This window comes from Notolabrus celidotus, chromosome 2 (assembly GCF_009762535.1).
Source record: "Notolabrus celidotus isolate fNotCel1 chromosome 2, fNotCel1.pri, whole genome shotgun sequence".
NCBI classification, from domain to species: domain Eukaryota; kingdom Metazoa; phylum Chordata; class Actinopteri; order Labriformes; family Labridae; genus Notolabrus; species Notolabrus celidotus.
The window spans coordinates 6973796-7102479 of record NC_048273.1 but is presented as its reverse complement, the minus strand read 5'-3'; the positions used below and the strand labels follow the sequence as shown (position 1 = coordinate 7102479).

General features: G+C 42.4%; 1 protein-coding gene across 1 annotated transcript; it reads left to right on the top strand.

Annotated features, from left to right (window-relative positions):
- Window positions 1-7532: 7532 nt before the first annotated feature.
- Window positions 7533-124421, top strand: nhsa (Nance-Horan syndrome a (congenital cataracts and dental anomalies)). Its single transcript, XM_034701225.1, has 9 exons — window positions 7533-8285; window positions 101079-101231; window positions 103171-103298; window positions 106585-106647; window positions 108322-108514; window positions 111748-111879; window positions 114714-117482; window positions 119339-119462; window positions 119549-124421. Exons 1-9 carry the CDS (start codon window positions 8006-8008, stop codon window positions 120168-120170), a joined length of 4464 nt encoding a protein of 1487 aa, XP_034557116.1. The 5' UTR covers window positions 7533-8005; the 3' UTR covers window positions 120171-124421.
- The last annotated feature ends 4263 nt before the right edge of the window (window positions 124422-128684 follow it).

The following is a 128684-nucleotide window of genomic DNA, read 5'->3' as shown; positions in this document are numbered from 1 at the left end:
TTCCTTCACGTTGCAGCTGCACAATATAAAGGAGCTACATCATTGGACTGTATTTTACCTTAAGAGTCGCCTCCTGCTGTTCTCTTGAAGGACTGCAGGATTAAAGCCTGGTTTATACTTCTGCATCAATCAACATGCAGCCCTGTGTCAGTGCCATAGACTGTATAAATAATGGATGTAGTATCTGTGATGTCACCCTTCTGTTTCTGAAGCGTTGTTTTGAGGCCAATCGTCGGTGGGTTCCATATTGGAAATGCTGAACTCAACCTAACTGCTGTCGAGCTAGTGTGAGGTAAAGAGGCGGGCTTTGAGCATCCTTGCTAACAGCTACAGTGTTCCTGCCTGTCAACCAAGTCAGATGTGCCTCTCATTGGAAAACTCTTAATCTTAAAGGTGACATATTCTGCTCTTTTTCATCAAAATATATTGGTCTAAGAGGTCCCCAAAACATGTCTTTAAAGTTTATTGCTCAAAAAATCACTTTGAAATCAGATTTGGTCTGCCTGTAAACCCCTCTTTTTCAGCCCTGCTCAGAACAGGCTGTTTTCTGTGTCTGTGCCTTTAAATGAGATTGAGCTCTCTGACCACGCCCCCTCAGGAAGTGGATGTAGCCTCGGCACTCCAGCACGTGGATCTAATGTTTACAAATTGGCTGCATAGACACGGCTGCTCACAGACCCGCGTTACTTCAACCCTCTGAATCTGATCCAGAATCTGATCCTGACGGAGAGGCGCCTGCAGCAGGACCTTTCTGAACGATTGGTCACAGATTTTGTGTTTCTTGTTGTTTTATTTGTCAGTATGTCGACGTGTGTCTTGGTACACAGCTACGAACATGTAGCTATGTGGCTATGCTAACTAGCGCTAGCACTTTTCCATGAAAAATTTAAATCATCCACTAGATCTTCAAATCTGCAGACGTGGGGAGTAAAACCGACCTTTATGTTTATTAAGACAGCCTACAACTAGCATGCCTCCCTCCTAAGCTCCTTGTTAGCACACGTGTGTGCAGGTAATGAAAAATGGAGGAGGGGTTGAGTTGTATTTTATACAGTCTATGGGCTGAACAAGCTCCGAGCTCTGACTTCAGTTACAGACCGGATGGCGTTGTGACGTATGAAAAACACTGAAAACTGAAACGGCTCGTTTCAGCAGACATTTACAGAAAGGTGGAGAAATCAGAACAGGGGACCAGCTTTTGTTACGCTGCTATAGGACTAGACTACCGGGGGAACTGGCGTACTAACACACTGGGATCCTAGCTCACCCCCTTCCCCCCAACCCCTTCATCACTTACTTTAACTCTGCCTGTCCCATTAAAGTTACTAACCATAGACCTTTCTGGAGTCCCTGAGCTCCCTTGTCTCGTAGATTCCTCTGAGCTGCCGTAGACGTCCTCCTGCTGCCAACATTCTGGACTCCAGCTGATACGGACATACTGGATTTCAGTGGCAACAGCTTCTACTACTCGTCTCATCACTATCACCTCTCTCTCTTACTCCCCTCTATCTGTCTTTCCAGACCCAACTCAGTTGAGGCATGATGGCTGTCTAACATGAGTCTGGTTCTGCCTGAGGTTTCTGCCTGTTAAAAGGAAGATTTTCCTCACCACTGTAACTAGCTAAATACTGCGATGTGCAATGCTCATGATGGATTAAGACGGGGTCAGACTGAGTCTTACCCTGTTTTGAAGTTGGGTCTCTGTTCATAATTTGACATAGAGTGGTCTAGACCTCCTATGTTTGTAAAAGTCTGTGGTGGCCACTACGGCGTAGAGTCAACCAGGCTTCTGCTTTGACTTCTCTACAGGAACCAAGATAAGATAAGATAAGATACTCCTTTATTCGTCCCACAATGGGGAATCATGGAGTTACAGCAGCAAACAAGAAGGTGTACAGTACAAGATATTCAACAAGAATATATACAGAAAAGAAATGTCCATCAGAGACGACAGCTTGGCCATAATTCTCCTGTCAGCCACCAAGAGGCTAATTCTACTTTTTACTTCCAGTCCCTGTGGTTCAGTCCAACAGAGTAACAACCTCTGAAATGGACTCACTACTCTTATTAAAGTTTGAATGGTTGAATCATATTTTGCCTCTCAGTTTTCCAGGAAATAGCAGCCTGCAACTCATTTTAATGATGTGAAAAAACTCTGCAGAGTAAATTGAGCCGAGAAAAGGAGAATAATGACGCAGGAGGATTCTTAAGAAAGAGCAAAATGAAACAGATTCTTAAATGTAACCTGACCTCTGTGTGAGTCTTTGTTACAGCATTCAGAAGTATTTCTCCGCTCCCACATCTGAGGAAACGAACGAGCTGCTGAGTTCAGTCTGGGATGCCAGACGACAACAAGGCGCTCCAAGCTTCACTGTGCCATAACCGATATTTGGCACAGCCTTGCATGTCAGCACCTGCCAGTATCTCCTTCTTGCATCCTGCAGCTTTTATTTCATCTCGTATATGTCAGGAGAGGAGGATGCGTGTATGTGTGTGTGTGTGTGTGTGTGTGTGTGTGTGTGTGTGTGTGTGTGTGTTTTCATTCAATCAGACAGCTTAGACTCGGACCATAAATACTACTTAAAAGTGTTTGGTTTGCATTTCAGGATGACAGCTGCACGTGATGAAGAAACTATACGAGTCAGCCATGTGCTGTCTCTAAGTATACGCCTGTTTGATATAATTAACATGTAGCTATCTCTCACACTCACACACTGGCTTATTATAATCCACATGGTTATTACTATTATTGGTTCATCCTGCTGGAGACAGTGATATTGAAGACTCACATATAGCGATAGACTTAAATCCACAGCGACCAAATCTGGCCTCTGCAGACCTCCATAAATAAAGTGTATTAATGACCACATGCTTACTAAACTTTAAGTTAATCTAATAAACTAAGACCTCAGAGACATTTAGAGTACTTTTTTAATTTCAGTGTTGATCCTCGACTGTAGAAGTAATAAATACAGCCGCCTTTCCTGACCTGTTAGTCTGTCAACAGCTATTTTGAAGCCTTGAATTCTCTATTTCTGATGTGTATCTTGGCGTTGTGGTTCTAGGATTAACAGCACTAGAAGTAGAGGGAAGCTAACTCTCATTAAAGTGAATATTTCCATTGAAGCTAAGGTTGGACAAAGTGAACAGGACTTTTGCAGGAATATAGATGTTGATATTTCTGTCCTCATCCAGCTCTCCTTCTTGACGTTGACTCACCTTTAAACATAAATGAGATATCAGTAGATAGATAGATAGATAGATAGATAGATAGATAGATAGATAGATAGATAGATAGGAACTTTATTAATCCTTTGGGAAGGTTCCCTCCTGAAATTCAGATACCAGGTAACACCAAAGGACAGTACGCAGATACACAAGAGGGGGAATGTGCAGGACTACTTCCTGTGGAGTGATTTGATATGACGTGTGATCAGGTCTTCCCTGGTGTCTCTTTTGCATTCTAGAATGAATCACTGTTCTATCAATCAATCAATCAATCTTTATTTGTATAGCGCCAAATCACAACAAACGTTATCTCAAGACGCTTTTACAAACATAGGAGGTCTAGACCACTCTATGTCAAATTATGAACAGAGACCCAACTTCAAGACAGGGTAAGACTCAGTCTGACCCCATCTTAATCCACCATGAGTATTGCACATTGCAGTATTTAGCTAGTTACAGTGGTGAGGAAAAACTTCCTTTTAACAGGCAGAAACCTCAGGCTCATGTTAGACAGCCATCATGCCTTGACCGAGTTGGGTCTGGAAAGAGGGACAGAGGGGAGTAAGAGAGAGAGGTGATAGTGATGAGACGAGTAGTAGAAGCTGTTGCTGCTGGAGTCCAGTACGTCCGTATCAGCTGGAGTCCAGAACGTCCACAGCAGGAGGACGTCTACGGCAGCTCAGAGGGACCTACGAGACAAGGGAGCTCAGAGACTCCAGAAAGGTCTATGGTTAGTAACTTTAATGGGACATGCAGAGTTAAAGTAAGTGATGGGGGGTTGGGGGGAAGGGGATGAGATAGGATCCCAGTGTGTCAGTGCACCAGTTCCCCCGGCAGTTTAAGCCTATAGCAGCATAACCATTCTATTCTGCTTTGATGTGTTCCGTTCTAGTCTCCTTTCTGTAGATTTATTTGATATGGCGTATGATCAGGTTGTCCATTGCATTGCTTTTGCTGTTAAAAGTTAATCACCATTGTTTTGGGGTTTTGACCAATCAGAATCCAGTATTTAACACAGATGGGTAGTTAGTAAGAAGGGCAACTAAAAAACTGAAGTCAAGACCCCACAGATGAACAGGTTTTACAATAAAGAGCACAGAAAGCCATAAAATCTGACTGATATTTACATTGTTAATTCTCAAAAGGAACCAACAACACAAACACAGCAGAGAGGTCAAGTTCAGAAACTCAATTACAACTACAGCAGTTAACTAGCAGCACCCACACTCCTCCTAATTATCTATAACTTTAATCCTTAATGTAATATAAACCGCTGAGTAAAAACAAAATGTAATTCCAGAAGAGTTTTTGTGCAGAGATAAGTGAGCTAAAGGGTAAAAAAAAATAAGATTATACCAGCCTGTAAGCATGTTTAGTTCTGTAGTAAAGTTTGACATTTTAACATGGAGACTGATGGGGACTGACTCACTTCTGGAGTCTGCCTCAAGTGGCAGGTTGAGGAACTGCATTTTTTGCATTCCTGCAGTGACCTCATTTTTCAGCCCTGGATGTTTCAGCTTGGTGTAAATTCAACATACATGCTATACAGTTACTAACATCCCCTAAGTGGCTTAATGTTAAAGCTGACTCTCCTCACAGCAAAGATTAGCAGCTATTGTCTGTTCAAGTTCGCCCTTTTGTTGCGGCTCCATTACTCAAAGATGACGCCATACGCCGTTCCTCTCGTGCCTCCTTTGTTCAGGGTGAGGGTTTGCAAAGGTTGCACTTCTGCTGTGGACTTTAGTTAGGCCACAGGAAGAGCTGTTAGGCTGTCACCTCTGCAGATTCTGGCCCCGTCAGCTGCTGGGATTTAACTAAACACTCATTCAGCAAATGTGAATGAAGCTCTGCCCGTGCCGGCTGTCAGAGCTGCACGCAGATGCAAGAGCAAAGGGGCAGCATGGGTGGGAAGACTATAAAGTAAAACTGTGTTCTGTCAGAAATGATGGAACCCTCAGAGTCACAAAAAGTAGTTCAGTCCACATAAACGCAGAATGAGCTGCAGAGTTTGAGGAAAGAAAGCTTGACTGGTGCTCTGCCTGCTTCTGTCTGACCTTTCCCAGCTTGGCCATCAAGTTGTGTTATATGCAACAAAAAAAATTGTTGACATGACATTAATGACACGAGGAGCTGTCCACCCACTCTATTTTCACTTGTAATGCACTCACACTACAGCTGAAGCAGCTCCGTTTAAAAAAGAGAGGCGGTATGTTCAAGTCCTGCATACATAACATCCACTAGGTCACTTTTCTGTTTTTCTGTTTAAAGCCCTGCTGTAGAAAACATCCCAAAACTTTACCAAGAGGCCAAAATAACATACTGACATGTCTGGCTTTGTGTGATCCAGAGTCCATGATGCTAATAAATTCAGTTTACCATCAAAGAAGAGCAAGAAAACCAGTAAGAATCTGCATTTGGGTTCAGACTGGAGGCTGTAATGACCTTTAACTACTCACAGTCATTGGTCAGTTTTCTGTTTGCTTATTCGGCTCTGCTGGATACAAAGAAACATGTAAATAAGGAGAATCAAGCAGCAGTCCTCTGAAATTTTAAAGGGTATTTAAGAACAAACAACTATTTTCGTACCGTTGTAAAGTTGTGAGGCAGTGGCGGAGCCAGAGGTGGCCATGTCCACCTCTGAAAACTGATTGGCCACCCCTGTGGCCACCCTGAAATTCTTAAACCTGATGTCAGAGGTATTACTTCTCTTCAAATCAACTACTGTCTTTCAGCGAGCTGCAGAGACAGTAGTTTCTGTGGATTTGAATATTGTTTTTGTTGATGCTTTGACTTTGGACAATCATCTTCATTTGAGTCCTTAAAGAGTTCAGCAGATTTAAATGTTGACACTCTGTCGAGTTACATTTTTAATGTTAACGTTAGAAATCTACAAAAATGTAACATTTGTTAAAATTATTTCATAAAAGAAGTTAAAGTAGATGAGATTATTAGAAGTAACCCTCCTAGGTTTGGGGTAAGCACCTAATGTTTTCCACGCCTGGCCACCCCTTCAACAGTCAGTCTTAGTTTGGCCACCCAGGTCAAAACTGTGTGGCTCCACCACTGCTGTGAGGTAACACCTTTTAAGACTAAATAGACCAAATAAGACTTCCAGGTTGTAGTCCTTACTTTTCAATACGCCGCAGTGCTGTGTACCAGGTTGTTTTAACTGATCTGAATTTTAAAAAAAAGATCTTCAGCTGTTGTGATGCCTCACTAAAGAAAGAAGTGATGGTGAAGAGGTTATGTTTATTGATTGTGACCCTGTGACCCAAAGAAGTGCTTGGACCCGGAACTCTTATTTTGAAAGGGTGTTTTGTCAACTGTATGATTTACAAAATGACCTACCGTTTGAAAATGTATTAGTTTAATGATTTAGTCCAAAGTGATGTCTTTAAAGCTCCTGTGTGGAGTTTTTCTTTGGTTATGAAATAAATACTGACGTCTTTTTATGACTCAGAAAAGTAAAGAACTTCATCAGCATAAACATTCATTATTTTTATATCATTATTTTAATGTTTATAGCCTTGTTGGTGTCCGATGAGGTGACCTAAAAGTGCAGTTTTCATTTTTTTCTACAGTTCAGATTCACCACAAGAAATCTCTGTGACTATCTCCCCAACCAGTTTCATACTCCATATGTTTGGGAACTGAACCCCACTGGGCAGCTGACGTGTATATCTCTTTAAGACACACCTCTACATGGCCCATGTGAGGGAGTTTAATACCAAGGTGTGCATGGACTCACTGGTTAGTACGTAGCAGGCCTGCCGTATTTAAGGTGTGGAATAGTGATGCATTGGTTACTCTGGTGGTGGCATGGCTTTATTTAAATACCAAGGCTGTGTCCATTTAGCATCCTCAGGGTGTGCCTTGTATACAGAATATAACTTGATGGAGAGGTAGGCTTGATATGATAGAGAAGGGTGGTCAAAGCACACCTGAGCCTTAAATAGCTACCTGTGCCATGTGCCATGTAGAGGTGTGAAATATCTACATTAAGCTGCGGGAGTCGGTTCCCATACCAAGGTTACAGTATGTGCTAACTGATGCCTTTACTGAACTAACTGTATTCTGTTCTCCACATCTTATATTGTATTTTTTTTTTTTTTTTAAACTAAAAAACTGTATCTCAGACGTCTCACTTCTGATTTAATTTTTATTTATTTTTTTGGGATTACTTGATTTTTTTAAATGTTTTGTTCAATTTTTGACTCAGATGAATGTGTCCTCTATAAATCCAGCCTGTCTTTGGTCTTCAAACTCAAATTTCTAACTTGAGTCTGACTCTTTCATCTCTTTTCCAAACCTTTGATACTTTTTATTCCACAAACAAAGAATGAATTCTCAGACTAAAGTCAGACCTATAATAAATCTGTCTCGTCGTCTTAATCCTCTCCTGTACTCCTGAGAGTGCCTCAAGTATAAATCTTCCTTTTTTCCTGCGGGCTGTGAAGCCAGCACGGCAGCTCAGCGTGGAGGGAGTCCTGATCCAGGTCTCCTATGATCCGCTCCGGGTTTTCCCTCCTCCTATTTTTAAAAACCACCTCTACTTTGGAGCAGTGAAAAACACACCAGCATCAGGGGCAGCAGATGACCCGGCGCAGCGGCCAGGAGCGCACCAGTCCTCCACCAGTCCTCTAACTAAAGCAAGGATGGGGGGCAGCAACAGCAGCTAAACCCACCAGAACCGGATCAGGGTCCCGAGGAGGGAGAAGAACCACCATCTGCTAACTTTGGGTCACTTTTCTTGGATTTATCCCGGGTTTACTCCAACATGCCTTTTGCCAAACGGCTCGTGGAACCTCAGTTGCTGTGCAGGTATCAGACCCCGAACGAGGAGGGTCTGCTGTATGAGGATCTGGTCTCCGTCAGTAATGTGGCTCTATCCCGGACCCTGCGCCAGCTGTCGGACCTGGCCCGGCACGCCTGCTCCATTTTCCAGGAGCTGGAGCACGAGCTCACGACCACCAACCAGCGGGTCCGGGGGCTGCAGGGCAAGATCAGCGGGCTGCAGCAGACCTGCTCCGAGCTGGACCCCAAACAGGAGGCAGTGCGTGAGTACCCCGCTCTCTATTATCATTGTTATGAGTCATAAGAGAGGGGCTGCATGTGTGCGTGTCCTGCGCGCGTCTCTGAAGGAAAACTGCACGAGTAAAACACACGAGGAGGAGGAACCATCCTCTTTCTCAACTTTTCACCCTCAACTGTGGGCTTGACTTCAGCTCAGCTCTGTGAATGAGATCAAAATCAATGTAGTGAAGTTTAACACAACTTTTAAAGCCTGATGACGTCACTTTAGTTTATTATGGCTTGAAAATGTTATTTATAAGCCCCATGGACGCGAGATAAATACTTCATCAGGGCAGGAAAAGTTGTATTTTTTATTATAAGTTTACTTTCTTTTCAGTTTTTACACATCTGTCAAACTCTTGGAATTCTGTAGATTAGATATTATCATGGTGAAGTAAGGTGCTGGTCTGCTTTCTCCTGCGTTCATGTGTGTGTTCCCACGCTGAGGGGCGTGTGACAGCCTTCACTGTCCCGAGCTGCCTCTTTAACTCTGCTATTACACTGTCATGTTGAGTTCATGCCAAATACAAGATATCTGCCTCAGCGAGATGCTGCAAAACAAAACACAACACAAAGCAAGAAAGACACAACAATGAAGCTGCTGGTCAAGCACTGAAAAAAATGAACATAGACAATAACAAACAGAACAAAAGAACTCAGAGTGTGACTGATATTTGTGAAAGAAAGAGCTGAGCAGTTTTTGTTTAGGTAGTTTAAGAAGTATTTGTAATGTGCAAGACCTCAGTTTGCAGTAACAGCACACCATGCTGCTGAAAGATACAGGTCACTTTTTGTAACTCAAACATGTTCAGTCAGATTTATTCACATGACTTAAGGACAGAACGATAAGAATAATCATGACTGTGGAAAGATAACACCTTAGTTTGAGATTAGTCCACATTTATCAGGTCAGAGGCCACTGTTGTCCAGAGAGAGTCTCATGAAGGTAGCGTCCTCCTCTGCAGCTACATTGGTCCATTTCTCTCCCTTCTTTGCAGAGATTGCACCTTTAAGTCTTTGAAAGATAAGATAAGATAGTCCTTTACTTATCCCACAACGGGGAAATTCAAGTGTTGTAGCAAAGTAGACAGTGCAAAAAAAATAAAGCAAACAAGAGCCTATAAAGTAACAATTATTAAAAAGATTATTAAAAACAGATTTAGAGCGTCGTCCTTTCCATTGCAAAGATTTCTTGAACTATATTTCAATTCATACTCTGAAGTTTGGGAGGCTCAGGCACACTTAGCTTTACTGGCCTGCGTTTGTGTGCATTCCTCCAGGATTTTACATTTAAAGCAACGATAAGTGTCTTTTTATTAGAGGTAGACCAATATGTTTTTTTCAGGGCCGATACCGATACCGATAATTAGTAGTCATGGAGGCCGATATTTGTAGCCGATATTCATTTGCAGTAAAAGGGGAAATATTGGCGTCAAAATTTTGAATAATACAAACTCCAACACTTCAGATTTGCAACCTGTTAAAGGTTTTTTTTTTTTATCTTAGACAATAGACATCTTTGTTTTTAAATTCTAACAAAAAGTGCAGGGAGCTCCCAGGCTCAGCAGCATGTCTTATCTTTCACTTATCTTTGTTTTATGGGGGTATTTCAGCTTCTTTTAAGTGGGGTTGTATGAGTTTTAAATCACTAGTAATTGTAGGGGCCACAACGGATGCTGCTCAGCTCGTCCCCTGTGATGAGAAACTGCAGGGAGAAATGGAACATATAAGCTAGGCTACAGTTTCTGCAGACGGTGTCATTTCTGCCACATGATTTAGTGAATTTTGAGCCAAAATAACCCAGTTTTAAATTGATCTGTTATCGGCCGTCAGATTTTTAAAAAAGGCTGATGCCGATATGCGTCAAAATGCCGATAATTGGCCTATCCCTACATTTTATTTTTAGTCTGAAGACTGATAACTGATTGAGATGCTTTCAAAGTAAAGAAAGCTTTATTTATATTGGTAAATCTTAACATAGAGGCAAATCAAAAAAATGTTGCATGACCAGAGAAAAGAGTGAGAGTTGAGTTAAGAACCTAAGCTCAGCATTTTCAACAATTCACAAAAGTTGCAGGTGCACATGACCTAAGTCACAAAGATGAAACACAGTAACACAAGAGTACTATTGCAAAAAGAGGAAATCACATCATAGATAGTGTATCATTCTTCATTTTGCAGCTTCTTTAATGTGAACACTGGTTTCTTTGCACCTCTGTGACAGTGATCTGAATGATTGGACCTCTGAGGATGTCTTTAGGAGACCCTGATTAAGACTTTTAATCATTTCCTGACATTTTTAGACCCAACAGTTGATCATCTGGTTGAATAGTTTGACCTCTCTCTTAGTTAAACATGTTACTCTGCTGACAGAAGGGTTGGGCCTTCTTCATCTGTTGAACTCTACCTGACCACCATTAAGAATTCATGACCCTGATAACACAGCATGAAGCCATGGCCTGGCCCTTTTACTCCCTGTGCCCCCCTCCCCCTGGCAGTCTTAAGGAAGGGGGGTGATGTGATATTGGTTTGTGTTTATGTATAAACCAACTCCCCAGGAAGCAATTTAAGGAGGCCTGTGCACTCCTTTCTGCAGCTCAGACATACTCTACTGGGTCTGCCCCGCTTTGGTTTAGGTTCAACAGGTCTGTGCATGTTCCTCAGACCCTGTTTCCTGTGGGCTCTGAGTGGATTTGACTGCCTGCAGGCATTTATCTGCAAAATACAGATCCTGACTGCTCTGATTTAAAACTCTGAGACATCTGCAGAGACCTTTGTAGCCTTTGTTTGCTCTTTTGTTTTCTTGCTGACTTAGTTTTCCTGGCCCATCACAATCAGCTGATTTGCAACATGCCGGTAAATCTCCTGAGTCATCTTGCTCATATCTTGATTTTCTAAGTTGAAGGCAGCCTGAGTCAGTTTGAGCTTGATGTCAAGAGGCTCCATCAGTTCACATTTGCAAGATCAAGCTTCTCTCTGAACCGGGATGCAACACAGAGCATTAATGCATGATTGCTACTGACACTTTGGAGTTTTTCATAGTTTTCTTTGACTGCAGCTCTCTGTGCTCAGACTAGTGCATGTAAATACATTTGGGAAGCTACATTTAGAAGACCAAACTCTCAAAACCAGCAGTAAAAAGTTGTCTTTCTGTTTTGCTTTGTTTGTGTTGAAGCTGCAAAATTAAAGACGGTGAGGAATTCATGGAGTCTGCATCGTGCAGTGATGAATATTCTGTCTGAAACAGACAATCTCGCGTGCTCTGTTATCAGATAAACCCCCTCTCTGCCTGGAAAAGCCTAATTACTCTTAATTGTGCTTTTCATTTCAATGGTGTCAGGGCAGCCTCAAACAACAGACCCCCCCCCCCTAATCTGAATGACAATTAATGTAAATGGAGCAGTTCAAGCATGGGGGGGCTCAGTGGGTGGGGTGGGCTTTTATGATGTGGCTGTGACTCCTCTGTCCCGTAGACGACTGCAGGAGGACACAGCTGCAGACGCTGCAGATGTTGGATTCTGCAGAGTCAGATGTTGACTTTTTGAGAGAGGGTCTCAATGTGATATTTTAAGGGATGCACCATAGACTGTATAAATAATGGACGTAGTATCCGTGACGTCACCCATCTGTCTCTGAGGGCAATCGTTGGGGGCAGCTTTATTGGAAATACTGAACTCAACATAACTGCTGTCGAGCTAGTGTGAGGTAAAGAGGCGGGCTTTGAGCCTCCTAGCCAACAGCTACAGTGTTCCTGCCTGTCAATCAAGTCAGCTGTGCCTCTCATTGGAATACTCGTAATCTAAATATCTTCTAAAATGTGTGTGCCGATCAAGGAATGAGCTATCCAGCTTTTTTGAATGGGTGTGTATGTGGTTTCCAGTACTTCCGGAGCCTGCCTCAAGTGGACACTCGAGGAATTGCAGTTTTTAACACTTCCACATTGGCTTCAATTCTCGCGGCCAGAGGTTGCCGCTTGGGATGCACGGTGTCTCAGACATCAGAAGCATGCTGCGAAATCCACGTGTAATGTTTAGAACATGATGGAGGTTAAAGAAATCTGTTCTGGTCTTGTCTTGAGAGAGATCTTCCTTCTTCAGCCTAATAGTTTTTTTATCCAACGTGTCACGTGATGCTCTTCCAGGTTTGCACCGCTCCCATGTTACATATGTTTTTCATCACCCCCATCCAATTGCTTGCCAACATTTTTCCTGCTAAGCTCTCACATCAGCTCACCCTGCCTTCTTGCAGAACCTTTTAGTCAGGGACCAGATCAAAGTCTAAGTAAAGGGGAGGGGTGAAAATTGTGGACGTTTGCATTCACTCATGCAGCATGCATGTGTGCACACAGCTTCCAATTCACCTTACAGTACATTGTCAGCTTGCACCATACTGTTTTTACATTTGTCACATGAATAATGACCTGAAATCAGTTCTTCTTCATCACTTTGAAGCAGCTAGTGGAAGCTGAAATACCTCCATCATGAAAGCAAATACCTGAATTGTCTTTTGTGACAGTAACCTCCTGCAACCGGCTAAGTTTGATAGCCATTTAAAATGAATCCATCCATCTCTGCTCTCTACACCTTCACATCTCTCACCTTCATATGTTCATAAACAAACAGCCAACAAACAAAAGAATCCACACCATGCATCCCCAAATGTTGCAGACAGTGTCTCTATCTCTGTGTGGATATTTGTATGCAGCATATTTTTAAAGCTGGGCTTATTGCTGACACATTCAGGTCAAACTGTTTGGCTCTCTGAAAGTGCAAAGTCTCTCTTTCACTCTCGCTCTGTCCCGTATCGAGCCTTTTATTCTCTATCAACAACACCAGCTGCACAAGAGCTGCACTTAGCACACAAGCAGCTCCATATATAGATACTCAAGTGACGCTTTTACTCTCCGTGATAGGCTGATATCTCTATTTATACTGTGGAAGTCAGCTCCACCAATAACACCGGAGATGCTTGATAACAAAGTTTAACGTGTGTTTGTGAAGATGAAACTTTCTCTCTCTTATCCTCTCTCACACACACACACACACACAGACACACACACACACACACATACACACATGAGGAGCCTGGCACGCATCCCTCTGCTCTGTGTTTGGACAGCTCTCCTGTGACACCCCATCAGTGTCTGACTGCCATCACAGCTCTTCAGCGTAGAGCAGCGCCGTGTTGGAGCACTCTGCCTGGTTTTAAGTTACACCGGCTCCGTGTAGATGGGGGGTGAGAGAGAGAGAGAGGGGGGGGTGTAATACTTGTGGCTGTGTCCCTCTGGCTTCTTGGTCCAGGAGCACATGGCTGGCTGTTCCCCACATTCCTTGTTTCCTCATTCAGACCGAACCAGAGACCGCCTCACAATACCAAAAAAAAAAAAAGCTGTGATTTCAGATCCTCTGAGAGGAGTTTAAACACACCGGGAGAGTAGCAGGTCACATTCTTGGCACTGTGTCGGTCTCTCACTTCTCATTATGGATACAAGGCCAGGATATGCTAAAACCATCGTGCACTATGTTCCACAACGTGTGTGCGCTCTCACATGAAAATCTTAAAGCTATGAATATTTAAAGGGGAACTTGAAACCTGGGCTTTGTTTTGGAGTCTAAATGACTGTTTGGTGTTCTGCAGGAATCTCTGGAGTTCATTTCACACATGCACAAAAACTCCTGAATCTTTCACAGCTTAATCCAGGTGGGCTGCAAACAGTCAACCTGACTTTATGAAGACTTTTTCAACCCCCTGAGTGAAACTTCTGCAAGAGGAAGAAGTCATACTGATGAACACTTCACACTGTGTCATAAACCAGCTACCTCATGGATAGAGCCACCTTGATCCTTGCTCTATTGCACATTATGTTTGTCTATTGTTTCCTTATTGCACTCGTGCCTTTTGTACTTATTGATATATTTTTTATTAGTACTTGATTTTTAGTGTCTGTCTATTTATGGTTGTACAGGGAGTACGCAATTCTTTGTATTCTTGAGATACATTGTGAATAAAGTTCTTTCTGATTTCTGATTCTGATTCTGAGAAGACGAGGTGAACCGATGTGAAAGTGCAGCGGGTAAAAATCAGGAAAAATCAATGCTGAGTGGGGGGAGGAATGACGCTGTGAATGCTGGGAGGAGATGACACCTTTGTACTCTTACTGCATGTCCAAAGCCTGATTTATACTTCTACGTCAAATCAACGGCGTAGCCTACGCCGGAGGTCTAAGTAGCTCCCGTACCTATCAGGGTTCCCACCCGTCCTGGAAAACCTGGAAAACAGTTGACCAGTTTTCCAGTCCTGGAAAACACCTGGAAAATGGGAGAAAAAGTAAAATGTCCTGGAAAATCACAAATTGTCCTGGAAAATTATTCCAACATGACTGCGTGTGACCTGACAAGGTTAAAAAAACACATCCCCATTCAACATTTGTGGCAATTTTTGTCATTCAGTTCTATTTAGGTCAATTTATACACTGATCCTCTGATTATTATTATTTATTTATTTCAGTAAGGCAGCTTCCAGAGTCCTTTGCTGGCTCTTTTGTTTTTTACTTAGCTAAATTTATATTTTTTGAGAAAAGCTCAGAAAGCTGAGATGAGAGTTGCCCATCATTGTTACTTGGTTGCGCTAATAAAGTGAAGTGCTGTACATCTGTGGTTGTATTGTTCTATAATTTATTTGCCATCATTTTTAAGCATGTAAGAGATGATTTCATGGATAGCCATAGACTGCACGTCTTTCAATGTAGACTTCCACTGAGAGGAACATATTAGACCATTTAGGAACTAAATTTAGACTGTCATACCAGCTTGATCATCACTGAAAATGTCCTGGAAATATCCTGGAAAATGATCTCTGGAAAAGAGTGGGAACCCTGAAAATGTAACTACCTGTAGAATCAAAGCGGACCGCAAGCCCTGTGATTGGTCCGCTGGGCGGCTTGTATTTCCTGCATTTACAGCACTTCCGTGATCCCTGCTCATCGGTCGTGTATTTCATCTCCTCCTCTCTATTCTTCATGTAATCATGTCTGTATGATAAACAGCAAAAACAACAACCCCTAATAAGCCTTTGTTCTTGGAGTCTGCCTCCAGTGGACACTCAAGGAACTGCAGGTTTTTGCATTGTCTTCATTTCTCAACACTGGAGGTTGACGCTCGTGCAGAACACAGGAGTTGCAGGTCCACTGCTGCCTTGATAGGTTGTGTTTATGTTTGTCTTGGCTTTCAGGGATTTGATTTTTGTATTTCAAGACAAAATATGTGTGACACAGAATTACACACACAAACTAAGGTTGGAGACAGCAGCAGATGGGTGTAACTCCCTCGTTGTGTGTGCTGTAAAAGCAATGACGGAGCTGCTCTTGATTAGAAATACATTCTACCACAACAATGAGGTCGATCTCTGAGGGGATAGTTTCTGTCATTTTGTGCTATGATGTGTTCAAAACAATCTGAGCCTGTCAGTGACAACAACGGCTACTCGGGGCGCTGCTCCCCCAAAGGATCAGATCGCAGACGATACAGCCTCTTTCACTACGGCCAGCTGAAACAATATCCTGGCTGATTCTAAAATGTTTGTACCTTTTTAAGTAATTTACAAATCAAACATGCAACACTAAGACCAGGTTTAAAATCACTGCAGAGACCTCTTAGCTCTAAGTTGCATTTACTGTTTTGTGGCAGTAATACACATGGAGAGATGAAGCTGTTTCTGAGTGACCTGAGATCACAGAGCAGACAGAATCAATACCTTATCTCAGTGATAAGCGCTCTGTTTGTGTATTGCAGCTGATATGAATACATGTGCTTGAGTGTGCAGAATCTACACACTGATTATTCAAGGAAGCTTTTTTTCCATTTGCACACTTGTGACTGTGAAGTGCTGTTAAGTGCAACACGCTCGGGTCGGCCTGCAGATCGTGTTCAACTCTTACTTCACGTTATGTAACATTTAGGCAAAGACAACTCCTCGTTTTCGTGCTTCAAGGTTCTTTAAGCTCTCCACGGTTCAGCCTTTTCCGCTTACTTTCACAAGCCCTGAGTGAGATGAAGCACCGTGAATAAACGCCACCGCAGTTTCCATCCCCCTCTGTGACGTTCACGCAGCTCAGCGAGCCTGGCGGCCTGGAATGAAAGTTTCTGCACATCATCAGTGTTACTTTAGACTCCACTACAGCAGCTCAGACGATAAAACCACATTAGTGTGCTGTCAGTCTGTCCTATCTGCGTTTCATTGACCCAGTCTGCCCATTACAGAGGCCGGGATTGACTGAGCTAAAAGAGGCCGAAACTACCAGTCAATGCTCTCTGTACTCCACAGGAGGTCAGCTGATGATCGGAGTCACGCGAGAGCTTCAGATAAAGTAGAAATGATAGTGAGTGGAGTCAGTAGTGTTTAAATCTGCCTACTTTAAAGTGGACTATTTGAATCATCAGCTGAAGGGACACTAAGTCCACTCCAGCTGTCACTCTTTAGTTTTTTTTTGCTGCATCCTGAAAACCACAGCGCTGCAGATGCAACAGCATGGGAGGCTGCAGACTTCACAAACTGAGTCCCAAAACGACCCTTCAGTGTTGATCAGTCTAAAGGTGTTTATAGGAGGCCAAATGAGTGGGTGAGGTCCTTTTTACAGGGTGGTAAAACTAATTTAATTAAGCAGTTCTCAGAAGGGGCTGCAAGCTGAGCAGCAGGCAGCTTATTTCTAGTTTATTCTTAGGGTTGGTAACTTTGATATTTAATGTAAAAATTGTTTTTTTTTACCTGAACTGACATCATTGGCTGAGCTCTCGTCCTCTGTGGGGATTTTCCTTTTTAACTTTTCATCCGGTTTCATTTTCATTTTCATTCATTTTTGCAGATGCATGTCTACGGGTAGGGATGCAGCGATCCGATCCTGGTATCGGATATCGGCTAGATTGGACTCAAAAAGCTAGATCAGACATCAGTAACAAGGGGCCGGTATATAGTGCCGATCCATATGGCAGATCTATTCATCTCAGTTCTATGCTTTTCTGTGTTTACAACAGCCATGTGCGTCTCCTACGTCATCACCGCCCGCCGGTCTGTGCATTTTTGCCCGGTGGAGCATGATGGAGGATAACTACAGAGACTGCACTTTAGGTGCATGTCATGCTTCTTTTGCAAACAACTCTGCCGGAAACTTGCAACATGTGCAGCGATAATGTTTCGACGGATGGCAGTCGCGCTGAAAGATATAATGGAACCCCAAAGGAGGAAGTTTACGTCAGCTGTAGCCGACTGCAAAGAAGGAAGAAACCTTCTATTAATGGATTCACAGTGTGAAAAAACAGACAGGTTATTGGATTTAATTCTTCCAGATCCTTGAATTTAAGAGATTCCAGCCTCTGGTTTAGAACTTGGATCCCAGGTACAGATCACCATCAAGTCAGAAAAGCCTGAAGTTGCCAAAACATGATTCTATACTCACATTAAGGAATAGAGATTGTTAAATCAATACCAGGATCGGATCGGCTAGCATCGGTATCAGCAGATAGATACCAAAGCCCGGGTACCGCTATCGGTATCGGGACCTAAAAAGTAGGATCGGTGCATCCTTATCTACAGGCGGTGAGATGAGGGGAAGAAAACGCTTTACTTGATGTCAAGTTTGTTTGTATGTTGAGAGGGGCTGTGAGCTGAGCAGATGTTAGCTTGTTCTAGGTGACAAGCTTTCTTTAAGGTCTGGATTCCTTCAGTGATCTTAATGAAGTTATACTGAGGGTGACCATAAAGGTAGTTCAGTCAGACAACTCACGATTAAATTGTTTATTGTAGCAGCAAATAAATATTCATGTTTGGCGCCCAGGCTCCGGCCTCATCACTCCCTGCAGATAAGTTTACATGCAGACATTGAGGAGTGATGAGCAAAACATAATAAACACCCCCCGGAGCCTGCAGGTGGATGCTGGGGAGGCGGTGGGGAAGAAGAAAATATCAGCAATAGGCATGCAGCAGCAGAGGCGTTGACAGGCAGAGGGAGAGATGGGAGATTTTCCCAGTTTGAATAGACCGCCAATTTGAGAGGCAGAGGGCAGGATTGGATGATGGTTATGAGAGTGGGACATGTGACGTGTATGGCATTGCAGCTCGAGTTGTCTGCCTGATCTAGCTCGCAGGCGTCGCTCCATTAGTGGTAATTAAATATTTTCAATACACTGAAGAAACACTGATTCACGAGGCCTGGGAGCCGAGCTGCTAACTTACGCTCAGCTTGTGTTATTGATAACTTATAACTAATAAGACATCTGGTTACTTTAATCATTATCCAATGGTGACAAATCAAAAACTGTGCTGAAGTTATATTAAACACTTAGACAGTGGTCAACAGGAAATGTTTTAAAAAGTATCCATAAGGATGTAGTCTACTTAATTTCCATTTAAGGTGAATGTGTCCTCTTTTCTCGCTTCATTCTTATTTATGAAGTTTCTCTGAAAATGTCTGAGTTTGGAACAGATTCAGGAAAAGCCACGAGCCTCATCCTCTTTCCCTGAAACGAACAAAAACCTGAAATCCTTCCCACGAAGAAAAGAAAAGAAAAGTGCATCAGTAAATCTTGAATCACCTTGAAAGCAGGATCACCTCCTCTCTTTCTCTTTCATTATCAGAACTGGGAGCATTTTTCTGCAGGTCCAGACAACCTGCCGGTGATATAGCACCCTGCTAATTATAGAGCAGGTTTCAAAGGCTGGCTCATTTATTCCTGCAACAACCAACCCTCCTTCCTTCCCCCCTTATACCAGACAGACACGGAGCGGTCCCAGACAGCCTTGATGCCTATCCTATCCCAGCAGACCCACTTCCTCGCAGCTCATATTCAGCGCCCTGACTCTGCACTTTTGGAACCAGTCTTAGGAAAAAGTCCCAAACTATGAACACATTGACGTCTTTGTTTGACCCTCTGCATTGTAACTCAATAATAAGACATAAACACATCACTGTCAGTGTGTTATCTTTCATAACAGAGTGGTTTCATTTCAAAATAAGAAGTTAAACTCGAGGTTTCCCTTCGCTCAGCTCCATTATCGTCCTGTGTGTCTCAACACCTCGACCCTCGGCGGACCGGCCTGCTCTGCGATTGAAGTGGTTTCTGTTGAACCATCTTGTCAAGTCAAGCATTCCAAAAAACCAGTGACCAGGAAACCACAGTGCTCGCTTGCACTTCTGGGACCTTGCACCCCACGCGTGCTCCTTAAATTGGCCCTGGATGGCTGTAGTGATTAGGGGGGAGATGTAGGGGAGGACCTGGGAGCTGCAGGGGGGAGGGTTGAGTCTGTGTTTACTGATGAAAGGAGACGTTCTGTTAAAATTAAGGGGAAGGTTTTTCATTGCTTAGTTTGCTCCAGGGAAATGTGTGAGTGATTACACTTTACATTCCTGCGGTGGGACCCTCCATGAGAGCAAGTGCTCCTGAGTGCCGGCGTCCACACACTCACCTAACACCCCCCGTGCCCAGCTTCTTCTGTATATTTTCAGGTGTAAGAACCAACAAATGTACTGAGTGTGTTTGGAGCCTCTCTGCTGGAAGGTATGCGTGTGAAAGGTTCCTGTTTTTGTAACGCCAGGTTCCTCCAGACGAAGTTAAGCTCTAGTTTGTTGTTGCTAAGAGTGGATTGTTTACTCTGCTGCAGGAATATTGGAAGTCTTTATCAGCTGTCTCCTTGTCCTGCAGTTTGTGTGTGTGTGTGTGTGTGTGTGTGTGTGTGTGTGTGTGTGTGTGTGTGTGTGTGTGTGTGTGTGTGTGTGTGTGTGTGTGTGTGTGTGTGTGTGTGTGTGTGTGTGTGTGTGTGTGTGTGTGTGTGTGTGTGTCTCAAGGTACGCTCAGACCAAAACCAACCATGTTTCTTTTGCACTTTTTAATCTCATCGTGAAAAACCAATGAGGCAAATTCTAGACGCTCAGATATCTGTGTCACGTCAAGTTTTTTCTTAACCTGAAGCAACAATTAGTGAGAAGCTGTGTCGCTTAGTCATAACCACATTGTGAATCACCTGATGTTGCATTTACAAGGGTTTAAAAGAATAAAGTTGTGTGCACATCTCATCTCTGGGAAACCCTGACAAAGCATTTTACTTTGAGAAAATTTGCAGCATGAAGTTATTTTGGCGTCCTTTACAAAAACACTGAATTTAAATCATAGCAACTTTTTATTCCTAGCTGCAGCACGCCACAGTGAAACCACCATGTGACTTGCTACCCAGCAGAGTCAGAGGGAAGCTGGACAAACATTTCTGGAATGGGAAAACTTGCTGATTTTGTTTCACCCAGAAGTTAAACTCTTGCAAAGTACAAAAGGAAAAAATGTGCGTTGTTCTTGGTCTTCCCTCACTGTCTCCCACTCGTCACTGGTTCCTCTGCAGACTTTCCTCTTTAAGGACTCCTGAGGCTCCAACAGGATGACCCCGAGCTTATCCTGAAAGGAAGGTGGGGCGGTAAAGTCATCTACCCCCATGACCTTAAAAGCCTGGTGACCTCGAACCCCTCCTTATTTTACACTCCCCCTCACAACACAAAAGAGCAAACACAGCCGCCCCCATCTTGCTTATCACTCAGGCTCTAAAGACTTGAACGGCCAATTAGAGTGGATTTAACGTTTGACATGATCCTGAATAGCCACAGGTCAGCGGACCGGCAAATCCAAGACCTGGAACCAGAGTGATTAGACTGTCAGAGTCACCTTAAGTAACCAGAGCCCTTTTCTAACAGCACTGTAATGAAGCTCTGCATTCACCGAACCTTTGTGCCCATTGAGCTGCAGCTTCTACATCCTTAGATTCACAGATTTCAGCTGTTCAATAGTGAAGCTTGGACTGTTTGATCCTTTATTTTAGAGAACTTGTGCATCAGCCTACATGAGTCTCACATTTTACAGTTAAGTTGCACATTTATCATCAATCCCCAGTAGTGCACTTAACTCTGTTACTGCTGTTTTACATGATACCTAGCTATTTTTGAACCATTTTAACTCAAAGGATGATTGATTTGAATCACTGGAGGTGTGTATCTGGAGTTATCAGGATGGTGGGACAGGTTTCTTTGAGGGGAACTGCATATTTCTGATGTAGAGTAGCAGGTTTGTGTGTTCCTGTCAGGATGAAACCTGTTGAAACACTTCTTGTATGAAAAACACTGAAGGATTCCTTTTTCTAAAACAAGCTAGCTCAGCGTGCAGCCACTTCTGCAGCCTTGAGTCTGCTGAAACGTGTCATAGCAATGCTACCCGCTAAATAAAACAACTTTAACAAGTGTTTTTATAGTTTTCAATCAATGCAAGTCAGCAAGAGAGGAGGGGATCTCTGCAGCTAACAAGTGATGCATACTGAAAGGTCATTTTAAGTTAGCCTGCTGTGCAGATGCTCCTGAAATCTTGGACTCTTTCCTCAATATACACTACCAGTCAAAAGTTTGGAAACACCTTCTCATTCAAGGGTTTGTGTTTATTTTAATTAGTGTAAACACTGTAGATTAATACTAAATACATCAAAACTATGAAAGAACATATATGGAATTATTGAATGAACAAAAAAGTGTTAAACAAAGCAGAATATGTTTTATATTTTAGATTCTGTAAAGTAGCCCCCTTTTTTTCCTTCATGACAGCTTTGCACACTCTTGGTATTCTCTCAGTCTGCTTCATGAAGTGGTCTCCTGGAATGGTTTCTAATTGCAGCTTGAGCCTTGTCAAGAGTTCATTTGTAGAATGACTTGCCTTCTTAATGTGTTTGAGACCATCAGTTGTGTTGTTCAGAGGTAGGGTTAGTACACAATGGATAGCCCTATTTGACTACTGTTGTAATCCAGATTATGGCAAAACCAGATTATTTCATAGTTTTGATGTCTTCAGTATTAAGATAATAAGATAAGATAAAAGATACTTTATTGGTCCCCCATTGGGGGAAATTATTTTGTTACAGCAGCTTACAACACGGGACAGGGGAAAAACAACAATGTACTAACCTAGTTAAAAAAATATAATAACAATAACAATAGCAATGATAAAGGGAAAATAGAATAAAATAAAATAAAATAAAATAGAATAAAATAAAATAGAATAGAATAAAATAAAATAGAATAAAATAAAATAGAATAGAATAAAATAAAATGGAATAAAATAAAATAGAATAGAATAGAAAAGAATAAATAAAATAGAATAGAATAAAATAAAATAGAATAAAATAGAATAAAATAAAATAGAATAAAATAACATAGAATAAAATAAAATAGAATAGAATAAAATAAAATAAAATAAAATAAAATGAAATGAAATGAAATGAAATAAAATAAAAAATAATAACATATGGCAACTATTACAGATGTATACACACTATATACACAATTAATCAGACATTAATCTAAAATGTTGAAAATAATTAAAATAAATAAAAACCATTGAATGAGAAGGTGTGTCCAAACTTTTGACTGGTAGTGTATATTGTAGTTATCATTTCGGTTCCTACAGTAAAACTCTTTTCCACCCTAACATGTTCCTGCACCAAAAGCTTCCTGTTGTAAGTGCTGCTTTAACGATGGGTGTAACCTCACCTCTGTTTCTTCAGCAGAGGTTTCTTCTGTTCTGCAACATCTGCTCTCTGTCCGTCTGGAGCCTCATGCAGGTCTGAAGTTTTAAACACTGTTGCTGGGACTACCTGATTCTTCCTAAAGTCAAATAAACTTGTGACTTCACATTAAACGTTCTTTCCTGCAGCATGCAGTTTACAACACCTCCACACATTCTTCTCCGTGGAAACCTGCAGAAATATTGACAGCTCAAAGGCTATAAAACTATTGTCAGCTGGTCTTTGTCTCTGCTGCTGTTAGCCAGAAGCATTTCAGGCCACCTGCGTAGGTTTCCTCTCCCGCTCTTTAAATGATATGATCTCCCGCCCGGCTTTTGTGCTCCTCCACAGACGAGCTCTCACAGAGACAGACTTAAACATTACGCAAGGGAATAATTCCCACAGAAATGTTAAGACGCACATCTCAGGATCCCAGCAGGAAGAGATGATAAAAAAAAAAAGAGTCATACATTTCTTAGGAACTTTTATTTTATTGCTGCGGGAGAAGAGTTGGTTTGTTATCTGGAGGGAGAGATTAACAGGAAGGGAGCGATAAAGGATCTGAGACGCCGAGTGTGAGTCACAGTCGTATAAAAAGTGTCTTATTAATAAGAAAATCCTCCCACAGTCTGTAGAACACACGTATGTAAAATCAAACTTCTACCAACACCACTTTTAAAAGCAATCCTCCCCTAAAGTTATGGAGATGTTTAAACTCTACACGGGGGGGGGGGGGGGGGGGGGGGGGATGTGAGTTGAAGATGACCTTGTGCTTTAACAGGAAGGAAACACATGTGAAGTAGTGTGCCATGCAGGTGTTTAGACTGGGATTTAACTGGAATGTGAACTCCCCTCACCTCTCCTCTGTGTACGAGCCAGCGGATCAGCACAGGCGAGTCTTTAAAGCTCAAAGAGTCTTTTCATCAATCATCCCACCGTCACAGGAGGGATGCAGAGGAGACAGCACCTGTGGATATGAGGCTGTGGGATGGGCTGATCAGAATGTGGCTGTCAGATCTCTTGGATTTGACTTTACACTGAAGTTGCTTCTGTCTAGTGTTCTTGTGTGTTTGGTTTGATTGCATCATCTACTTTAGTAGCAAACACACATACATTAAAAATGTTGAACTCAGATGCTTCAGAAGCACTTCTCATTGCTTCCTTTGTAAATGCAGCTTGTTGTTTTCTTAGTTTCAGGAGCTTTGGATGGTGCAATTCTGTATTTTTTTTGCAGACAATGCTACAAATAATTTCTAAGGGTGCAGAAACTATTGGAATAGCCTGATAGCAATGGTGTCATTGCAAAAACTCTGACTCTTTGGTGGATCATGTGTGCATAGAGAGGAAAACCCTTGCAACCACCATGACTAAAGGCAGAAAAACCCAAGCCAGTGTGACTTTTTGAACAATCTATAAGTGCTTGTCAGGCTTTCCCTCTGCAGCGAGAGGGTTGGCTAGCATGGAGGTTGATGCTGTTTCATGTAGCTGTGAAATCTGTGAAACACAAGCAGCAACCTTTGGAGGATGAAAAAGTGAAGGCAATGCAAGAGCTGCTGGACATATTTTTAAAGGTTAATGTGCAATACAGTCCTTTCATGGCATTTTCCTGTGACTCAAGAGAATCAAAATACAGTCACATTGGTCTCATCAAGAATGTTTTCTTTTGACTTTTTAGCTGAATTATTTAACTTAAGATATTACACAAGCAAAAGTGTTAAAGGAGTGTTGATGATTTTAACACTTGGTATAACCCTGATACCGATATCTGATCGACTACATGAATTATTTAAAGAGTGAAGATGTTTCGGCAAAAATCAAAGACTAACATGTTTTGAGTTTCCATTGACTAAAACTAGACTAAAACTATAAAGGGCTGAAAAGACTAAAATGTGACTAGAACTAACAGGCATATTTGTCTAAAGACTAAGACTAAATCTAAAATAGCCGCCAAAATTAACACTGGTTTCATGTAGCTGCCATGACTTTGAAATCTGTGAAACACAAGCAGCAACCTTTGGGGGTTGAAAAAGTGAAGGCAAAGCAAGAGCTTCTGGACATATTTTAAAAGGTTTATGCACATCCCAGCCATAGGTCATATATTTATGCTAAGCTAAGCTAGCTGGCTGCTGACTGTAGCTCTTTAATTAACAGACGAGCATGAGAGTGGTATCAAGTTTACTATTAAAGGGTTTCCACATCAGAAAATAAAAGTAAGCCAAAAAGTCAAACTGTTATTCTGAGGATATGATGGATTTTGATGTCCTCTCTTACTTTCCTTGACATGAAACTTTACCTCAACATGATGAGATATCAAAATAGGAAAACCACCGTCTGCTGTTTTCTATTTTCTTCCCCAGTCTCCGACCAGACTCCCTCTTCATGGTCTTATCTGCTCCCGGCTGTGTTTGTCTGGTCCTGTGGACCTTCACTTGTCACACAGATTTACACTTTAAGTGCAAGTGGAGGAAGGCACCCGGTATCAGGCTGTTAAAGTGTTTGTGAACAGGCGTCTCGGGCCTGGATACAGAGGTTTGAGGTGGTCTGCTTATCGTCACTTCAACACATTTCCACCATTGAACAGCCTCACTGTGACACCATGGTTGTCTTTTTTTTTACTTTTATCTTCCCAAGGCCAGAAAAAAAAAGCCCTGATGTCAGGGAATCGGCTCACAGCTCTGCTTTTACTGTTCAAGAGGACGAAATCTGCCTTCCAGAATTTGATTGTGTACCCTGTCCACTTCACGAAAGACAACACGCAATTGGGCTGAAATTCAGCAAGACTTCTAGAGCAGAAACCGGGTCGGGCTAGGCCTCGATTTGCACCAGTAAAGTTCTGCATCAACACCCAAACTCACCAAGACAGTCAACCATCATTTAGCTACTTATCCTTTCTTTCTCTCTTGTGAAGCGAGGACTTCCTGTCAGGTGTGTGTCCTCTTAATGTTCCCACGAACACTGTTGTGGCGCTGAGAGTGACCTGAGGCCTCCACACAGGTCAGCGTGAGTAGACGAGCCTCCTCCGCCCGCTTTATTGTGCAACCAAGCACACGCGAGTTCACCCTCCTGCACTGGCTTTTGTTCCTCCCTCCTTTATCCTCCCTCCCTCCTCTTCTGGGACGTTTCCTCGCCATCCGGATTCATCTTTTATCCTCGCCAGTAAATTTCTGTGCCTGCCCGCTCCCTCAGGCATTTAGTATACTTTGTTCTCCTCCTCCTTCTTCCCTCTGAGCTTCTGGGCGTCTCTCTCTTTCTCTCTCTCTCTCTCTCTCTCTTTCTCTTTCTTTCTCTCTCTCCCTCCATCTCTGTATCCCAGTTTCTTATTTTGAGACTCAGCCAGACCCGCTCCCAGCAGCCCCACTGGGGAGAGTCCATCCTGTTATAGCTGCAGAAAGTGCTTTGCTGTGAAAATGGATGACCTGCTCTTCATTACCGCGTGTGTTTTAGTTAGATATTCACTGAATTAAACATTAACTGACCAATAATCAACCCAGCATTAATGCCCTCCTCTCTGGTGAAACATATATGAGTTAATATTTCATTCATTTGTAAATGAGGATGCTTTTCCTTTAAAACAGTGACTGAACTCCTTGTTTTATGGGTTTCCTGATCTTCAAATGAGTAATCAAACGTCCCCTGGCTTTATGAGAGTCGCAGGGTTGGTTTGATTTCCAAGTAAATCCTTTTGGTTTCTGTTGTGGCCACGGTTACAGATCACATGACTCATGATACTTCCACTGAGTCTTACCTTAAATCATTTACATAGAAATGAAGTGAACTGGAAATGATAGCTCACCACCAAGCATCTCCACGTTTCCAAGAAATGGATTCTTTCTCGTCTTTAAGAAGGATCCAGTTTCCCGTGTAAAGGTTGCTCTGTTGACGGGGGACCTGCAGGGAACTTCCACTGACATCTGAGCGCTGAAAACCTGAACTCAATGAGATGCTGCATTGTAGTGTTTTTACAATGACAGCCCAGAAATGGTTAAAACCCTCTGACTACACCTGTTTAAGCTCGAACATACCCTTCAGCAGAACTGTCTGACTGAGACAAAGGTGTGTTTATATCAGAACAAACAACAACCACAGTGAGAGAGCGCCTGAGGGGCTTAAGATATATATCAGTTCATTAACAGGTCGACATCCACGGGAGACTACGGATAGGATATGATTTGTCATGACGCCACTGGACTGGACTGGACTGGACTGGACTGGACTGGACTGGACTGGACACGACCTTCACGATTTGATTCATCACGACACAGCTCCATTTGATTTGGCAAGACTGGACTTGACTGGACTCGACATGAAATGACCCGATCCGATTTAATTCAAGTCAATTTGATTTGACACGACTCCACACAACTAGGCTAGACATGACTGCCCAGGACAGGATAGAACTGGACTGGACTGGACTATACACGACACAGCTCAATTCGATTCAACTTAATTGGATATGGCATGACACAACTGGACTGGACAAGATACGACTGGATCCGATTGGACAGGACTCAATTCGATTTGATTCAAGTGAATTTGATTTGACATGACTCCACACAACTAGGTTAGACATGACTGGCCAGGACAGGAAAGAACTGGACTGGTCTGGACTGGACTGGACTGGACTGGACTGGACTAAACACGACACGGCTCAATTCGATTCGACTTAATTGGATATGACATGACATAACTGGACTGGACTGGATCAGATTGGACAGGACTCAATTCGACTTGATTCAAGTGAATTTGATTCAAGTGAATTTGATTCAAGTGAATTTGGTTCAAGTGAATTCGATTTGACATGACTCCACACAACTAAGTTAGACATGACTGGCCAGGACAGGACAGAACTGGTCTGGACTGGACTATACACGACACAGCTCAATTCAATTCAACTTAATTTGATATGACATGACATAACTGGACTGGACTGGACTGGACAAGATACGACTGGATCCGATTGGACAGGACTCAATTCGATTTGATTCAAATCAATTTGATTTAACATAACATGTACAACTGGACTGGACTGGACTATCCACGACACGGCTCAATTCGATTCGACTTAATTGGGTATGACATGACATAACTGGACTGGACTGGACAAGATACGACTGGATCCGATTGGACAGGACTCAATTCGATTCAATTCAAGTCAGTTTGATTTAATACAACACAATATGTACAACTGGACTAGACTGGACTGGACTAGGGCTGGGTGATAATTCAATAACGATAATTATTGCGATATAGTTTTTCTCGATATAAAAATTATTTTTCGATATGATTCGATATAAATAAACCTTTAATTACACCCCGGCCACTTAAATGGAGGGGGGCGCTAGTGAGCCTTAAAAGCCAGTTGCCACCCGACATTAAACAGAATAAAATAATAAAACATAATATTAAACCATAAAAGGAAAATAAGATACTATACTTAAAATTAAGAAATAAATAAAATAGAATAAAAATGACTACAATTTGAACTAGATGATAAATAAATAAATAAAACAGTTATAAGAATAAAACTCAGTTAAAGGCGAGACTTAAAAGGTAGGTCTTGAGTTTGCTCTTAAAGTTAGTTTAACATTCCCTCCATCCCTACTGTGAGTTTCTTGGTTTAATAAAGCTATCTGTGCTCACACAGCGTCCTCACAGCTAATGTCTGATTATGGTGTCACACTGAGTAGAGTAGAGTAATACCAAAACCCAGTCCATATTTAAAGTCTGCCCCTCCTGCTTTGTGCTGCAGTGAGCGCTCCATTTGATCGCTGTAGACGTTTACATCATTAAACTTTAGTGAGCCAAGATGTAAAACATTATTTGGTGTTAGGCCGTCAGCTTTGAGTGTGTAATCCCTCCCTACGTCCACACTCCCTGAACACTGAGCTATTTGGGATGGAAAGACTGGAAGAGCTAGAATGAAATAATATTTGGGACAAACCCAGTTTCCCCCGATCATCGCTGCTGTCAGGCTTTTATGATGGTTTGCCCAGTCTGTCCTGGCAACCGCTTTCCATCAGGCAGAGAGCCATCCCAGAGCAGCGCACTGCCAGAGTTTCATTTTCATTTAAACAACATTAGATTAAAAGAAGTCTCATGTTTTCTTCTGCTAACAGAACAATGATATCAAGATTTCAACCTCACTATGTTAAAACTGTGTGCTCTGTTTTCTGTAGAGGACAAACTGATCGTAACCAAACGACAGAGCGCTAACATGAGCTACAGTACAGGACGGGTGGAAGACTGCCTGGAAATCTTTTTTCTACTCAGTTATTTTGGTGAAGTTCTGAATGCTGTGGGCAAGAGTGAAACCCAGGAATCAACAGTGAATACCAAAGTCTGAACGCAGCCAAGAGGAACAAAGGTGACTTCAAACAGGACAGTTTGAATAATCTTTTGATGCCACCGCGCAAGGTGTAAGCCAAAGGTCACAAAAGCTGGCACAGCTTTTTAGTTGTTGCTTCCTTGTGAAATGTGACCTTGTGGAAAGAGGAGGCGTCTGCTTAACCCATTAATGGACACATACTATAATGTAGCGTCTTGAAGAGAAGTCCCAGAGGGTTTCTTTTTTTATTGGAACAGGTTGAATGAATCTCCAGAGAATAAATGGAAGTCTGGACACTGAAAAATAAGAGTGTTGAAGGGAGGGATGTGTGTTCACTGCCAACTTTACTTTGCTCACTTTTCTTTCTTTCAGTTTTGTTATTGGACTTCTCCTGAGCACGTACTCTAATGCAGTCTTGTGTTTTCCACGTCAGACCCTGGAGAATAGTTCCTGGAAATAACTTTTATATGACGAGTCGCTTGTGGGAAATGCGAGGGCTCAGCCAGTATTGCATCACAGAGCTAATGGAGGGTCAGCCCACTGTGGACTGTTCCCATCACTGTTTTTTTTGGGGGGGGGAGAGTGTTTTCCCTCCCTCGGGCTGAGTCTAAAATGGTAGTGGGACATGTTTGGAGCATGGGGGGAGGGGGGGGAAGTACCTCAGGGTGCTGCTGTGTTGTTACCAGCTGAGAAGCTCCATCTGTTGTCCGTCAGCGCCCTGGAGCCTGCAGCGCTGTGGAAGGTGTCTTTCATTAGACGCACGGACTTTCAGTTTGACTCTCTCCTCCTGCATGAATCCTCCAGGGAACTCTGCTAAACTCTAACCAGACTTCAGGGTTTGTTTGTGTGCTTCAGTCTGTCTGTAACTTTTTCCTTGTGTGTGATGCCTTTTCCTTCCAACTCTCTAAATGTTGTTACGTGACCGAACATCACCAAGTAACTCCATTCACTGTCAGACTTAAAAGACCTTTTTTAACACTTATAATAAAACCTATAAGTCCTGCTGAGCAGCTACAGGCAGGCAGAGGTTTACCACACCTTTAGTGTGACTCTTGAGCCGGGCAGTCAGTGACATTTGAGCCTAATGTCTGTCATTGGCGCTTGTTTTGTTCCTCTAAGGAAAGTGGATTAGGTAGACTAATTTTCAGTTAGTGTGGGAAACAGCAGGATAAAAACATTGCACATGCCTTAGAACAAGAAAGGTGGCTTGTTCCTGCCAAGGTACAAGCTTCTCAAAACTCTGGAATATGCAAATCCCTGTAATCCGTGTGTGTTTGAGAGGTTTATCCTGCTATTCAAACACCACACATTTCTCTTTCTGAGCAGTTTGCATTCAAACTATCTCACATATGGAGTCAAAGCTTTCTGTAAAGGCCTTCCAAGATTTTGGCAAATCCAATTCTCAGCCATGAAGACCCCTGAGTGAACTCATATTTCCAGTCTAATCCCATGCCTCCCAACACAATCAATCTTTATTTATAAAGCACCAAATCACAGGCAGAAACCTCCAGCAGGACCAGACATCTGTGATGCAGGACGGGCTCAAAATGACGACAGAACATTAAGCTATCTGTGACATAGCAGTCACCCACGGTCTGCTGGCTGCTCCGACACTCTCTGCACACGTTTATGATGATCGATGAAGTCGGCTTGAACTTGTTCTGCTGCTGTCACACACGCCTGATGGCTGTTGTGGTGGTGGTGGTGTTTGGTTTGAGGGAGTGGTCACACTGCCTTCTTTCCTGCCTTCCAGTTTAAACCTCAGTCAAAAAGATCTGGATTTAACCTGCAATGTGTCGACCGTATATCTCCTCTTGGGTTTTTCAATTGTAAACAGACAAACGTCAAATTAAAACCACAAAACCAAGTCTAACATAATAGAGATGTGTCATGATCACAAGCTGCGGCTCTGAGAGACGATGCTTTACAGTGAATCAGAAGAGCCGGCTCGCATTGAGAGAGAGCCGGCTCCCAGTTTTTTCCTTTTGCTGGTCAGCTCTCACAGTGTTCAGCCCCAGCTCTGCTCACAGCAGAACTTTGTTTTGATTGGTCAGCATGTGAGGATATAGGATACAGGTGATGGAGGGGAGGCTGTGTATCGGGGCTTCATCTGTTCCTTCAGAGAGAGTCTTCTCAAAGACCGGGCAAATTCTCACTGAGAGGAGTAAGTTTGCCTGAGTTTGGTTCTGGTTCTGTTTGCTTGAGTTTGGTTCTGGTTCTGTTTGCTTGAGTTGGTTCTGGTTCAGTTTGCTTGAGTTGGTTCTGGTTCTTGTTCTGGTTCTGGTTGTTTGAGTTGGTTCTGGTTCTGTTTGCTTGAGTTTGGTTCTGGTTCTGTTTGCTTGAGTTTGGTTCTGTTTGCTTGAGTTGGTTCTGGTTCTGTTTGCTTGAGTTTGGTTCTGGTTCTGTTTGCTTGAGTTGGTTCTGGTTCTTTTTGCTTGAGTTGGTTCTGGTTCTGTTTGTTTGAGTTGGTTCTGGTTCTGTTTGCTTGAGTTTGGTTATGGCTCAGTTTGCTTGAGTTGGTTCTGGTTCTGGTTCTGTTTGCTTGAGTTTGGTTCTGGTTCTGTTTGCTTGAGTTTGGTTCTGGTTCTGGCTCTTCTTTGGGAGCCCAGTCAAAAGAGCCGGCACTCTGAAAAGAGCCGAACTTCCCATCACTATAACGTAACAGAGAAGAGAAATAAACACCTTAAGTGGGAAATCTTCCAGTCTGCTGGCCGCTCAGACGCTCTCTGCTCCAGTCATGTCCCTAAGTGAAATCGGCTGCACCTCTTTTAAAGCAGGCTGTAGTGAAACCTGTTCGATGTACAACATGAGTCTTACAGGCAAGACTCTGGACCAGCCAAGGCTGATACAAGAGTTTAATGTGACATTAAAGGAAAGAATAGTCAAATCTTTGTTTTGAGAAACCACATTAGATATGTAAAACGCAGCTCTGAGTCCAGTACAGTACAGTCTTACATCCCAGTGCGTCTCCAGTACAATCGCTCCTCTGTTGACTTTGGGTCCAAGCATCGACTTGACCGACCAGATCAAAAGCCAGACCAGCCGGTACATGGAGGCAAAGCGGAGTAGAGTCAGATGATCCCTCTAGAAAAGACAAACACGCACAAGGAGCCACATGTCTGACTCGAGATGGAGACATAAAAGCACTCGTGCAAATGAAAATGGAAAGCAGGGATTGAATGGCTGCCACGCTGAAACAGAGCAGCGCTGGGTGAAGGCCTACCCTCGCAGATCTCTTTGTGCAGGCGAGCGGTTTGCCAGCTGGCCGGCTGCTGGGAAGTTTTGTGTGACTCATTACGTCTCCATTGAGGGACACAAAGCCAGACCACACTCTTCTATCAGACCTAAGAGTCTCCCCTGCTACCTTCACAGGGGGTCAAGGTCAAGGCCTCCATGCTGGGATGCCACCCAGCAGCCAATCAGCAGCTGAGATCTGGGTCACGGGACCAGTTTGAATGATGCTGATGGTAGGAAGTCCCCCATTCTCTTAATGTCTGGACTGTTACCTCGGCAGCAGTTTCTCTAAAGGCAGAAATGTCCCCGTTTGGCAGGAACCACTGACGCCCATTGATCTGAATTCTTTCACTACATGTGTCCTTAAAGTGTGCCCCTGTCTCGCTCCCTCCTTTATTGCCCCCTCTGTTTGTTCACTCTCGAACTAAACGCCCCGGTGGCACCAGCTTGTGACAGCAATGCCTCATTTATCACCTCCACGCTCGCCATAAAGGCGTTGTGGTTTTTGTGTCCAGTGGATAAACATTCTTGTTATTTGGACAAGGTGGACTCCTGTTTTCAGAGGTGTAGTTGCAGAGGTGGATCAAAGACCTGTTCACTCTGAGAGAAAGGAGTAATCTAAAGCATATGCAGCATATTTAAGGAGATCCAGGTTGCAGACTTGGAGCGGTGATGCAGGCGTAGATACGGCGTGAAAAATATCTGCTGTGTTATCCTGGACTCAGAAACATAATAAACTACATACCAAGGCGGATTATGACGACTTATCAGAAGCAGCAACAGTTTCTCCGCTCTCTTTCGGTGTGTGTGTGTGTGTGTGTGTGTTTGGATTTCTTTCTAGTATCAGGTTAACCCTCTATCTCAATGTGGGAACCTGCAGACTCTGCAGGGACCATCTGTGACTCTGCAGATGGCCCTGCTTGTTAAAGTGGGCCAATGGTAGGACCCTGTCGTCTGCCCAGGACAGGACAATGGAGATTACGGATGTCTGATCTCCTGGTTTAAACACAGTCTGAGGACTGCAGGACACGGGGAGGGGCTCACTGCCCTGATCTTTGCATCACATCACTGTTGTTTTATCCACATCAAGGAATTATAAGACGGTGCACACGCAGACTCTCTGGGGCCTGCAGGTCCTACCCTGGAACGCAGTTTTAATCTTGTGTTTGTGAATCCACTTTGGATTGTGGAGTCTCGATTGTTGCCGTGTAGGTTTTTCTTGTGTGTTTGCCATTTGTCCTTCAGGGACACTCGCGCTGCCTTTTGTTGTGTCTCTTTTACGGCGTCACTTTGTGGCTTCAGGAGAGAGTATTCAGGAAAGTGGTGATCGTTTACAAAGACACAAAGGTTCAGTCTCTCTTTCCCTTTTTTACTTTGTGCCACAGAGGTGCTCTATGAAGCTCACACACCCTATTTGGTTTTTCCTTGTGTCTTAAATATAGTTGATGTTGGTGCTCTGCCAAAAAATGATCTGTGTGTGTGTGTGTGTGTGTGTGTGTGTGTGTTAAACCTGCAGGGCTGCACTGTGGCAGATGGAGCAGGAGATACAGTACTCTGTAAAGGGTTAGGAAGGGAGGCATGAACTTTTTTAACCTTTATTTGTGCTGAAACTGTAACTGATCTTGCTCAGTGAACAAGTGCACCCTGACAGGAGGTTGTTTCAGGGATTTAAATGTTTCTCAGTGACATATGTGCAAGTGTACATCCGGGTTTACGCTTCACCTCCTGTCCTTCCTCCCCAGGGGGTCCACAAGTTAAAGGAGCACTGATCCTGATCTTATTAAGGAAGTGTGAGGCAGCGAGTGAGAGTGTAAAGTGCCAGGCTGAGTCCGACTCTTGGCTGCGGTGTGAAGTTCTCCATATTTGCTTGTTTAACTTGGTAGGAGTGAAAAGTTATTAATCAGGGAGATGAATCTGTGGATTATGGCGCCCTTGGAGGACAGATTCTGCTCTGTAAGTGTTTATCTTGGCGTTGAGTTGAAGACAGTCATTGCACAACAATCACCTGACCGGTTCTTCTTCCCACAGCGTTTTGTTTTCATGACCTCTGCCCGGAGAAATGCTTCAGAAATCTGAGATGTTGGGAATGATCTGAGGTGGAGGTATCAGGGAGTGATTTACCTCTCGGTTTAAGCTCTGCTCATCCGTGAAACGCTTTTAGATTTACGACTCCATGTGAGGGAGGGAAACTGTCGTACCGTGACTTTTGAGTCTCAATGAAAGAGATGAGATCATCCAGTGAAACAGTTATACATCTGAGGGTTTGTTATTGTAACATTTTACTGTCATAATTTTCACTGAACTTGAATTTTAACGGGGAAAGTCTGAGTAAAATCAAAAAGCTCTTTTTTACAATGGAGAAAATGCCAATCCAAACACATTGAAAAAACTTATTTCAAGGTACTTTTACTTTGAAATAAGCAAAACAATCTGCCAATAGAACAAGTGAAAATTTGCTTGGTAAGATTTCTTAAAATAAGACTTAATATTTAGAAAACTGTGATCTTAAAATTAGCAGGGAAAACATATTTTAATCAATATTTTACCAGTATTTTAAAGCTTAGTGTCTCAAAATAAGACAGGAATGATAACAATTAGTATTTTTGCACTAATACATTTCATGTCAACTTCTTCATTTGAGATATATTCACCTTAATTTGAGTTTTTTTATAGCAGCACTTCTCTAGGTTTAAGACCATCTTGTACTTGAAATAAGATTACAAAGTTTAATTTGAGCATTTTGAGATATAATGTCTTCTCATAGTGAGCTGGATATACTAATATTCAGTCATGTTGTTTTTTAGGATAAGCCAGCTATGCTCTAAAGTAGGTGTTTCATTGTGTGCATGTAGTTTGAGGATGAATATTTTTATCTGATTTAGAAGAAACAGTGTCTGAAAACTGTAACCCACCCTTAAAAAAAAACAACTTCTCTTTCTTTCTTTCTTTTTATTAATGGAGTTGTTTTCTGATAGATTATCCAATAAAATGCATTTACTTAAATCAAGATTATCCGTCTTCTATAAATAAGATCTCAGCTTGAAAAATGTATGAAATGTAAAATAAACCTTGTTTCTTCTAAATTACAACTCGAAACAAGATCATTTCAAGATTGTCTGACTTAACAAGATATTTAAGATGTCTTAAAACAAGTCCCTCTATCTTGCTCAAATGTTACTTGTTAAGTCAATTTATCTTAAATCAAGTGGGAGAAGACATTTAGACTAAAAATGAGACAATTTCACTTGGTAAGATTTTGAGTTTTTGCAGTGTAGGAGGGTCCTCGTCTTGACAGACAGCAGCACAGACACATTTAAGAAGATACAGACTGATATATAAGGGATAATGTTTAGTGAGCGGGTGGTTAAAGTGGATTAAAATCCCGACAGGGTGAGACAAGACTCCTCAGCGTTAAGGATTCGTATTTGCACAGCCAACAGCTGCCAATTATCCCACTTATCACCAACAAGCAGATACAAAATATTGATTTAAAGGTTATTTATTGATACACTGAGACGCTCTGTGGAAATGGAATAGGCGCGATTAACCGTGTAGAAAGTTATTGTACCATGAGATCAACTTTGAGGCCTCAATTTTGAGGTGAGAATCCTACGTATTGTTTCTTTAAGACTAAGTGTTAGAAAAATGAAGAAAGTTGGTATTTTCCTAGGGATGGGCATTTCAAGCCAAATACTATTTCAATCAGGAGAGACACAATTTGAATATTAAAGGTTATTTATTACAACTGAATGAATGATGGAGCTTGACAGAAATCTTTGGTGTAAAGACTCTATGGAGATAATTTTGTGAGTGTAGGATGCGTGAATTTTGCAGCTGAAGATATCCCCCTAGAGTTCAGACACTGGTGGTGTCGGTTGATGATCCTAGGAATTGAAGACTTGCAGAGACCAGGTGGAGATGGGGAGGTGGAGGGGTGCACACCATCAATGCAAGAAGGAACTAGCAGGAGAGAGAGACACATTTAAAAAGACAGCAGAGAGTTGATAGGCTGACGATTAGTGCGTGCCACTGAGCTATTGGATGACAGCCGCCGCTAATTAGCCAATGACAGCTCTGGAGCGTGCAGCTGGAAGCGGGTGAGCTTTGCTTTATAGTCTTCCTGTCTGAACTTTCGCTAGAGCTACATTTGATAATCACTGGCATCTAATCAGCTATTATTCGTAATCCAGCAGCGGTCAGAGCTGCTACTGGTAGCGGTTTGTCTCCACCTTTATGTCGGTGTTTCTGTGATGATGCAGCGTGGCGTGTATGTTTATGTTTTACAGCCATGCTCAGTCTCTGCAATCATCTCTGTTTCTGAATCTCACAACACTACACAAGTATTTCCAATGCCTGTCGCAATGTTCTTCTTCTTTTGCTATTTAATGCAGTTAGAATTCTTCTTCTTCTGTAACTTAATGCGGTTAGCAAACTGCTTTAAGACGCTCCATAGCCCCCGTCTGGCGGGACTACTGTATTGCAACCAGGCACCCGTGAAAACGATTAAAAGCTGTAACTTTTAAAATGAGAAAATATTCAGATTGACTCTTTGATTTTTAATGAGTGAACAGATATTAGAAAATCATGTCCCTTCCCAATTTATTCATTGTTTAACCAAAAATTACAAGCTCTATCTAATCGTTGGACAACCACAAACCATGAACAGCCTTCTGTTTAAGCCAAAGCAGACCATCCAACCGAGGAACAGAACTTCGATGGTGGAACCATTCTTTGAAATTTGTGATATTCCTCTCTCGCTCCTGATCCCTTGTTTTCATCCACAGAACAAGGTCTTTATAATAAAAGCCAAAGAACATGAGGTTTAACTGCAGAATATGGTCAAAGAGAACATCTTCAAGATGTTAAGAGTCAGCCACTGGGGCTCTTAAAGCCTTTTTGATCAGATCAGGTTGCACCACATATAAAGCCAAATCAGATCCTGAGTCAAACGGTCGTGACGATGAAAGGCGGCTTTAATATCAGAGCCATTAACGTCTCATTCACTGCTCTGTGTCTGCTCAAACCATCTCTGTGCCTCCATTATGTTTTAGGCTTCAGGCATCACGCCGCTCTCTATAGACTACAATGCATCAGTAACAGTCACACAGAGCGACACATGCCTCTCCACTGATGTCATGTACACAGAGTCAGGCTGCAAGCAGAGACTGCGCCCAGCTTCTTGGTCTCTGAAAGGCACCGGGCAGCTGCTTCCTCGTCCTCCATCTGTGAAATGTATACGCTCAACACGGGCCTTTGTTGCTCAGTGGGCGATGGCACTGACCCGGGGTCAGGGGTTCGAATCCCACTGTGGCTGCCCATTGTGAAAATATGCACGCTCATTGTGTTTTAATGCAATTTAATTAGGACCAGGTGTCAAACCAACGGAGGCTGTGGCGGTCTGAAGAGTCCTCAGCAGAGCGTCGTGTCTGTGCAGAGGGAGGGTGAAGGATCCAGTCTGTTTTAATTTCTTTTCACAACAGCTTGTTTGTTATTTACGCCCCGTAAGGAGAATATACGTTTGTGTTATCAGTGATGAAGAAGTGTCTCATGCAGCCACACAGTTGGTTCAAACAGCCTGTGAAGCATTCTGCTTATTTGCTTTCCCATAATGTAAACTTTGCACACTCCCTCTGCAGTACCTCACGCTCCTGCACAAGCAAGAACGCTCCTTCATCATTCTTAAAAATAGAAAGTGTGCTTCTGCATATTCTCTACTGTTTACTCACTTGCTGTTTCTTTATGCACCGAAACTTATGGACATTTTACTTTCCACCTTATGGATATATCTTTTCAGTTATTTTTGGGACATTTCTGCCTTCATTAGATGGGACAGCTGAAGGGAGACAAAAAAAATGAGGGGGGCAGAGAGAGGGGGAAGACATGCAGCAAAGGGCCTCGGCCAGAAGTTGAACCAGTTACACATTTTTGTTTGATTGTGTTTCTCCAAACTTCAAAATAAAATATCCTCATTTAAAGGTGACATATCATGCAAAATTAACTTTTTAATGGTTCTCTACCTGAAATATGTGTCCCTGGCATGTCTTCAAACCCCCCGAAAATGAAAAGAATCCATTCTGCCCCTGTTCTGATTTCTCCACCTTTCTGTAAATGTGTAAATGAGCCGATCCGATTTTCGGGAATTCAACCCTTCCTTCGTTTTTCATTCCCTGCACATATGTGTGCTAACAAGGAGCTTAGGAGGGAGGCATGCTAGTTGTAGGCTGTCTTAATAAACACAAAGGTCGGTTTTACTCCCCACGTCTGCAGATTTGAAGATCTTGTGGATGAATTTTTATTTTTCATGGAAAAGTGCTAGCGCTAGTTAGCATAGCCACATAGCTACATGTTCGTAGCTGTGTACCAAGACACACGTCGACATGCTGACAAATAAAACAACAAGAAACACAAAATCTGTGACCAATCGTTCAGAAAGGTCCTGCTGCAGGCGCCTCTCCATCAGGATCAGATTCTGGATCACATTCAGAGGGTTGAAGTAACGCAGGTCTGTGAGCAGCCATGTCTATGCAGCCAACATGTAAACATTAGATCAACGTGATGGAGAGCCGAGGGCACATCCACTTCCTGAGGGGGCGTGGTCAGAGAGCTCATTCTCATTTAAAGGCACAGACACAGAAAACAGCCTGTTCTGAGCAGGGCTGAAAAAGAGGGGTTTACAAGGCAGACCAAAATCTGATTTCAAAGTGTTTTTTTTGAGCATAAACTTTAAAGACATGTTTTCGGGACCTCTTAGACCAATATATTTTAATAAAAAAGAGCATAATATGTCACCTTTAAGTCTTTTATTTGCTGAAAATCACAACCAAAAACAAAAAGATGCAGTATTTTTTTTAAACCTCAAATTATGCAGCAAAAAAAGTTAACCACAATCAACTACAAATGTTTTTCAATGTTATATTTTTGCCTTTAATGAACAAGTGGACAGCTGAAGAGACAAGAAATGTGGGGAGTAGAGAGCGGGGCATGCAGCAAATGGTTGAGGCCGGGCAACCGTTGGGTCTGTACATGGGGCGCACGCAAAGACCGCTAAGCTAACGGCAACCCACTGCAAATGTTTTATCATAGGAAGAGCCAATAACTCAGTATTAGTTGGAATAACTCTCAGATTACCGTTAGGGGACAATACTGGACACAAAAACTCAAGGCAATCATAAAAACAGATCCTCATTCAGTAGATAAAGGTGTACTTCTGTCAAAATCCAGCAGACACTGGAGCAGAATCGCTCTCATGCATGTAGAGATTCTGATTAATGGAAAGTTTGGAGTCGTGTCTTGATTGTTTCCAGAGCGGCACACATTTTTCTACATTTTTAAAAGATCTTATCGTGTAATTGTTTCAGGAATGATGCATTATTGTTATTTTTTGAATAAATACTCAAAGATCAATTAGTGCTCTCATCTGAGAAACCCTCTGCTCACTAACTTTGTGATTAACCAGATGCTGATTCATCTGAATGTAACTTTCAGCTCTTGTGGAAACTTTTTATCTGAATAAACAAAAGCTTGTTGAGCAAAACAGTCTCTGGGCTGCAGGTTACAGCTGAAACAACAGTCAGGTCAGGAGTAACAGCAGCTACATTATGATATTAGTCCATTAAGACTCTGCAGGGCTCATTAATGATTTGTAAACATCATGTTGGAGCCAAATGTGGAAGCTTCAGGGAGACACGGGTTCATCTTGATCACCTGTAGTCCTCTGCAGATGTTTGCAGGTGATGTTTGCGTTCAGTATTTCAGCTTCAGAGGTCGTCTGAGCGTCTGGAGGTGTCTCTGTTTGAGTAACCCGTTGTCAAGGAACTTGCTGCAGTAAAACTTGTCTGTGTGGATTAGATGGATGCATTCTTAGTCCTGGGTCATTTCTGAGGGTGCTGGAGATAAATTGCTCTCTGGCTGTGGTGGTAATGGCTTTACAGCAGCCTTAACTGCCTCATTTGTGGTATGTGGAGAAATACACCCTTTTACAAATCAAATAGAAATAGCTCTGCAGAATGATCCACGCTCACAGACTTGGCTCACATGTGCTGACGTCTGTTGAAGGCCGTGTCAGAGCAGCAAACAGAGCACGAGTGAGGTTTTCTAACGCTGTATATCTGCCGTGTTCAGGGGATTCAGCGGTGACAGTGGGGATTGTTTGCGGTTGCTGTTGCTCATGTTGACATGGAGGGATTTCTGAGGGAGGGGCGATGACACAAAGAGCCTTTTCTTCAGACCTTCAGAAGAGACAGAAAGTTTATGATAAGATGTCAGAATGGAGGTCAGGGCCAAGGTCCTGGAATTTCACATATAACTCCAAAAAATGTGAGGAAGCTAAAATGTTCCTGCGGTGTGAAGACTCCATTCAGAAAGAATCAGGTTGGGTTGAGCTTCTGGGTAACAGATGAGTCACTGAGATGAATTTGCATATTCCCCTGACGCCCAGATTACCCCTGATATTTATTTAATCTGTTTTTATGGATTCATTCAGATAAGTAGCTTTAGGCCTGTTTGGACATTTTTCTCCTTAACTCTTTTTTTTGTCCCTCGTAGCTTCAGCAGACCCCAAAGCCTGACACGCTGAATCAAGCAGCTTCAAAACATGAAGCTGTAGATCATTACTGCAAGCTGCAGGCTTACTGCTCTGATGTTTTATTGAAGTCGGCTGATTTAGTTTGAAAGTGCACTTTGGATGGCAGTCTGTGCTGACGAACGGGTCAGACAAAGTTTGGACGTACGTCACTGGGGCCTGGGTTTGATCCTCATGAGATATCAGTTTAATCCATGAAAGGAGTTGACCTCTTTAAAGCTCCTGTAAGGAACTTTTTGTTTGCGTCAACTTTGGCGCCCCCTCTGCACAGATCAGTACCTCTTGTTTCTTGTTTGTCTTGTCAGATGCATGTGCAATTAATGGTTTGAACCAAAAAATCTCATCTTCCATTCTTTCAACAAACATGTCAGAAATCTGAGCCTTATTTTGAAAAGGCATGTTTTGGCAGTGTGCAGTTTTTGACACCTACCCCCTGCTGTGGTTTCAGACTTTTTGTACTGACTCAATACAAGTAATCAGTCTTCATGCTGATGGTCTTGTTTGCTTTTGGAGGTCATATAGCAGCATTAAAGTTGATTTGAAACTGTTTAATAACCGGTTAAAAATGTCTCACAGGAGCTTTAAGTAGCAGTAGTCATGCTCGGTCAAGACAGTCTTGATTCTCTTGGTAACAAAGATAGCTGTACACGCTACTCCTTAACATTTAGGCTCATGTGATGCCTTAATAGAATACAAATGTTCACAAGGTTAACTATTTCACTCACTGGGCATGTTTTGATTTCTCCACCTTTCTGTAAATGTGTGCTGAAACGAGCCGTTTAAGTTTTCCTTGTTTTTTTTAAGTCACAACTCCATCCGGTCTTTAACAGAAGTCAGAGCTCGGAGCTTGTTCAGCCCTCAACTCCTCCTCCGTTTTTCATTCCCTGCACACATGTGTGCTAACAAGGAGCTTAGGAGGGAGGCATGCTAGTTGTAGGCTGTCTTAATAAACACAGAGGTCTGTTTTACTCCCCACGTCTGCAGATTTGAAGATCTAGTGGATGATTTTTATTTTTCATGGAAAAGTGCTAGCGCTAGTTAGCATAGCCACATAGCTACATGTTCGTAGCTGTGTACCAAGACACACGTCGACATGCTGACAAATAAAACAACAAGAAACACAAAATCTGTGACCAATCGTTCAGAAAGGTCCTGCTGCAGGCGCCTCTCCGTCAGGATCAAATTCTGGATCAAATTCAGAGGGTTGAAGTAACGCGGGTCTGTGAGCAGCCGAGTATTTTCAGCCAACATGTAAACATTAGATCAACGTGCTGGAGAGCCGAGGCCACATCCACTTCCTGAGGGGGCGTGGTCAGAGAGCTCATTCTCATTTAAAGGCACAGACACAGAAAACAGCCTGTTCTGAGCAGGGCTGAGAAAGAGGGGTTAACAGGCAGACCAAAATCTGATTTCAAAGTGATTTTAAAGACATGTTTTGGGGACCTCTTAGACCAATATATTTTGATGAAAAAGAGCATAATATGTCACCTTTAAAGTAAGCAATTAAATGTGACCTAGTATTAGTTTGTTCGCTAGCTTGACGTCTTTCTATTGAAGGTGTAACTTCATGTTTCACTAACTTGGCAGCTGTGTTCGAGAAGTATAACTTGAAAGTGCATATTTCTTTTCGGTTATCTGACTGCTTTATTTTGAAGGCAAGCCAGATATGTGACATTTATTTTACCTTACTTGTCGTCTTTATTTAAAAAAATAAAAAGTGGGTTACTGCACCTTTAAAACGGCTCTCTTAGCTGCTTTGTTTTAGCAGTTGATTCAAAATTCATATCAGACGTTGCATCTTAGTTTTGCTAACTTAGCTGCTTACATTGTTATCGGTTATCCGACCACTTAATTTGGAAAGATAAACCTAAGATTGCTTAACTTGACGGCTTTAATGTGCATGTATAAGCTAAATTTGTTGCACATCCCTCTACTTGCAAAACATAAGATAGCCTAGGACTTTAAGTGGTTTATTTCAAAGCTCATGGCCTCTGCTGTATCTGAAGAGTTTGGAGTTGAGAGCGTGTTGGTTGACCCACACATGGCCCATGTTGGTCACAGTCATCAGTGTGAGTCCAGAAAATCAGAAAGAGGAGTGAAAGGAGAATAACCTCACAGTCCGACATTCCCAGAGTCCTCGGGGTGAGAGAAATATCGGTGTGTGATGGAGGGAACATTCCTCTGAGCACAGATGTGACCCGTCCATCTGGACTCTAACTTTCTGCAAGGTCCCCGAGCTGAGACAACCAGAGGAAACTGAAGGTGTGATTCTGTCTCTTTGCTCGTGTTTCTTGTCAGAAGTCACACCACAACTACACAGTCTTCACACCAAACACAGTGACAGCCCAAACCACATCCATTGAGGCTCATTTCCCTCCATAAACAAACTGTGGAGGGCCTCCAGAGGAACCTGTCTACACCAACATTACTCAAAGCCCCTTAATGCACTTCAAGTTCAGCACGCAGACACGTCACACCGGGGCTGGTTGGAGGCCTTTAAGGCGAGGTGACACGAGGTAAACTGAAGCTAAACCAAAGGAGTGTTTTTATTCCACATGTCAGCGCTGAGTTTTCCCAACAGGGAGAGAAAAGAGGAAGCGTGTGGTCGATAAGAGAACTCTGTAATAACAAAAACACTGTGTCAGTCCTCTGCATCAGTTATCATTTAAACATCTCCTCAGATCAGGTCTGATCCTGCCTTCAGCGCTCAGGCTGAACAGTCACGGTACATTACATGTTTTCAATCGGAGGCGAACGCTTTCAACATCTCACAGCAGGGCTGACCGGTACTGATGTAATTAGCACGAGCTGAAATGAGATTATCAGTAACAAGACTAGTTATTTCTTTATACTGCATTTTAGTTCCTGTGCTCAGGTCTGAGTTTCTGCTGAATTAGCCGAGCTCTGCTGGTAAAGTTTGTCAATGGCTACGTTTACATGAGACTTTTAACTCATCTTTAATTCAGAATAAAAATTAAATCCTCTTTAAAAAGATTAAAAATGACCTTGTAAACACCTAATTCAGAATGAAAATGACCATTTCGAATGGAACTTAAATCTGAAGTAAGTGGCTCATTCTGCTTTAAATTAATTCCGGTCGATCTGGCTGAGGTAGAGCAGCCGTTGCATTAACTTTTGGCTTTGATTCGCCAAAGTACAGTCTTCCGCCTCCCTTCTCCGGTCCTCTATCTCTCTTCTCCTCCTCAGCTGATGAAAGTGAAGCAGTATGTTTGTGTCGAGTTGCTTATTCAAAATTATAATCAAAATCAAAGTGAAAATTGTACTTATTGTGTGGTCTTCCATGTTGTAACTGGAAATAAAAGAAGCAGGAACTGGAGTCTGTAGATGTAAATACGTCACGCCCGCCCCTGTCCAATCAGAACCCTTCCCAACCCCCAGACCTTAAGCAGAATTGAATAAAGACAATTAAACATGTTTTCCATGTAAACCTCAATTTGGAATGACTATTTCCATGTAAACGCAAAGGAGAATACTTTAATTCTGAATTATTTAATTCTGAATAATGCACTGCTGTTTTGCCAGTTTGTTCTCAGTTTGTCCTTGCCCTTCTCAGTCTCTTAAGTCAGGGTTGAATGTGTTCCTCTGACAACACCCTTGGCCCCAGCCTTGCCCCTCCAGTAAAATTGGTCTAGAACCGCCACTGACCGGAGCCCACGACATGACACCGGGGCTGTGACGGGTAACGTTAAACCGTTAACTTTTGTAAGCTAGCTAAAGGTTACAAAGTTTAGCCATTGTTATGCTACAGTAGCTACAAATCAACATATGACCCCTGTTTTTCTGTTTTCTTTCAAGTTTACAAAAAGCAGCTTTTACTTACCTTCTGCAGCAGCTTCTCTCTCTATATCTTTGTATTGTTTCATGAGAACAATGAGATTTAAAGCAGATTTATACATCTAATTTCTTTAATATATCACTGATGCATGAGGGATGCTTGTTCTCAATTAAATACACATAAAGGACAACATGGTGTAAGATTTCTCTCTGTATGAGCAGGTGAACTATCACCAAACTGAAGCAACATTTTGAACTCCTATATTATATTTGTATTAAATCACAGAACAAACCACACGTACTGGTCCTGTACCTGACCTCAGACAGATCTATGTTTAATCTGGGCCACGGTCGCCCCTAATCTCCGGGTTAAAGGGGATCCTGTGTGAGGTGACACACTTCTGTCTCTGTGAAGTTCAGTGTCACTGCTGCTGACCCTCACTGGGACAAAGACGAGCATGTGGAGAAGCCTGCTTTCTTCTCATTAATATTCACTGACAGCTGTCGGCATGTAGCCTGGTGTCGCTGACCCAAACGGCCTTTTAATCACATATGTTTTTATTACAATGCAATCTGACAACTTGCCGTTAGATAAAAGACTGCACGTAGAATGATTTATTCAAATACTCTCGCCTCATTTGAAGCTTTGTTTCAATCGTTTCAATGGTTTTTGCAATATTTCAAAAAAGGCGAGAGGTTCACATAAACAGGTCTTTATTCATATAATGATAATAATGATAAAAACAATACATTTTATTTATATAGCACCTTTTAAAAACATGTTTACAAAGTGCAAGACATAGCGAGCGAAAACAAAAACAATAAAGTATATAACAAAGGTGAGGAGAGCTAAAATGAGTGAAGTAAAAATAATAATAAAAACCATGCATAAATTAAAAAGTCAGTGATGAGTTAAGAACTAAAAGCACATTTGAACAAGTGTGTTTTTAAAAGAGATTTAAAAGAGGACAAGGATGTGGTTTGCCTGATCTCCTCTGGCAGGTCATTCCAGAGCGACGGGGCCCTGACTTCAAAGGCCCGGTCCCCTCTGGTTTTTAACTTCGCCCTTGGGAGTTCCAAGAGGGACCTGCCGGAAGATCTCAGGCAGCAGTTGGGGACATACATCCTGGTACTCAGGGGCCAGTCCATTTATTATCATATAAGCTTGCTGATGTTCTCACTAAAAATACAAAGGCAAGATTGCTACCACTTTCCTGTCTGTACAGGTCATCCATGCAACATCTAGTAGCTTTAAAGCTAGCTTAGCATTAAGACGTGAAACAATAAGGAACACCTAGTCTGGCTGTCACTGAAGTAACAAAACACACCTTTAGAGCTGTGTTAATCTCACTAACTGCTAGATAACCTCACAGTATGATGAATAAACTCACTTCTGTTAGCTCAATAAAGTCTGAGGAATAATCCCAGCAGACACTCTGGAAGATAAACGTAATCCTCCTGGTGTCGTGTTGAGTCAACTACACAATTAAACATGATAACCATGGCCAGTCGGCACCAGAATCATAAGAAAGTTAAACTAATTATTTATATTTATATAACAGTATGACTGAAATGCTGGTCATATGTTGTGTCTAAGCTGTAGTGCAGCCTCTCGCCACTAGCTGGGGCTGTAGCTCCGGTTAAACGGCTACTGTGATCCTCTTCAGTCAGAATTTAAATTTATGTTTAAACCACTTAGAAATGAGTGGCTTCAGATCATCTCTAGTCACCTATTAGTTGCTTTGTTGGACGGGGAAGAACTTAGTTTTTAATTTTGGACATTGCTGTGTTGGTATTTAGAGCTAGCAGTTACAATATTTGGACAGTAGGGTGTATAAGAGCAAGGGATTAGGATGCTTCTGAATTATTACGGGTGATGTTAAGGCTACATTTTGTTAGCTGGTTAGCTACAGAGATAAGCTAGGACACTTATGGATATTGTTAAGTGCAAACAAAGTGAAACAAGACTTTTAGGAAGTAACTAACTAAACAAACTAACAACAAGACAGCTTATTCGTCCAAAACGTTCAGGAAAAAAATATCCAAAATGACCACTAAAGGCTGTAAACATGTTAGATTTCACTGTAAAGTTGAGTATTTTAATTTAAGCTCTATGGGAGTTGACTCACTTTTGGTGCCAGACTCAAGTGGCCGTTCTGGGAACTGCAGTTGTTGGGACTTTTGAGTTTTTTGAAAGAGAGTATTGTGGCAGGATCTTTGGTCACTCTACATAAAAGTTTTTGAGCTTTCGTTTACTGCAATGCTTTCTTTTTGTGGTTAGACAGTGTGAGGCTACCTGTTTCCAGTCTTTATGCTCAGCTAAGCTAAGCTAATTGTCTCCAGACTCCAGATTTTGAATTCAAACATGAGAGTGATTGCAAATTTTTCATCTCATTTTCTGAAATAGAGAGCGAATAAGTGCAGCAAACAAAGTCTTGAGCTGTCCTTTAAGATTATGTTAAGACATTCATCCATTCATCATCTCCAGCTGTGTGACATATAATCTGACTCAGTCTAAGGCCATCTTTTAATAGATAATGATCAGTTATCATGAAGCAGTCCGCTCTTTAACGTCCACAGTGGATTTCTTGATATCTCTCCATCCTCTTGTTCATGATCGGAGGGCCTGCAGAGCCACAGTGAAGTTCTGGAACCACAGATTCATTCTTTAGTGTTGCATTTCCATCATCGGCTGCCAGGGCGGGATAAACTTTCAGCTCGCCGTGATGTCACTCTGCCCGAGCTACAACGCTGATGTGATTACCACTGTGGAAATCACTGTCAGACTGTGGAGGACCAAATTACCCCGCATGTCTCCCCCGCCCTCTCCCCCTCTCTCCCTCTCTGTCTTCCTCGTCTCTCAGGTTCACCCTGCTGAGATCTCATGCCCACTGGAGCCGGACTAATCACATCCACTTCCCAGGATCATTCCCACACACTGTGAGACATTCACTTTCTAGACATGGGACTGTCTCTACTTACTTACGTCATAGAAGTGGGAGAAAGACACAATGCTCTCTACTGAAGGTCTTCAGTTTTGATGTCAGCAAACCCGTTTTTTCTTCTTCTCTTCCCCTCCTTCAGTTACTTCACCCCACCATGCTGGGGCTGCTGGTTTCACACCATCCCCTTTTAAATCCAAGTAAAACTGAAACTATACTATAAGCACTTGGAGAATCTTTAAGCGCTTGAAGAATCTTTTAAAGCGCTTTTATAAATAAAATGTATTCTTCTTCTTCTTCTTCTTCTTCTTCTTCTTCTTCTTCTTCTTCTTCTTCTTCTTCTTCTTCTTCTTCTTCTTCTTCTTCTTCTTCTTCTTCTTCTTCTTCTTCTTCTTCTTCTTCTTCTTCTTCTTCTTCTTATATAGTTTAAGACTTGATTCTTTAACTTTCTCAATTTTGGAACTCAAAATGACATCTATAACTATAACAAATTCAAGAAGGACTTATTAAAACCAAACAAACACTTACAGGGTCCCTTATTAACATTGTCAAATCAATAGTCCTTGTTGGATCTCTCACACTTGCAAGCATGGAGCCATTTCTAAATCAGTGATGCTAAGCCCAAGCTAGCTAAATTAAGAAAACATGATGACAGGTATAGAGTTTGGTTTTATGGAGAACAGTGACGGGAGACCAAAATCGAGCGAGGAATACATCCGCCAGAAAACACAGATGGTGAACCGGACCACAACTTCAGAGAAAGCGCAGAAGGCTTCTTATCTAGTGGCTTGAAGGGATATGCCAATCTTGCTACTGTTAATTTTCTGAAAGCTTTTAAGATCAATTACTTGAAAAGTATAAATGCTGTCATGTTGAGTCCACAAGGAATAACATGACCCTCTGTTTTAAAGAACACAAGTGGTATTTACATGATTCAAATGTAAGTGTTATCTGTTTATCACTGTGGAACAGGTCTGGAGTATTAAGATTGATCAGTTTTACAATACAAATCGTTCAAAAAAGGGCATCTAAGAGTGCAAATGGTAGTAAACATGTGCTTAATCTATGTTACAATTATGAGGGGGTTCTTGGACAATGTTCTCACCTGTAAGGGGTCACAAAAAATTTGAGAACCCCTGGTTTAGATCACAAAAAGTAAAAAATACCAGCTCCTGACTGCTTCTTCCTCTGAGTTCTTTTGCAGACTTCTAAGAATAAGAGTGACTTCAGGACCTGCACTAATTAACATCCTGTATCTCATTGTGCCTTTTCTTTAAAGACATCTCATTCTGCACACACTTAACCACAGGAACCATACCAGGCCGGTGTGTGTGTGTGTGTGTGTATATGTGTGTGAGGGTTTTTTCTTGGTCCTTCTAAAAGCATTGTTGGCTTTACTCTTTGCTCGCATTCCTGCAGCTCTCTTGAGCAGCCTCCTGACCACACAAGAAGGAGAACACAGACCAGAAACCCAGAGACACAGAGACAGAGAGAGAGAGACAGGGGGAGTTTGCCTGTTATCAAATATTTGTTGTTTGAGCAGTCGTTCTCGTGTTTGCAAGTTGGCAGAGAGAAAATCTGAGACATCAGGGTGGAGAAGAATGAACGTCTGTCAATCCTCCGACAGTCGGAAGTTGAGGGATTAGAGTTTAATTTACAGTTATTGTTGAGAGGACTTAAGGACACAAACAATCCCATGAGTCTTTTCACGCGATGGAAGCTCATTTGATGGGAGGGCTCGGTGGTCACGCATAACTGAGTGACGGCTGCTGAGTCTGGGGTCTTTCACATGTGGAGAAAGGACATCTTTAACCCCCCCCTCATCTCATCTTGTCCCCACCCCCACACTCACACCATATACACATTTCTCCTTCTGCTGCTCCTAAATGAGGTCTAATCCCCGGGTTTGGAGGAGCCTTTCTTAAGTCACCCGTTCCCCTCAGAGTCTGCAGCGTCTGCAGTGGAAAAACTTTTGGCTGCTTGCTTTCAATTTGAAATCACAAAGCTTTACTTTTGTATCAAGAAAACAGTGATTTAAATGTAACAGGACCCTGCAAGGACATGCAGAGACAAGTCAGTGTTTTAATGATGTGAATACTTTGAAAAGTAAACTGCAATTAGAAAATGAGTGTTGACAAGACAAGAGCAAACTGGGTTGGCTCAATCAGGATGGCATCTCACAGTTATTCTCCAATAACCAGGAAATATTCAGACCTCAAACTGAGAGAATATCTTTCATCACAGTTTCAGAGTTCAACAGAGCTTCTACATTATACAGGGAGAGTATAGGAAGCAGCTCCTTTACACCAGTTGCACGCTCACCCAAAGGGATTACTTGCTGCATCCACACATGCCCCCAAAATTTGGGGAAATCTGGTGCACATGTCCCGGGCTTTAGTGGAACAAAAGAAACTTGATACCTCTCTTACTCGCCAGCTTTTCCTTGTTGATCCAGCACTGTAGTAGAGACTTGAAAGTGTGGGTTCATTTAACTAATTTGGAATTACATTGCGGCGTCATGTAATGCCCTGAAAGGACCGAGAGATTACATAGTGTGCCACTAGTAATGTGTGTAAGGTGCTAATATGAATCACAAGAGAATCTGAGAGGATACATAAGGCTCCTGGTGCAGCAAGGGGTTACATTTAGAAGTGTCAATACTGTGTCCTGGAGCAAACCTGCCCACATGTGTCAATACGGCAACACACTGCTGCAGGTATTTATGTTGTTAGCTTTGCTCTTGTTGGGGACGACACTTTCTGCTCTTGTTGTTTGTGTTGCAGATTGAGATTTTGGAGTCTAGATGCATGATGAATGAACTTTAAGTTTCTGATTTTCTAAGACAGTCTTTATCAGATTAAGAGCGGCTGTGGCTCGGTGGGTAGAGTCGGTTGTCTATCAACCGGAAGGTTGGCGGTTCGATCCCAGCTCTGGGAGTCACATGCAGAAGTGTCCTTGAGCAAGACGCTGAACCCCGAATTGCTCCCTCTGTTGTTCAGAGGTGTGTGAATGTGAACGAATGAGATTAGCTAACACTGATGGTTGCTGATGGTCCTCACTAAATAGCAGCCTCTACCATCAGTGAGTGAATGGGTATGAATTGGTGAGTGTGACAAGTAGTGTAAAAGCGCTTTGAGTGGTCAGAAAGACTAGAAAAGCGCTATACAAGTACAAGTCCATTTACCATCAGATGTAAAAAGCTAACGAAAGGCAACAAATAATCTCATCAAAGTTGCAGGACTTCAGTAGCTCCTGCTCCAAAGTTCCTGAAAGCTCCTGAATACACAAGTCTGAAAATCACAGACAGATTTTATGACTTATTTTGAAACTTGAAGTCACTTAAGCATGCATAAATCACAGATGTTATTGTAAAGAACTTATCAGAAATCAACGAAAAGAACATTTTACCTTCAACTAATGACAGCTTTAACATTTCTGCATCACTCCATCACAGAAGCAGATACATTACAGCCGTAGAAATTTGGTTTAGCAGAATACGTTTCTTCTTTTTAACCCTCCTGTTATGTTTGGGGGTCAAATTTATCCTTTTTAAAGTCTATTTTAGGCAATATATGCCTTCCAAACCAGCTAAATGCAGCATAAAAAGCTGGGCAGCATGTGACAGAAGAGGTGTTAATTTATCAACACCACTTCATAAAAAAAAAAATTTCAAAATGTAAAATAAAATATCAAACTTTTGTATTTATATTTAGGGCTTTCCAATGTACATAAAAAAAGTTTTAACATGAATTTTAATTAAAAACGAGTGAGTTATCCTCATTGAACTATGATCTGTGAGAATTAAAACACCAATGGACTAAATATTGATTTAAATGGTTATTAATTTAAAAAAAATGTGTATTGGGATTTTTGGGGGGTTCTGACACTTTTGGATAATTGAATATGTCCCGGGTCAAATTGACCCAGGCACATTATTGTTGTTCCAGAGAAACGAACATAACAGGAAGGTTAAGTTGATCAAGAGTTAATTTATGTGCAGCTGAAGGACGATACAGTGGTTCATCTTTTCATGCATGCATTGAGACGTTCTGCAGCAGTCTCTGAGCTCCAGAGGGTGTAGCATGAGCTGAAGGGTGTGGAGCATAATTCAGAGAATCTAGGACAAACCTGTAATGTGATCCATCAGGATGAGTTTAAACACTAGATTTAACAGAGGATAAACACTCAGTGACATCCAAGCACACGTTAGCAATCTCAAGGAGCTGCAGGGTCAGTGAAAATTACAGCTGTCTGTTAAGAGACGCTCATTTTAAAGTGAAGGTGGGAGTAATTGTACCCAGATTGTCCGAGCTGCTACTTCATAGGACCTTCCTTCAGTTGAGTCTGAAAGGTTTCTCCAGCGGACCAGTTACTGGGAGGGGGAGGGAAGGAAAATGTGGAGCGGATTTTATAGGAGGTGGAGTGGGGGAATCCTCGGAGTGGTGTTGCCAGGCAAGATGAGCTAAAGCTGTATTTATACTGAACCAATGTTTGTGCTGATGGAGGCAAACTGCACATGATGCTCCAGAGCGAGATACAAGGAGGACACACCTTTACTGAGATCAAAACAAGAGGAAAAAGTGCAGATTCTGTTTGTTTTTAATCAACGTGTTAATGTTTTTTGCGTGTCAGTGTTTGGGTGAGCTTAAAGATGAATTAAAGGGAGTTAATTTTGGGTGTTTTGGTGAAAGTGCTCGTGTGACATGCCACTGAAGAGCCTGTTTACTTTACAAATTACACCCCTTAATGGGGAAGGGCAATGAAAGGAGAAGACAATGAAATCTTCTTGCTTGGTTGGCTTCAGTATTGAGGTCGGCTCTGTTTTGAGCTGCTCCCCCCCCCCCAACACACACACATACACACACACACACACACACACACACACTCCCCCCCTTACAGCAGAACACACACGGTAACAATGCAGAGCCATGCCATTGGCTGGCTGACCATGCACTTCTATCCAATAGCAGCAGGCGAGGAGAATATACTGTATTTGAGCCCCAGAGAGTCATTACCCATTCAGAGTGTGTTTTATTTGAACTCCTGTGAAGCCGCAGCCTTTCAGGGAACAACTGAAAATGTGCACACGTGGAGCAGGAGCTTTGTTCTGATGGATTCAAATAATACAGCTTGTAGTGCATGCCAGGAGTGCTTCACGTGAAAACTGACTGACTGAGCGTTAAAACCTGTGTAGAGGGTAAAAGTATATAAAGAGGACAATTTCAGGGTTCCCACGCGTCCTGGAAAACCTGGAAAACCTGGAAAATAGTTGACCAGTTTTTCAGTCCTGGAAAACACCTGGAAAATGGTAGAAAAAGTAAAATGTCCTGGAAAATGATTCCAACATGACTGCGTGCGACCTGACAAGGTTAAAAAAACACATCCCCATTCAACATTTGTGGCCATTTTTGTCATTCAGATCTAATTAGGTCAATAATGCTCTGATCCTCTTATTATTATTATTATTTATTTATTTCAGTGAGTCAGCTTCCAGAGTCCTTTGCTGGCTCTTTCATATTTTTCTTAGCTCATTTTATATTTTTTGAGAAAAGAGAAAGCTGAGATGAGAGTTGCCCATCATTGTTACTTGGTTGCACTAATAAAGTGAAGGGCTGTACATCTGTGGTTGCATTACTCTATTATCAATTTGCCATCATTTTTAAGCATGTAAGAGATGATTTCATGGATAGCCATAGACTGCACATCATTCAATGTTGACTTCCACTGAGAGGAACATATTAGACCAGGGGTGTCAAACAAGCGGCCCGCGGGCCAAAACCGGCCCGCCAGAGGTTCCAATCCGGCCCACGGAATAACTTTGCAAAATGAAAGGGTTACATAGAAGACATTAAGACTGCAATTTTTCAATAAAAGTAACTGCGATTTCGGATTTGTCCTCTAGGGGTCGCATTAAATTATATTGTTGACGGAGCGCACCTGAAAGGCGCTTTTTTTCCTGGGACTTTTTTCTTAAAGTGAGGAAATAGATTAGGCTACTTGCTGTTTGCATAATCCGGTTGAGATTCATAAAGACTTTTTAGAGCACTATAAGATGATCTACTAAATAGTCAACTTTACCTTCTTCATTATTATAATCTATCTTTTCTTTTGCAGTAAACATTACATTCGGTGTCAGGTGAATGGGTAACCTGTGTGCTTGGTGTGTTCGCAGCAGGTTTTAGGGCTTAAAGAGTAAAATATTCAGCCCACTATGAGACTCATCATGGCAGAAAATACAAGAGTTTTTGTAGAAAGATAGTTCATTAAATGTGAACATTTTCAGAATGTGCTTGTACTTTTTTGCACTAAAACAAAGGGAAAAGAGTCATTATTTATAGGTTGTTATGTTGTGATTTTACTGGTCCGGCCCACTTTAGATCAACTTGGGCTGTATGTGGCCCCTGAACTGAAATGAGTTTGACACCCCTGTATTAGACTATTTAGGAACTTAATTAGGAACTAAATTTAGACTGTCATACCAGCTTGATCATCAATGAAAATGTCCTGGAAATGTCCTGGAAAATGATCTCTGGAAAAGAGTGGGAACCCTGCAATTTAACTCAAATTACAAAATGAAAGAAGCTTCTCTCCTTTAAGAGACAACCCAAGCTAACTTTATTAATTTACCCCCTAAGTGTGTTTTAATCCAGATGTTTTTATTATTTTTCAGGCGGTATCACTTGTAGGTTTTTATTCTTTTATATTTTTACATTTTATATTTATGATCTTTTAATTGTTTTAATCTTCAGAATCAGCTTTATTGGCCAGGTATGCATGAACACACAAGGAATTTGACTTTGGTAAACTGTGCTCTCTTTGTACAAGGCATAAGAATAAGATATACAAATAAAAATAAAAATAAAATAATAATAACATCAGCTATAAATACAAAAGAACAACAAATAGGCATGACTAATATACTAAACTGAACTGAAAGGACTCTATGTTGCCCCCCGTCTCCTCCTGCTGCTGTATCAAAGCATGATTCAATCCATCCTCAACTGCTTCTACAACATGTTATCTGTAAAAAAGACAAGGCCAAACTCACACACATAACCATCACAGCCTCTAAAATAATCAGTCTCCTCACACCAAACCTCACAGACTAAACAGGGCCATCACACGCATCACAACCTCAATAGAAGGGGACAACACACATCCACTAAACACCTACCTCATCCCACTCCCCTCAGGGCACAGATACAGGGCACCGAGGTGTAGAAGGGCTCGCTTGGCAAAAGGCCTGATCCCTGCTGTTATAGCTAGCCTGAACAACAGGCCTCGTTGAATGATAGGACTTTGTTTGTTTGAGTGTTGATGCCTTTGTTGATAGTTTGTTGAGCTTGCCGTGTTTGTCTATGTCTGTGGAAACGCAGAAGGTGCTGTGAAAAAGAATTTCCCCAAGGGGACAATAAAGTCTAAATAAAGATAATTACTTTATTATAAAATCTGAAACTGTGAATTCACTGCCAGGTTTAGGACTGCAGCTGAAATGTGCACATGAAAGAGGGCAGATTAAGCATTAAATCAAGCTGTTAAATAATATGTTACAGGGGATATAAGTGTGCGCCCCATGTACAGAGGCTGTAGTCCACTGGTTTGACCCTTTGCTGCATGTCCTCCCTCATTCTCTGTTCCTCACATTTCTTGTCTCTCTTCAGATGTCCTATCCAATAAAAGACAATGCACAAAGATACATCTTTAGAAATAACGTGATGGAAAGTTCAGTAAGTAGATAATAATTGTAGAAAATGGAGATGTGCAGCTTTCAGAGGCTTCCCTGCAGAGTTAGAGGCGCCTCATCTGTCTGCTAAACTTGTCAGGGTGAAATGTACTGCAGGTGCATTCTTTAATATTTCATAAGAAAGCATCTAAAAGTGCTTCACGATGAAAAAATTCATGTGCCAAGTGCTTTACATCAAAGAAGATAGCATGAGCTTTGGAGAGGCAATGGAAAGCTGTTAGAATAAATGGGAAAGGAAAACGTGCTCGCTTCCAAAACTGAGAAAGAAATGAAAAAATCTCCTGTTAAAAAGTAGAAAGAAAACAAATTGTTAACACGTGTTTGAGTTTCCTCTCAGTTTAATCTTCTTTGAAGTCCAGGAAACTCTGTCAGAGCGTTAATCTCCTGCAGGCGATCAATCAGCTGATAACAGACCGTCATCCTGATGTTATTGATAACCTGCTGACAGCTCGCTGTCAGATGAGAAGAAGAGCTGAGTGTTGTTGTGATGTTTGAACTCAGCTTCACATCCGGGCTGATGTCATGTGACGGTGTTACTCTCTCTTACATAACGTAGTGAGCATGTCAGCGGAGCGAGGCGAGGCCCCCGCAGTGACTTCATGGTGTTTTGGCAGAGCGAGTCCACTCCTGAGGTGTGTTTTCTGGGAAACTTCTATATGTGTGTGTTTGAAACCTGAGAGCTGCAGAGAAAAGCCTGGACAAGCTTGTTCTGAAAATGTGTTCTTATATAAGAATATGGTCTCAGTCTGTTTTCTTTAGTAACCTCATAGCGCTGAAGTGTTCGTGTAATCCTTTACAACCTGGAGCAGAGCGAGGTGCAGTTTAAAAACAGAGCGTAGTTTACTTTTTGTTAGAGGGGTTTAGATGCGCCTGACTTGGACTCTGTGTGGAGTCCATGTGAAGGTGATTAAATACTGGCCAGGGTGATGTTCTGCCCTCCTTGGAAACAGACAAGTGTGGGCTTTTTTCTTGAAGTACATCTTAAATAACTAGGATCTGTTTAAAGTCTGTTTCACTGAGAACTAAAATCTGGAAGAGGGCAAGTTTGCATCATAAAAACAATAACATTCAGACTAACAAATTAAGAGTCACACTTAAGTCTGATTTTGAGGAAGAGCCTTCTTTTTGCATTTCTTCTTAATACTAATTAGATTATTTTACTTTTTTGTACTTTTTGGAGCTTTAACAGCTGGTTCATTTTCCTGCAGGTTAAAGGTGACATATCATGCAAAATCAACTTTTTAATGGTTCTCTACCTGAAATATTTGTCCCTGGCATGTCTACAAACCCCCCGAAAATGAAAAGAATCCATTCTGCCCCTGTTCTGATTTCTCCACCTTTCTGTAAATGTGTGCTGAAACCAGCCGTTTCAGTTTTCAGTGTTTTTCATACGTCACAATATCCGGTCTGTAACGGAGGTCAGAGCTCAGAGCTTGTTCAGTCCATAGACTGTATAAAATACAACTCAACTCCTCCTCTGTTTTTCATTCCCTGCACATGTGTGCTAACAAGGAGCTTAGGACGGAGGCATGCTAGTTGTAGGCTGTCTTAATAAACACAAAGGTCGGTTTTACTCCCCACGTCTGCAGATTTGAAGATCTAGTGGATGATTTTTATTTTTCATGGAAAAGTGCTAGCGCTAGTTAGCATAGCCACATGGCTACATGTTCGTAGCTGTGTACCAAGACACACGTCGACATGCTGACAAATAAAACAACAAGAAACACAAAATCTGTGACCAATGGTTCAGAAAGATCCTGCTGCAGGCGCCTTTCCATCAGGATCAGATTCTGGATCAGATTCAGAGGGTTGAAGTAACGCGGGTCTGTGAGCAGCCATGTCTATGCAGCCAACATGTAAACATTAGATCAACGTGCTGGACAGCCGAGGCCACATCCACTTCCTGAGGGGGCGTGGTCAGAGAGCTCATTCTCATTTAAAGGCACAGACACAGAAAACAGCCTGTTCTGAGCAGGGCTGAAAAAGAGGGGTTTACAGGCAGACCAAAATCTGATTTCAAAGTGTTTTTTTGAGCAATAAACTTTAAAGACATGTTTTGGGGACCTCTTAGACCAATATATTTAGATGAAAAAGAGCATAATATGTCACCTTTAATACAACTTCATATGGTAGGGCATCATGCTATCACGTTCTCCTCTTTTACATCCTCTTGTATCGTATTGTTTTATAGCCTCTCGTATTGCATCACATCCCATCCTATCTTTTCCTGTTGCATTGTTTAATGAAGTAATGCATCATTGCATCTCATTGCTTTGTATCTCATTGTATCGTGTCATATCCTGTTATTTTGAACCCTATCATATTGCATCCTGCCCTTCCTATTGCATTGTTTTATGTACGCTGTTTTGCTTCATATTGTATGGTATCTTGACACATTATCATATCATATCGCATCTCTTTGCATCTCATCCCAACTTAAAGCTGGGGTTTGTAGTCAGATTTAGATACACTTTTTGTTATACTGGTTAAAATGATCATTATGTCTCGATGGCAACAAATACATAATGTGCTATTAAAAAAAGAGGTAAAAGAAAAGCTGCTATCTAGTAATGTCTGAAATGCAAAGTTTTGGGGGCAAAGTGGAGCCACAGTATAAGCTTTCATGTTAAACATCACAATCCTTTCTTTAACTAGGAGCAGTAGTCACATCGCTCTCTTTGAGCCACGTGTCAGGAGCTTCAGCGACCTCAGCCTGTTAATGTGTTTGTGTTATTGAGCTGTGATAGATCCAGACTAAGCCTTTAACAAACCAACACCATGTAATAATACAAATAAACTTACTCATGGAGGCGGAGATACTCCAACAAATGCTGTTTTCTGTTTGAGGAAATTACTGTTTTTCACAGAGGAGTATGTTGGCCTTGAGGAGAGAGCGTCATACTTTATTTCAGGGGTCTGTCTCTGGAGCGATACTTTCCATAGAGCCTTCAGACCCTTAGACAACAATCTGAGCCGGTCACTGACATAAAACAAGAAGCATAAGTGGACGTCGTATGTTGACTGTTTGGCTGCAGAGATTAAGTTGCAGACATTACTGCCTGTTTTGCAGCAGGTAACTCAATCTGCATCAGATATTTATGAGCTATCTTCACTGATTTGTCATTTAGACCCCAGAAATCTGAAGAAAAATAGCTCAAGTTTAATTCCCCTTGAGCTGTATGCACAGTTTTTGTGACTGTGCTTTTTCATACACTTTAAAAGTAAACAACAGGACAGAGAGTTACATGCTTTAAGCTGCCATTCATGCTTAAAGATTCATTTGAAGACGCTCGGAGGCAAAGTGCTGATTTTTGATAGCAACAGGGTTCAGGGTCAGACTGTGCATATGACATGTATGGGGTCTGGGAGGAGAGTTTTACTGAATGTTCTTCTCCACCTGAACACACAGGTACTCCACTACACAAACACACATGCCTTAAACCCCTGCAGGTAGTGTTCTCTGACATCTGAGCAGACTTCCTGGGAAATACCAGGACCTCACTGCAAACATACCGTTTGTATAACACGAGAGCAGAGAGGGTTGCATCATTACTACAGCTGCCCACAGGCCAGCGTCTAGAGTTTCCTTCCTTCCCTTCATGCAGTCGATCCTTAAGAACCAGTTTCACACGTATTGTTCTCCACTCGGCGTGTCTCTGTCACTCAAACACAAACCCATTCATGGAGCAGCTCGACTTTAGTGTGGGAAATATTAAAGGAAGCAGCAATTCAGCACTTTCCAGGACTTTAACAACCTCTTTCCGATGTGGTCGTCACCGGGCCTTAAACAGCTCCGAGCTGTGACTCTTCAGAGTGAAGGACTGAAGAGTTCCATGAGTAATCTTGCAGCTACCTAGCTCTGATGGATTTTGTGTGACTCTTGCGAATTTGGGGGAGTTATTTTTGAATATACCCACAGGGAAATCCCAGAGAGGATTTATTTTTAGATGCGTAATCGTACACAGAGCAATGCAGGAATAATAGCATTCCTAGTTTTGAAATGGTCCTTTAAAGCTCATTATTTACATGTCTTGTCACTGTTTTTTATCATCAACATACTGACCAAGGAACAGGAAAAGGGGCTGCGAGCTGAACTGCCGGTTGTTCAGTCAGATGCGCTTGTTTTTAGCTTAGGATTGCACAAGGACTGTGTTTTTTAGTAGTCATTACCTCTCCTTAAAACTGGCCCTGGAATACAAACCTGTGAAAGCAGCTAATAAAAAGTTGAATCACTAAAAAACCTGTGTCCTCTCTTCGTCAGCAGACAGAGCACATCAGGAAGGGCCGCAAGCTGAGCTGCCAACAACGCAATCACATGCACTTAGCTTGTGTTTAGTTCAGGGTTGCACCAAATTTCACAAGCTTTTACCTACAGTGGACTTATCCTCTGAGATCTTCTCTCCCTCTGAACCTCTTTGACCTCTTTTCGACCAACGCAAACCAGGTTGTATTTCCGGGCTGGTGGACGTAGTATTCGTGACGTCACCCATCTGTTTCTAAGAGCTGTTTTGAGACCAATCGTCGGCAGCAGCCATATTGCTTCTGCTGAGCCAGTGTGGCGTAAAGAGGTGGAGTTTGAGCCTCCTAGCCAACAGCTGCAGCGTTCCCACAGGCAGCTGTGCCTCTCATTGGAAGACTAGTAATCTCAATATCTTAGAAATTGCTGTGTTAGAAAAAAATTCACCCCCCTCACAGTGAGAGGACATCGAGAAATGAGCTATCCAGACTACACTTGTCTTTTGTACCAGGCTGTAAACATGTTTACATGGGGCGGCATTAGCTCAGTTGGGGCGGCAGTAGCTCAGTCCATAGGAGCTTGGCTTGGCAACTGGAGGGTCGCCGGTTTGAGTCCCAGCATGGACAAAGTTTGGCAAGCGGACTGGTGGCTGGAGAGGTGCTGGTTCACTTGCCTGGGCACTGCCAAGGTGCCCTTGAGCAAGGCACCGAACCCCCAACTGTTCGGGGTGCGTTGGTTGATGGCAGCATCCTCACTCTGGCATCTCTCCCTTAGTGCATGTCCACTGCATGTGTGTGCATTAAATTGTATGTATATACAGCAAACTGTGTGTGAAGCATGAGCAAAAAATATAATTTCCCCCTGGGGATTAATAAAGTACGTTTCTTTCTCTTTCTTCCTATTTCTGCTGTCTTTTTCCCATTCATGTGTATGTGGTTTCCGGTACTTCCGGAGCCAGCCTCAAGCAAATCCACGATGAACTGCAGCTTTTAACACTTCCGCATTGGACTCACAATTTTAGACCGGAGGTTGCCGCTTGGTCATGATGTCAGCAGCTTGTCTCCTTGGCCGACCACTCTTCCATTAGTCTTAGAAAGACGTTCGGTTTGTGTTTTTGATCACGGCAAACCCGCCCCTGACTTAAGTAGTTCATGGTTCTAGACCAGCAAAGAGTTGGAGCCGCTCTAGAACTGGTTTTCCCAGCCGGGAGCCGGTTCACTCGCAGTCGAAATACAAAAAAACGGTTCTCAATTGAGCCCCGACTCCGAACTGGCCCTGAAACTGCCTCGGTCAAAAAGGGGTATCTGAGGGTTTTGGAGGCTGCAACCTGAGCTGCAGCTAACTGACTCAAAGCCTTCATTTTGTTGAATTATTTATAGATTAAAAGTGTCTTAGTTTCTGGGGCGCTGGTGGCCTAGTGGTCTAAGCACCCCACATGCAGAGGCTACAGTCCTCGTCGCAGGGGTCGCCGCTTCGATTCCCGGCTGGTCGACCATTTCCTGCATGTCTTCCCCCGCTCTCTACTCCCCACACTTCCTGTCTCTCTTCAGCTGTCCTATACAATAAAGGCAAAAAGGCCAAAATATAACTCAAAAAAAAAAGTGTCTTAGTTCCCTGAAACAGTGAGAAACTAGTCAGCTGAAAATGTTTTCAAGCAAACAGTGGGGAAATACTTTGGGCAGAGCTTTCACTCAGTCATTGAAAAGTACATTAAGAAGATGCTGGCTTGTTTTGATATGAGGATCTGTTTTAGAGACACATGGTACAACAGGGCGTTCTGGTTGTGTGATTGAGTTTGGGTCTGCTCTGTCTCGGTGTTGTCTCTGTTCCAGTAACAACTGAAGAGTCTGTGATCAAAGAGATCAATGTGGAGAGGAGGTCAGATCTTTGTTTCTCTGACCGGACGTGGAGCAGCAAGGATAAAACAGAAACCATCTGGGGGAAGGCAAACATCAACACAGCTCAACCTGACGCACACACAGTCCGAGGGGCGAGCTGTGCTCATCCCGCCTCAGAGAGCGAGCATGTGCTGCTCTGCGGTCTCTGTTGTTGTTGTTTATTAAACTGCTTCAGAGTTCAACATCCTGATGTCGAAAGCAACTTCAGCTCTCTGTTGAGACATGGCCTCCCTTCTGTCAGGGTTTTGCCCCCTTTTGTGGGCTCGCTCTGCAGAAATCTGCGGTTAGCCCGCTGCTGGGTGCTCCATCCTCGGCCCGGCCCGCGTTAAATCATGAGCCAAGGAATCCATTAAAACACAGCATGCATTTTACGAGAATGCAGCTGTTTGTCAACAAGATGCTGTGTGGTTGTGTGATGTAAATTTACAGTGGCCTAAGTGGTGGGTTTACACATTTGGGTTAATGTGTATGTGGCACACAAAAGGCGCCACACATTCAGCATTCAGGAGGAGTCAGAGAGGTCGGGCTAGTGTGTGGACTTTCTCCGGGCGCAGAGATAATGCAGAGCAGAGCTTAAGAAGTTGGAGAAAGTAATGAAGAAATTCCTCTCTGCCTGCTGATCCCTGCAGCTCGCTGCCTTTTGTGGATGCCCCCCCTCCCCCCTCAGCGCCTCCCCCTGTGCTGAGTTTATCCTAATGCCCGTGTTATGGGGAAGGGACGGGCAGGCAGTCCTCCTGGGAGTGTCCACCGAGCCCTGACTCATGAGGAGGGGAGCGCCGAGTAGTTTCCTATATAAGGTAATAAAACCACAGATCAGAGCGAGAGAGAGGGAGAGAGAGAGGGAGCGAGTGATCGGCAGATGAAAGAAACACAAACACGAGACCTGACGCCCACCTTTGATGTGCACATCCTCAGATCCTCTCCGGCCCCTCGGCCTCCTCTCTGCAGGATCATCACTGCAAGAGCGGCTCTCATTTTTTGACCCGCTCACTCACTCACACAAAAAAGAAACTGAATCAGTCTACTTCATAATGGGCCTGACGGAGAGGCGCCTGCAGCAGGACCTTTCTGAAGGATTGGTCACAGATTTTGTGTTTCTTGTTGTTTTATTTGTCAGTATGTCGACGTGTGTCTTGGTACACAGCTAAGAACATGTAGCAATGTAGCTATGCTAACTAGCGCTAGCACTTTTCCATGAAAAATAAAAATCATCCACTAGATCTTCAAATCTGCAGACGTGGGGAGTAAAACCGACCTTTGTGTTTATTAAGACAGCCTACAACTAGCATGCCTCCCTCCTAAGCTCCTTGTTAGCACACATTTTTGCAGGTAATGAAAAACTGAGGCAGAGTTGAGTTGTATTTTATACAGTCTATGGGCTGAACAAGCTCCGAGCTCTGACCTCTGTTACAGACCGGATGGCGTTGTGACGTATGGAAAACACTGAAAACTGAAACGGCTCGTTTCAGCACACATTTACAGAAAGGTGGAGAAATCAGAACAGGGGCAGAATGGATTTTTTTCATTTTCAGGGGGTTTGTGGACATGCCAAGGACACATATTTCAGGTAGAGAACCATTAAAAAGTCGATTTTGCATGATATGTCACCTTTAACAGCCTCAGTAAGAAACCCAGGCTTGGTGACTCCTGCTGACACGCTTCTGAAAAGTGTTGGTTTTCTTGCCTCAACCTCCCAAACAATCACCTCTATTCCTGCCGAGGTGAAATTCAGCCTCTTGATGCACCAAACAGATGAATTTAGGCGTGGTAGTATGCTGATTGCTGGTTGCAGGCACACACCTGTTGATTTAGAATGATTCTGATTCACTAATATACTCAAGGTGGTGAGAACAAAACTGGCCGGTACGCACGTGTCATGAATCCGGCGGTGATTTTGCGTAAGCACTTATTTTATGTGCAGAGTAAGAACATTTCTACGCATTTATTAGTGAATGAGGCCCAATGTCCCTGTGAATCCTGGCTGCCCTGCAGGATCTGAAAACTCAACTTATGTTCTCCAAAATCTGCTAATGGCTTCATTCGAATGTAACCTACACATTACAATCACAGTGTTTATAGGAGGTTAATGAGGCATAAAGAGGGAGGATGATGAGGGGGGGACTTTCCACCCTAACTGATGGGATTGGAAATTAAAACCACCGAAATCCAGCCGTGTTGATCAAACATACATTTGATTAGATTAGGAAAACTCTGAGGAGTACACAACAAGCAGAGGAACATAATGGAACTTGACCCCTCTGGGAATCTCCTCCTCTGGAAACTCGACCCTCTCTCTGTATCAAACACAAAGCAGCTGCTCCGATCGGGTTCACCGCTGCAGGAGGATTTAGCTCTCGAGCTTCCGGCTGACTTCTGATATTCAGGCATGCAGGGCCGCTAACCCGCCTGGAGCCGTTAGAGGTTTACCCAGACTGTTTTTGACAGACTGACTCTGCAGCCTCAGCAGCTCTGAGGGGAGCCTGCAGCTGAAACCCTTTACCTCAGCAGAGTGTCAGGTGCTGCACAGAAGCTTCACATCCGATGTGATTTGCAGAGTTCATTGCAGTTAGTGTTGAATTTATACCTTTTAATACACAAGAGAGGTTTTACCTGAGCTTATATTGGCTGGTGGCCCTTCATTTAATCCTGGAGGGTAGAATTAATCACATCAATCATGTTGTTCTTCCTGCATGAACTTCCAGTCGGCTGTTAATCAATGACAGACATTGTTCATTGTTCTCTCTGGTTGTATCTCATATTTGTTAGAGCTCCTTGAGAGAATAAATCAAATGTTTCATCATCCTGAATTTAAGAGAAGGGATGTGGTTTTAATGGAATCCTGCAGGTGACCGACTTGCATGATGGATATCCGTTAAACAGAAAGAGGTCAGATTGAGGCTCACCTCGTCATGCTGCCTCCTTCCGGACACACCATCCCTGCCCTCTTTTCACTGTTTGTTCAGCTGCAGAGCGGATCCTCCTCTTCTTTCAGGAGCAGTGAAGTTAAGTTCCAACGTTTCACTGAATCCTCTCCAGGGTCCGGGCAGCGGCGAGAGCAAACAGATGTTGTATTTTTCAGCCCTGGTTTGCTGGTCGGTTTGAGTTGGGACCTCAGGAGCAATGCAGAGTAGATTTAAGGGCTTGTGTGTTTTTATTACTTGGCTGCAGCTCCCACAGGTGCTTTAGGGGAACTTGTGCTTGTTATGATTTCAGCACGACTCTTCCTGAGATTGAGGGGCTTTTTTTTCTGCTTTTTTTTTTTGTTTTGGTTGTGTTTTTGGTCAAGCTGAGAGTAAAATTACAGGAAATATACTGAAGGGAGAGACTGGAGGCAGTGATAACAGCTCGGCCTCGCTCAGGGTCATTTATTATCTTCTGCACACACACTCTGCTTCACAGCTTGATTCCAGCTTGAATTTCTTTTGCTGTTTCTGGAAAATGCAACTGCCCAGCTCCAGATTCATGCTGACTCTGCAGAGCTGATCTGATGTGGATGTGAACATTGTTTTCAGAGTAAAGTTAAAATCTGTTTTAAGGAGTTCGACGGCCTCCGTTTGGCCCGTCTTGTGGTCTAGATCTGACTGCATTGCTGTTGGAATCCTGCCTTCAGTGGAAACAGCTCGTCTGGATGGAGATAACTTTTCCCCTTCTCCTCAGCTGTGCCGGTGGTCCCGTGTGTGCAGCCACCCAAAGTGACTGGAGAGCACACGCCTTAAACTCTGCGCAGGGAAGGGAAACCTCTAAGATTTAAAATAAATAGAGACATAAACGTTTACTCCGGGGTTATGTAAGCTTTCAAAGATGGGTTAAAACATGCTGCTCGTGGTTTTTCCAGCCGGGGAATTTCTTTGTCAAGCGGTCGGTAACATAGTAAATGACTTGAGTGTAATTTGACCTCAGGGCAGGGTGAGTGATGTGTGTATTGTGGCCGTGTGTTTAATGTCCTCTGGTGACGCTGTCAGGTGAGCGGCCTGCAGGTTTATAAAGTGCTTTTAAATTACGTCTCCGTGTTAGCTTTGGTAAGCGCTCTGTTTTCTTATGTCACTCAACTTGACTTTTATTCTGATCCAGACGTATTTCATTGACATCAATCTCTGAGGACTTCAGAGCTGGAACTCTGCAGTATGTTTTCTCTGTTTGTCCCCGGTTACATTTTCTAAAGCAGTATTTCTGGCATGTGTGTTTGGGGGTTTTCAGGCTGAATACTTTTGGCAGTATGTTGCAACTGTCCAGTTATAGTTAAGCAGCTGTAAGTGTGCAGAGGAGGTCTGTCAAGATATACATTTCTACATATGTAGAGGCAGCGTGAAGAGATCCTTAATAAGAGCGTTTATTTTCTTAGTTTGTGGCCTTAAGTTGTGCAATACTTATTTCCTATTACCTTAAAATCAATATCAGTATCCGTGACGTCACCCATCTGTTTCTGAAGCACTGTTTTGAGGCCAATCATCGGCGGCAGCCATATTGTAAATGTTGAACTCAACAGCTAGTGTTCCCGCCTGTCAATCAAGTCAGCTGTGTCTCTCATTGGAAGACTCTTAATCTTAATAGAAAAAATCCACCCCCCGTACAGTGTGTGCCGATCAAGAAATGAGCTATCCAGACTACACTCTGTTTTTGTACCAGGTTGTAAACATGTTTATTTCTGCTGTAAAGATCGTCTTTTTTGAATTGGCGTGTATGTGGTTTCCAGTACTTCCAGAGCCAGCCTCTAGTGGATACTCAATGAACTGCAGTTTTTAGCACTTCTGCATTGGCCTTATATTTTTAGACCGGAGGTTGCCGCTTGGTTTCACCTTAAAAATCTGTCCCTCTCTCTGACGCTCTCCTGCAGGGCATCTTGAGCTGTGAGGCAGGGTGCTGCAAGCTTCAGCTCCTCTTGTTTCTTCGTGCATTTTAGAAACATAGCTCTGATGGCAAAATAGTGAGAAAATTTAAAGATGTATCACGCAGGACATTTCTTAAAACCTAGCTAACCTTTGAATGTCTGCATCAAGAAAAAAGTGCAGAGCGTCTTTGTACGGTTTGCCCTGACATCTGCCAAAAATGCCTGTCATTAGGTTATGTTTTATTTTTTTTTACTACTTTATTTTATTTGTTTATGTATATTCAATGTTTATACAATATATATGTCTTTTTTATTTTATTTTATTTCTTCATTATATAGCTGGTAAGTAATTTGTGAGTCAAGCTGTGAAAAATCTAAATAAACAGTTTAAAAAGAAAGAGAAAAAAGTGCGTCTTACTGTTGAAACATGAAACTTTTGTAGACTAACAGGATCAAGAAATTAGATTTTTATAGGACTAACAAGTTCCTGAACCCATAAATAATAATGATAATAATACATTTTATTTATAAAGCACTTTTCGAAAAACTCAAAGATGCTACACAAAGGATAAAACATCATATAAAACAACATAATAAAGAAAACATTAATACAATAAATTTAAAAGCAGTCATAAGTTAAAAGCAGTTCTAAATAGGGTTTTGGTGAGTGATTTGAAGGTGGACAGGTTGGGGCAGCTTCTAATGTTAAGTGGTAAGGCGTTCCACAGGGTGGGGGCGGCGACAGAGAAAGCTCTGTCCCCCCAGGTTCAGTGCTTGGTGTCAGGTGGTAGAGAGAGGAGGTGGGCGTTGGAGGATCGGAGGTTACGGGAGGTGTGGTGGTGGTGGAGTAGGTCGGTGAGGTAAGAAGGGGGTCTGGTTATGGAGGGCTTTGTGGGCCATTAGATACATATATCGTTTAAAGCAAATCCATGTTCACCAATAACCTCACTGTGTAGCAACCATACAGAGCATTTAAGATAACATCTCCTTTGGAACAATTTTATCTAACAGTGCGTTCACACATGCACAAAACCCCTGATAGCTTCCTGAAACTGCATGTGTGAACACAAACCAGCATTTTTCATTTCCAACTTTATTCCAAATTTTTCCTGCCAGTTCCAGCCCCCCTTGTAAAGTTTCTGCACTTAGTCAGGATGAGCTGATTGAGGACGATTAAAGGGAACATGCATGTTTAGTCTGTTAAATGATTAAACATTGTCACCCTAGCTAGTCGTCCCAATTTGGTGAAATGAATGAAACCCAGAAGAGCTGCACTTAACATGATGAATAACAACATCTGAGGTTGAAGAATGAGAATCACTCTCAGCATGAGAACGTCTGCACATCTGTCAGTGTCCATGGAAGACTGAGATAAATGCAAAACCTGTCATCATCGTGTTGTACTCAGTCGCTTCATCTGCCATCATGTTGTAAGCATTACTCTGTGGTTTTCACAACATGCTTCTGATGTTATATCCTCCCAAGACTCAAATCCCAACCCCGCCCACCATATGTGAACGAGTCTCTGAGGCCTCCTCTCTTTATGAAGATCACAGTGTGTGTTGTGTGTAAGCTAAGCAGTTCATATTCTGATACTTGTCTTATCACAGTTATAAAACGTGGAGATACAGGCTCCATGCTTGATAAAAAATGCACTGCTATGTCTTTATCTTCTACAGGAGTCATCAATTTGTAAGGGTTAGGACTGTTTGCATGAGTTACACTATAGGGCTCTCATTTAAGGCAGCTCTGGCAGATTTTATTTTTATCCCCAAATCAGACGACACATGCACAGATCTGAGACGCCTGCCTTCTCTTAAATCAGGGATACGATGTTTTCAAAATGCAGCCATGAATTGGAGTCATAAATCTGCAGCTCGAGCTCGGACGAATAAAGAAAACATTCTGCTGGATTTTGCAAATAAATCAAGATTGATTCTCTTTTTCCTGTGTTTGTGTTTCAATCAGACTTCTCCAATCACCGGTCGGTCTAATCAGTCAGAAACTCATTTATTAACATCCATGCGCTCAGAGAAACTAGTTCTCACCCCATGTTGGAGAAGTCCTCCATGTCAGGCACGCAGAGGGAAGATTGGCCTACTTTCCTGCGGGCTTTGACTTGCGTAAAACTGTCACCACATACCCAACCGAGTGTGTCATGGATGCCATGTCATTGGCTGCCTGCTGCACCCACTAATTTAACATCATGACATAACAAGAGGACCCATCATTACAAACTGCTGCTACTGCAATTTAGTGGTGGGTACAGCAGAGCGCAGAGACACAGCTCTCAGAAATGACAGAAACAGCGTAAGAAAATGACAACTGGTGGACTAAAGAGTAAATCCAGAGAGGGCATCGCTGCGCCTCAGCTTCAGAGCAACAATGAATACTTGTTCTGTGAGCTTGACAGGGTCCGTGTCTCTTGGCGTAATGGGCAGAGACCTAAATGATTTCAATGCTTATTGGCATGCAGTCCTCAGGCCGGGCCATTCATGAAGCACTCACACAGGAGAGGCCTCCAGGGGCGGCAGGAGTCAGGCCTACTTTCTTTTCTAAGCTCCTGCCCAGGACCGTTCTTTATTTATCTCACAAAACTCCCCCAGGATAGAGCTGCATTCAGAGCACGGCTGCAGACACGTGCACCGTCAGAGGCCTGAGTCGTGTCAAAGAGAAACACTCCAGGGAGCTCACATGGAGAGATAAGAGGGATGTGAAGAAGTTTGGTTCCTGTTCAGGAAAGTCTCAAAACATGAAGGATGATAAGGGGTTGTTTTATTTTGGAGAAGTTGTGCAAAACCAGTAGAGACTTACTGATACATCATCGGCTGATATTATTGGCCAGTCTCCCCCAGATAGATCAACACTGAGGTTTATGTTTTTAGACAAGTGTTTGTATGAAAAGTGCTAAGTTTACTTCTCTCCATGCACCGTCTGTAGCTCCTTTTTTTGCAGTTTTATCAGTGCACAAGTATTTTAAAAATCTAGATTTCTGAATTTTTCCTCTAAGACAGGGGTGTCAAACATGCGGCCCGCGAGCCAAAACCGGCCCGCCAGAGGTTCCAATCCGACCCGCAGAACGACTTTGCAAAGGGAAAAATTACTTGCTGTTTGCATAATCCGGTTGAGATTCATAAAGACTTGTTAGAGCACTATAAGATGATCCACTAACTACAGTACTAACGCTAGCACTACACCCCTGCATACAACACTGTCCAGGAAGCAGACTGTTCCTGCTGGAGCTGAGGGGTTCAAAATAATCAACTTTACCGTCTTCATTATTATAATCTATCTGTTCTTTTGCAGTAAACATTATACACTGTGTCAGGTGAATGGGTAACCTGTGTGCTTGGTGTGTTCGCAGCAGGTTTCAGGGCTTAAAGAATAAAATATTCGGCCCCACTATGAGACTCATCGTGGCAAAAAAATACAACAGCTGTTTATGTAGAAAGATAGTTCATGTAATGTGAACATTTTCAGAATGTACTTTTTTGCACTAAAACAAAGGGAAACATTTAGAGTTGTCCTTCTCTTTGTTATTATGTTATGATTTTACTGGTCCGGCCCACTTCAGATCAACTTGGGCTGTATGTGGCCCCTGAACTGAAATGAGTTTGACGCCCCTGCTCTAAGATCTGCAGTATCGGTGTCCCATATGAGTCGAGCTCTAGCTCTTAAAGAAATGGGGAAAATAAAAAGGGTTGCACTGAAGCTTGTGTACCCTCAAGAGATTCATCAGCGCTGAAAAAACTCTGTTAAATGAAAACAAGATGTTTTTCTGATATCCTGCTGCAAATCAACTAACAATATGTTTACTTTCTTTCTCTTCCATGTCCACCCTGACTTCCTGCTGATGATCAATAGGTAAGTACCATTTGAATTTATATTTGGGCTACATCTGGAACCAATCTGTGTCAGCGTATTTAAATAATAACAGTATTTTTTGGTAGTCAGTTTCCTCCAGAGTTGTTCAGACAATCATGTGCAGAGCACTGGGGTTCACCGCCGGGCTACACTTCACTTTTCTCTCCACAGCTGAGGTACGACGAGCTGTGAGGGAGCTCACCCTCTCCTGAGCGCATGTGTGCCCATTTCCATGGAGACACTGGCTTTTTAAATAATACACACAACAGCGTCCTTTTTGTCGTTTGCTGGTGGAGCAGTCAGCGTGGCGCTGACAGCCCTGCAGTGACTCTACACTCCGGCTTATTGATGCTTTCTGCACCGCTGTGCTAACGAGCAAACACACACCTCTCGGTTCACAGACACACTAGTTCACACACACACGCTGGCAGTCACACAGCAGGTCCTCACTTTAGCAGATTCATCTCCCACTGTTTATGTTTGAATGTTTGTTCCAGCATTGTGCTGACTCACAGAGGCTAACAATAGAAAGGTGCATGTGGAGTGAGGAACAAGGAGGGGGTCACACTGATCTAGAGTTTGAGATGTTTGTGGCTCCATGAGGACCTCCAGTATAAATCTCTGCAACAACACTTCATTATAACTTCCTCTGGTGGTTTGTTCTTTCTACAGTGTCCCTAAAGTCATCCATGCTAACCGAAAAGACACTAAATCAACCCTCATTTCGTCAGTTGAATCTCAGCGCTCACATTTTGTAACTGCTTTACTGCACACAGAATAACTCAGGACTGACATCATGGCACGCTTTAAACTTGACAAACTTAGTCCACAATGACCCTCCAGGTGTTTACCAGGGAAAGAGGTCTTCCTGTCATGAAAACAAACAAACCTGGGGGCTGAGAGCTGAGCTGCTCCTCACACGAAAAGACAAATCCTCTCTTTCTCTGAAAAGCTTTCATGCAAAGTTGAGTATGCTGCAGAGGTCCCTCCTTTAAAAAAAGCTGAGTTATTAAAATCTTAAAAAAAAAAAAAAAGCTCAATAAAAACTTTAGATGTCAAATCATTATTTCACAAACACTCCTTGGTGGCAAACTAGCAACAGAGGAAGCTGCAAGCTGAGCTGCCACTGCCTTGTTATTACATGCTTGGATTCATTTCAAGTAATCATTCCTCTACTTCTCATTTGTTTAAAAAATTTTTACCCAAAGGTGAATACAGAAAGATCCCTCTTTTATAAAAAAAAAAAGTAGTCACGGCATTGCATATAAGTGTTATGGCAAAGTTATTGTGTCTCTAATGCTCCTATACGCTATCAGAGTTTACAGAGGAGGCTGAGAGCTGAGCTGCTACTGGCTTGTTTTTAAATCAGGATTCCTCCAGTGTTCATTGTTTACATGATGTTTTTTCCTGATGTTGTGTTAGCTAAATAGATCTCATTCTTCCTAAAACAAACAGATCTGGAAATGTCAAGAATTCAAAATAAGACATTTTAAGAGAAGTATCAGTGTCTCTCTGATGCAGCGGCTAACTTTAGCCCACTAGCTGACTAAAATCCTTCAGTTGGTTGAATTTATAGTTAAACTTCTCTCTTATTTCCTTTAAAAACAGGCCTGGAAATTTAGATATTCTACATTGGAACAAAGCAGATTCAGGTTATCATATTTCTCTGAGTTATAGCTAACTTAAGCTAACTAGCGAGCTTTTTACAAAGTTTAAAACTTCTAAAGAAAGTACTCATCTGGACGTGCATTGTTACAGCATGCATCTCAAAGGTCATATTTTAAGCTCTGAGGTTTGAGTTTGGTGTGGTGCTTGAACTAAAAATAGGAAAGAGTAGTCTAAGCTTTGTTTAAAACCACCAGATCCTGAGTCAGTTGCAGCCTCATTCTGTCCATCAGCGATGCCAACCCCAACACCTCATGGAGAGTTTGTTTGGAAGATATTTTTAGGGTGTGGTGCTGAAAGCCGACAGGATTCTCTCCATTGTTTCCCCTCAAAGAGCTGCTGGGTCTGCTCTCTGCGTATCCATCCATCCGTCCTGCCAGCTCTGGGTTTGTGTAAAAGCAGCCAGGCCTTCAGTTCATTCTCTCTGAGCTGAATCCCATCAGACAGAGATGTGTGAGAGATCGCCAAAGCTCAGCTCGGCTCGGCTCAGCCTGGTGCCACTCCCTCATAATGACTTTCCCACAGACACACACAGGCCTCTGCCCAGTGGAGCTGACCTCAGTCTGACCATATGTGAAGTTAAAGAGAGGTTTCCATTGCAGTCGTCCGGCGTAAATCCTGCCCTGGTTGTATCTTTCCAGCCCACACCTTCCCCCGTGTCTGCGTTTTTGGGTTTCCTTTTCCCCTGGTTGTGTTTCTCTCCCTCCACAGTCTGTCTGTTCTGCTTATTGTGCTCCATGTGTGCGCTGACTGATGCCAGTAAACCAGTGAAACCAGAGTCTGAGCTCACACAGCCCAGTGTTTACACAGGAAACTGTGAGCAGAACCCTTCAGTGATTAAGCAGCTCAGACTCTTATATAACAGTCTGAATATTCTGCTGCACCTTCAGGTCCTGCAGCTTTTGTTTGAAAGTGTGAGCTTTTTGTTAGTTGTGCACACACACACACACACCTGCACTCACACTCACTTTACATGTGCAGCTCTGTGTTTCCATAACCTCTGAAGCTCTGTTTGTGACCCGTGACCAGCATGCTATACATACTGTTGACCTCTGACCCCTCAGACTGTCACACACTGAATAACAAGTTGATGAATGAGCGGCTGGACTCAAAGCTGAGCGTCCTTCTGTTGTAGGTTTTTGTTTATGAGGCTGATGATGGCACGCACAATGTGGTGGGTGTGCCTCAGAGTGTTGTTGTGTTGTTTGGGCCCACTGACTCTAAAGCAGTGTTACAACACACGCGCGGTCAGCCGCTCGGTCAGTTTTAATAATGTGTTTGTGTCCTTTACTCCGCCTCTATTTCATCAGACACCTTTTTCTTGTGTTTGTGTGATGTGCTGTTATCACTGTGCCAAACAACAACATGTGCAAGTGATGAATAAATACCTTCTTCAGGACTCCCTGCAGTGCTTCAGGTGCTGAAAGAGCTTGGACAACTTCAAACTGTCTTGTCTTACTCACATACTTGAAAAGGACAGAGCTGTGTTATTAGAAACATCTCTACTTTTCCAAAAGTAACAAGTCAGATCATTCTTTTGTTAAGCTCCTCATTAAACTTCTCTCGATTTGCCTCCAAGACTCAGCTATCAGGTTTTCCATCATCACCTGCTGTCGGCTGGATATAAAGTTTTCCACTGGACTAATTTCTTCATGTTTGTTTTTGTTTTTAGTTCGATCAAGTGACCAGAAAAAGAGCTTTAGTTATTGGGAGACCATGTCTTCTGTAATCAGAGAATCAAGCTGAGGTATGTGACAGCAGCAGCACAGCTCGTAGTCCCTGAAACCTTACAGCAGTTTGCAGTGTTTGATCAATTAAGATAAGATAAGATAAGATACTCCTTTATTCGTCCCACAACGGGGAAATTCATGGAGTTACAGCAGCAAACAAGAAGGTGTACAGTACCAGAATTTCAGCCACCACCTCCACAGGGTCCAGGACTGAGCTGGCCTTCTTCCCCAGTTAGTTCAGTCTCACTCTCCTGTATCCTGTCCGCCCACAGCAGGTGAAATCCTTCCAATGTGGCGTTCATGTCCGGTGTTTGCTCTGTTAGCATGATGCTACTCTGCCAGTATTCCCTCTGGTGCTGGGTTAGCTCGTCCACCTTATCGTAGATAGATCTTACATTCCCCATAATGGTGGGTGGAAGGACAGGTCAATGTCGTCTTTCTTAAGCTTGCACCTCAGTACCAGCATGTCATCTTTGCCTCCTTCTCCTCAGCTCACAGGGAGGCATCGGGCCTAGCATCGTTTAGCATCGACATGCTACGTGCTGCTAACAGCTGATCTTGTATGTAAACAATGCGACCATAAAAAAAACTGTAAAAACACAGCAAACGTAGCCAGTTTGGTGTCTATGGCCAACAAATGAGTCATTAAAAGTCCTGACAGGCTCCAAATACAAAGATAACTAAACAGATATGAAAAAAGAACAACGAAGAGAGAGCTGCTGCAACAAGCAGCCACTCGAGCGGCGCTAAGCAACACTGTTTAAACCTTGTCAAGGGGAAAGCTAATTAATTGACTCATGATGAAAAGAAAAAAAACACTGTGAGGTGAACAATGAGGAACCTGAAGCTAAAAACAAGCCGGACACTTGAGAATAAGCTCGTAGCAGCTCAGCTCACAGCCCTTGCTGATGCACCTTGTCCGGCGAAGACGTCATTTTTAACCCCATCCTGCACCCTTCAGAGATTTGAACCGTTTTAAAAACAAGGTCAGTTTATTTTGACTAAAAGGAAATCTTTGTAGTTAAGTTTTTGTTTTTTTGTTTTTTTCCCTGTTGCTTAGCGCCGCTCGAGTGGCTGCTTGTTGCAGCAGCTCTCTCTTTGTTGTTCCTTTTTTCAACTTTTTTTCATATCTGTTTAGTTCTCTTTGTATTTGGAGCCTGTCATGACTTTTAATGACTCATTTGTTGGCCATAGACACCAAACTTGCTACGTTTGCAGAGGTGTTTTTACTGTTTTTGTTCCTGTGTGTGTCTGGAGATCCTACGTGTAACCTTGGTTGCATTGTTTACATACAAGATCAGCTGTTAGCATCCTGTAGCATGTCAATGCTAAACGATGCTAGGCCCGATGCTCCCTGTGAGCTGAGGAGAAGGAAGCACAGACGGCATGCTGGTATTGAGGTGCTAAAAAAGACAACATCGACCTGTCCTTCCACCCACCGTTATGGGGAGTGTAAGATCTATATACGATAAGGTGGACGAGCTAACCCAGCACCAGAGGGAATACTGGCAGAGTAGCATCATGCTAACAGAGCTAACACCGGACACGAACGCCACATTGGAAGGATTTCACCTTCTTTGGGCGGACAGGATACAGGAGAGCAAGACTGAACACACTTGTAAAGAAGGCAAGCTCAGTCCTGGACCCTGTGGAGGTGGTGGCTGACAGGAGAATTATGGCTAAGCTGTCGTCTCTGATGAACATTTATTTTCTATATATAATCTTGCACATTATACCTTCTTGTTTGCTGCTGTAACTCCATGAATGTCGCCGTTGTGGGACGAAGAAAGGAGTATCTTATCTTATCTTATCTTATCTTATCTTAATTCAGCTCCCAATAAAAGTATTAGACTGGAGATACACTTGCTTTTAACAGCGTGTACTCATGCACGTGATGGCTGCTGCTGCTGCACATTCCCTGCATCTGATTGGTGCATCAGCAAGATACAGTATGCACAAGAACAGTAGGGGCAGTTTAGAGGCAGAGGAGATGTGACAGACAACACAGCAACAGTTATCCTAATTTGTACGTGTCTTTGTCACGACACAACAACAATCATGCTGGTCAAAACAGAAGGAATGGAGATGAGTCAGGGACTCTTACGTCTGAGCATGGAGGCAAATAATGCAAAAACTGAGTTGGGGGCCATGCAAACATTCTGTTGTTTACATTCCTCAAATCTGGGGAGTTTCCCTCTAGAGGTGTCTTTTTAGTAAGAAGCATAATGCAGAGTCAAGTATGTGCACAATTACAATCATGAACCAGAACACAAGGTGTAACATCAAGTGTAGAGAGGCTCTGCTTGTTGAGGTCAAAGCCTCCCGTGCTTGTTGCTCCTGCATGCATCGTACATACAGAGATAGACCCACAAGATGGGAGCTGACTTGGGTTCATCTCAACTGATGATTTCAGTCTTTGGCGTCTTTTAAAAAAAGGGATATTTATCAAATTACTGGGAAAACTTTGCAGCCTTTGAAAGCTGACTTTCTCCTGAGGGATCACAGTTCTTTTCTTAATGTTCTGTTCTTTTGGATATGATAATATTGATATATAGAAACATTCAGTGTCCACATTTTCCCAGTTCTTGATCACTGGAGTATTTGCTGCAATTTCTTCCCGATCCTTCTGCTCCGTCTTTCAGCAGCATTTTGTCCTCACTCCTGGTGTTGCACAGTTGTTGTTGTTGTTGTTGAAGTCTGCTCTTTAAAACGCTTCAGTCTACATGAGTGATGAAAAACAGACATGGATTGGGATACACCTCCATGTGTTTCATTGCCATGTCATGCAATTGTTTTTGAAATTACATAACATCTCCAGTGTGGAGCCGGCATGATCCACTCTTTCTAAGATGAGTGACGCGCGGGAGCAAAAGCTCCGTGAAGCGTGTGGGTCTGGCAGAGAAACATGCTGATGAAAGTTTAATCCCCCTTCCTCCTCTTCTTCTTCTCTTGTTTTTCTTGGCTTGTGCGCTCGTACAAAAGGTAAAATCCAGGGCCGCTCATCCTGTCTGACCACACAGAAACCTCTTTTGTTTCACCTTTTTTAAATGCAGAGATATTCCTGTAAGCTCTCAGCTCACGTTGACTGAGCTGACTGAGCTCACATTTCTCCTCCTCTTCTTCTTTGGACTTTGAGGTTTTAGTTTGTCTCCTGGATTGGATCAGCACAGCGGGGAGCTCTTTCTCTTTTTTACACCTTACTTAGACTCCCTGCCTCGCTCTAGGGGCCTGCAAGACGGGAGCTCAAACAGAACAAAAGCAGGAGGTCAGAGGTCACTCATTTTCATTTGTGAGACTAATAGGCCAGGTATACCTGCAGGGTAAGGAAGCCCAGAGAGCTTTCTTAGCAGGGACCAGCCCAGACACACCCCTTCCTCCCACGCTGAAGCTGGCAGGAGCGTGAGTGAGTACTTCAAAGGTCTAGTTAAAGCAGGGACCCGGGCCAAGCTCGGCGGGAGGGCCATTACAGCGCAATCGGAGTCAGCTGTGACCTCAAAGACCGTAAAATGATGTGATACGAGGAGGGTGTGCTGCAGCCTCCTGCATGCCTCTGCAGCCAATCAGGAGGGCAGAGCCGTAAAACAAGCTCCTCGCTGATTTAAAGGTTGGAGGGATTTAAGCGTACCTACGAGGATTGGGCTCGTGCAATTTCACAGCTTTAGTTGTGTTTTTATGAAGGCACCATAATAAAGAGCAGTTCCTTTGTTATCAGATGTAGGCCACGTTTTACATGATGACTCATGAGTACGAACATTTTGGCAATTGCCCCAGAAGACTGCAACGTTTTCCTTTGGGATCAAAAATATGTCCTCTCTAATTCCCTATTTAGTTTAATTATTATGAAAAGAGTGCTCACAGAACCCGTCCACTGCTAAGGGGTGATACCTTTTTTTTTTTTTTTTAACCAGAAGCATCCACTCCCCTTCTCACTTCAAAACCGCCAGACTCCATTTTTAAAACCATTAATTTTACCGTCATCTTACCATTCATTTTACCATTTTACCATCACAGAGGAGCTGCTCGTCTTCTGCAACCTCCATTGGGTTTTTTTTATACTTTTTATTTAGTTGTTTTCACACAAAAAACAACAACAACAACAACAAGGCAAGGCAAGGCAAGGCAGCTTTATTTGTATAGCGCATTTCATACACGAGGGCAACTCAATGTGCTTTACATTAAAACATTAAAAGCATTGGAAACATTCAGACAAGCATAAAAGAACACAATTAAAATGACAAATATAATAAAACAGAAAAGAAAAGGAAAATTAGAATATATTAAAAATTACATTACATTTTTAATTTAAAGTGGGTTCAAATAATCTAAGATAGGAAGGCAGTGGCAAATAAGAAAGTCTTAGTCTTTGATTTAAAAGAGGTGAGAGTTGGAGCAGACCTGCAGCTTTCAGGGAGTGTGTTCCAGATATGTGGTGCATAATGACTAAACGCTGCTTCACCATGTTTCGTTCTGACTCTACGGACTGAAAGCAGACCAGTACCTGATGACCTCAGAGGTTGAGGTGGTTCATAAAGCAGCAGCAGATCAGTAATGTATTTTGGGCCTAAACCATTCAGTGCTTTATAAACCATCAGCAGGATTTTAAAGTCTATTCTCTGACAGACAGGAAGCCAGTGTAGAGATCTAAGAACTGGAGTGATGTGGTCTACTTTCTTGGTCCTTGTTAGGACTTGAGCAGCAGCATTCTGTATGAGCTGCAGCCGTCTGATGGACTTTTTAGGGAGTCCTGTGAAGACCCTGTTACAGTAGTCTAGTCTGCTAAAGATAAATGCATGGATGAGTTTTTCTGCATCCTGCTGAGACATAAGTCCTTTAATCCTTGATATATTCTTAAGGTGATAGAAGGCGGACTTTGTAATTTTCTTAATGTGGCTGCTGAAATTAAGGTCTGAGTCTAAGATTACACCAAGGTTTCTGGCTTGGTTTGAACATTTCATCGTTGCAGATTGGAGCTGAGCAGTAACCTTTAACCTTTCTTCCTTGGCTCCAAAAACAATCATTTCAGTTTTTTCTTTGTTTAACTGAAGAAAGTTCTGGCTCGTCAACAACAAGGTAACAAAACAAGGCAAAACAAAGACATGGCAGCATGTCAGCATTGGATGTCCTCTAATATATATCTTATATATATATACATATATAAGACTATCTTCTGTAAGTAAACAGCTCATTTTTAACTCATCCTTGAGTATAGAATTTGATACCAAATGCAGAAACAGACTTTAAAGAAAATGTACAAAGAAAAAGATCTACAACGTCGACAAGAATAAACAGAGAAACAAAAGACAAATAAGTAAAAAATAAATAAATTTTAAAAAATTTAAAAATAATAATAATAATAAAATAAATAAATAAAAATAAAATAAAATATAAATAATAAAAAAATAAATAAAAGAAAAGTAAATGCATAAAGGAAATTTAAATCAGATTTTATATAGGCCAGGATATGTATTTCTTATATATACATATATACCCCCCACTTTAGTGTTTTCTTCTGTTAATGTTCTTCACCGTCTGTAGCCTCCATTGTTGAGTGTTTTTGTGTTATGCCCAAGCGGCAACCTCCAGTCTCAAAATATGAAGCCCATGTGGAAGTGTTGTAAACTGCAATTCCTTGAGCATCCACTTGAGGCTGGCTGCAGAAACACCAGAAACCACATACACACCCATTCAAAGAAGACGATCTTTACAGCAGAAATAAACATGTTTATAGGGAAATATGTTATTTTGAGGAAGATTTGGAGGACGTGCTTTATCAATCCTTGAGCGGAAATTCAGTTTTTAGACTCTGTCGTTGAAAATGCAGCACACACATGTTGGCCAGAAATACACACATGCACGGACTGGATTCTGTGGACATGCATTAATGCTAAGTGCAGGAGCTGCACAGGGACAGTTCCTCTGCAGAGCATGGGAAGTGAACTGGCTCCTCACAGGCTACCAGCCAACTTTCCATGCTTTGGTTTGTACTGGGACTTGAACTGGTGACCCTCCAGTTCCAGCAAAATCCCTACAGACTGAGCTACTGCTGCCCCTATTAAGTCAGTGATAATGAGGTTCTTGTGGCATATTTTCTAAAGGTGGTAGTTGCTAATATTAGCTTCTTTTGACAGCTATATCACTGTCAAAGTGAACCTGTGGTTTTTGTTCTTGTTTAAACTCAGCGTACATTGTTGGGTCTGCCGTGCTGGAGACGAGGGTTAAGTGGAGTGAATGAGTGGCCATTGAGCTGCTGATTTACTCCAGTGTTTACTGACCTCCCGCTCTGTGTGCAGACCTCATAATGAGGTGTCTGCAGGTCAGGAGGTAAAAGGCTGCTGAATGCAGACCCTGCCCCACGCTGACCCCGCTGAGTGTGCATGTAAAGGAGAGCGACATGAAACACTCTGGGCTCAGTGTTCTCGTTCAGAGTTTGTCATGTGTCCCTCTATCTTTTGATTACTCAGGGAGTGTGTGACACAGAGTGTGTGACACAGAGTGTATGACACAGAGAGTGAACAAGAGGTCAGGTTGTGTTGGAGTGGACAAGATTTCAACACACAGCCAGAAAGGGAAGTGGCTTTGGTCATAGTGGAGCTGACAGTCAACAAGTAGATTTCATCATTGTTTACTGCTCAGGCTTTTAAATATGAGTATGAAGATTCATTAAAATAAACTGAGTAACAGAGGAAACTCCCTCCTGTCCTGTTTGAGCTGTAAAATGATTGATAGTTTCATTACAGTGCATAACTGAAAGAAAGACTCAGCCCTCCCTGAATGTGTTTCTGCTGTAAACAGTTTGTAGAATTAAAACAGTCCATCAACACATCATTGATCAGCGATGATTGACACTGTACTTAAAGCTCCAGTCAGGAGTTTTTAGCTGGTTATAGGACGGACTGAAACTGAAACTGATGCTTCTTTATGAACTGCAAAAGCAAACACAACCATCAGCAATGCTATTCCAATCCAATCCACTTTATTTATAAAGCACATTTAAAGACACAATCAAGTTTAGCAAAGTGCTGCACAGTGAGGTAAAAACAATTCAAACACAGAACGTAAAACGCTGTCAGAAAATAAAATTATATTTAAAAAGAATGATGATTAAAACACATAAAACACATTTTAAAAAATAGGTTAAAAACAATCAAATAAATGATAAAAGAACAGACAGAGACAGAGACCACACAACTCTCATGCTGGGTCTGACTGGGATGCGGGCAGCTGGCAAAACTAAGACCAAACTTCTTATGATCAACATCGTGTATTTCTATTTATTTGTTTATTTATTGACTTACTTATTTATTTGCTAATTTATTTTATTTACTTACTTATTTATTTATTTATTTATTTACTTACTTATTTATTTATTTATTTACTTACTTATTTAATTATTTACTTACTTACTTACTTACTTACTTATGTATTTATTTATTTACTTACTTACTTATTTATTTATTTATTTACTTACTTATTTATTTATTTACTTACTTATTTATTTATTTATTTACTTACTTACTTACTTATGTATTTATTTACTTACTTATTTATTTATTTATGTATTTATTTATTTACTTACTTATTTATTTATTTACTTACTTATTTATTTATTTACTTACTTATTTATTTACTTACTTATTTATTTATCTATTTATTTGTTTACTTACTTATTTATTTATTTATCTATTTATTTATTTACTTACTTATTTATTTACTTACTTACTTATTTATTTATTTACTTATTTATTTATTTATCTATTATCTATTTACTTACATATTTATTCATTTATTTATCTATTTATTTATTTACTTACTTATTTATTTATTTACTTACTTATTTATTTACTTACTTATTTATTTATCTATTTATTTGTTTACTTACTTATTTATTTATTTATCTATTTATTTATTTACTTACTTATTTATTTACTTACTTACTTATTTATTTATTTACTTACTTATTTATTTACTTACTTACTTATTTATTTATTTATTTATTTATTTATTTATTTATTTATTTATTTATTTATTTACCACATATCACTTGATTGTATTGTATTTTATTTTAATTATTTATTTTCCTAACTTGAGCTGGGGCTTGAGGGAGTAAGGTGGTGGGAGGGCAAATGTGTGTGTGTGTGTTTAAACACAGAAAAAGACTGTTAACTATTATACTGTATTGGCTGTACTGGAATGATTTTGCAAAAACAAAATAAAAAAACAAAATAAAAAAAACTCTCATGCTGGGATAAAAGCTAAGGAGTAAAAATATGTTTTAAGGCAGGATTTAAAGGTCGTTAATACTTTGATTTGTCATGCAGCTTTAAATATGTAGTGCATGTAAATCCTGATCAAGCTTTCTTCCTTAGTGTACCTAAATTTGTGCTTTGCTGAGACATGTAAAATTTCAGCGTTCATGTCACATCCAGTGTGTCATGACGGTGTAACGATACTGCTGCAAATGAACTATTCAATAAAACACACCACACACTCATATGAGCGTCCCATCTGCAGTTAAACTTTTATGAAGGAAATGTTTGCGAGCATGTCAGACATTTTTTTACCAACATTTAACACGAACCCCTTCTTCACTGAAACCTCCAGGATCTGCTGTCTCTCTCGCTCTCTGTCTGTGTCTGTGTCGCTCTCTCTCGCGCGCGCTCTCTCTCTCTCTCTCTCTCTCTCTCTCTCTCTCTCTCTCCCTCTCTCTCTCTCAGTTTGAAACACTCTGGAGGTTTCAAAATGGAAAGTATTTGAAAGCCACCGCAGCCCACTGTGTGACTTTGTAGTTGGTAATAAGAAGCAGCTGAGGAAACAGGCCTCAGTATGATTACACCGCTCGTCCTCTGCAGCTTCAGGAGGATCTCAGCGCCCCAGCATATTTCAGATATTATCCAAAATACTTCAGAGTCCGAGTTGTTTCAGCACCATGTGTGTGTTTATGAAACAGATAAACACGGGGAACTTTAGAGCTCTGCTGGGAATCCTGTCACATGAAGGAAGCTTTGAGGTTCGACATGTGAGTGAGTTGATTCTGGTTCCTGCTGTTGAAATATAGATTCTGGCTTCATAAGCTGTGAGTATGAAGGGTCATGTGATTTTACATTACTTTGTTTGGATTCAGAATCTGATGTTCATGGAGGCCCATAGAGACACATTTGGAGAACAAATTGCTGTAATACATTTAAGTTTTATAATCCTCCTAAAATCCTGCTTTTCAAAGAAACAACTAATATTTGACACTTTTCAATCAATCAATCAATCAATCAATCTGACTTTATTTATAAAGCGCTTTTCATACAATGACATTGTAACACAAAGTGCTGTACATAACTACAAAATAGAATAAATTAAGAAAAAGATCCCACCCCCAGCCCCAGACCCAGACCCGACCCCAAACCCACCCCATAATACTAAGGTTAAGAACACAACATGCAACAATAGTAATAAAAACGATAAAAAATAAAATAAATAAATAAAATAAAAAAGAAGTTTCTGAACGAACTGAGGATATCTTAATGAGGAAACACTGGAGGTAAAATAAGATGTTAAAACTCAAAACAGGAAATTAAAATCAACAAAGTAAAATACATTTCTAAGATAATATCCATCCATCCATCCATCCATCCATCCATCCATCCATTTTCTTCCGCTTATCCGGGGTCGGGTCGCGAGGGTAGCAGTCCAAGCAAATTGACCCAGACATCCCTCTCCCCGGCGACACTTTCCAGCTCCTCCTGGGGAATCCCGAGGCGTTCCCAGACCAGGCGGGAGATATAATCCGTCCACCGCGTTCTGGGTCTACCCAGGGGCCTTCTCCCAGTTGGACGTGCCCGGAACACCTCTAAAGGGAGGCGTCCGGGGAGTTTAAGTATCTCTAAGATAATAAAAGACTAAAATATTAAACCATTAAAATAACTTAAAGCTCCTGTGAGGAACTCTCTGTTTGTGTTGACTTTGGTGCCCCCCTGTGGACTAAGTGATCGTGCTTATTTTATCCTGTACATGTGTAAATTATATTATCTCCCTCTGCTTTCAACTAACAGTCAACTATTTCACTCATTAAGAATAATTTACTTCAGAAAAAGGGTTTTTCTTGACGTGCTGTCAATCACCCCGTCTGACACCTACCCTCTCACAGCGATTTCAGGCTTTAAAATAACAAAACAGAAATGATCAATACCTTTTCTAACAATCTTGTTTGCTTTTCTGGGTCATAAAGAGGCATCACTGTTAATTTCAGTCTGTTTCATGACCACTCAAAAACTCCTCACAGGAGCTTTAAGATGCTAGACTTAAAATAAATAAATAAGTACATAAATAAATAAAGTAGAATAAAAGTGACTAAATTGGAAATAGATAATAAATAAATAGAACTATTAAGAATAAGAATAAAACTTAGTTAAAAGCATGACTAAAGAGGTCGGTCTTGAGTTTGCCTTTAAAAATATTTATGCTCTGTGCAGCCCTCAGATCCTCAGGTAGGGTGTTCCACAGGCGTGGGCCGTGATGATAAAAAGCTGCCTCACCGTGGGTCTTAGTTTTTACTTTTGGTACAATTAAAAGTCCCCTACCTGAAGACCACATCACTGGCTCATATGATAAAAGCAAATCTGATAAATAAGAAGAACCAAGACCATTAAGAGATTTAAAAACCAATAAAATAATCTTAAAATCTATTCAAAAAGATACTGGAAGCCAATGCAGAGACTTTAAAATTGGTGTGACCCCTTTTAACCCCTTTTAGCCTCCACTTTGACTGCCAGGTCAAATTGACCCACAAACAGTACATCTATAAACATGCAGGGGGGGGTGCAAATATGTGAAATCAACCATTTTCATTGTATATGTTGGTTTCACCTATTAAGCCAAGCAAAATAAGTTTCATACTGAAAAAATACAGTTTTGGAGGGATTTTTGAACTTTAAAAAGGGTCAATTTGACCCGTAACATAACAGCAGGGTTAAAACCCACGCTGAGAGAAAAATCTGAATACTCTGGCTCCTTATTTGAATCATGCAGGAGTGGTGCACTTCAGCCTCTAGTGGTCACAACAAGAATTACAACAACAAACATTGTGCTCAGTGATTTAAAGAATACATGGCTTTACTAAATTGATACTGACCGGTCTTTTATCATCAGCTTCAGCCTTGAGTCTGATGAATGCTTTCCATCAGTTTCACTCTTATTAAGACAAATACGGGACAGAGTAACATTCATGCCAGCAAAAACAGAGAAAGAGCAAATACTCAAGTTATCAAAATAAACAACACACTTGTGAAAATAGATCTTTTATCAGCTTCTTTTTTATGTGATGTCCCCTCAGGGCCTCCGTAGAGTGCCAAGTCAATCTCAGTGTTTGTTAAGAGCTAATCTTTTACATCTCTCATAAAGGAAACTGTGATATCTGATGGGCTTCCCCTCTTCATCCTCATTTTGCGTCCTCACCGTACCTCCAGGTCTCACAGACACAGTTTCTGCGGTTTCGGGCTCGGGTCCAGAAAAACTGAGCTTAAAGAAAAGTCTCCTGAAGCTCGGGTGGTTTCAGTAGCAGACCCATTTTTTCGTGTGTGGGCTCGTTTTGCTGCCAGATCGTGCTGAAGCTGCGACCCAAAGCCAAGAAAACAAGCCGAGTTTGGAGCTAATTACAACAGAACAATCTTAGCACACCTGGGTTACTTTTCCTGCCGTGCTGATGTCATCCTCTCACATGAGATAAAGAATATATTAAAAGAGAAATTTACGAGCCTGTTAATCCACTCGGCTGTATTTCATCTCTCAGTAATGAGACGTCCGGTGTTGAGCGACACTTAAATCACTTCAGGAAACACACCAGAGGTTTGATTACAGCTCAGCAGCATCAGGCTGAAACAATGGCTCATTTACCCCCCCTGCAGCCCCTCCTGGTTCCCAGCATCACATTCCTCACAGAGGTCACAGGGCCCACCTGCTCCCCCACATCAAAGCTCCAGGTGGGGTGTGTTTGGAGAGGTGTGCTGGGATAGATATGCAGTTTATAGACAAAGAGAGAAGGAGGAATAAGTTCTAGTTTCTTTCACTTTGATTGCATACTGAGCTTTATCTGGTCTTTAATCGGGGTTTGCATGTGCAGCAGTGCACTTTTACAAGAGGGGAGAGTTTCTCTGTTGAAGTAAATCTCATGCACACAAAGAATCAGAGTCAGGTTTAATGACAAGAAGGTGGGAGATATTTCTCTCTGTGTTTTCATGCAAAAAGAGTGAACACAGACGTAGAACCAGAAGTGTTTTTACTTTTTATTAGATATGACAGGAGAGAGATGAGACATGGGGAGAAGAGAGTAGGAGAAGGCATGCAGCAAAGGGTCGAGGCCGGGAGTCAAACCTGCGACCGCTGCAATGAGGACTTTACAGAATCAGAGAGCCAACGATTAAAGAGCCAGCCCCAGGTTTATCCTTGTCTGGCCTCTCACTCCATCACTCACACTTTTCACCCCTTATCATCATCATCATCATCTCTGAGCTCAGATCAGTGACTGGAGGGGTTTGGCCTTCAGGGCTTTCTGGGCCTTCATTACCCACATCTCTTTTGTAAGTTGAACCACCTCTACCCAAAGTTTCAGAGAGTTAAAACAGGCGTTCAGTGAGCAGAGAGGGATTATAGATACAATAGCAGTCAAAAGTTTGGAAACACCTTCTCATTCAAGGGTTTGTGTTTATTTTAAATATTGGAAACACTGTAGATTAACACTAAAAAGAGGTGTCCAGTGAGCAGAGTAGGAATATAGATGCCTCATTCTTCCTTTTATGAACCAGCGCAGCATTAGAAAGACTTTGAAGCATCATTTAAAGAAAAATATCTATATAAGAACACTGTTCAATTTTTTCTTTTGCTGGGCCGAAAGGCTGTTATGACCAAATGGGTAGGAGTTGAACCTCCTTCAATTCATCTGTGGAAATCATTGATATCAGAATATATCTCTCTGGAAAAATTAAGATTTTGTATTAAAGGTCAGATGGACGTTTTTACAGCAAAGTTTGCCAAGGTGTTGGAGTATCTGGGAACTCAAGAGGCAAATGCCCGAAATGTTAGACCTCCATCCATCCATCTTCTTCCGCTTATCCGGGTCCGGGTCGCGGGGGCAGCAGTCTCAGCAGGGAAGCCCAGACACTCCTCTCCCCGGCCACTTCCACCAGCTCTTCTGGGAGGATACCGAGGCGCTCCCAGGCCAGCTGAGAGACATAGTCTCGCCAGCGTGTCCTGGGCCTTCCCCGTGGCCTCCTCCCAGTCGGACATGCCCGAAACACCTCCCCAGGGAGACGCCCGGGAGGCATCCTAACCAGATGCCCGAACCACCTCATCTGGCTCCTCTCGATCCGGAGGAGCAGCGGCTCTACTTTGAGCCTCTCCCGGATGTCTGAGCTCCTGACCCTATCTCTAAGGCTGAGCCCAGCCACCCTGCGGAGAAAGCTCATTTCGGCCGCTTGTATTCGCGATCTCGTTCTTTCGGTCACTACCCACAGCTCGTGACCATAGGTGAGGGTCGGAACGTAGATTGACCGGTAAATTGAGAGCTTTGCCTTCTGGCTCAGCTCTCTCTTCACCACGACAGACCGGTACAGCGCCCGCATCACTGCAGACGCCGCCCGATCCGTCTGTCAATCTCCCGCTCCCTTTTCCCCTCACTCGTGAACAAGACCCCGAGATACTTAAACTCCTCCACCTGGGGCAAAGACTCCCCTCCGACCCGGAGAGGGCAGGCCACCCTTTTCCGACTGAGCACCATGGCCTCGGACTTGGAGGTGCTGATCCCCATCCCCGCTGCTTCACACTCAGCTAATAAGGATTTTTTGGATCATTGCTGAGGATGTATTTTGGATTTGGATTTGCTGCATTTTTCAAACAACACTTGTATGTGCTGTGCTGGACGGTTAGTATTTTGAAAAATTTCAATAAAAAGAATGTTGAAAAAAAAAAGGGAAAAATATCTGCCTTTAAAGTCATGAAAGCAGTGGTGGTTCTAGACCAGTTTTGCTGGGGGGGGCCAGGCTGGGGCCAAGGGTGTTGTCAGACGGACACATTCAACCCTGACTTAAGAGACCGAGAAGGGCGAGGACCGGCTGAGAACAAACATGCAGACTGACAGCAGCTGTTTGGCTGTTTACACTCAACATGAGTCCCTTAGCACTCTAAGGCAGGGGTTCTCAAAATTGTTGGAGCAAAGGACCCCTTACAGGTGAGAACATTTTCCAAGGACCCCCTCATAATTGTAACATAGATGAAGCACATGCTTACTACCATTTGCACTCTTAGTTGCCCTTGGAACTATTTGTAAAACTAATCAATGTAAATACTTCAGACCTGTACCATAGTGATAAACAGATAACACTTAAATTTGAATCAAGTAAATACCACTTGTGTTCTTTAAAACAGAGGGTCATTTCATTCCCTGTGGACTCAACATGACAGCATTTATACTTTTCAAGTAATTGATCTTAAAAGCTTTCAGAAAATTAACAGTAGCAAGGCTGGCATATCCCTTTGTTTTTATAATTTATTAGAAATGTATTCTAATTATTTCACAGACCCCCACACTATGGTACATGGACCCCCAGGGGTCCCAGGACACCACTTTGAGAACCATTGCTCTAAAGGCTGATTTATACTTCTGCGTCTTCCCTACGCCGCAGGGGCTGACGCGGACATGAGCCCCACATACTTTTGCGTCGGTGTGTCCGTGTCGCGCAGCAATTCTCCGCCGAAACGCCTGAGGGCAGTGCGGTCTCTCTGATAGCCGGCCGCCTGCTTCCGGTCCCGCTACGATCTCTGTTTACTTTTCCACAGAGTTTCAGAGCGTGTTATGTTAATCTATAGCTGATACGTGTTGCTGTTTATCATACAGACATGATTACATGAAGAATAGAGAGGAGGAGATGAAATACACGGCCGATGTGCGGCCGATGTCCGGGATCCCGGAAGTGTTGTAAATGCGGGAAAGACAAAGCCGCCGAGCGGACCAATCACAGAGCTTGCGGTCCGCGTCGGCTCTACGGGGAGTTACGTTTTGGAGGAGGTGCACGTCAGCTACGTGCGTAGGCCTCGGCGTAGGTACGGGAGCTACGCGGACCCCCGGCGCAGGGTACGCCGTTGATTCAACGCAGAAGTATAAATCAGCCTTAAGGGACTGGAAGTGCTACACACGTGTTCCGCCTGTAACATTGGTGCGATATTGAAGCTTTTTCTATTGAATAATATTCGTTTGGTGTGGAGGGGGGGCCACAGGGGGGTTCGGGTTCAGTTTTACAGGGGCACTGGCCCCTGTTGGCCCCTCCCCAGTACCACCACTGCATGAAAGTCCCTGATGTTGCAGGAGGCAGCCTTTAAGTCTTTTACAAAGCAAATATATCAAACATTTCAGGTTGATAGCCTCTTAAATGTGAGGATTTGCCTCTTCTCTTCTTTTAATACAAATGAATGCTGCTCTACTCTTGATTAAAAAGACTCAATCGACATGAAGGCAGCAGCTTGAGAAGATAAAACCTTTGCATGGCACGTTATTTTTTTACCCTGTAAGAACCAAAAAGTGTGGTTTGGGTAAAGAAAGCTCTAATGACTCGCTTTAACCTGCTGGAACAATCATTTTAACTCTCATCCTGGACAAAGTGTTACACTCCTGGTTTCCTTCAGCAGCTCCTCTCAGCAGGTCTGCAGATTTAACCTTTAATTGTAAATGAACGTAAACAGTCTCCACCTGCTGCAGTGGGTCAGAGGCAGCGAGATCACCATCAGCTGGGAGGATGTGGGCTCAGAGCGGATTATCAGAGAGACGGTATTATTCTGTGCCGGCTGGCATCAGGACTCTGCTCTTTGTGTCAGATCTCAGAGGGGACTTTCTCCAACAGAGGAACAGCAGCATCGTTCTGTTTGTTTAGTTTATCTGCAGTGACAGCAAGAAAGATGTGACTTCAGATTCCCTGCAACAGGAAGGATGTGGATAGTTCTCTTTGCAACCTGACGCTCATCTGTTTGCATGTTATTCCTCTGCAGAGTCAGGTGAGCAGCTTTTATTTGGGCTTAAGTACATTTAAGTCTGATGCTGTTGTGAGGGTTTTATTGTGCAGGGTGCTTTTCCAGCTCGTATATGATGCACAGCTCCAAACTAGATCTGAAATTTACAGTAAGATATGCAGTTTCTCCAATATTGTGTGACAGGAACACACTTTTCATGAACTCTTTGGTATTAAAGTTACAGATTGAAGTTTCTGCTGCCCTTTGCATCCTTTTGGCATCCCTCTCCTCCCTCCATGTTCCTGCATCGTGAGTTAAAGGGGCAGTGTTGTTTCAGCGGTTCAGATTAACACTGCTGCTCTCCTGTAGAAGCAGACCATAAACAGATTAGTGGTCAACCAAGTCGGAGCGATGGCTGGACCATCTGCACCCAGCACTGGGTGGGAAAGGGGGACATGAGGGAGGAGGAGGAGGAGTAGGGGGAGCAGATGTTGCAGTGGAGCTGTAGGTCAGTGTGCTAACAGAGCCGGCCGAGGACGCTGCTGTGAGGACATGAGGGACACAGGGTGACAGAGGGACAGCCTTAATTCATGTGATCTCAGAGTAAAACCACACAGATCTGTCATGGCGTTGGGATGCTGCTTTGCATTCTCATCCACAGGTACTGTATCATTTCCTCCGGCTTTAATTGAGCTGCACGTAACCTCACGTTTCTCTCTGCTCTGCATGCACAACCTCTGATCTGGAAACCACAAACATGTCCTCACTTTGTTTGAGCGCTGTCAGAAGATGTAACCGTTGAAAGTTTGGTTCGCCTTGGCTTGCATGGAGGCATTTGCTGGCTTGTCTTTCTTGGTTTGTTTAAGCTGCGTTGTGGAGTGTGAACAGAGATATTTTGACATCCTGTTGTTTTCTGCATTTTCATTTTTGTGCAGACTCCGGGAAGAAACATGTGACTGTGTTCCTTCTACCTGAAAGATACTTGTGTGCATTGTTTGTGCAAAGCTGCAATAACTTTAAACTTTGTCACAGCATTTTTTAAATTCATCTTGGGGTCTAAACAGATTGCTTCTGGTAAAATGATCTCAACTTGCTGCAACATAACCCTTGTTGTCTGACACATCAACTTAATGTGCTTTTTGTCACAGACAGGAAGCTTTAAGTCTCAAAACAATTGAAAAGGAAAGACCTGTTCCTGTCATCGAGGCCGCCATGCCCATTTAAACAAACACTGTAACTTTAACTTGCAAAGCATGTAAGTTTCTGGTCTATTGTCACAGTGATAAGTTTGTTCTGTTGTGCTACTTTGATGCTTTAAATGTCCTCAGAAACATGTCAGTGATGCAGAATGATACCAACAATGTGCTGATCAATGCAGCTTGTCTCAAACGTTCTGTCTCCTGCAAGATAATATCTCTTCTCAATGGAGCCTGGTCTTGAAGAAAGAATTACACGGCTGTTCCTGGTTTTTAAAAAACAGCATCAACAAAAAGCTCTTTCTCCTTAGGAATCCTTCTTGTGATGTTTTCAACACTCAGAGTAACAATCTGAGCCTGTCAGAGGTAAAGACAAGGACTTTTTAGCCCTTGTGCCTGAAGGAATGTGCTCCAGAAATGCTTGAAGGCCGCTGCAAGCTGATGCAATCTACTGGAGCAATAAACTTGTTAGTAAGCATCAGTCATGTAAAAAAGGACAAAGAGTAATCTCTAATCACCTGGATGTGTCTCAGTTTAACTCACACAGAGCTGAGTGAGCTCACTCCTCGCTCACCTGTCTTCCTGCTCTGTGAAGTTCAGAGACGTGTCGTCTTATCTAAGTGTGACCTAATGATGGACATCTGTGTTTTCCCAGGCCGCTGGCAAATTGTAGGTGTGTGAGCGTGGGTGTGAGGGGTTTGGCTCCTGTCTGGGCCAATGCAGAGTAAATTACAAGGCAGAGGCAGTCTGAGGATTCAGGCTTTCATTTCACCCACACCCCCTCTCTCTGCTCCTGGCCTGCAGGCCTGCTGGCAGGGCTGATAACTGAGGGTGAGGTTATTGAGGGATGATCCCTCTGTTGATGAAGAGGAGGAGGAGGAAGAAGAAGAGAGATTGATAGGGTTGGTCGGGGTTAGGGTCAGACAGTTCAGTGTTTGATTTCACATCACCTGGAAGGATTACAGGAGGGGAAATAATGCACCCAGAAGAATAATGACAACCGGTGTAGAGCCGCCCCCCGTACAGAAGACGTGCCAAAAACACAAGTGTTAGGAGCGCTACACAACTCACATTTTCTTTGTCCAAATCTGCACTTTTGTTTTTCTATTTTGGGTGTTATTATTGTGCATAAAGAAATGCAACAACAAGAGGTCTCCTCCTCTTAGAAACAAAGAGAACAAGGTGATCAAACACTCGATAAAGCAGTGTCACATTACAATTCTGCATATCTCTGCAGGAGAGGCTGCAAGCTGAGCTGCTACCAGCCTGCCTCTCAGCACTCAGCCTGTTGTGAATTCAGGATTCCTTCTTTAACTTTGTCTCCTCACAAGCTAAAGAAACAAAAAGTCTAGTAATAAGATAATTTAAAAAACACAGTATCAATATGTTTTAGTTTTGCTCAGTGTCTCTGTTATTGCATTTTGATATCAGGACTACAAGATGAGCTGCTGTTTGGTCATTTTTTAGGCACTTGTCTTATTTTAACCTTCAGTTTGGGATCCTTTCTCTTTCTGTCCAAAAATAAATAACACTTAAAGGTGACATATCACGCTTTTTTCATTAATATATATTGGTCTAAGAGGTCCCCAAAACATTTCTTTAAAGTTTATGCTCAAAAAAACACTTTGAAATCAGATTTTGGCATGCCTGAAAAGCCCTCTTCTTCAGTCCTCCTCAGAACACTCTGTTTTCTCTCTGACCACGCCCCCTCAGGAAGTGGGTGTGTCCTCGGCTGTCCAGCACGTTGATCTAATGTTTACATGTTGGCTGAATATACACGGCTGCTCAGAGATCGCGTTACTTCAACCCTCGGAATCTGATCCAGAATCTGATCCTGACGGAGAGGCGCCTGCAGCAGGACCTTTCTGAACGATTGGTCACAGATTTAGTGTTTCTTGTTGTTTTATTTATCAGTATGTCGACGTGTGTCTTGGTACACAGCTACAGCTAGGAACATGTAGCTATGTGGCTATGCTAATTAGCGCTAGCACTTATCCATGACAAATAAAAATCATCCACGAGATCTTCAAATCTGCAGACGTGGGGAGTAAAACCGACCTTTGTGTTTATTAAGACAGCCTACAACTAGCATGCCTCCCTCCTAAGCTCCTTGTTAGCACACATTTGTGCAGGGAATGAAAAATGGAGGAGGAGTTGAGTTGTATTTTATACAGTCTATGGGCTGAACAAGCTCCGAGCTCTGACTCCGTGACACACATTTACAGAAAGGTGTAGAAATCAAAACAGGAGCAGAATGGATTTTTTTTCATTCTCGGGGGGTTTGTAGACATGCCAGGGACACATATTTCAGGTAGAGAACCATTAAAAAGTCGATTTTGCATGATATGTCACCTTTAAACAAAATAAATGAACAGTAGATTTAATACAATTCTGTGACTACAGCATGGCCTTTTGGATCTCAGGTTGCAGGCTGAGGTGCTGCTACATTATTTCAAGGCTCTAGTGTTGTTTTGCGTTTAAGTTTAGACATCTTTCTTTGTGTTTCTCTAGGAAAATGGACCTGGTTATGAAATCCTTTAAAAAGCAGCGTCTTTTAAGTTGATGTCTCTCTGTTGCTTTTTTTAAATTAAGGCTGCAAGCTGAGCTGCAGCAAGCTTTAGTTGTACTTGAACTGAAATTCATCATCCAGTATCATAAAGAGGATAACAATGAGTGTGGCGTGGTTTTAAACATTAAGAAAGTAGATGGTTGGATACTTTAAAGTCCAGCCAACAGAAAACATGTGACTTTGAATATAAATGGGCTCAAGTAGGCTGATATAAGAATTTAGGCTGGCACTGAACTGAAAGAAGAAACCAGTAGATTACTCTTTGTACTGAACAGCCAAATCCAATTCAGCTGACGGATTTCTGGGTCGGGGACAGCCTCAGACAAGTGTTGCTTTTGGAAAACATCAGACAAGAGAGGTTTTAGAGCTCACCGGGGGAAAAGTAAAGAGAAAAAGTCTTGTTTTTCTTCTCACCTGAGGCCATGTGGTCAGCGTGTTGACGATCACTCGGCCTGGATGTGACAGAAAGAGAAAGCTGCTGCGAGGTCAGTGAGATGACTGAACGCTGATGTGTTTTCTTTAGCTTTATTTGAGGTAACAGCTGACCACAGATGGACCTCTGACTACATGAAAACCTCCTCACAGGCCCCTCGTGCTTTGTCGTGCGCGTTCATCCTCACTGAAGCAGAAGTCACAGATTTCTCTGAGCGCCGTGAAAGGGAGCACTGACGTGTTTTAAAACCGAAGCAGGACAAAAACAGGCTGAGGCAGCGCAGGCGGTGTGTGTCCTAGTTGTTGTTATTGTTGTCAGATGGGTTTTCAGTTTGCTGGGTGTCACTGCAGGGCCAGCAGTTCAGATCACAGCAGGGAGGGAGAGGCGGACAAACACTGACACAGGGCTCATATCTTACAGTGTACAACATGGTTACTCAATTATCCCACCACAGACTTCCCCATGTGCGCTGCTGCTCCAGATTTGAGATATTGTGGGCTTGTGTTGCAAAGTTTATTGCTGAACACATAAAAATGTGTCGCAAATTAAAGGAAACACCCAAAGTCAACAGAGTCGAGGGCTGAGTCAGATGCTTTGAGTCCATATTGCTAATTAAAGGAGGGGTGTAACATTTTGGGAAAACACAGTTATTACCGTCTTCCTGCTGAATAAATCAGAAAAATGAAACACTTTTTTTTCTGTGATGTATCAAGTGAAAAGAAGGCAAGCCTAGCTGTGTCCAAAATTCTAAATACAGACTCTAAAACTCAAATCTCACAAGTTATCACATTTCTTCTTATGTACTTATCTTGTGGTGTTAAAGCTCATGTCAGGAACTTCTGGTTTGTGTTGACTTTGGCGCCCCCTGTGGACAAAGTGGTACCTCCCATCTTATCTTGTTACTGATTTTGCTGAGTGGTGGTTTTTACCCTGTTGTCTTTTAACAGTTGATTTTATCACTCAGTGAGAAATTAAGCATTGATAAATATTGTCTGACACCTACCACACGGCAGCAGCAGCGGCTGAAAATAATATAAATAATACATTTTTATGCTGTTTTTCTTTGCAGCTCATATGATAATAATAATAATAATAATAATAATAATAATAATAATAATAATAATAATTCATAGAATTGATATAGCCCTTTTCTGCGTACTCAAAGTCGCTTTACATAAGATAAAAATAAAAATAAAACATTTAAATAAAACAAAACAGGGACAGAGGCGGGCGGGGCAGGGGGAGAGGTCCTGTGTTGTATGCTTCTTGGAACAGGTAGGTCTTGAGGTGGCTTTTGAATGATTGATGTGAGTCAGAGTTGCGGATGTGTGGAGGGAGAGAGTTCCAGAGAGTGGGGGCAGCAATGGCAAAGGCTCTGTCCCCCAAGGTATAGAGCAGGTTCCCAAACTTTTCAGCCCACGACCCCCAACATATAGGTGCCAAAGACTTGCAACTCTCACTGTCCCTCAAAGTGATTTAATGTGGCTTCATTTAGCTGGTCTGCAGAAAATGACCCTACCTATATGAGCATGTGTCTGTGTTTCCTGTGCTGTTATGAATGAACCTACTGCTACTGATGCTTTTGATAATGAACTGTTCACTAACCCTAACCTTAGGAGTCATCTGACAACAAAGAAAGGCAGAAAACTCATTACACTTTCTATTTTCAAGGTTTTATTTCAAGGTTAGCTACTATTTATGTCCATATTTTTTACTATAATGTGTAAAATGTGCTGTTTTTAGATCACTTTAAAAAAAAAACACATTCTGGAAGACATCTCACGACCCCCCATTTGTGTCTGGCGACCCCCCAGGGGGTCCCGACTCACACTTTGGGAACCCCTGGCCTATACAGTCAATGGTGTCTGCTTCAGTTCAGTCTGTGTTTAGCTAAGCTAAATGTAGCTGTCTTCTCTTGGCTCTGGCGGTATAATTAGCTCCACGTCATCAGAGTGTTCTCAGGCATCTTATCTCAGCCTCTGCATGAGTCAAATCTCCCTAAATGTCAAACTCATCCTTTGTTTGTCTTTACAAAATAACTCTTGTTAGCTCTATATTAGAATTAACATTAAAATGACAAAAAGTAATGAAGCCATTCACAAACATGACAGTGAAAAATAATAATAGTAAATAGCATCATGGCCCTTGGTCTAACTTCTTAATCTTTAAAAAGAAGTCAAGCTGTGCAGCTCCACCTGTTTAAATCTTCCCTCTGCTGATCCCACCTCAGGCTGCTCCAGCTGAGAGTCTGTTTGCAGGTCATCAGGGTCACCTCAGAGGGCTTAAAGATCACTCTGGGGTGTTTTATGGAAAGCATCAACTTATCTCTGAGTGATGGATAAACAGACCTGGGGATTTATGCATGGTGTTATGCTGGTTTCCCCAGCAGAACTTATCAGAGTCACCAAACAGTTAAGCTGTTTGAAAAAAACACTTTCATGTGGAGCAGTTTGATTTGCAGCAGGCTGAGTCGTATTGAATCCTCATGACCTTTAGTTGCTGGAGTGAAGACGAATTGTCTCTTTTGAGTGAAACAGACTAAAGTTAACGCTTCTGTCTGGACTACAGAGCAGACTTGGAGTGTGCTCAGCCACAGCTGCTCTGGAGCAGACAGACGTAAAGGCCAGACAGTTTGTTTGAGAAAAGCTTTCAGGTCAAGGACAGGCCCAGGAGCGTTCAGACAGGTGAGGACTGACAGATGTGTTTGTCTGCTGAAGAAACGCTCGCCTGTGCTAATCCTCTGGATGGATTTTCCTTCAGATGTGTGACGTGTTGTCTCACAGCGGGGCCTGACCGAGTCTTATTGTCTATTCTTTGTTATCTCACTGTGAATTTAGTTTGTTCTTTTTATTCTTGCGAGAGCCAGACTGTAGATTGACTCTGATGTATTCATGATGTGCAGGAGTGTAAAGAGGGAACGTGGCGTTGCACATGTGTGTCTTGAAGCAGTTTTTTATTACTTTCTTTTTATTTCAATTTCAGGTTTACAAAAGGGAAAAAAGAAATAAAATTAAATACAATCAAAAATAAATAATAATAAGATAATTGGAGGTTGTTCCAGACCATTCAATAGTACAACTCAATATATATCATCTACACAGATGAAGGGTTACAAACTCTGGTGTATGAGTTCCATTTTTTCCAGTATTTCACACAGTCATCAGCTCATAGTCTTAAGAAGAAGGTGAGTTTTTCCATGGAATGAATTTCGTTCACAATTGCAGTCCAGTTGTCCTTCGTTGGTAGGTTTGCCTGCATCCAATTGCATGTGCTGGCTTTTTTGCTTGCAGCCAAGATGATTTTATAAAGATACCTGTCCTGAGACTCAAGACCATTCAGCATTTTACAAAGATACAATGTGACAGAGCAGGAAACAACTTCAATTCCAAAAATTATACTAATTTCAGCATTTTGCATGTTTCTCGAGACCAAACCTCTTTCAAGTCTTTCTCCAAACACTGAGGGGTACCTTGGTCTTGGCCTTCTGGTATGTTTGCTACTCGCCTAAACTATATTCAGTCCAAAGACACTTTTCAAGATACACTTCTAAAGAGGTTTCGCTGGTTCTGATAAAACTGCCACCATAGCTGCATTCATGAGCCATTGTTTGCAGGCTTGCAGCCGCCTCTTACTGCTGCAACTAAACACTCCTGTAGTTGCCTCCTCTTTGTCCTCAAATGCTTGAAGAAGAAGAAGAAGAAGAAGAAGAAGAAGAAGAAGAAGAAGAAGAAGAAGAAGAAGAAGAAGAAGAAGAAGAAGAAGAAGAAGAAGAAGAAGAAGAAGAAGAAGAAGAAGAAGAAGAAGAAGAAGAAGAAGAAGAAGAAAAACGAAAAAAAAATAAAAAAAGAAACATACTTTATTAATCCCCAGGGGGGGAATTTAATTTTTACACTCTTGTTATATTTTTTGGCCATGCTTCACACACAGTTTGGTGTATATACATACAATTTTATGCACAAACATGCAGTGGACATGCACTTTAGGTAAAGCTGATAGAGTGAGGATGCTGCCATTAACCAGCGCACCCCGAGCAGTTGGGGGTTCGGTGCTTTGCTCAAGGCCACCTCGGCATTGCCCAGGCAAGTGAACCAGCACCTCTCCAGCCACCAGTCCACTTCCCAAACTTTGTCCATGCTGGGACTCGAACCCTCCAGTTGCCAAGCCAAGCCCCTTTGGACTGAGCTACTGCCGCCTCCAAGCTTTATGAGACGGATCCGTCTGATACCAGACATTTCCCATCTATCTGCTTTGCAAGGTTAGCCGACATCTACACAAACCAGAAGTTCCTCACAGGAGCTTTAAATAGGATGCAAATTCTAAATAGCCCAAAAAAAGCACTTACCATAAAGCTATCTGCTTTAAAACATACTCACTTTATTGGTAACATTATTAATGGTAGCATAATATACCAAATGTGCGTCATACTGGATTGAAGAATACTTGAAATTAAAGCTTGAGACCATAAAATAATTAGAAAAATGTTTCCTTAGTTAACTTATCAGTGACCAAGTAACATCATTTTTTCATAGCTCTCCAAACATCATAATGTTCTTGTAGTCTCCCCCTGCTGGTTGTTATTGAGACTGCAGGATTAAGGCACTTTGGCATTGGCTTCACTTTTTAGATTTGGAGGCGTCATTCTAATTTAAAGTTTATGACTCTTAAACTCTGAGTTAATGTGTGTGTGTGTGTGTTTTCAGAGGGGGAGGTGTTTTATTTGTCATTAGCATTTACCCACCACTGTAAATACTTCTTGCACTTTGATTACAAGCAGCCACCATCCTAAACGCAAACAGCTCCTCTTAAACTCAAACTTTCCCTCGTTTCTCAATCCTGCATGTGAGCTGTGTAATGTGAGGAGATTTCAGCGCCCCCCCCCCCTCTCTGTAACCTGAGGAGGTGTGAGGGGGGGCAGTAGTGGGATTAGACCAGGTCCTGGTCAATGTTAAGAGGACGACAATCTCAGGTTGCATGAGAATCTATTGTTTGGCTGCAGGTAATAGCATTAGCAAACAGGCTATTATCCTGCTAACGCTGGCTCTGACTGTCCCGCTTCTCTGTCTCAGGCAGCGGCTCAAGACTCAGATCCCCCTCCTCTGCCCTCATGGCACCACATTGTCTCTGACATGGAAAGCTCATTAGTTACATTTGTCTGAGAGTGTGGATTTCACCTTAATGATCCTAACCAGCGTGTCACCACAAAAATGCCAGAGTGGAAATTTAAAGGTCTCTGTACCAGAGCTCTGCAGGCTGACCCTACATTTTCCATGACATTTGTTATTCCAAAGTTTCTTTATTGTTTTTTTATGCACAGACAAATACACAGTAGGTTTTGTGACACATAGCAATTGGAATAGAGTTCTGTGGTTGATGTTATAAAACTCATTAACAAAAACACCCTTGAGATCCAACCCACCCCAGAACATTGATCACTTCACACACACCTAACATTCATGTATTTAAAGAACCTTTCAGGGAGTACCTAATCTTTTCTAATGTAATGCAACACAGTATCTCCTGGATCCATGCACTATGAGTAAGGGGAGAGGAGTGGGTCCACTTAAGGAGAATAAGCCTACGAGCAAGTAAGGTAGAGAATGTGATGATTTTTTGGATGGATTTAGGCCAGGGATGTCCAAAGTACGGCCCGGGGGCCAATCGCGGCCCGAGGTCCATTTATTTATGGCCCCAAGCTTCCATCTTAAAACTATTAATTATAGCAAAGAAATTAATCACCTTCTGAATCATCTCTACATTTGCAGTTTCTTTCAAAAGCACAAACAAACTAAATCAATCCAGGAACGTCTCAAAAAGCTTCATATGGACTACTTTTATAAAAGCCAAATCTCTGGGAATTCTGCAAGACGGCCATAAAGAAGAAACACAAGAACTCTTAAAGCTGACAGGTTTTCAAATTAATGTTGAAAAGGCAAAATTTCGTGCATAAAAAATGTTCAGAGTGCAGGAAAATAATGATTTAGTTCTTAAAATGTTGTCTGCAGGTCAGAGAAGTCTTAAAAACAACATGAAAAAGAAGAGTGAAGAAATCCAGATCGTGATCCTGCCACAGAAAAATAATGAGACAATATTTTCCTCCAGAAGAAGATAAAGTTTTCAAATGTTTACATGGCTTGTGGAGAACTGAGGACTTCCTAGTTACTGATTTATTGAGAACAAATTTAAAATAATTGTTATTAAATAGAGATTTCATATGTAACTTTTAGGATTCCTAAGTCTCAGTAGGAGCCACTGGCCCTGAAGTATTCTGACAACATCAAATGTGGCCCTCTTTGAAAAAAGTTTGGACACCCCTGATTTAGGCGTATTTTGTGAGGTAGAGATTCCAAAGAGGGCAGCAGGGGGCTCAAGGTCCACAGTACGGTCTGAGACTTTGCTAAGAGTCTCAAATATTTCAGTCCAAAACTCCCACAGTCGTGGGCACAACAGGAACATATGGATATAGTTAGCGGGAGACTGTTTGCATCTATTACAACTGTCTGATCTGTCCAGGTAAATCCTCGCCAGTCTGGCGTTAGTGAGATGGACTCTGTGTAAAATTTGACATTGTAGAAGGCCATGCCTGGCACATATCGAGAAAGTGTGGACACTGCGTAGCATCTGCTCCCACAGTTCGTCCCATAAAGAGATTCCATGACATTTGTGAGCATGCACAGCGTCGCCCTGCAACCCAGTGACATGTTCTGCACCTCATTTATATCCATTTGTTAAAAGAGTACATTCAGGATCTATAAATCAATTACTTATGTCTATATTTTGACCAAATTGTGAAAACGTACTGCAAAGAAATGTCATAAAATTCATTTTTTTGTTATATTAACAATTATAAGAACCCCCAAACTATTAATCTACTATCAAAAGAGATAAAAACAAGCAGACAACAAGGAAAATCTGTTGTTTTTATGTGTTAAACATTGCATCGATTATCAAAGTAGTTGGCAATTCATTTTCCTTCTGTCGCCTGGTGGTTTCAGCTCTCAAGAGTGCTTGAGGTGGTAATGTGAGCTCAGTCTGTGAGTGTCTGTGCAGACATACAGAGGAAAGTGATTGCATTGTAATGGAGACGAGTGCATTAGGAGTAAAACATGGGTAACAAAGAACTTTTAAAAGATGTGCTAATTCATGTGCTTACATGATCTACTTCCTGTCTCTCACAGCGGTGTCTAACCTGGATGTGGAGAGTAAGCTGACAGCACATTACCAAGCTCCGTGGCACCAGCAGAGGAACATTTTCTACCCCTCCACCCGGCCAGTATGTGTGGAAGAGCTCCACAGGCAAGCCAGCTTCAGCCTGTGGTCCCTGCACAGAGGTGAGACCCCGAACTCATCACCTAAAAAACACAGGAGAGTTTCTTTTGCTCTCTTCCTGACCGTCGCTCCGGTTTTATTTTGCAGAATGAATAATGTCATCTCTTGTTGAGGTGCTGAGTTTGTTCAAAAAGCCTGGGAACTTCCTTGTCCCGCTTTGTCAGTGTTGTTCTGCCCTCTAGTGGACATGCTGTGTAATTGCATCTTAAGTTTAAAAATGCAAGATGACAAGTTTGATTACATAACCTGAAAATGTGCTTCTGCAGGAAAGGACACACTAATGAGAAACAATTTAATGTCACTTAATCACAATCTTTGTAATTAATCTTTATAATTGGAGATTCTGTTTTTTTCCAGCTGTATCAAGATTAGTTTTTAGCTTCTAGGCATGAAAAAAAAGATACAAGTTATTACAATAAATTGATTTTAAAGTGTAAAATCCAACTTGTAAAAGCTACCCTGGCTCATAAATCATCAATACTTGTTATTTCAAACACCAAAAAATGTCGGTAACACTTTATATTAACTACACACTTTTAAGCATTAGTTAAGCATTAATTAAGCATTAATTAATACTTAACTCATCATATGTAAAGCATTGTTCATACATTAATACTCATTTATATATCATGTACAAGAACAGTTATAAATGATTTATAATTCATTAATATGACTCTCTATACTGTGTTAACTAACTCTTAGTTCATACTTTAAAAATGATGGATTCACCAAATACAAATTAGCAATTCTGGTCATTAAAAACCAGTTATAAACACATTTTCAGGTTATGATTCTAACATTTAGTAAGGGTTAGTGAACAGCTTATTACATAGCAAATTATGATTGATTAAGGTAGTCACAAAGGACTTATAAGCTGCTTGTTCATTGTTTTGTGAGCTGATCTAAAGTGAGGACTTTTTATGCTTTACAAAGCATTCATTAATGAGATTTAAGACCAGCAGCACCTTAAAACAGAATCCAAGTTATTGTTCAGTTTTGCTGCTGCATTTTAACTTGTGTTTACAAATGGTTTTATACAGCCAGCATTTAAATGTTACTGTGTCTTTTTATATATTTGATATGTCATATTTTATTTGAGTTTTGCCACTGTGAGCACCTTAAGTTTGAAAGATTTCTTGTTCAGTTGCAGAGTATATTGTGACTACCTTGATTAGTCATAATTTGCTATGTAATAAGATGTTCACTAACCCTTACTAAATGTTAGAATCATAACCTGAAAATGTGTTTATAACTGCTTTATAATGACCATGATAGCTCATTTGTATTTGGTGAATCCATCATTTATAAAGTATGAACAAAGAGTTAGTTAACACATTATAGAGAGTCATATTCATGAATAATAAAACATTTATAACTGTGTTTGTACATGATATATAAATGAGTATTAATGTATGAACAATGCTTTACAGGATGACTTAAGTATTAATTAATGCTTAATTAATGCTTAAAAGTGTGTAGTTAATATAAAGTGTTACCAAAATGTCTAATTATCATATTTTAACTGTTTTAATCGAATTTGTTATGCTGAAATTATCAGTCACACTGTCTCTGTTACACATATCAAGCCTCAAAGGTTCTGTCTTTATTGGACAAACCTTTTATATTTCATTGACACTGATGCAGCAGAGGGAATACAGAATAAGTTTTACATTGGAAAGAGTGTAAATGTAGAATATAGCACTTGATTTTTTAAAGAAACGATCGTCTGATATTAGCTATATCAGGGATTTTTCCTTGAATAAGCCTTTTGTCTCTAATCTCTTTATTATAATGTTATTTACACAAGAAAACACGCATCATTCTTTCAGTGTGTGTGGTCTTGTGTGTTGAGATTTGTTTGGAGGTTACACATTAAGGTGACATCTTTGGTGTCATTACAGCACAGTTTGTCTTCAGTGATTAATCTCATTCTTGTTGCAGATCATCAGAGGAGAGGATCACGCAGCAGGGAGCGGAGGGTCACCATCTCCATCCCAGCGTTGCCCCAAATGCCCTTATACCCCTCCCCCCACATCACCCCCGACAAGAGAGGCATCGATCTGACGACTGTAAGACCACAAACTTTATTCTGTTTGTTCATTTAAATGTGACTTTAAGGCTTTCAGGAACGTTACAGTCAAAGGGGAAAGGGGCAATTTGTTGTATCATGGTGTAAACACAAACATTAGACTGTTGATGATAAAAACTAATTACACAAAGGAGGAATCTCAAACAGGCAGGTCTTAACATTTTTGTAAAGTGTATTTGAGTACACAGAAATGCGCTTTATAAGTCATATCAATTATTATTATTAATTATTTTTATTAAAATCATCAGCAAAAGCAGGGAGCTGGTGGCCTAGCGGTCTAAGCGCCCCACATACAGAGGCTGCAGTCCTCATCGCAGGGGTCGTCGGTTCAATTCCCAGCTGGTCGACCATCTCCTGCATGTCTTCCCCCGCTCTCCACTCCCCACATTCCCTGTCTCTCTTCAGCTGTGCTATCTAATAAAGGCCCAAAAATATTAAAAAATATTTAAAAAATATTAAAAAATATTTAAAAAATATTAAACAAATATTTAAAAAATATTAAACAAATATTAAAAAATTAGAAAATTTAAAATTATCAGAAAAAGCAAGGATTAGGCAAAAAATTCAAATAATAACAACCAATATTAAATTATTTTAAAAAATGCCTCTAAAAGATATTGATACAACAATTTTTTTTAAATCCCAAATCAATTAAAAATATAAATTAAACGCTTTCTTATAGAAGTATGTTATAGGATATTATTATACTTAGCATACTTGGATTTTGCCTTACAAACATGTATCTGAATCAACGTTTACTAAGCTCCTCCTTCCTAGAATAGATGTTCCAAATTAACTTACATGCTAGTCGTTTTAACGGTCATTTAACTTAAGTGAATATCCGACTAGTCCCTGAATGTAAGAAAACACTCAAAGAACCGTCAAACTCAAGCACAGTTTATCAAAAACAGCTATCCCAGAGTCTGCTTATACAGGTTAATGTCCTTAAGCCTGTGCTGGTTAATCATTGGTGGAGTGGTTATATGCCATTTTAACCAGACACAGCCTGCATACTAGGGATGCATCGATCCCACTTTTTAGGTCCTGATACCGATATCGATACCTGGGCTTTGGTATCTGCTGATACCGATACTAGCCGATCCGATCCTGGTATTGAAAATATTCAATTACTTCTCTGTCTTTTGGTGGCAACAAGACCTTTATGGTCACCCTCAGTATAACTTCATTAAGATCACTGAAGGAATCCAAACCTTAAAGAAAGCTTGTCACCTAGAACAAGCTAACATCTGCTCAGCTCACAGCCCCTCTCAACATACAAACAAACTTGACATCAAGTAAAGCGTTTTCTTCCCCTCATCTCACGCCCGTAGATAGGGATGCACCAATCCTACTTTTTAGGTCCTGATACCGATATCGATGCTGATACCGATACTAGCCGATCTGATCCTGGTATTCATTTAACAATCTCTATTCCTTAATGTGAGGATAGAATCATGTTTTGGCAACTTCAGGCTTTTCTGACTTGATGATGAACTGTACCTGGGTACCAAGTGCTAAACCAGAGACTGGAATCAATTAATTTCAAAGATCCAGAACAATTAAATCCACTAACCTGTCCGTTTTTCACACTTTGAATCCATTAATAGAAGGTTTCTTCCTTCTTTGCAGTAGACTACAGCTGACGTAAACTTCCTCCTTTGGGCTTCCATTATATTTTTCAGCGCGACTGCCATCCGTCGAAACATTAGCGCTGCACATGTTGCAAGTTTCCAGCGGAGTTGTTAGCAAAAGAAGCATGCACCTAAACTGCAGAGCCTCTGTAGTTATCCTTCATCATGCTTAGGGATGGGTAGCTTTCACATTTGAACTGATACGGTACCGATACCCCGTACTTGGGAATTGGTACTGGTACTCAACGGTACCAATTTTCAGTACTTTTGTGTGTTTATGTAGTAATAAATGTTAATTTGTTTAATAATAAAATCTCATTTTTTTAAATTTAACATATTTATTGAATTTATCATGAAATGAACAGAAACAGGATTATATAGGTGATTAGATATATTAGCTGACACGTGCTTGTGGCGTCTAATTGCTCTTTCGGGAGTTTATCAATAAACACACGTGAATGCCTGCAGACAGGAAAAAGTCAGTTCTCCGTCTCTTTATAATAACAGGACACACAACTTACTTGTAGGGCATTCACGCACACAGGAACAGTTATAAACAGAGCAGGTAGTCGGAGCGAGAGGGTTAGTCACAACTTAATCCTCCTGCGGCTCTGCCTCGCGGTGAGTGCGCGCGCCCGTCAGCTGCAGGCTCCGCTTGGCGCTCTCCCGTGCAGATGCAGAGAGCAGAGAGCAGAGACGTCCACCTGATCAGTCTCTGACTTTATTACAGGGCGAAAGTAAAAGATTGCCTACTCTTCCACTCCCTCACAGTCACAGGGATGCGTTTAGGTACCGAAACATGGTACCATTTGATTTTACGTGAATCGGTACTCGGTAGTACCGACGGAATTCGGTCAGTACCTATAAAAGTACCGGATTTAGTACCCATCCCTAATCATGCTCCACCGGGCAAAAATGCACAGACCGGCCGGCGCTGATGACGAAGGAGACGCACATGGTTGTTGTAAACACAGAAAAGCATAGAACTGAGATGAATAGATCTGCCATATGGATCGGCACTATATATCGGCCCCTTGTCACCGATATCCGATCTAGCTTTTTGAGTCCGATCTAGCCGATATCCAATACCAGGATCTGATCGGTGCTCCTACTACATACCAACTTTGTATCCCCGGCTAGAGCTTCTTAAAAATATCAATAGATCGTTCAACCGACTAGTTTTGGTGCCGCAGAGCAAGGCTAACGACGATGAACCGTGAAGTGTACTAAATGCAAACTTCCCTATACTTCCTATATGTGACCGTTAACATTTTAAAAGACATTTAAATCATTTTGAAAGTAATGTCAACTTTTAAAACAGACTTTTTAAAAAAAGAAAATGCTCATTTGAGTTCCTCCAATCAGACAGAAAGACCATTCAGAGATGCACAGACTTAGTAAACACAGCTACATGCACAGGTGTTTCATATGGAAATGTAATGTTTGTAATGTTTCACAGCCCTGAGTTTATATTCCAGAATAAATGTTGCATAAATCCCTCATAAGGTTCAACATTTCCCTCCCTACCATCATGTTTTGTCTTATTTGTCTGAGTTTGAGTTGAATACCTCCACATTCATTCCTGTCATTTGTTGTTTTCTTGTCCTGTTTTGTTTTTTTTGTCCTGTATTTTAGTTCGAATCCACCCGCTCCTCCTCCCCCACCGAATGTTGCCGCTTCTCTCCCTGGAGCAGAAAGGTAGAGGTTCCCCTCCTCCCTCCTTCCCTTCCTGACACCTGTCACCTGTGTGCTCCTCCTAACACCTTACTTCACAGCTTCTTACCTGTTTGACTCCTTCTAATGATGGATCTCTTTTCAAATGCATGCACCTTCTTCTGAGTCCGGATCAAGTTTTTTGGTGAAACTGAAGAAGCATTCCTGCATTTTGGTCTTGGGACAGTTGTTGTTGAAGTTCTCGTGCAGCGTGGAGCCTTTAGCGTGCAGTATGTGAGGAATGTGTGTGTGAGAGAGCTTCAGTCAGAGCCTCCCAGCAGCCAGGACTTCTCTAATGACAGGCCTGACTTTTAGAGCTTGCGTCTGTGATTACCCATGATCCCTCTGTGCTGTGGTTTCCCTGCTGCACCCATCCTAGAAAGAGCTGACAGCCTCATGTTTCTCTGTTTTCTCACCAAATATATCTCCCCGATGCCCGCCGTGAGAGCGCAACAAGCCCGTGGATAAACACCCAAACACTCCTCGTGCCACTCCTTCCCTCTGTCCACTCGTCTCTCTCATCTTTCCCCTCAGACACTTAAACCGCCTCTCTGTCCTTAAATCAGCTGTAAGCGCTCCCCATTTGATTTCTCCTCTTCGACTAGTTGGGAGAAGTTTCCAAGGAAACCGGTTTCTTTTGTGGCCGGGGTTTTGTCCTGGTCTCATTGGTCTGCTGGGAACAGAGAGGACAAAAGCTGTGGTTTTTAAATGGGGGGTGGGTGGGAGGCTGTCGGGCTGTGGAGGTGGGAACCAGTTCAGCCTGAGAATCACTCCCAGTTTCACATGTGTCCCTCTGAAGGAATCTCAAGGTAAGAGGCTAAATTCATTAAACATGGAGGTGTAGGAAACAGGGGGTCTGCTGTTTTGAGTCTGAGGAGGCCTGTGGAAAAAAGGAGCCGGGGTTTTGCAGGACTCAGAGGAGGACTGAGCTCTGATTGATACAGAAGCTGCCGTTCAGACGCAGGAATGCTGCCGTGAAGTATTTCCTCTCAAATATTTCCGGAGACTCGTTATTATGCAGGAGAGTCACTCTGAGCGCCGCAGATACTCGGAGGATGAGGGAAGAGTTTCCAAACCGGCGTGCAGCGACTCAAAATGACTGTTTACTAAGTTTGTCACATTTTTGTCCCGTGCTGACGCAGTGGAGTGAAGCGGGGTTAGTATTTATGTCGACATGTGCTGTTCAGTTTGTGCCAAACTTTTTATTGGCAGGACATTTTTGCAGGCTTGGAAACGGTCTTGGGTTCAGAGAGAGAAACTTTTGATCCTGTTTGAGGATATTTCCTGCCTTCAAGTCCTCTAAATCCTCTCTTGCATGAAACTAACAGAATAGCTTCTCTGACTGAGCTCTCTTTCTCTAAAGCATGCTTTTTATTCCCATCACTTGTTGGTCCTCAGCTCCTGGAAGTGGATGTGTATTGATTTGCCTCTTGCTCTGACAGTAAGCAGTCTTTGCTGCAGTTTAATAAGACTCTAATCTCTACATGTAGCCTCAGCTCTTCCCCTAGATAAACACTTTTACAATAGCAGTGTAATCCCTGACTTTAATCCTCCTCTTCCTCCAGATGAGTTTGTTCATTTCTAACTCTGTTGCATCGGGGTTTTTTTCTCACCAGCTTACCTTAACAACCTAACCATGCAAATATCCATCTGTTGCAGGCTGCGCCCCCTGACCCCGACACTGACGGGGTGGCTCTAGGTCACCGGTCTAAGTTTCCCATCCTTAACATCCCCTCCACCCTGGACAAGCAGACTAACTGGTCTAAAGCTCTGCCGCTGCCCACCCCTGAGGAGAGAATGAAAAGCAGCTCACAAGTCATCAACTCATGTGTCATCCCCATTAATGTGACCGGTAAATTAAACTTCATGTTCTATGTTTGAATCTGTTTGTCGTCGCAGGACAGAACCGTCTGTTTAACTTCAATTTAGGGAGAGATTGTTCCTCTGCTGTGCTCTCACTCACTCAGGGCAAACCATGGGAAATACATTTCTATCTTCACTTTATCACTAAAGCTAGGAAGCAGTTAGCCTTACTAAGTTATAAACTTGAAACCACAAGACACAGCTTTGTCTAAAAGGCAGAAAAACACTGACTTCTTTTGTAACTCAACCGTTTTAATCACATTCAGGTTTAGAGTCACTCATAGTAAAGGCTGTGCTGGTTTGACAGACAGCTGGATGCTTGTAGCTGTTTACTAGGAGACTAAAGAGACTGCACCGGTTTCTAGATTTGTTAGTTGTTAGTTGGAGTCAGCATTTCCACAGTGGCAACCGTGTTTTTGGGCTCAAAACCCATAAAAACTGAAACTGTCAGCACATTTTGAGGTTTTATCAGACTTAAAGCAAAGCAGTTTTCTTCCTGCTGCATGATCACAGTTTTAAAGTCAATGCAGAGATGCAAACAGACATGAATAGACACTAATTCACATTATTTGCATACTTATGTAAAATTAATATTTGAAATTCTCTGCAGAAATCAAGTTGAACATTTTGAAGTTTTGAGATTGCATGAGAAAAGTCAAGCACTACAAATTTAAAGTTGTCAGTGTATGATGTAAGATAAGAAATCACATGTTTATAAAACCTGCAGGAAATTCTGGTGTCTGATTCATCTAAAATTAGTGTCTGGATTTGTGAACAATCCTGTAGAGGTGTGCATTTTCTTCAAGATTTGTTTTTTATTGGCAAAACACAAACTTTACAATACAGGTCCATTATTAAATACACATACAAAAAAAAAAAAAAATAATAGTAAGATAAGATAAGATATTACTTTATTGATCCCCGGGGGGGGAAATTCAGTTGTTAAAGCAAACCAGACATAAGTACAATCAATGAGAAGTTTCAATAAGTAAAATAAAATAAGTAAAAATAAAAATAGATAAATAAAGATAGAATACAATTTAAATAAATACAATGTTACAAATGGAATTTAGATTAAATAGCAGAAATTACAGGCAGTATTAAAAATGTTTCAGTAGTGACAGGTTGACATGGTGTGATTATGGTTGGTAATGAAAGATTAAGCAATAATAATATAGATATACATAAATTGAAATAATAACTATATATACACTGTATATACATACATACAAATAAAATACATATAAAAGATAATAATGTTAAATAAATTAATGTAAGTGAATAAAGCAATGCATATAACAATGATAATTAAAATAAGAGTAATACTAGTTAAAAGAATGTAGATTCAAAGTAATGATTAAGAAATTGTGAAGATAAAAATAAAAATAAATATAAATAAATGTACTTAACATGGTCAGTGTGTGTTTTGGTAATTGGATTTTCCGTTCAGAAAAGCTTATTAAAAAACAAAAAAATGAGTGGTTATTTGATTTTCATTTTAAAATTCTGAAATTAAAATTGAAATTCGAGGTAGTTTTCTTTATCAGGGTCAAGAAGGGATAAACAAAACTTCAGGGAAGAGGCACAGAGCCCCTAAAGTGACATGGGCAGAAAAAATTAAAGTTTTGTTTATCCCTTCTCGACCCTGATAAAGAAAACTACCTCAAATTTCAATTTTAAAATGAAAATCAAATAACCACTAATATTTTGTTTTTTAATATGCTTCTCTGAACGGAAAATCCAATGACCAAAACACACACTGACCTTCACACACATATCTAGTTTGAGTTTGAATTATGTAATGAATGCGTCAGAGATGTGCATTTTCACTTCCTAAAAAATCTGCTTTATGATTTTACTGCAACTTCCTTCATGGGGTCTTTTATTGAAGTGAAGCTTTAGATCTCATTTTGTGTTAATTTAATATGCATGAAACATAAAATGTAAACAACAAACTGTGCTTCAAAGTGCTGTTGAAATATTTTGTCCAACTCTTCATCAACCACTTTAATGTCTCTTTAAACAAACCAGATTTTAATCAGGCGTGTTTTTTGCACAGCTGATAAACCGGCAAGGCTAGCTTTCTCCAGTCTTTATGCTAAGCTAAGCTAAGCTGAGCTAAGTGTCATGCAGCTTAAGTTTTCTCAAACTATCAAGTTATTCTTTTTAGATGTTCTGTTCCTGAAATCACTCAAAATGAGTCTTCAGTCGGGGCGCTGGTGGCCTAGCGGTCCAAGCGCCCCACGTACAGAGGCCACAGTCCTCGTCGCAGGGGTCGCCGGTTCAATTCCCGGCCGGTCGACCATCTCCTGCATGTCCTCCCCCGCTCTCTACTCCCCACATTTCCTGTCTCTCTTCAGCTGTCCTATAAAATAAAGGCAAAAAGGCCCAAAAAGTAGTCTTCAGTCTGCACACACTGTTCTCTTCATGGACTCTATGCAACTGTTGTTATCTTTACACAATAAAAGTCCTCTTTGCAAGAAGTTTGGAAATCCTGCAGTTAATTATGAACCGTCATAATCATCAAAGGCTTTAATGTTGCCAAAGGGAGTCACTCTCAACGTGCAAGTCATGCTTTTTGCGGCGCTAAACTTTCTTTCTCAAGCTTCAGCGCTCTGTGCATGTGATTAGGAGGCGAGACGCTGTGACACGAATGCTAATTACTTCTGTCCAAACTGTTGAAAGGCCGACACGATGTTATTTACTCCCGTCTGACTCTAAAGACGCCAACACTGGCTGAGTCGCAGACAGTGTAGGGAGGAAAAATGTACATTGTAAGCCAAGTCCAGGGTTTGCTATGGTGCTGAAAGGCCTGACCTGCTATCACATGATAGTCATAATGTATGTAGGGGGGGAGGAAAACAAGCAGGAAACAACAAAACTGAGCCACAAAGAAGAGTTTTAATTAGTTTACAAATCCATCAAGTCGCTGTCTTTGTTTCTTCTGCAGGTTTTGTTTCAGGGTCAAATAATGATAACCTCTTCTTTGTATTTCATAATCTGTCAGCTTAGAAATGACATCAAGTATTAAGTAACTCCACAGTTTTAATCCTGGTTTGTATAACCATCTGCCCGGTCCTGACTGCTGTTTTTAGAAATGTAGTCCAGCTGTGTGTGTCAGAGGTTTCTCTTTATTGTATTAGACAGTGTGAGAGCTAAAGAAGGAATCGCTGCCGCTGCCACCAAACAAAGATTCCTCACATGTCCCCCTCTCTGTTTCAGGAGTCGGCTTTGACAGAGAAGCTAGTGTGCGCTGCTCGCTCGTCCACTCGCAGTCCGTGCTGCAGAGGAGAAGGAAGCTGAGGAGACGGAGGACGGTTGCAGGAGTTCCCAGACAGGTGCAGCAAGATTTAGGTATGTAGCTTCTAAATCATGACTCTACATCTTTTGCATCCTGTGTTGTTTTGTCACGTGAAACTGTCCGGTGAATTCTGTGTTAAAAAAACTCATCACACTGTACTGCAGAGGGGGAAAGCGTAAAATATGTCAGCGTGAGTACAGAAGACATCAGTGGTGTGAAGGAGGAGTATTTTTAGAGTCAGTTCTGTTTCTGTTTGAGGATATTTTTGGGGCGGTTTTGCTTTAATCTGCGGGACAGGAGTAGAAGATGACAGGAAGTTACAGGGATGAGGAGTCAGATGCAGAAAAAGTTCAGAGTTGTGCACAGTGAAGAGTCCCGATTAAGATCTTAAAAATCATCCAGAACAGGAAGAAAGCGTGCTTCAGGGCTTCACAGTTACAACCAATTAATTGGCCGATTAGTGGAACATCTATTTCAGTCATCGTTTTTTTATCATTTAGCAGATTTTCAAGCAAACACATCTTCCTCAGTGTAAGATTATTCTGCTCCTCTTTGTCATTAATGATGCTAAATGAAGTGTTTGGACAGGGTGCAGTTAAGGTGCTACGTTTAGTACCCTTGTGAAGGACTATTTTGACCTACTTTTTCCCTCTGACCTGTTTATTTCTATACTTTATTCTCATGAGTCATTTAGGTTATCATGTTTCTTTCTGTATGCATCATACTCTTTACAAATTTCCCTCCAAACCTCTGAGTATGAACTTTAAATTGCATAAGAAAAAGTCTTGGAAAAAAGGCAGGAAATGTATTTATTTATGGAGCACTTCCTGCCACAATGACTGTTTCATTGATGTTTCATTTGGACAGAAATCAATATAACAAATTATTTGACAACAGCAGGGAGAAATCGTGTTTATGTTATATGTTCTTTTTATCATTTAACTCAGATTTCAGCCTGCAGGTCTGAAAACATGTGCTTGTTTTGCATGAGCACAGTCCTCTACATCAGTGATTTTCAACCACTGTGCCATGGAACACTAGTGTGCCATGACACATCGTCAGGTGTGCCGTGGGACATTTTCCAATTTCACTTAGTTAGTCCCAAAAAAATATTATTCATATACTGCAAACAATTTGACATGTAGTGCGTCTGTGCCTGCAGTGTAATGACTGGTGGAGTAATTCAGTACTCGTCCATGTACTGACCTGCGCTACCCGCCCACTGGGTGGCAATAAAGCACACTAATGACCTTGTTAATTTTAGACAATATGTGATAAGACGTAGGCGTACAACAGCAATGGATAAATAATGTTACAACAATGTTACAATGTGATTTAGCAGACGCTTTTATCCAAAGCGACGTACATACGAGAACAAGAACAACACAAGCAAAGATCTAGACAAGAGGAAACAAGATCAGTAAGAGTAACAAAGTGCTTCAAGTCAATTTGGGTGCAGGTACTACCAAGCAGTGTAAAGGCAATGCACAAAAGTAAATAAGGAACATCTACAATGAAGCAACCAAACCATTTAAGACCTTCCATTATCATCATCAACAATTAACATCACCACAATAATGACCAAAGTACCAAGTGCTGGGTCACTCCAGACCTGAACACAGATTCCCAGAGTAGAGCAGGACAGTGTGAGTCAACTGTAGCTGGAAGACATGATCTGCCACTGGGGACAACAGTGGAGAACAGTCTAGCTAAGTGCATAGTGCTTCCTAAAGAGCTGGGTCTTTAGCTGTCTTTTGAAAGTAGAGAGGGACTCTGCAGATCGAATGGAGTTGGACAATTCATTCCACCATTTAGGGAGAGAAGAGAACAGAAGAAAAGAGTCAAGCTAGTGATTTTGAGGCCTTGTGTGCTGGAAGCACTAGGCGCTTTTCAGAGGCTGAGCGTAGCGGGCGAGAAGAGCAGTTGGATGAGGGGTTCCAGGTAAACTGGAGCGGTTTTGGTGACTGCTTTGTAAGTCATGATTAGAGTTTTGTATCTGATGCGAGCTGCAACTGGAAGCCAGTGTAGCGAAATGAGCAGGGGAGTGACATGAGCTGTCTTAGGCTGGTTGAAGACCAGACATGCTGCTGCATTCTGGATCATTTGCAGAGATTTAACTGTGCATGCAGGGAGGCCTGCCAGTAGAGAGTTGCAGCAGTCAATGCATGACATTACAAGAGCCTGAACCAGGAGCTGTGTTGCATGTTCTGTCAGGTAGGGTCTGATCCTCTTGATCAGACAGAAATAATCAAAAAGGAAAATTGAAAACTCCAAACTGGGCCCCCTGGACAAAATTCAAACCCGGATGAAGAGCGTACGGTGTCTGCGAGAGCTCTCAAAGCTAGCTACTCAGTAGCTGAACTCGTAGCCAAATCAAAAAAGCCACACACTGTGACAGAGACATTAATACTACCTGCAAAAGCCATTGTAAATAAGATGCTGATGCAGTTAAAGAAGTAGCCAAAGTCCCTCTCTCAGATAAATGGATTCATAAATTGAGAGACTAAATGTGTCATTTTGGAACACTTTTGGTTGGTGGTGTGACTCAGGATTTTTTTTTATGTAAGAAATGTGCCTTGGCTAAAAAAAGGTTGAAACACACTGCTCTACATGCAGATTGAAGAGAGAGAAAGGTAGTTTGATACAGTGAAGGATGAAAATGTGCAGGCTCCTCTCTCATGCACTCGTCCTACAACAGATTGAGGATTCAGTCTGTGCTCATGTGGTTGAGGATTGTTTTGTCCCAGTCTGGGTTGGAAACTTGCAAAACCTGACTTAATGTTGCTGGTTTTTCTAAAGTGTCCTCCCCCAGCTTTTAGTTTTGCATTATTGCATCATAGTTTGTTTTAAATAAACTTACCATGGCTTGTGTTCTTCCTCCTCTCAGACTCTGATGACTCTCCTGGCTCCAGAGAGCGCACAGTGATCGTCCACACTAGTCCCGACGTCACTCCTTCACACGACGAGCTGTCCAGCCATCAGAGCACAAGAGACTCGGGCTGTCAGACTGAAGACTTTCTGATCTCAGGAGCGCCGTCTCGCAGGAGGATCCGGGCCCAGAGAGGACAGGGAGTCTCTCTGTCCCTGTCCCACTCTGCAGGGAACATCACCTGTCTGCCGGACAGCGCTGAGGCCATGTTCACCGCCTCTTTGGGCGCCCGCCTGCGCTCCAGGAGTCTACCTCGAGACGGGAACCGGGTGATAGACAACGGGCATCAGGACAGTGAGGATGAGGGGGAGCTCTCTCCGTTTGATGCTGAGGACTTCCTGCCAGGTCATGGGGAGCTGATCCTGAAAGATGAAGAGGAGAGCACGGATGACCAGACTATGAGCGAACACACGCTGGCTCTGAAGTATAAGCAGCTCTCAGAGAGTCCGGAGCGCAGCTGGATGGAGAGGACCAGGTCCCAGCTGCCCAGGAAGACAGACATGGGCAGCTGTGAGATCTCATCCAGCTCGGACACCTTCAGCAGCCCCGTGCACTCCGTCTCCGCCGCAGGAGTGATGCTGGGAGGCCAGATGGACCACAAAGATGACCATCAGTCCTCGAGTGGGAACTGGAGTGGGAGCAGTTCCACCTGCCCCTCACAGACCTCAGAAACCATCCCCCCCGCCGCCTCCCCTCCTCTGACGGGCTCCTCACACTGTGACTCTGAGCTCTCGCTGAACGCCGCAAACCACAACCACGAAGACCACACCAGCTTTATGCTGGACCACTACCCGGGCCTGCGGACCCAGAGGACCGGCTCCTTCTCCTCCACAGCTATGGACATTTTAGAGGAAGCAGGGGGGAGCACTCCCATCGAAGGGGAGTGGAGTTACTCCCTCCCAGAGCCCCCGCAGGACTTCAGCCCTGAGCCCAACAGGGAGGCGGAGAGCAGCTTAGGGTGTCCGAGCTACACCAGCATGGCCACCTGTGAGAGCAGCTACTCCGACAAGCCTCCGTCAGAGAAAGCAGACACGGTCTCTCACTACTCTGTGGACACTGAAGGCTACTACACATCCATGCACTTTGACTGCGGCCTAAATGGCAGCAGAAGCTTCACTTACAACTATGCAGCCCCGGGGTCCGACTGCAACCTGTCAGACATGACTCTGAGCAGACGCTGCCTCTCTTTACGGAAACCAAAGTCGAAGCCGTGTCCGCCCAAGAGGAGCTCATCCTTAAGAAAATTATGCAGTGAGGGGAACGTCCCTGACCGAAAAGAACCAAAGATTTCATGTGGGCAGCAGCTGCCTCTGTCCTCCAGGGAGAGGAACCTGCAGCTGCTTCTGTCCGCCTCTCCAGGTCGCCTGGAAAACTCCTCACTTGTCAAGGAGCCCCTCGTGGTCTGGGGTGTCGAGGACTCAGCTGATCTGCCAGACTTAGGCGTGTTCAGCTCCACAGATGCACATTCATTTAAAGATGACGGGATCGTACAGTCAGACTATGCAGATCTGTGGCTCCTGAATGATCTCAAATCCAGCGATCCGTACAGATCTTTGTCCAACTCCAGCACGGCGACAGGTACTACGGTCATAGAGTGCATCAAATCACAGGAGAGCTCTGAATCCCAGACCTCCCAGTCCGGCTCCAGAGCCACCACCCCGTCTCTCCCATCAGTGGAGAGCGACTACAAGCTGACGTCTCCAGAGAAGCTGGCAGGCCTGGCCAGTCCCTCCAGTGGATACTCCAGCCAGTCAGAAACCCCAACCTCGTCCTTCCCCTCCGCCTTCTTCCCTGGACCGGTCTCCCCGGCCTTTGGAAAGAGGAAGCCCAAAGTCCCGGAGAGGAAGTCATCGCTCTCCACGCTGTCTCTGCAATCAGCGTCCTCAAAGAAAGACCTGGAGCTGCCCATCATCCCTCCCTCACACCTCGACCTAAGTGCCCTTCCTAATGACGCTCACATGAAGCCGCTCCACATCCTTCACCAGAGCAAACAAAGATCCTCTCTGCCAGAGAAACCGGTACCACCGCAGAGCTCTGAGGTTTTGAACGCCCACCCCATGTCCATCACACCCTCCGTGCTGAACTCCGTACACCTCCGGTCCATCAGCAGGGAACATGAAGGAATACACGAGGACCAAAGCAGGCTGAAGTGTCCTACTGTGAACTCAACAAACTCCCTTTCTTGTAGCAGATCAACAGAGCTGAAGAGTCCTCTGCTAAACCACCGACATCACACACCACCGAAGGGCTTGTGGGAATCTGTGTTTACCTCAAATGAAGGGCTTCAAAATGGAGACGCAGCGTGTCAGAGCGAGACGAGGGTGGATTACAAGGCTTCTTTAGAAAGTCAGACGGCGTTCAGACTGCAGGCCGAGCCTCCGGCGGACGCCTCAGAGAGAACGAACGGTCATGAAGGAGAGACGTGCAGAGAGACGGCAGAAATGCAGGTTTGCAGTTTTCAACCTGAGATGAGAACCAAGGAAGAAGAAGAAGAAGAGGAGTGTAAGGTGGATCCAGATCCTGCTCTCTCTGTGCAGAACGGCTCAACCAACAGTCTGGATAAAGTGCTCGAGAGTGACGGACAATCAGAGACGCTTCAGGAGAGTTCGATCAGTGATGAAAGCAGCTCAGCGGTGGATTTTGAGTCCTCGTGTGTTTCAGCAGAGAGCGTCTCTCAGGACGACATTGAAGAGTCCAGAGAAGAGTCTGAGGAAAACTGCAGGACAGGTACTGTGTCATACCCTCTTCAGTCTAACTGTCTGTATTACTTTGTAATGTTTGTATGCATCAAACTAAAGTTTTAAAGCTGCCAAATAGTGAGGCTGTTGATACTGAAATTGTGCTTGGTGCAAAACAAGTCCTTTGAGCTCCTGATTTACTGGATCACAGGCTTTATAAGTTGTGTAGCTCACCTGATTTTCCCAGGGTCTGCCTCCAGAGAGGTTAGTGGATTCCTTTAAAGGGATATTTCAGTTTTTTGAAGTGGGGTCGTATGAGTTACAGTACACTATTGCTCCTGTTAGCCACAATGCTTGCCGGTGAGCTCTTCCCCTTTAATGAGAAAATTCCCAGAGGAACTGCAGGCAAGCTAGGCTACAATTCTCTGCAGACGGGGCCGACTATTTCAGGTAATTTCACCAAAGTTTTGAAAATATGGTCCAGGCACTCATCACGGTGCAAATGCATGCACCAGTAGAAAAACATTTGAGCTATTCAGTTTGCCGTCAGAAACCCCCTTTGTTTTGTTTTGGCACTATTTTCAGACGCACCTCGCAGACCGGTGTTCTTCTGCTGCATGAGCACGGATACACACCGATCAGCTGTTTGGATCAACAAGCACGTAGCAGGATCAAGTAGCGGTATCGGTCTTTAGAGTGAATTAAACTCACTTTTCTGCACATTTAAAAGATGGGACGTACCTGTCTTTATCCCGGCTGTTCAAACAAGCAAACCTCCTGTAAGACAGGGAACTCTGGATGATGAGTGATGCAGACTGGAGCCGTATGTGAGCCGCTGGTATCCTCTGATTCAGAAAGGTCCTGAAGTATTGTTGTCACTAAGTCCCTCTCCTGACAGCAGAAGCTCTCTGGGTTCGTTGGCATGGGCTCACAGTTTACACACCGGCACCACCAGGTAACGTGGGATCTCTCCTGCTCACTCGTTAGCACAGAACTTTCTCCCCTCTCTTCTTCGTTGGTACGTTGGGTCTGCATCTGGAGTTCTTCCTCTGTAAACTCTGGTTCATAGAGGTATCCTCTTGTGTCCACAGTAAACGGCATGTCATCGCCGCTGTCAGAATCACTCATTTCTGCAGTTTGTAGTTTTTGTTCCTAAAAGTGTCTGCTAAAAATGCTACGTGCTTGTTGATCCAAACAGCTGATCGGCGTGTATCCGTGCTCATGCAGCGGAAGAACACCGGTCTGCGAGGTGCGTCTGAAAATAGTTCTGACTGCAAACTGAATAGCTCCAATGTTTTCTACTGGTTCATGCATTTGCACCGTGATGAGTGCCTGGACCATATTTTCTTAACTTTAGTGAAATCACACAAAATAGGTGACCCCGTCTGCAGAGAATTGTAGCCTAGCTTGCCGGCCGGTCCTCTGGGAATTTTCTCATTTAAGAGGAAGAGCTCACCGGCACGCATTGTGGCTAGCAGGAGCACTAATGTACTGTAACTCATACGACTCATACACTTCAAAAAAACTGAAATATCCCTTTAAGAGGTCACTCAATGTCTGGACTGAAATAGTGAAGGAGGCTTGAGAGGCTGCTCAGTGCAGCTTCGTCGTCCTCTTTCTCTACTCCAGTGTTTAGTCTACTCCATCTTCCTCACTGTTAACTCCTCCTGCTGCTGCTGCTGTGCCAAAGCTCCTGTGCCAGCAGCGTAACCTCAAACACTGTAACTACCAGCTTCCACTTCAGGCAAAAATAAAACTCTGCTGGGCTGACTAACAGCACGAAGTAAAGAGTCCATCAGGAAACTGTACATCCCTAAAGGTTCAGACACAGCAGCCGGAGGACATACAGAAAAGATCTGACCCTCATGCGTCTTCAGAATCTAACTGTTTGACTTCTGTTCACAGACTCTACACCCAGTGATTCTGCAGTGTCTCCTCCCAGTGATGAGTCCAAGCCAGAGGACGACAGTGTGTTTCTCTCACCAACGAAAACCAGGACCACAGAGGATCTGTTCGCTATGATTCACAGGTAAGAAGCAGCAACAACACCCTCAGAGTCTTCATGTGAGAATTCAAACTTGAAGTTTCCCTAAACCTGGATCTCTTCTTGTTCAGGTCCAAAAGGAAAGTGTTGGGCAGGAAGGATTCCTCTGAGTTAGGAGTGAGGAGTCGCCTCTGTGCTGCATCTGGGTCGACACCACCTAGCAGCACTGTGAGCTCCCCGGTGCCCCTGGTGTCACCCGCAGCAGCAGCTGTAACCCCACCAAGCTCGCAGAGATCCACCGGGTCCATCCTCAGGAACGCAAAGAAATCCAGCACCTCCAACGAGGAGTTCAAACTGCTGCTGCTCCGAAAGGGCAGCCGATCAGACTCAAGTTACCGCATGTCAGCAACAGAGATCCTCAAGAGCCCCATCACTCCTAAGTCTCCTGCAGAGTCCCTCACGGAGTCCCCCAGACAGTGTGAAGACCCCTCCTCCCCTCTTCAACAACAGCAGCATCCAGATCAGATCTCCAGTCCGTACCCAAAAGCCAACTCTGACGGCTTCTCTCCAAAATCCTTCATCAATGCCGCCTCCAGGCAGGGCCGCTCCAGGATCCCCCCGCCCTCCAACAGCAGCCGCTACGGCATGAGAGGCAGAGTGTTCTCTGCGCCCATGCAGGCCATCTCTGAGGGCGAGACCGAGAACTCAGACGGGAGTCCTCACGACGACCGCTCGTCACAGGGCTCCACGTAGGAAACGGTCTGGACTGTGTGAAGTTAGTTTAGTTTACAGATGAAACCATGGACCAGATGGATTTATAATATATGAGATTTTGTGACGGCAGGTTAAATGTGGTTCACAGATTATATATATGAGAAAACATAGATGGGTGGAGTCATAGGAGTGCTTTGAAACGAATACATCTGTAAAAGAAGGAGAAGAGAAACACAAGAGGACAACTTATTCATATTCTTCTTAAATAGAGGAATAAAAAGAGCTCTGAGCAAGTGATCTGATTGGACGAGAGGCAGTCCGTGAGCGCTGATACTTAGAACAACATCACTTTTCAGACTTTTCACTCTGTGTATCACTCCGCCTCAGAATGAGTTCCAGAACTCAATCAAAGGGAAATAAACATGAAGTTTTCAAGAATACCCACATACGTGTGGACAAAGCAATATCTAATTTGGTTGAATATAAGAAAAAAATTAACTCAATAAGTTAAAAAAAGTTTAAAATTGTAAACAAAGATGTTTTTACTTGACTTCAGACACTCAGTTTCAAGTTTTTACAGTGTAGTTACATTTGATTTCTTATTCGTTTTTTTAATACTTGATGCAGTTTGCTAGTGTGACACTGGAGGTCCTGATGTTGTTCTAAATATCAGCACAGCTGTGATTCAGTCAGAGGCATGAGGCCAAAAAATGAAAAAACAAAGAATAAATAAACAAATAAGAATATTTAAAGGTGACATATCATGCAAAATGGACTTTCTAATGGTTCTCTACCTGAAATATGTGTCCCTGGCATGTCTACAAACCCCCTGAAAATGAAAAAAAATCCATTCTGCCCCTGTTCTGATTTCTCCACCTTTCCAAAATACCAAAATACAACTCAACCCCTCCTCCGTTTTTCATTCCCTGCACATGTGTGCTAACAAGGAGCTTAGGAGGGAGGCATGCTAGTTGTAGGCTGTCTTAATAAACACAAAGGTCGGTTTTACTCCCCACGTCTGCAGATTTGAAGATCTAGTGGATGATTTTTATTTTTCATGGAAAAGTGCTAGCGCTAGTTAGCATAGCCACATAGCTACATGTTCGTAGCTGTGTACCAAGACACACGTCCACATACTGACAAATAAAACAACAAGAAACACAAAATCTGTGACCAATGGTTCAGAAAGGTCCTGCTGCAGGCGCCTCTCCGTCAGGATCAGATTCTGGATCAAACTCAGAGGGTTGAAGTAACGCGGGTCTGTGAGCAGCCAACATGTAAACATTAGATCAACGTGCTGGAGAGCCGAGGGCACATCCACTTCCTGAGGGGGTGTGGTCAGAGAGCTCATTCTCATTTAAAGGCACAGACACAGAAAACAGCCTGTTCTGAGCAGGGCTGAAAAAGAGGGGTTTACAGGCAGACCAAAATCTGATTTCAAAGTGTTTTTTTGAGCATAAACTTCAAAGACATGTTTTGGGGACCTCTTAGACCAATATATGTTGATGAAAAAGAGCATAATATGTCACCTTTAAAATATGAAGAGGAATAGATTTTTAAAAAATGAATATGTACGATCGCAAATAATTATCAAATATCCTTATTTATCACATTTATTCTGTTTCTTTCTGCATATACATTTTTTTATATTTCAAAAAATCTTTTTTTTCCAAATTTTTGTTGAGTTATGTTAAGTTAACATACAAAAAAACAACAACTCATGAACAGTTTAAATAAAATGATATATTTTTCAGATATATATGAAATAATTATATGCTGAAATAAAGAAATTAATAAATGTGAAAATTAATGAAAATGGTTTTAATAACTTTACATTTCTCTTAATTCTTTTACAGATTTATTCTCATTCATGAACACTCCTATGTCTTCATATAGATGTAGTTATTGTGGCTGAATTTCATAGCTGTTTTCTTTTTTTATCTGTGTTCAACAAGTTTTATACACACAATATTTCAAACATATATTTATAAAACGAGCACGTAGCGGTGGAAACAGGGAACACGTCTCTCTGGTTTCATCCTGTAGGAAACACGACTGAGTCATGACGCCACCACAGCTTCAGTTCTTCTCCGTCGTATTCACACGAACTCTTTCCTAACCTGCGGCTGGATTAACATTTTTAAGAATTCTCACAGTTTAACATTTTATCAGAGAGTAGAAATGATAGAAAAACTAGCTCTTTGTATTCTGTGAATACGTATGCAATTAAACACAACTTATACATTTCTTAAAAACCGACCACTCAGATAACTCCCGTCAGGACAAAGACTGTGTGAGACACAGGAAAAACAAATGTGAAGCCTCAAAGCATCAATTTATAGAAATGACTGTATATTTTACTGGATCCTTTTTAAAAGCTTGTTGTGAATCCCATCACGGATATCATATTGTTACTACATTTACAAAATTCTCATGCAATAACGAGGAGGTGAAGTAACCTACCTGACAATCTGAGCAGATGAGAAACGAGCAGGTTTAAAAGTGGGAGATGAAAAAGTGAACAAAAAGTGAGAGGCTGTGGAAAAGGAGGGCTAAAAAAGAACAAGGAGGTTGTGTAATTTTTGAAAAACATTATTGTCAGAGCCCGGCTGATATGATAATGTCCGAGTGCATGCACACAGATGATTTGTGATACATGCTGGTATGAAAAATACTCATTTACAGAACATGCAATGCAGGAAACAACACTTGGGGTGATTTAGAAATACTGTCATTACATGAGAATCTGAGAAACTCTGCATTGACAAGTTTCCTGTAAAATCAGAGTATGGCTATTATCATTCAGCTAACAGGTTTTAATATCGGCCTCACAAATCCAGTGTCTGTCGGGCTCTGGTAATAATGCTCATTTCTGGTTTGCTGACTTGGTGTGTTTATGAATTGTTGAAAAAGGCGAGAGGGAAGTGTTCAGCAGGATTTCAATGTCTTATTTTTACTCTGCGCGAAAAAAAAGAGACGAGAAGTGATGAAGCAGCAAAAGTGTTGTGTTTTCGTGAGATTTTTTTTACTTTGAGTTGTGTTTAAGGGAGGTAGAGTTTCATTTTAGAGGCAGGTGGTGAAAAGTAGAAGATCTGGATTTGGAAGAAGGCATTTTTGGTTGTTTTGTACCGAATGCTTGTCTATTTTACTCCTCTTCAAAATAAAACCAGGCACGGGTTCATATTTCCTGTGCTACACAGTTCTAAATATATTTATTTTTATAACTAACAGAACATCTCAACATGCTCCCTTACACTTCTAGATTCACCGAACACAAGTATGCAATGAATTGATATTATAAATAATAAATACATATTTTATCCAGATACTTATTTTAAAATCTTATCTCAGACGCTGGTTGCAGAGACAATACAATAATTAATGTCATCAGCAGTAATAAGCTACAGCAACCAGAGGCTTTTAAACATACCATAATAATAAATCACATGTTTTTATTGCAGTGGCGGCGCTCACCCCGTATGAGTCTTTGCAGCCAAACATCCCTGTAGGTACACTGTAAATACCCACTTAATTTTGGCCTTAATGGGACTCCGTACTGAAGCGTAGTCACATAACAGGGTACACATTAGTTTAGAACGTCTGTGAGCTTCATTCCAGCCCCTCTCCGTCTGATTGTTTTTGTTTTGTTGCACTGATACGGTGATGTTTGTGAAGTGTCACGAGTCTCTTGCTGTACCTGGAGATATTTATACACATTTTTACACCGAGCTGTTTGACTTTCCTTGAATACTATTCACTCTCTGAGTATGCTGTACGAGTGGACTAGATGCTTCTGCCAAAGGCTAAAACACACACACACACACACACACACACACACACACACACACACACACACACACACACACACACACACACACACACACACACAGGTAGTGGCTGTTTTTCTTTCCCCTTTTACTTGACTGAAATGTCCTGGAAACATAAAACCAACACTACAGAAGAATCACGGTGTGGTACTAGACGTTTTTCACTTGGACCGTAGCTCCTCTTCTGTGTACTGTAGGTACCAACTTTGTATTTTTTTTGTACAAACATGTAAATATGATAACTTCTGTTGAGTTGTCTCTTATGTAAAAACAAAAATGTTTTCAAAGTTTACATTCATTTCAAAACCTTTGTATATTTTTGAGCTGTGGAACACTTTGTCTTGTATTTATTTTTTAGTAAGCATTGTGGAAATCCCATAGTAAATCCTATCAAAGTTAGCACAACGAGCTGCTTAGCAACTGTGTATAAAAAGACAAATAAATGTGACTGCTTTGAAAAATACTCATGAGAAGTTGTGTGAATTATTATTATTGTAACAGTGTTATAAGAGGACACATTTACCTGCCTGCTCTAGAGTTATGGGTAGGGTAAGGGTTAGGGTTAGGGTTGGGGTTATGGTTAGGGTTAGGGTTAGGATTAGGGTTTGGGTTAGGGTTGGAGTTAGGGTTAGGGTTACGGTTGGGGTTAGGGTTAGGGTTTTGGGTTAGGGTTGTGGTTAGGGTTAGGGTTACGGTTGGGGTTAGGGTTAGGGTTGGGGTTAGGGTTACGGTTGGGGTTAGGGTTAGGGTTTTGGGTTAGGGTTGTGGTTAGGGTTAGGGTTGTGGTTAGGGTAAGGGTTAGGGTTAGGGGTTAGGGTTGTGGTTAGGGTTAGGGTTAGGGTTGGGGTTAGGGTTGGGTTTAGGGGTAGGGTTAGGGTTACGGTTAGGGTTGGGTTTAGGGGTAGGGTTAGGGTTAGGGTTGGGGTTAGGTTTGGGTTTAGGGGTAGGGTTAGGGTTACGGTTAGGGTTGGGGTTAGGGTTGGGGTTACGGTTGGGATAGGGTTACGGTTGGGGTTAGGGTTGAGGTTACAGTTAGGGTAAGGGGTTAGAGTTAGGGTTAGGGTTGGGTTTAGTGTTAGGGTTAGGGTTGGGTTTAGGGTTAGGGGTTAGGGTTAGGGTTGAGGTTACAGTTAGGGTAAGGGGTTAGAGTTAGGGTTAGGGTTGGGTTTAGTGTTAGGGTTAGGGTTGGGTTTAGGGTTAGGGGTTAGGGTTAGGGTTAGGGTTAGGGTTAGGGTTGGGGTTTTGGGTTAGGGTTAGGGTTACGATTAGGGTTAGGGTTAGGGTTGGGGTTAGGGTTAGGGTTGGGTTTAGGGTTAGGGGTTAGGGTTAAGATTAGGGTTAGGGTTGGGGTTAGGGTTAGGGTTAGGGTTGGGGTTTTGGGTTAGGGTTAGGGTTACGATTAGGGTTAGGGTTAGGGTTGGGGTTAGGGTTAGGGTTAGGGTTAGGGTTTTGGTTAGAGTTAGGGTTAGGGTTAGGGTTACGATAAGGGTTAGGTTTAGGGTTAGTGTTGGGGTTAGGGTTACGATTAGGGTTAGGGTTACGATTAGGGTTAGGGTTAGGGTTACGATTAGGGTTAGGGTTAGGGTTAGGGTTAGGGTTACGATTAGGGTTAGGGTTAGGGTTGGGGTTAGGGTTAGGGTTACGATTAGGGTTAGGGTTACGATTAGGGTTAGGGTTAGGGTTGGGGTTAGGGTTGGGGTTAGGGTTAGGGTTAGGGTTAGGGTTAGGGTTACGATTAGGGTTAGGGTTACGATTAGGGTTAGGGTTAGGGTTGGGGTTAGGGTTGGGGTTAGGGTTAGGGTTAGTGTTGGGGTTAGGGTTACGATTAGGGTTAGGGTTACGATTAGGGTTAGGGTTAGGGTTGGGGTTAGGGTTGGGGTTAGGGTTAGGGTTAGGGTTACGATTAGGGTTAGGGTTAGGGTTGGGGTTAGGGTTAGGGTTACGATTAGGGTTAGGGTTAGGGTTAGGGTTAGGGTTGGGGTTAGGGTTAGGGTTGGGGTTAGGGTTAGGTTTAGGGTTAGGGTTGGGGTTAGGGTTACGATTAGGGTTAGGGTTACGATTAGGGTTAGGGTTAGGGTTACGATTAGGGTTAGGGTTAGGGTTAGGGTTACGATTAGGGTTAGGGTTAGGGTTAGGGTTAGGGTTACGATTAGGGTTAGGGTTAGGGTTGGGGTTAGGGTTAGGGTTACGATTAGGGTTAGGGTTAGGGTTAGGGTTAGGGTTGGGGTTAGGGTTAGGGTTAGGGTTAGGGTTGGGGTTAGGGTTAGGGTTAGGGTTAGGGTTAAGATTAGGGTTGGGGTTAGGGTTAGGGTTAGGGTTGGGGTTAGGGTTAGGGTTGGGTTTTGGGTTAGGGTTAGGGTTAGGGTTACGATTAGGGTTAGGGTTAGGGTTGGGGTTAGGGTTAGGGTTAGGGTTACGATTAGGGTTAGGGTTGGGTTTTGGGTTAGGGTTAGGGTTATGATTAGGGTTAGGGTTGGGTTTTGGGTTAGGGTTAGGGTTAGGGTTACGATTAGGGTTAGGGTTAGGGTTGTGGTTAGGGTTAGGGTTAGGGTTAAGGTTAGGGTTAGGGTTAGGGTTAAGATTAGGGTTAGGGTTGGGTTTTGGGTTAGGGTTAGGGTTAGGGTTACGATTAGGGTTAGGGTTAGGGTTGGGGTTAGGGTTAGGGTTAGGGTTGGGGTTAGGGTTAGGGTTGTGGTTAGGGTTAGGGTTAGGGTTACGATTAGGGTTAGGTTTAGGGTTAGGGTTGGGGTTAGGGTTACGATTAGGGTTAGGGTTAGGGTTACGATTAGGGTTAGGGTTAGGGTAACGATTAGGGTTAGGGTTAGGGTTACGATTAGGGTTAGGGTTAGGGTTACGATTAGGGTTAGGGTTAGGGTTACTATTAGGGTTAAGGTTGGGGTTAGGGTTAGGGTTGGGATTAGGGTTACGATTAGGGTTAGGGTTGGGGTTAGGGTTACGATTAGGGTTAGGGTTAGGGTTACTATTAGGGTTAGGGTTAGGGTTAGGGTTAGGGTTAGGGTTGGGGTTAGGGTTAGGGTTAGGGTTAGGGTTACTATTAGGGTTAGGGTTGGGGTTAGGGTTAGGGTTAGGGTTAGGGATACTATTAGGGTTAGGGTTGGGGTTAGGGTTAGGGTTAGGGTTAGGGTTAGGGTTACGATTAGGGTTAGGGTTAGGGTTACGATTAGGGTTAGGGTTGGGGTTAGGGTTAGGGTTAGGGTTAGGGTTACGATTAGGGTTAGGGTTAGGGTTAGGGTTAGGGTTACGATTAGGGTTAGGGTTAGGGTTAGGGTTGGGGTTAGGGTTAGGGTTAGGGTTGGGGTTAGGGTTGGGTTTGGGTTAGGGTTGGGGTTAGGGTTACGATTAGGGTTAGGGTTAGGGTTAGGGTTAGGGTTACGATTAGGGTTAGGGTTAGGGTTAGGGTTGGGGTTAGGGTTAGGGTTAGGGTTGGGGTTAGGGTTGGGTTTGGGTTAGGGTTGGGGTTAGGGTTAAGATTAGGGTTAGGGTTAGGGTTAGGGTTGGGGTTAGGGTTAGGGTTAGGGTTAGGGTTGGGGTTAGGGTTGGGGTTAGGGTTAGGGTTGTGGTTAGGGTTAGGGTTAGGGTTACGATTAGGGTTAGGTTTAGGGTTAGGGTTGGGGTTAGGGTTACGATTAGGGTTAGGGTTAGGGTTACGATTAGGGTTAGGGTTAGGGTAACGATTAGGGTTAGGGTTAGGGTTACGATTAGGGTTAGGGTTAGGGTTACGATTAGGGTTAGGGTTAGGGTTACTATTAGGGTTAAGGTTGGGGTTAGGGTTAGGGTTGGGATTAGGGTTACGATTAGGGTTAGGGTTGGGGTTAGGGTTACGATTAGGGTTAGGGTTAGGGTTACTATTAGGGTTAGGGTTAGGGTTAGGGTTAGGGTTAGGGTTAGGGTTGGGGTTAGGGTTAGGGTTAGGGTTAGGGTTACTATTAGGGTTAGGGTTGGGGTTAGGGTTAGGGTTAGGGTTAGGGATACTATTAGGGTTAGGGTTGGGGTTAGGGTTAGGGTTAGGGTTAGGGTTAGGGTTACGATTAGGGTTAGGGTTAGGGTTACGATTAGGGTTAGGGTTGGGGTTAGGGTTAGGGTTAGGGTTAGGGTTACGATTAGGGTTAGGGTTAGGGTTAGGGTTAGGGTTACGATTAGGGTTAGGGTTAGGGTTAGGGTTGGGGTTAGGGTTAGGGTTAGGGTTGGGGTTAGGGTTGGGTTTGGGTTAGGGTTGGGGTTAGGGTTAAGATTAGGGTTAGGGTTAGGGTTAGGGTTGGGGTTAGGGTTAGGGTTAGGGTTAGGGTTGGGGTTAGGGTTGGGGTTAGGGTTAGGGTTGGGGTTAGGGTTGGGGTTAGGGTTAGGGTTAGGGTTGGGGTTGGGGTTAGGGTTGGGGTTAGGGTTAGGGTTACGGTTAGGGTTGGGGTTAGGGTTGGGGTTAGGGTTAGGGTTAGGGTTACGGTTACGGTTAGGGTTGGGGTTAGGGTTAGGGTTAGGGTTATGCAGCCAACCGAAGGTTCCTTCGTGGAGTTCTACGTTGGGCAAGTCTTTCTGCGTGCAGTTTGCATATTCTCCCTCTGCATGCGTTGGTTCTCTCCGGGTACTCCGGCTTCCTCCCACAGTCCAGAAACATACTCACCACGCTAATTTGTGACTCTTAATTGCGAGTGTGAGTGTGTGCATGAGTGGTTGTCTGTCTTTCCATGTTTGATAGGTTGGCAACCTG

What these genes read in the sequence shown, in the direction of transcription:
- nhsa (XM_034701225.1), top strand. Translation starts at nt 8,006, where the DNA reads ATGCCTTTTGCCAAACGGCTCGTGGAACCTCAGTTGCTGTGCAGGTAT. An exon ending in TCTCTCCCTGGAGCAGAAAG is followed by an intron (nt 106,648 to 108,321) that starts GTAGAGGTTCCC and finishes CATCTGTTGCAG; the next exon opens with GCTGCGCCCCCTGACCCCGA. An exon ending in CATCCCCATTAATGTGACCG is followed by an intron (nt 108,515 to 111,747) that starts GTAAATTAAACT and finishes TCTCTGTTTCAG; the next exon opens with GAGTCGGCTTTGACAGAGAA.